General features: G+C 44.6%; 3 protein-coding genes and 1 long non-coding RNA gene across 8 annotated transcripts; 2 read left to right on the forward strand and 2 right to left on the reverse strand.

Moving 5' to 3' along the window:
- Nucleotides 1-10,636: 10,636 nt before the first annotated feature.
- LOC121538760 lies at nucleotides 10,637-12,396 on the reverse strand. The gene is made up of 2 exons (XR_005995243.1): nucleotides 12,203-12,396; nucleotides 10,637-11,655 (listed from the first exon to the last, which is right to left on the reverse strand). It is a non-coding gene; the product is annotated as an uncharacterized LOC121538760 (long non-coding RNA).
- A 676-nt stretch (nucleotides 12,397-13,072) lies between these two features.
- Nucleotides 13,073-30,679, forward strand: LOC121539144 (isoleucine--tRNA ligase, mitochondrial). Its single transcript, XM_041847421.1, is given in 23 exon segments — nucleotides 13,073-13,490; nucleotides 13,732-13,854; nucleotides 14,018-14,171; nucleotides 14,648-14,796; nucleotides 14,887-14,936; nucleotides 16,635-16,835; nucleotides 16,943-17,058; nucleotides 17,145-17,314; nucleotides 17,958-18,048; nucleotides 18,161-18,312; nucleotides 18,701-18,861; nucleotides 18,940-19,042; nucleotides 19,164-19,257; nucleotides 19,802-19,882; nucleotides 22,965-23,067; nucleotides 23,176-23,278; nucleotides 23,394-23,519; nucleotides 23,654-23,892; nucleotides 24,048-24,193; nucleotides 24,272-24,462; nucleotides 24,586-24,730; nucleotides 29,873-29,937; nucleotides 29,939-30,679. Coding segments are annotated over 23 exon segments (3,105 nt in total). The 5' UTR covers nucleotides 13,073-13,229; the 3' UTR covers nucleotides 30,020-30,679.
- Nucleotides 30,680-31,258: 579 nt separating this feature from the next.
- Nucleotides 31,259-70,654, reverse strand: LOC121539142 (rab3 GTPase-activating protein non-catalytic subunit). 4 transcript variants are annotated; one of them, XM_041847418.2, is made up of 34 exons: nucleotides 70,256-70,654; nucleotides 67,158-67,240; nucleotides 66,910-67,030; nucleotides 66,633-66,714; nucleotides 65,479-65,526; nucleotides 63,432-63,507; nucleotides 63,242-63,343; nucleotides 63,023-63,122; nucleotides 61,324-61,422; nucleotides 52,193-52,341; nucleotides 51,675-51,754; nucleotides 49,627-49,716; nucleotides 49,130-49,269; nucleotides 48,556-48,751; nucleotides 48,300-48,443; nucleotides 48,065-48,147; nucleotides 47,888-47,952; nucleotides 46,225-46,315; nucleotides 45,910-46,037; nucleotides 45,481-45,694; nucleotides 45,277-45,374; nucleotides 44,958-45,063; nucleotides 44,659-44,819; nucleotides 44,356-44,530; nucleotides 44,005-44,178; nucleotides 43,807-43,913; nucleotides 42,375-42,441; nucleotides 42,210-42,280; nucleotides 36,184-36,219; nucleotides 35,914-36,060; nucleotides 35,467-35,682; nucleotides 34,868-35,176; nucleotides 32,491-32,655; nucleotides 31,259-32,188 (listed from the first exon to the last, which is right to left on the reverse strand). In XM_041847418.2, exons 1-34 carry the CDS (start codon nucleotides 70,362-70,364, stop codon nucleotides 32,036-32,038), a joined length of 4,185 nt encoding a protein of 1,394 aa, XP_041703352.1. In that variant the 5' UTR covers nucleotides 70,365-70,654; the 3' UTR covers nucleotides 31,259-32,035. The 4 variants fall into 4 exon arrangements, with proteins under 4 accessions (XP_041703352.1, XP_041703351.1, XP_041703353.1 ...); XM_041847417.2 differs by having other exon boundaries at nucleotides 45,277-45,404; XM_041847419.2 differs by having other exon boundaries at nucleotides 35,986-36,060; nucleotides 45,277-45,404; nucleotides 70,256-70,653.
- Nucleotides 70,655-70,792: 138 nt separating this feature from the next.
- On the forward strand, nucleotides 70,793-88,620 carry LOC121539145 (mitogen-activated protein kinase kinase kinase 7-like). Of its 2 annotated transcripts, none has more exons than XM_041847425.2 (15): nucleotides 70,793-70,983; nucleotides 72,674-72,770; nucleotides 73,548-73,658; nucleotides 73,908-73,973; nucleotides 74,180-74,225; nucleotides 74,593-74,731; nucleotides 75,769-75,893; nucleotides 76,060-76,188; nucleotides 76,392-76,522; nucleotides 76,726-76,813; nucleotides 78,524-78,657; nucleotides 78,732-78,888; nucleotides 79,066-79,127; nucleotides 79,376-79,491; nucleotides 86,866-88,620. In XM_041847425.2, the coding sequence occupies exons 2-15, from the start codon at nucleotides 72,705-72,707 to the stop codon at nucleotides 87,032-87,034; spliced, it is 1,539 nt and encodes a 512-aa protein (XP_041703359.1). In that variant the 5' UTR covers nucleotides 70,793-70,983; nucleotides 72,674-72,704; the 3' UTR covers nucleotides 87,035-88,620. The 2 variants fall into 2 exon arrangements, with proteins under 2 accessions (XP_041703359.1, XP_041703358.1); XM_041847424.1 differs by lacking the exon at nucleotides 70,793-70,983 and adding an exon at nucleotides 72,312-72,521.
- Nucleotides 88,621-103,647: the final 15,027 nt, after the last annotated feature.

Genomic DNA, 103,647 nt, shown 5'->3' on the forward strand with positions numbered 1-103,647 from the left:
TGGTCAAGACCTACAGGAAACGTATGACCTCTGTAATTGCAAACAAAGGTTTCTGTACCAAATATTAAGTTCTGCTTTTCTGATGTATCAAATACTTATGTCATGCAATAAAATTCAAATTAATTACTTAAAAATCATACAATGTGATTTTCTGGATCTTTAAAAATTACAGACCTCTACATGCTTTGTAAGTAGGAAAACCTGCAAAATCGGCAGTGTATCAAATACTTGTTCTCCCCACTGTATATATATATATATATGTATGTATGTATGTATATATATGTATATATATACATATATATATACAGTGAGGGAAAAAAGTACAAGAAAGTACAGGAACAAGATTGTAGACCTACACAAGGCTGGAATGGGCTACAAGACCATCGCCAAGCAGCTTGGTGAGAAGGTGAGAACAGTTGGTGCGATTATTCGCAAATAGAAGAAACACAAAATAACCGTCAATCTCCCTCTGCCTGGGACTCCATGCAAGATCTCACCTCGTGGAGTTGCAATGATCATGAGAACGGTGAGGAATAAGCCCAGAACTACACGGTAGGATCTTGTCAATGATCTCAAGGCAGCTGGGACCATAGTCACCAAGACAACAATTGGTAACACACTACGCCGTGAAGGACTGAAATCCTGCAGCGCCCGCAAGGTCCCCCTGCTCAAGAAAGCACATATATAGGCCCGTCTGATGTTTGCCAATGAACATCTGAATGATTCAGAGGAGAACTGGGTGAAAGTGTTGTGGTCAGATGAGACCAAAATCGAGGTCTTTGGCATCAACTCAACTCGCTGTGTTTGGAGGAGGAGGAATGCTGCCTATGACCCCAAGAACACCATCCCCACCATCAAACATGGAGGTGGAAACATTATGCTTTGGGGGTGTTTTTCTGCTAAGGGGACAGGACAACTTCACCGCATCAAAGGGACGATGGACGGGGCCATGTACCGTCAAATCTTGGGTGAGAACCTCCTTCCCTCAGCCAGGGCATTGAAAATGGGTCGTGGATGGGTATTCCAGCATGACAATGACCCAAAACACACGGCCAAGGCAACAAAGGAGTGGCTCAAGAAGAAGCACATTAAGGTCCTGGAGTGGCCTAGCCAGTCTCCAGACCTTAAACCCATAGAAAACCTTAATGACTTGGAGAAGATCTGCAAAGAGGAGTGGGACAAAATCCCTCCTGAGATGTGTGCAAACCTGGTGGCCAACTTCAAGAAACGTCTGACCTCTGTGATTGCCAACAAGTCATGTTTTGCAGAGGGGTCAAATACTTATTTCCCTCATTAAAATGCAAATCAATTTATAACATTTTTGACATGCGTCTTTCTGGATTTTTTAGTTGTTATTCTGTCTCTCACTGTTAAAATAAACCTACCATTAAAATTATAGACTGATCATGTCTTTGTCAGTGGGCAAACGTACAAAATCAGCAGGGGATCCAATTATTTTTTCCCTCACTGTATATATATATACAGTGGGGGAAAAAAGTATTTAGTCAGCCACCAATTGTGCAAGTTCTCCCACTTAAAAAGATGAGAGAGGCCTGTAATTTTCATCATAGGTACACGTCAACTATGACAGACAAAATGAGAAAATAAATTCCTGAAAATCACATTGTAGGATTTTTAATGAATTTATTTGCAAATTATGGTGGAAAATAAGTATTTGGTCAATAACAAAAGTTTCTCAATACTTTGTTATATACCCTTTGTTGGCAATGACACAGGTCAAACGTTTTCTGTAAGTCTTCACAAGGTTTTCACACAATGTTGCTGGTATTTTGGCCCATTCCTCCATGCAGATCTCCTCTAGAGCAGTGATGTTTTGGGGCTGTCGCTGGGCAACACAGACTTTCAACTCCCTCCAAAGATTTTCTATGGGGGTTGAGATCTGGAGACTGGCTAGGCCACTCCAGGACCTTGAAATGCTTCTACGAAGCCACTCCTTCGTTGCCCGGGCGGTGTGTTTGGGATCATTGTCATGCTGAAAGACCCAGCTACGTTTCATCTTCAATGCCCTTGCTGATGGAAGGAGGTTTTCACTCAAAATCTCACGATACATGGCCCCATTCATTCTTTCCTTTACACGGATCAGTCGTCCTGGTCCCTTTGCAGAAAAACAGCCCCAAAGCATGATGTTTCCACCCCCATGCTTCACAGTAGGTATGGTGTTCTTTGGATGCAACTCAGCATTCTTTGTCCTCCAAACACAACGAGTTGAGTTTTTACCAAAAAGTTATATTTTGGTTTCAATCACCCAATCCTCTTCTGGATCATCCAAATGCACTCTAGCAAACTTCAGACGGGCCTGGACATGTACTGGCTTAAACAGGGGGACACGTTTGGCACTGCAATATTTGAGTCCCTGGCGGCGTAGTGTGTTACTGATGGTAGGCTTTGTTACTTTGGTCCCAGCTCTCTGCAGGTCATTCACTAGGTCCCCCCGTGTGGTTCTGGGATTTTTGCTCACCGTTCTTGTGATCATTTTGACCCCACGGGGTGAGATCTTGCGTGGAGCCCCAGATCGAGGGAGATTATCAGTGGTCTTGTATGTCTTCCATTTCCTAATAATTGCTCCCACAGTTGATTTCTTCAAACCAAGCTGCTTACCTATTGCAGATGCAGTCTTCCCAGCCTGGTGCAGGTCTACAATTTTGTTTCTGGTGTCCTTTGACAGCTCTTTGGTCTTGGCCATAGTGGAGTTTGGAGTGTGACTGTTTGAGGTTGTGGACAGGTGTCTTTTATACTGATAACAAGTGCCATTAATACAGGTAACGAGTGGAGGACAGAGGAGCCTCTTAAAGAAGAAGTTACAGGTCTGTGAGAGCCAGAAATCTTGCTTGTTTGTAGGTGACCAAATACTTATTTTCCACCATAATTTGCAAATAAATTCATTAAAAATCCTACAATGTGATTTTCTGGAAAAAAAATCTCAATTTGTCTGTCATAGTTGACGTGTACCTATGATGAAAATTACAGTCCTCTCTCATCTTTTTAAGTGGGAGAACTTGCACAATTGGTGGCTGACTAAATACTTTTTTCCCCCACTGTATATATATATGCGAGAGAAAAAAAACATACGGGGGATTGGAGGTGATGCAGACAATTACATTGATGGAAGTTACAATCTATCTGCAATATTAAAGCTGATCTACCCCCCAAAATAAATAAAAAATAAATAAAGAGCTGGGTGACAAATGCAAATATTAACCAAACTTCTAAAAGTATGCTTTAGACTAACAACAACCAGCTTAGTGGACAACATGACAACTAAAGTCACAGTACCATGCAGCTGTATGCGCTAGGTACAAAGGACAGTTACATGTAGTTCCAAACAAATGTGGACAAAAACATGACAATAACTATTACAAACAGCAGCAAGTATTGCATGGAGTGCATAAGGATGACCAGTGAACAAGCAAACATAAATTGCAGTGATCTTGTGCAGAGTGTTGATGGCAAAGTTGGCAGATATACAGAGCATGAAGGCCCTCAGGAGCACCATTCCCTGCAGTTCTAGAAATGACATTGCCATAATCTAATATGAAAGGATGGTCATGTGGATCAGGGTTACTTGTTAGAGGGAGAAAAGTAGGAGCGTTTTGTTTATGTTTGTCTGTATATAAGCAATGCCCTGGGACCAATGGATTTCGCTCATTGCCAGATGCGTGACCCAACACGTTTGGCCCCGTGTGGGCAGCCCTTATAAGTCTCAAGTAGTTATGGCCCACAATAATATATTAAACAGTAGATGAGCTGATGTCATAGGCCAACTGTACAGTGTATTTACTCTTTTAGAGGCCACCCTCAGGCAAATGAGTCCAGTACATCTGGACCAGAACCAGGTTATTCTCCAGTGATGTGACCCTCATCCAAAAACAAGTCCAGAAAATAGTGATGACTCTACTGTCACTGCCACAGCTTCCCCCTCTACTGTCCATATCCCACAGTTGACTTAACATTTACCATAGCACTGAGCTGTAGTATTTCTTTATTAACATTCATACAGCTGTGAGTGTTTTTATCGCTGCCAACAACATTCTTATGTTGCAAAGTCAAATTAAACAGAACTAGTTAGTAGTATATGTTTTTTTACCAGGGAAAACAAGGCTTTTCGACTTGAAATGACTTACCAGAGTCACACAAAAAGCTTAGTCTTTGATATTTCAACATAGTAAGGACAAAAACGCTTTTAGACCTACAAGCTACATTGAAGCTTCATTGAAGCTTCAGACTATATAGTTTCTGTGGGCCATTTGACAGATAGCTGTTTACATTAACATGGAAAAGCACGGTCTCCAGTCCGACTGGGTAAAAGCATCGGGTTCAAGCATATTGTTAAAGAATATTCATAATAGAAGAACCTGTGTTGCTTTGTTCGTTGACTATAAACATTGCCAGATTGTTTACATGACAGTGCCTTTATCATTCAGCAATAGAAACTGTTATCTGTCTGGCGGCAAAAAGACTTGCTGTCTCCAGCTGACCATTTGCTTACTGGGCTGGGCAAATGTGCGTCTCTGTCATCTTATCAAAGACCATGTTGTCCTTAACCTCGATAGCTTTCCCAAGGGAAAAATCAGTCATATAGACATTCTAAATTACTCATAAAACACTTCAGGAATTCTAGTTTTCTTCTAAGACAAAAGGATTCCCTCTAAGATAGTCACACAAATGTAAGCATCTGAAAATAATTTATTAGTGTATTTCTTATTATTACCTTGTAAAAGTTGAATGTAGTTACAGGTGAAGATGGGCCTACTATGTCATTGTTAGTTGTGTATCTAACTTTTATTTTAAAAAATGTAATATAGAATAATTAATCATTTATGACAAAAGAAGATTACCGCAAATACTCAGATGTGAAAGTTTACAGGTTTAGAAAGAACAAAGAAAAGTATTTTGGAGAAAAGCTTCAGGTTGAGTTCTGGATTTTGTTGCACAAGTACACACAACATTCCTAAATGGACAGACAAATTGGCAGAGCATATACCCTCTACCGAAGTATCTCTGATCTGGTAAGAAAACGTGGCAATCTTTATAGTCAGCCATCAAAGAAACACAGGGCATGTCAGCACTTTTGCATACAGAACAAAACGATCCTGCAGGTAGTGTTACAATACAGTACACATGGGTCTTTACCCATCCTTCCTGTCAGGTTAATAGGCATGAGGGTGTCACTGGGAGGAAGGCCATGGATATGGAAATCTCAGTTGTCATGGATCTGGGGGCATCTACAGCTAGAGAGCTCTCATGGTTGTTGGAGTGTAGACAAATGGTAGAAGGTGAGAGGGTGTTATGAAACGGGAGGGTGGGTGGCCTGGTGCTTATAACCTAATGACACCTGACTGGAGCCAGACTGAAAAGGCATCAATACCGTCCACTCAGCAGGACCTGAGAAAGCAAGAAACTCGAGACATTTTATGACCGACCACAAGACGTACAAAAAATTATAACATTAACTCTGAATTTCAACAGTTACACAACAGACCATCCTATCGAAGCTTGAGGACTGTTAGAAAGGAGTGTAGGGACCATCGAATATCCTGCGTCGTGAGATTGTAACGTCCTGGAAGGGTTTGAGGGTACAAGGGGGTCAGACAGATAATCACTGTTAACTACGCTGTCAGATACTCTTATTCCCCAAATGACTTCTGAGAGTGGGTGTCCACTGTGCAGGAATGTCCACACCTACTGGGTCTCAGGCTTACAGATTTAAGTCTAATAGCGTGAGATGAAAGTAGACCGTGTGCGATATGAAGGCATAGTGAGTGGACAATCTAAAGCATGTTTTAGGGTAGTAGGTCACATGACCAGGGAACTATTGAAATTTAAAACGTTTAAAAATTCATGTAAAACCGCAAGATGAAAATGGCAAACTAAAGGATGTGCAATGTGTAGGCCCACTGAGTGTACATTCTGAACCTTGTGAGGTCAGGTCACATGACCAAGGCGCGATTGAAATTCGAATGTAAAAAAAAGTTTACACATTGTTTATGCTCCGTAACTATTTCAACTAGAAATGCTGCTCACATTTCCACGTTTATTAGCTTTGGAAAGCGAATTGTCGAAATTGTGAAAATAAGACATGCAATGTTGTGCGCAATTTTTCCAATGTCATGACACATGAGTCTGTGGCTCAAAAGCGCAAATATCCAGCCTGAAACTGTCTTTACCTCGGGGTGTGGCCTACCACCTCGCGGCTAAGCCATTGTTGCTTTTTGACGTTTCCACTCCACAATAACAGCACTTAGTTGACCGGGGCAGCTCTAGCAGGGCAGAAATTAACAGATTGTTGGCAAGGTGGTATCCTAGGACGGTGCCACATTGAAAGTGACTGAGCGCTTCAGTACGGGCCATTCTGCCAATATATTTGTATTATATATTTTAAAATCGAGCACAGCCATGCAGTTTTATGCACTCGTCAGCAACAGGTGGCTTAACTAGCCGAATCCACTCATTTGAAGGGGTGTCTACATACTTTTGGCCATGTAGTGCAGCAGCCTACAAGCAGGCCTATGTTCAAAGTGTCATGAAAAATAAGCTTGAGTTGTCGGCCACAAGGCTACCAAAGTAGCTCTACTCGCAGCCAGCCACTCATGGCAGAGACCCAGCACGAGTCATTTTAGTTGATGGCAAAAAATTAAGACAAATGTCATATTCCTACTGTTGGTGAACACATAATTGGAGAGGAAGTACAAAACCAACGACGCTAGACAGAGAGGAATTTGCTTAAGCAAAAGGCAGTTTATTAAACACAGAGATATCTGTTACTGTTAGCTAACATGCATGGGATCCTGCTAATTAACATGCACGGACCTAATCATATAGCACTCTATTAGTGTCAGGTGAGAAGGATGCTTAAACAGAGTTTGCAGCATTACTTTATACAATGTAACATAAAGGAAGGGGTCCTTCTTCTAGTCCCTTGATTGGTTCCCGAGGCGTAGGAGGCGGGTCTGCTCTGTCCAGAGTAGAAGCCCCATTGGTGCACGGCAGAGTCCTCTGCCTTTGGCACCCGACCAGTAGACAGGGGAGTTGAGAATGAGTGTGCGTGCAGTGAAATGTCTGTGTGTGTCCAGGGAACTCGTTGAGGAGTATCTGTTGGTTTATGGCCGGAGGTGGGGGTGTTGTCCTATTATCGCATTCCTAGGCCATCTGGTGAGAAGATAAGGTTTCTCCTCTGTCCTTTGTTCTCTGACCTGGAACAGCATTTATTGAAAACAGGCTCCAAATGGGTCTTACAGAACATTTTAGTCAGACCAATCTATAACAAATTATATTTACTACGACACTACACACCATGCTAAAATAAGGACTTCCATTTTGGACAGTAAACAAGTTATAGAATTGACAGCCCACCCAACTACCTCATCCCTATATTGTTATTTATTTTGCTCTTTTGCACCCCAGTATCTCTATTTGCACATAATCTCTTGCACGTCTAGCATTCCAGTGTTAATACTATTGTAATTATTTTGCACTATAGCCTATTTATTGCCTTACCTCCATAACTTGCTACATTTGCACACACTGTATATGGGTAATTCTTCAACTATGGTACTCTTTGAGCTAGACAGTTTCAGAAAATAAAAACATTTCTACAAACATTTTTTTAGTATCAGTTGGTTTCTCAATCTGTCTGGAAACCTTCCCTGAAGTTGGCTGTGATGATTTGTATTTACTAATATATATTTTTTGCCATTTTTATCTGACAGTCCAAGAAAACGGTCATTTCCATCACATAACAAAACATGTATTTTTAAGAGAAAATAATGAAATATCTTCTGTTATAAATATATTTGATTAAATAGCACACACATATCTGTTCAAATTTGTAATTTATTATTTTTTTCAGAAATGTAACTGTAAAGATTTTACAATGTTTACACTAAAAAACACCTAAAACTAGGTCAATGGAACATTTCATTTTCTTATCATAGCTCAAAATCATATATTTCTCAAAGTGTATACACAAATCTTAGCCCTAACTGCACAATTATCAACACCACTGAATATAGTTGGTTTGATTGTATGTTTTTTATATGTTTTACTTTAAAATATGTGTTGTGGTGGAAATGACATGGCGTGGCGGAAGAGACAGTGTGTGGCGGAAATGACAGATAGGCAACTTCCAATTAAAAACAATTATTCTACTGCTCTATGTGGTGAACCAGAGCAAATCAATAAGCAACAGCATTTGTGAACAAAAACATATCACCAATATTTTTAAATTAAAAACAATCCAAAAAATGAAAAAACATGAATTTGTGTTAAAAATCAGCAAATCATTTCTTCACTGTTTTCTACATGCTGAACTAGAGCAAACTAGTACAAACTAGAGCAAACCCTTTATGTCATCATTACCTTAACATAACCTTAATATAACCAGTTGAATAACAGATAAAATAGGCAATATATTTTGAAAATGAAAACTTATATGCCTATGCTGAACCAGAGCAAACACTCTGTACTTAAACATTACTGTCATGTGTGTTATATCGTAAATCCATGTACTGTCAAACGTAATCATGTGGAATAACAAGTTGAATCTGACTAAATAGACATTGTATTTGCTAAATACTGTATCTGTCAAACTTGCATATGGGCCAGAGGTTCAGTTATGTTTCATGGTCAAGAACAGAGCATATTTCTTTCCAAACTGTTGGCTCCACCATCACATGCCTCTTTGTTACTGGTTGAGGCTCTGGGACCAGCCTGATCACATCTTCTGGCCGGTACCAAATAACATCGTCTCTCATAGGCCAGAAGAACTTGTTTTTGCCAATATGACTCATGGTTCTCACCAGAGCACAACCCTCAGGGTCCACATCCTGTATAATGCCAGGGTAAGGATCCCCATCATACCGTACCACACACCAACTTCCAATCAGTCCCTCATGCAGGTCTATGATGGGTTGAGATGTGCTGGTAAGTGTGCTTGAACTTGGCATCTTTAATTGCTTGCTTTCTTGCTGCATCTGTTGCTTTGTTTTCATTTTAGGTGACTCTAGGATCCCCAGGTTCTTCTTCAGTCGATTACTTCTTTTTTTGTATTTTTCAACTTTTCTGAGGGCATCCTCAAGCTTTTGTTTAATGTCATTAAGATCTCTGTACACCTTTGCTTTTGCCTTCGCAACCTTTTTTCTCCCTCTTTTCCTCTGTGGAGTTCTCTCTGGTGTAGGCTCACACAGCTGAGGTGTTTCAGGGATGTCTTCTGCATTAACACTCATGTTGTCTGGTGATGGTGGTGGTGTTGTATGTGCCATGAAACTATTCACTGCTGAGACCATTTTCCATTTCCCTACGTCTGTTTCGTTGAGAAATTCGCCACTGTCTTCTCATTTTTCGTTGTTCTCTTTTCGGCATTTCTGTCACAGATTTAACAACACCTTGTTGCTTTTTCTTCAGGTATCTTTCTCTGTCCTTCTTGAGGGACTCTGCATATTTAAGTGGATCTGATTTTATTCTTTCTCTGTATGATCTTGACCTCTGTGCTGTGGTATTGCTTGCCATCTTAAAGAAAGAGCCAAGACATCATGTCAAACCTACTTATCTATTGTTCTCTTATTTACCAACAATATTGTAATATTGTTAAAACTGTTTTTGAATTTAGTATCAGTATTATAGCCCAAATAATTTGCTGTTTAGCACGAACAATGTCATTTCCACCACAACCTGTCTTTACCACCACAATGAACACCGTGGTGGAAATGACTGTGGTGGAAATGACATTTCCCCACTTTCCCTCTAAAATCTCATGCTATGTTAGCCTGCTAATATTAGTTTTAGAGTTAGCATTAAATATACACAAATTACACATTAAATTAAATGTATCCAGTAATTTTTACGTCCATGTGAAATATGAGCTGTTTGGAAATGACGACCAATAAACATACTCTCAGTTTTACTCATATTTACCTTGATTTTTCTTCTTTTCATTACCCCCTGTAGAGGACACCATTTCATCCAGCCATGTGTTCCACTGTGGAGTTTCTGTTGCTATGGTTACTAAATATACAAACCTAAAACACTGATCCCAGGATTCTATTTTGTACAGTGTGGTGGAAATGACAGTGACCCCAAGGGACAAGGGTTCTATTTATGAAAAATATAGGAAAATGTGAATATGTATCACAATATATAATATGTAGAATTGAAATAAATGGTATTTTATCATTTGTACTTGAAATCTACATTTAAATATTTAATTTAGAATTAAGCGAGGTTGAAGATACAAAGTCTGGCTTAGGGACAGAGGGAAAACAGTAAAAACCATGCATAAAAGGCCTCATATTATATAATAAAAAGAATGATTGAGCCATGATACATTTTTTATAAGTTCCCCTTAGGGTGGAGTAAGTATGACAAAAACAAAAAATAAGAAATGTTTTTTAGTTTTTATTATGTCATCCAGGGACAAGAAAAGTACCATAGTTAAAGAATCACCCATATATATTTTCTGTTGTATTTTTGACTTTATGTTTTTTACCCCATATGTAACTCTGTGTTGTTTTTATCGCACTGCGTTGCTTTATCTTGGCCAGGTCGCAGTTGTAAATGAGAACTTGTTCTCAACTGGCTTACCTGGTTAAATAAAGGTGAAATAAATAAAATAAAAAAACAGTCAAGGTTGTTAATTTTATTGTACAACATGGAATATCATTTTTGTACATGTCAAAGCTTTATTGAACCTGACAACACAAAATAAATAATCTAAGCATATTACACCGATTTACACAATTAAAATCACATGCCGAGAAGTTGCACTCTACAAATCACAATGGTACGTACATCAAGCCTCTGACAAAGTATCCATTGCAGTTTCAGGAGTAGAAATATCCAGTGTTATCGGTACGAAGTGGCTAGCTAGTTAACGGTGGGAGGCAGGCTAGCTAGTTAACGGTAGGAGGCAGTTGTGTTCAGAGTCACCGGTTCAAGCCCAGGTTGGGGCAAGGAGGGGAACGGAAGCAACGCTTACACACAAGATCAGACAAGATAGGTTAAGTTATTTCCACAATGCATCTCAACCAACATTTCATTATATGCAGTTGATTTCCCAGGCACAGCCAACATTTACACTTCAGAAGTTACATAACAGTCCAAAACAACCCCCTGCTGTCTGGACACAGGAACCAACAGAGTCAAAGCAGAGTTCAGTACATTCTCATCATGGCCTGCCTTCATGGAGGGGACCACACCATAGGGCTTGGGGTCAGTAGGCAGGGAGTGTACGCCTGCCTATACTGGTTTGAAATGATTCCCATCGGTGGAAAGAAAGGTTCTCGTCCACGCGTTCAATCTTCCAATTCCACCGAATCCCTCTGGTTTGGTACGCACATAGCTGCCTTTCCAGAACGTATTAAAAAAAAGTGCGCCGCCGATGTTATTCGTGGCGGTGTCCGTTTAGTGCAGATGAGCACTCTATAAGCGGCCCTGTACAAGCGAGCCCGCCACCATGGGAATGAACAGCGTAAACGCACTGGACTCCAAGGACACGCAGGCTCCTTTGGGGATGGTGATGTTGGTGGTAGTGACATCGGGTAACTTGGTCATATTGGAACGCGCGCCGCCAACTTTGGTAGTGTTCACAGTCACTGCCGGGGACCTTGTTGTAGGCCTACGCCCAATGTTTTGTGAGTAGACCTAAAACAGGAGAGCACAGGGGCGCGTCAATGGCCACAAACTTCAAGTATGAAAAACAATTCAAGAAACTTGACAAATCTCAATCACTTTCGTCCGACAAAATCCAAGAGGGCAAAAAACTAATGTGTAAAGTTAGTAGCCCTATGGCAATATGTTTAAAACTACATTTTTAAGTGCAATCACCTTGTGAGAGAGGCAGTTTCCCATAGCCAAACTACATTAGCCTATGGATCTTGAAGTAGGTCAACTTTATTAGCGATTCAGTATATGAAGGGAGGCATTACTGTTTCACATTGCGCTCGTCTCAAATTAAGGCAAGTTAGAGTTTTACACGTCAGACTGACAACACCCGAGGCCAATTATCTGCATATCGATGAGAACCCGTTTATCTGTAAACCATATGGAATAGCCTATGCTATTACACCTGCTGAAATGCCTAGTCCATTCCCCAGAATGTTGGGTAGGCCTAGTGTAATTAAATAAAGTGGGTTCATTTTACAACTCAAACATGGCAAAGAGTATATCATTTCAGAAGAAAAGTTCTTACTTGTGATGACAAATGCATGGCAAGGAGAAGGAAGCCAATGTAGGCCATCACCATTTTAGTCATTTTTTTGTTTTTTTCTCAGCCTCAAATAGGTGAGTAGTGTAACTGTTCTGGCTTTTTTTCTCTCACGGTAAATGATTAGAGTACAAATCCAGGGGATTTTATATCCCCACCGAATGTGACCTGATCCTGCAGTGTGCGAATGATTTTGCCTTCGCACAATGCAGCTGATTCAAATAACTAACTCATTAGCAAGCTTTGATTATTTGAATCAGCTGTGTAGTGCTAGGGTAAAAACCAAAACGTGCAGGGTGGTGGGGGGGGGGCGAGCTTGGGAAACCCTGCCATAAACCACACCAAGGAGACCTCTTCCTTTACAACAGTGTTGTCAAATTCATTCCATGGAGGGCTTACTGTCCGCAGGTTTCAGTTTTTTCCCTTTCAATTAAGACATAGACAACCAGGTGAGGGGAGTTCCTTACTAATTAGTGTAGCGACCTTATTTCATCAATCAAGTACAAGGGAGGAGCGAAAACCCGCAGACACTCGGCCCATACGTGGAATGAGTTTGACACGTGCTTTACAGCATCTTTGGGTTATACTGTCAGCAATTCAAATAATAGCCTTTGTGTTTTTAATCACGGTATTGTTTAGGCCTATAGATCACGGTTAGTGATCACGGTTGTCCTCCCTGAACATAATGGGGACATTTTCTACACTAGGCCTATAGCTATTATGGAATATTCTGCTGATAAACGGCAAATAAATGTTTTACACAAAAACAGGTCTTATAGTGACCTCTTGTGGTAAATATAAACTATTTACCACAATGACAACTAATTTGTCCCTTTACAGTTTCCGTAGTAGTGTTTTACATCCAGTACTTCCGGAAAACAAGAAAAAACGATCCAGTGCTGTAAGAGGTCGCAGTCAGATCGAGGACAATATCACAACAATAAACCAACCAAACGCTCTTTTTTTGTTTAGAATTTTGGTAGGTAGAATAGTACGAAGTGCTTGCCTCTCCATGCTGCTGTGCCGCATTTCAGCAGTGAGCCAGAGCCTAGCGAGATGGGGAACGAGTGTTCCGAGAGGCGCCCTACTCCACCCCGCACTCTCCTTCAACTCCAGCCGTTGTCGAAATGTCAGCTCCACCGAAGGCAGTGTTCACCCTGCAGCCGCCCAGGGAGCGGGGCCGTACCGCGACAGTGTGTTGCTTCCCCGCACTGAATTCCCCATGAAACTAACCGGACAGAAACTCATAGATCGGGAGGTACAGATACAACAGGTAAGAAGAGCGCTCTGGTCTAGCTAGCTAATGTCATACTAACAAGTTAGCTATATAGATAGCTAGTTAGCTTACCAGTGAGCCACATGTTTTGAAACAGGCGTGTGTCCGATTGCTAAGAAATGTCAGAAAAACAAACAATAGGTTAGCTAACTAGGCCTTTCTCCATGAGACGGTGTCTGAAATTCAACTATGTGCCTGTGTTATGACTTAAGACTATATTGATTCTGTCTGTGTCTAGGAGTGTGGCTTTGCAGAGCTCTACTCATGGCAGAGAGAGAGGAAGGCCAAGAAGGAATACTGTCTCCACGATGGCCCCCCATACGCCAATGGGGACCCACATGTGGGACATGCCCTCAATAAGGTCTTGTTATTTACTACGTTTACATTTTAGTCATTTAGCAGAGAATCCAGCTGTACAATATTTCTCAACTGGACTTGAAACCAGAACAGAGATTAATCAGTGCTAGCTCTCACTGGCAAAACAAGGCCTTATCATAATGCTTCTTTGGTGTTGTGTGTTCCAGATCCTCAAAGACATCCAAAACCGCTTTGAGATGCTGAGGGGGAAACAGGTCCACTATGTCCCAGGCTGGGACTGCCACGGGCTGCCCATCGAGCTGAAGGCACTGGGAGAGCTAGGAACCAGTGGACTGAGCCCTCTGCAGATAAGACAGAAAGGTCAGTGGGGCAGGAAACAGACAGCTGATACATTACTGGTCGCTTATTGTGGATGGATGGAACTGACTAGGTATCAAACCCAGGTCGCCAGCGAGACCCAGCTAGGATCATGTTCGCCTATTGAGCTGAAAGCGTAGGCTGTTAAAAGCGTAGGCATTCGCTTTTGGAGCTTACACAAATATTCAGGTCTCACTGAAACACCAAAACAACTCTGCCTATTGATTGAATATAATCTGATATAATATAACATAATATAATATGCCATTTAGCAGATGCTTTTATCCAAAGCGACTTACAGTCATGTGTGCATACATTTTTGTGTATGGTTGGTCCCCTGGATCGAACCCACTACCCTGGCGTTACAAGCGCCGTGCTCTACCAGCTGAGCTACAGAGGACCACTGTGTAAGTATGACACCAGAAAGTCAGCTGTGTGTGTCTGTTGATAAACTCTGGTCCCTCTGCTCTCCTCTCCAGCTCGGGAGTTTGCGGAGGGGGCTATCGCTCGTCAGCGCGCTGCCTTCCAGCGCTGGGGAGTGATGGCGGACTGGGATAAGTGCTACTACACCTTTGATGGGACTTATGAGGCAGCTCAGCTTAATGTCTTCCAGGACATGCACAGCAAGGTGGGATATATTCTATTCAATTTGGGACAGCCTGCCTCTCCAGAAGATCTTTCAGGAGCTAACTGTTTGTTCTTTTGTTGTAATTTCTAGGGCCTGATCTACCAGGACTACAAGCCAGTATTCTGGTCTCCTTCCTCCAGGTAGGCAGCACTGAGTGTCTTCTGGATATAGTCTCTGCTACATAGCTCTTCCACATATACAAGTATGTGGACACCCCTTCAAATTAGTGGATTCAGTTATTTCAGCCACAGTAGTTGCTGACAGGTGTATAAAATTGAGCACATAGCCATGCAATCTCCATAGACAAAGATTGGCAGTAGAATGGCCCGTACTGAAGGGCTCAGTGACTTTCAACGTGGCATCTTTCCAACAATCAGTTTGTCAAATTTCTGCCCTGCTAGAGCTTCCCCGGTCAACTGTAAGTGCTGTTATTGTGAAGTCGAAACGTCTAGGAGCAACAACGGCTCAGCCGCGAAGTGGTAGTCCACACAAGCTCACAGAACGGGACTGCCAAGTGCTAAAGCGCATAGTGCGTAAAAATTGTCTGTCCTCGGTTGCAACACTCACTACCGTGTTCCAAACTGCTTCTGGAAGCAACGTCAGCACAAGAACTGTTCGTTGGGAGCTACATGAAATTAAGTTTCCATGGCCGATTAGCTGCACACAAGCCTAAGAGGTTTATGTTTAATTTATTTGCACCAAAGAAAACAAGTTATAGACAACAATACAGATAAAAACAACTTTTTTTTTGAACGAGTGTGGTTGGAAGCCCACGGGCTGATATGAAAACCACACCACAAAAAATCAATATACAATACATAAGTACAAAAATAAAAAAGGTTTGTTTTGCAGATAACAAAACCTACTATTTAGAAATGATTTGATTAGTAATCATGATCACCATGCGCAATACAAAGCGTCGGCTGGAGTGGTTTAAAGTTCGCCGCCATTGGACTCTGGAGCAGTGGAAAATCGTTCTCTGGAGTGATTAATCATGCTTCACCATCTGGCAGTCCGACGGACGAATCTGGGTTTGGCGGATGCCAAGGGAATGCTACCTGCCCCAATGCATAGTGCCAACTGTAAAGTTTGGTGGAGGAGGAATAATGGTCTGGGGCTGTTGTTCATGGTTCGGGCTAGGCCCCTTAATTCCAGTGAAGGGAAATCTCAACGCTACAGCATACAATGACATTCTAGATGATTCTGTGTTTCCAACTTTGTGGCAACAGTTTGGGGAAGGCCATTTCTGTTTCAGCATGATAATGCCCCTGTGCACAAAGCGAGGTCCATACAGAAATGGTTTGTTGAGATCGGTGTGGAAGAACTTGACTTGCCTGCACAGAGCCCTGACCTCAATCCGATCGAACACCTTTGGGATGAATTGGAACGCCGACTGCGAGCCAGGCCTAATCGCCCTACATCAGCGCCCGACCTCACTAATGCTCTTGTGGCTGAATGGAAGCAAGTCCCCGCAGCAATGTTCCAATATCTAGTGGAAAGCCTTACATTTTTACATTTTAGTCATTTAGCAGACGCTCTTGTCCAGAGCGACTTACAGGAGCAATTAGTCGGCTCGGGGATTAGAACCAGCGACCTTTCAGTTACTGGCACAACGCTCTTAACCACTAAACTACCTGCTGTCCCAGAAGAGTGGAGGCTGTTATAGCAGCAAAGGGGGGGGGACCAACTCCATATTAATGCCCATGATTTTGGAATGATATGTTCGATGAGCAGGTGTCCACGTACTTTTAGTGTATCTCTGCTGCATATCTCCGCCCTCACCCCTCCTTTCATTGTCCTCCTCACCTCTAATTCTTCCCCTCTCTCTCTCTCGCCAGGACTGCTCTTGCGGAGGCAGAGTTAGAGTATAACCCACAGCACGTGAGCAAGGCAATCTACACCACCTTCACCCTGGTCACCCTGCCGCCTAAGATGGCGGAAGCTGTAGGGGAGTTGGGCAGCATTTCTGTTTTGGTGTGGACCACCCAACCATGGACCATCCCAGCCAACCAGGCTGTCTGCTTTATGCCCAATGCCCAGTAAGTGGCACTGTTAACAGACAACCCCCACACACATACCTGCACCTTCAGTGCCATACGATATATCTCCCATCTTTTGTAAATGTGTTATAATATCTCACCCACAGGTACTCAGTAGTGAAGAGGGCAGACAGCTCACAGCTCCTCCTAGTGGCCACTGAGCGCGTTTCCAGCCTGACAACTCTGCTGAGCACAGAGCTGGAGAGTGTGGGCACCTTCACAGGTAAACTGGACACACACACACTCAGACAGACACATTGTCTTGTCACCTGTCATTCTGTCACGTTCTCTTCCCATCCCTACCTCCAGGTGCAGAACTTGAGGGAGGAGTCTGCCAGCATCCCACCATTCCCAGGAAGGAGGTTCCATTGCTTCCAGCTAATTTTGTGACCATGGGCAAAGGAACGGGATTGGTCCACACAGCTCCTGCCCATGGGATGGAGGACTACAGTGTGGCCTCGCACTTTAAACTGTCAGTGGTGCGTTCCTTTAGTTGACTAATATATCAATTGTGATTGACAGAACAGTATGAGTTCACCAACTTGGATGCCAGTCTGTTTCTGATAAGCCAACTTCAGAAACATTCTGGCTTCCAGGCTAAAAGTTTGTAAGTCTTTATGAACTTCCAATGACATTTGTTCTAGAGATGGGCACGGTTTGTATTTCTATTTATCAAGGATCCCCATTAGCAGCTACTCATCCTGGGGTCCAATCTCTTCCTGGGGTTAATCGTATGCTTTTAATCCCACTTTAAATAGCAATTACAGGCGCTCATCTAAGAGTTTCCACAATACCTGACACAGATCAATACAAAACACTCACCAGAAAGAACTGATTGTTACAAAAAGGTTATCTTAGCGAAAATCAGACTTCTCTTTCACTGTTGCTGTTTGCCAAACTACCGAAGAAAAGCAGCATGTCTGCTGTTTACCTCTGCCGTGTACATTTGTGTCGTTCTGATTGGTCGAGAGTCAGTAGCATTTTTTGTGTGTAATTCTTTAAATAAAAATGATAATTTCTACTATCCGTATATCTAAATGTCATGATTATTATTTGAATAGTAAAATCATTTCAAATACCCATCCCTAATTTGTACGGCTGTGTGTGGTTGCTCTGTTCTAGGAGTGTATCGTGGATGAGGAAGGCAGGTTCACTGAGCTGGCTGGGCCTGAGCTACAGAGTCAGTCTGTGATGGGGGAGGGCAACGATACAGGTAGGAAGAAACTGTGTGTGAGCGACAGGGAGGAGAATGCTTAACTTATATTGTCTAGTTCAACTTCTTGCTCTCTTTGTACAAGCTTTTGTGTGTTTTCTGTGCATGTCAGTGATCTCCATGCTGAAGGCGGTCGGTTCTCTAGTGAAGGAGGAGGAGTGTGTCCACAGTTACCCGTACGACTGGAGGAGTAAAGAGCCTGTAGTCATCAGACCCAGCAAACAGTGGTTCATTAACATCGCCAGCCTCAAAGACAAGGCCAAGGTAGGAATCACACACTGAGGATCACTCTTACAAACAGTCAATGATTCTCAGTTCTCACTGCGATACATTGAAAATGATTCTTTCAAACAGGTGATGATTCTAAATCTCAAACACTTAGAAAAGGTCCCACTCAATAAGACTTCCTCTAGTCTAGAGCAGGGATCAACTAGATTCAGCTACCGGATATTTGTTTATTTTCTTTAGCGGATAGTCAGGGGGTCGGAACATAATTACAAATCATTTGTAGACTGCAAGAAGCCCAAACAAATATAATATTTGACTAAAACATTGATTCGATTTCTGCTCAGAAAACTTGGGGAGCCAAATAAAATCAGTTGGGGAACCCTGCTCTAGAGGATTAAGAAACTCTTTCTGACTGTGTGTGTAGGAAGTGCTGGCTAAGGTGCGTGTGATCCCAGAGTCGGCGAGGGGCAGTCTGTTGGCCCACCTGGACAGAAGACCGTACTGGTGTATCTCACGCCAGAGGAGCTGGGGTGTGCCTATACCTGTGTTCTACCACAAGGAGACAGGAGAGCCTCTCATTAACAAGTAATTACACACACAAACATTCACACACACACACACACAACACCACCCAGCTCTGACCCCTGCACTCTCCCCCTACAGGCACACTGTATCCCATGTGGCCCAGCTCTTCTCAGAGAAGGGCAGTGACTGCTGGTGGGAGCTGCCCCTGGAATCTCTACTGCCCCCAGAGGTGCTCAAGAAGGTGAGTCACTGCTACTTTCACTCGCAAGTCATTGAATATGGTTGTATGATTAAGAGATGATTTTAGCACCTTGCGTGTGAAGGTTAACGTGTGTGTGTGTGTGTGTGTGTGTGTGTGTCAGAGTAAAGCAGGAGAGGTAACCGACTACGAGCGTGGAGAAGATGTGTTGGACATCTGGTTTGACAGTGGAACCTCCTGGGCTGCTGTTCTTGAAGGTGAGGCTCAGTGTTAGCTAACCTGGCAAAGCTACATACTACTGCTGCCAAGTATTCTTACACTAACGATTACACTTGTGTTCTCTTAGAATTCAAGGCTGTGTCTGAAGGTAGTCTTCTTAGCTAGGCCTAGCTAAATCACAATTTGCTAAGTGCCTACCTATGCTCACACAGCCAGTAATGCTAAGTGTCCTTACTGCACTAAGCAGTTAATGAATACTGTACAAACTGCCTGGTAATGCTATCTCTCTCTGGCACATGGCTTATCGTGAATTGCTTATGCATTAGCAATTACTTCTATCTCTTATGAAGCGTGTCTAGTCCTCTTACATCAGCAATTAGCTTCATCCCCCTCTGGACACACTGTGAAACCTCCTTACATAAGTGTTTTATAGTCAGATAATGAAGACTTGAATCTGTTTGAATATTGTTCCTGTTGTGCCATTTGGCAAGACAGACATCCAACATACAGACACATGTAAACCACATCATTTCCCAAGGTTTATCCATGTTGTCCATGTGAGTGGTTGTGTTGTGTTTTCAGAGATGAAGAAGGAGAGTGACACTGACTCTGAGTCACGGCTCAGCTGGCTCCCTACCTCCCTACGCAAACCCCTGGTGCCAGGTTAATAACCCATCCCCCCCCAGACCCCTCCTCTACTCATCCCTCCAGACCCCTGGTGCCAGGTTAATAACCCAACCCCCCCAGACCCCTCCTCTACTCATCCCCCCCAGACCCCTCCTCTACACCCCCCCCAGACCCCTCCTCTACACCCCCCCAGACCCCTCCTCTACACCCCCCAGACCCCTCCTCTACACCCCCCCCGACCCCCCCCTCTACACCCCCCCCGACCCCCTCCTCTACACCCCCCGACCCCTCCTCTACACCCCCCCAGACCCCTCCTCTACACCCCCCAGACCCCTCCTCTACACCCCCCCAGACCCCTCCTCTACACCCCCCCCAGACCCCTCCTCTACTCATCCCCCCAGACCCCTCCTCTACACCCCCAGACCCCTCCTCTACACCCCCCAGACCCCTCCTCTACACCCCCCCAGACCCCTCCTCTACTCATCCCCCCAGACCCCTCCTCTACTCATCCCCCCAGACCCCTCCTCTACTCATCCCCCCAGACCCCTCCTCTACTCATCCCCCCAGACCCCTCCTCTACACCCCCAGACCCCTCCTCTACACACCCCCCAGACCCCTCCTCTACACACCCCCCAGACCCCTCCTCTACACACCCCCCCCAGACCCCTCCTCTACACACCCCCCAGACCCCTCCTCTACACCCCCCCCAGACCCCTCCTCTACACCCCCAGACCCCTCCTCTACACCCCCAGACCCCTCCTCTACACCCCCCAGACCCCTCCTCTACACCCACCCCCCCCAGACCCCTCCTCTACACACCCCCCAGACCCCTCCTCTACACCCCCCCCCAGACCCCTCCTCTACACACCCCCCCAGACCCCTCCTCTACACACCCCAGACCCCTCCTCTACACCCCCAGACCCCTCCTCTACACCCCCAAGACCCCTCCTCTACACCCCCAGACCCCTCCTCTACACCCCCCCCAGACCCCTCCTCTACACCCCCCCAGACCCCTCCTCTACACCCCCCCCAGACCCTCCTCTACACCCCCCCAGACCCCTCCTCTACACCCCCCCAGACCCCTCCTCTACACACCCCCCCAGACCCCTCCTCTACACACCCCCCAGACCCCTCCTCTACACACCCCCCAGACCCCTCCTCTACACACCCCCAGACCCCTCCTCTACACACCCCCCAGACCCCTCCTCTACACACCCGCCCCCAGACCCCTCCTCTACACCCCCAGACCCTCCCTCTACACCCCCCCAGACCCTCCTCTACACCCCCCAGACCCTCCTCTACACCCCCCAGACCCCTCCTCTACACACCCCCCAGACCCCTCCTCTACTCACGCCCCCAGACCCCTCCTCTACTCACGCCCCCCAGACCCCTCCTCTACTCACGCCCCCAGACCCCTCCTCTACTCACGCCCCCAGACCCCTCCTCTACTCACGCCCCAGACCCTCCTCTACTCACGCCCCCGACCCCTCCTCTACTCACGCCCCCAGACCCCTCCTCTACTCACGCCCCCAGACCCCTCCTCTACTCACGCCCCCAACCCCTCCTCTACTCACGCCCCCAGACCCCTCCTCTACTCACGCCCCCAGACCCCTCCTCTACTCACGCCCCCAGACCCCTCCTCTACTCACGCCCCCAGACCCCTCCTCTACTCACGCCCCCAGACCCCTCCTCTACTCACGCCCCCAGACCCTCCTCTACTCACGCCCCCAGACCCCTCCTCTACTCACGCCCCCAGACCCCTCCTCTACTCACGCCCCCAGACCCCTCCTCTACTCACGCCCCCAGACCCTCCTCTACTCACGCCCCCAGACCCCTCCTCTACTCACGCCCCCAGACCCCTCCTCTACTCACGCCCCCAGACCCCTCCTCTACTCACGCCCCCGACCCTCCTCTACTCACGCCCCCAGACCCCTCCTCTACTCACGCCCCCCAGACCCCTCCTCTACTCACGCCCCCAACCCCTCCTCTACTCACGCCCCCCAACCCCTCCTTTACTCACGCCCCCAGACCCCTCCTCTACTCACGCCCCCAGACCCCTCCTCTACTCACGCCCCCAGACCCCTCCTCTACTCACGCCCCCAGACCCCTCCTCTACTCACGCCCCCAGACCCCTCCTCTACTCACGCCCCCAGACCCCTCTACTCACGCCCCCAGACCCCTCCTCTACTCATCCCTCTTTTACTGCCTCCATCTCCTCTCTCTATTTCCTTTTTTCTATTTATCTTTCTTTTTGACTCTCTCTCTTTGACTCTCTCTGACTCTCTCTCTCTCTCTGACTCTCTCTCTCTCTGACTCTCTCTCTCTCTCTGACTCTCTCTCTCTCTGACTCTCTCTCTGTCTGACTCTACCGCTCTCTTTCCCTTCTCCTCAGTATGTTTGACTCTGAGCACCTTGTCTGGGAGCTGAGCACCTTAAGGATTGGTTCTCTTTCAGGATTCACTCCCTAACTGCACTCTTTCTGTCTAGTCAGCAGTCTGTCTCTCTTTGGCAGCAAGGGAGGATGTCCCCCTGAAAGCCTGGTGTCTGTACCTGTGCTACTGTCTAAGGCAGGAGCACTACAGTATCCAAGCCTCTCTCTAACCTCTACAGTACCCTGTGGCTTTGGAAAGCTGCCTCGCCATTTAACGTTTCTGTACTGTCTCTGAAGGCTGGCCAAGGTGGAATGTCTGTCGCTACTGCTTTAATATGCCATTTAGCAGACGCTTTTATCCAAAGCGACTTACAGTCATGCGTGCATAATTTTTTTTTGTGTATGGGTGGTCCCGGGGATCAAACCCACTACCTTGGCGTTACAAGCGCCGTGCTCTACCAGCTGAGCTACAGAGGACTTTCACACAGGGCATTGGTCAAGGCATGGTTGCACAATCTTGGTATACTTGTCATGCATTGTCTCAATGTCCTCACTAACAGTGGCTGTGGTCTCTGTCGCTCTAGACTTTTCCTACCTCTGTGGACAAAGTCAGTGAAGTTCCCCTGATACTAACCATCTGTCTTTCCTCTCTTTTTGCATGAATTGGTTAAGAACAAATCACTGCAAAGAACTAAACATATTTTTCCACTCGCTCTCTATCGCTCGCTCTCGATCTCTCTGAGTCAGACTTGAGGGCTGATGTGTATGTGGAGGGGAAGGACCAGATAGGAGGTTGGTTCCAGTCCTCTCTGCTCACCAGTGTCGCCGTGCAGAAAAAGGCACCCTACAAGTCAGTAAAATACTTTTCTATCTAAGTGTTTTCTGTAAATGTGTCCGTAAGAAAGCCAGAGAAGAAAATGTGTATTCATGACTTTCTCTCTCATTCTTTCTCTCTCAGGGCTCTGATGATACATGACTTTGTGATCAGTGAGAAAGGAGAGAAGATGTCTAAGTCTTTAGGCAACGTAGTAGACCCCGATACAGTCATCCATGGGGGGAAGGTGAGAGGCTGTGGATGAGACCCACCCTTACTGGAGAAACACATACAGTGTTAGTCCTTAAAGGCTTTCACCCTACCCCTCTCATCTCCTATATCTTTCCCTCTCTTTCTCCCAGGACCCCAGTGTGTCTCCTGCCTATGGAGTGGATGTGTTGCGTTGGTGGGTGGCAGAGTCCAACGTCTTCTCTGAGGTCCAGATCGGCCCCAACGTGCTCAACTCAGCCAGAGACAGCATCAATAAGGTGAGTCTCTCATGGTGTCTACTATCTATGGGTCTGTCAGTCTGTCTGAAAAATGTCTATCTGTGTGAAAGTCTCTCATTACCTGCTTGTCCACACTGGCACTGCTGTAATAACTTCTCCTTTTGTCTTTCTAGTTGAGGAATACCCTGAAGTTCTTGCTGGGAAATCTGCAGGGTTTTGACCCTCGTACTCAGGCAGTGGACCCTAAAGAAATGCACTACATCGACCAGTACCTACTGCACCTTCTACGGGACTACAGTATGAAGATGACAGATGCCTACAATGATTTTGGTGCGGGCAGGGCCATCCGCCTACTCCAAGCCTTCATCACCAGAGACCTCTCCAGGTTCTACTTCAGCATCATCAAGGACAGGTACGGATACTCTTGCTAAATAATACTACTATTGTTATTACATTGTCTACTACTCCTCTATTACACTTACGACAACACTACAACTACTACACTGTCATTACTACTATATGGCACTATTAATAGTCTGTTACGACTACTCTCTCGCTCTCTCCCAGGCTGTACTGTGATCCTGAGGACTCGTTGGGTCGGCGGTCCTGTCAGACGGTTCTAGAGGAGATTCTGGACGGAGTGACGCGCTCCATCGCTCCTATCCTACCTCACCTGGCCGAGGAGGTCTACTTACACGCCCCAGGACATAACGGTACGGCCGTGTGTGTGCGTGCACCTGTCTGAGTGTGTGTATCAGTCTCAATGACTCTGAAAGTCTCTGTATCTTCAGAGGGGGAGACACTGTTCAGGAGTGGCTGGATTAAGAGCAGTCCTGTGTGGCGTAGGCCGGGATTGGAGGAAGCCGTGGAGGGGGCATGCGCTATCAGGGATTCCTTCCTGTCCTCTATCCCAGGACGCAACGCAGCCGAGTATGAGCTGACCATAGAGATTGAGCCTGGCCTACTGTTTGAACTCATTGAGGTAAGGGGGCAGAATGCACTCTGATGTCCTCCACATGTATGGAAGTGACACTTTCAGGTCTCAGGAAGGCGACGCCAAGTTGGCTACCACTAACTGTACCTATCTAATCTCTCGCTTTCTCAGTCCCTCCAAGATGAACCTACTTCCTCTTACTCCCAGCTAACAGAGCTGATGATGTCATCGCGGACCACCCTGACCAGCGCCCTGCCCAGAGATATACCTGCCGATGCCCTCATCAGCAAGGGCAGTTTCCTCATCAACCTTGAGGGTGAGTCCCAGCTAAGCTAACGCTAGCACATTTACAACGCTGTAGTAGCTGAATCCAAAATGAAACTTGGGGTTCTATACAATCATATCCGCTTTAGCTGACATCTGCAAAGCGGTTGTTTTGGCAGTGTAGGAGGTAGAACTGCGTTAGAGCTGTCAAATCCACAAGCAGCTCCTGGCATTATACATAAAGCGGACGTTGCCATTGGCTGCACAATCGCATGAAGAGAAATCCCATGCGGCCTTGTTTACAAGTTCTAGCAGTGGAATGTGAGATGTAATCTACACCTCTGTTAGGCTGATAGAAATCCTCATTATTTAGTTTAATGATTTGTTTTATTTTAGCGTCATTATTTCTATATAGCCTACACTTTCTCGTTCAGAACTTCTAAGGCAAGTGGGATGGGTGTGGCTTCGTGACAATGATCAAGATCAGCTGCTCACCGATTTGACAGCTCCAACGCAGTTAAGCCAATTTATGCTTGCTCTGGCAATGCGATCCGGAGGCTCCGTAAGGAGGGTTTGACGCAGTTGCGTTAGGTGGGGGCAGGAGGTCCTGTATAATGTAGGCTTACCAGAGTGGCATACCATCAAAAACAATGGAGAAAATGCATCCCATAACATTTTAACATGGAAATAGCTGTTCTATCATTCAGCCTACAGTAGCAGCCAATGTGTGGTGTTCAATGTAGGCCTACATTCCATGAGAAAAGAAAAAACCATGCAGGGCTTGACACTAACCTGTTTATCCACTTGTCCTTCAGACAAGGAGGTGACTGAAAAATGTTGTTTGATGCAAGAAACCACTTTACTAAAAAAAATGCATTATTGTTCCCATACCATTATTACAGAGAATCAGACAAATTATGCTTCCCTCTGCCTATTGGCTACTTAGCTTATAAAACCCTGTCTCAAAATACAACACTGCCCCTTTAAGACAAAAAATATATATACTTGCTTTTCAAAGATGTCTAGAAACGTGTACGTTTTGTGCTCTTGTAGGAAGCAATCAGTCCCCTATTGCTGACTACAAATGATATATAACTGGGCTAATAACTCACTAACTAGCAAAGGATATGAACAAAATGTTCACGTGGCTACGTGCAGCTCTCGCTTTGATCTCAAAACAAGCGCATCCACTCACGACTGCTCATGCTATAAACACAGTCCAGTTCAAAGTAAATGGCCCAGATCCATATATTGCAATGGTCTATTTGCATATAGGCCTACTGCAGCTCTGATTGTTTATGCCGCACCGGTCAGTGTAGAATATGGGCTGAGTAGTGTGTGTCAATGCAATAGAATCCTACCCTGACGCGTTCTGCATACAACAAAATATCTTGCATAGTTCGTTTTCTTTCGGTATGTTGCATTGAAAGTGGCTAATATTGCATTGATTGGATCACAATTGCCAAAGTAAAGGGAAACGTTGATAGTGTTAACAGGGAAAACTCTAGAACAGTGGTCACCAACCTTTTCTGTGTCAAGATCACTTTGAGTCAAAATGCAAGCCGAGATCTACCGCTCAGATTTTTTTTTTAACAAAACGTAAGTCTATGCAACATTAAAAACAGGGCTCTAGGCTATAGGCCCAATACATTATCACCGCATAGTGGCTTTGCTTGAATTGCCCTGCCAATGCATTGTTGTTCGGGACTTTTTTATTTATTTGATCACACCGGTAATAGATCTGTTGTTGTATTACTTGTCAGGCACAGCTGAGTGAGCATACATTTAAATAATTTGCTTTTTATTTTACTGGGCTGATGGTGCCTGCATCTGATGGTCAGTCTCAGCGGAGGAAGAGCGCAGCAGACTTAGGGTCCACCTCTCAACATCCCTCCACTCTCCCTTTCCTCCACTGACACTGACCAAAAAGGGACACCGTCTTCCAGATGATGGCGAAACTCGAGTCACACCACATTATTTTTGCCTCTTGCACAAATTAATGTTGTTACTCCTATGAACAGAGAAAGTGAAATATTCCCCGATTATTTAAGAAGACCCAAGCCGCTAATAATAACAACGCAAGCCTATAGATACACTTTCCTACTCATTCAGTACTACTGCAGTGCTTGTTGTAGCGCTGAGTGGAAATGGGAAGACTGTGTGCATTTTATGGCTTATAAAAGTGTTGAATACAAAGTGTTTACAGTGCTGAGTAAGAACTTAAACATGAACTCATTCATAAAAACAGCATTTCTTTGCTGTATTCGTTGACAGGCTCTCTCTAGTCATGGTTTTAAACATTTTGAAATCTCACAGTATCAACTTTGCTGTAGCTTTCTTTTATGCCTGCTACGCTACTGCAGACACGGTCATCTGAGCCATCTGATTGGCCAGCGGTAGGCTTATAGTGCACTTGATCTGCTCTCTGGGCCCGCCGGGAAGACAGAGTTTGTACATTCAGACACATTAAATGTTTCAAAATGGCAACAGTTCGCCTACCTGGCGTGCATGGCAGCTGAATCGGGTGCCACCTACCAGTAACAGCCTGAGACAAAAAAAAAAAAAAGGAACACAAGGCTTTATCGTTGGGTTTTTAAGAGAGATGTTTGGCAATCAACTAGGAATGCCTTGTAGATGGACCAGTCGATCGCGATTGACCGGTTGGTGACCACTGCTCTAGAAAGTTGAGTGAAGTTCAATCTCGTGCTTCTCTCTGTGGGTTGATATTTCTGCGCGGCAGTCCCAGGGGAGATGCACGTCAGTCTCGGGTCTACTGCGCACGCGCAGCTTAGAGGGAACATTGCTGGTGAGGCAGGCTGCAATGGAGGAGACACAGATAGGATGCAAGCAGAGAGAGGTTAGTAGTACAGTGGTTCCCAAACTTGGGGTCGGGGACTCATATGGGGTCCCCTAAAGTTTAATTTGGGTCCCCTGAGAGAATCTTTAATCTTATCAAACACATGAATAACTTGTTTCTCTTCAAATGGGTATAGAATACAACATTTTAGATTAAACTAAGGGCTTTTTATACAGGTGCACTTAAGCAATACAGAAAACTGAATTGCAGTGCAGCTCACATGAGATACTAAGAACATGAACGTGATGTGCATATTGTCATTTTTTACTATAGAAAATTACATTAGGCCTTCCCAATAGACCTGCATGAAAATGCAATCAAACAATACATTTCTAAAAATGTCTTATGTTTTGGTTTATATTGGTGGTTGTTCGTCTTAACTCGATCACCCACTGGAGTCAATAGTTTACCCCTTTATTTTAACCATTACGTCCCTGGTTGCAACCTATGTGTTGTGATAATTGCGTTGTTTGCTCTATAACCTGTTAGTTCATATGCCTTCCCACTGTGATATATAGGCCTAAGGCCGAAACTATAAGAAGACACAGTGGCAGAATAAATTCAGCCACACCTTTTTTTCATCACAAAACCGGAGAGCAACATCTGTCCGGTGGAGTCCACAAAGCATATTGTATGTAACAAACAGTTACATGACCTACAGCATGGTCAATCAAGTTAATGTTGCCGACATTTTCGGAACCACGGCGCGTTACCGCAAGTCCCACACAGAAAACAGGAGCTGCCTCCACTATTCCAGCACCACTTTTCAACATCATGCTTAGTCTAATACAGTGACAACTAAAAGATTCCAAAACCGATTTAGTCCAATCAACGTAAGATATCATGTGCAAGTCCATGGTACTGATTTCTGTGTGTGTGCGTAAGTAGAAAAAACACACTGACTTACCCTACTTGTAGAGGAACGCCAATGCCATCCTCATGTTGCCGAAACGGTTTATAACTCTCTAATACAGTACACGCTTTTAGTTTTTGTTGTCCTAGGCTACCTGGCTAAAATGCTTGCTCGCTAGTCTTCCTTTCATGGGCAACGTTAGCAAGTTAACATTAACCTACTACATCTAGCTACATATTGAAATTCCATCCTCTCAGGCCAGGGGCACAACAATGTATGAATTTATGGTTGGATCAGAATCGCCGTTATAATCATTGGCCAGTACTTAAAATGAAGTAAAACCACAAGTCCAAATCCCTATATCCGTGCATGGCTAATTTAGGAAAGGTCCAATTTTAGCTAGCTAGCCACCGGAGGACAACACAACGAGATGCAACAATTCGACGTTTGGCTTGATGTGATGTGATTGGTGTGAAGCCAAATCCAAACTGGCTTCCCTTTACACTTTTTGTTTTGGTGCTCCAGGACCATTCACAGTTGAGCTCACTCAGTTTATCGCAACGCTGATTGGCTATTATTGTATACTTTTTTTATTTATTAAGGGAGGCCAAATTGTTTGTCATCTGTAGCACCATGAAATCAGCCTAAACAAGCTCAATAACTCAATGCATGCACACACTCCTATTGAATATGCATTAATTCACCTGTATATTGTGAATAGGCCAAGGCTACGTCTTGATTTACCATTCAAATAAATGATTACCATTATGTAGTTAGATTGGTTAAATTGATTGTATCATTGACTTATTAATGCATACATGGTTGTAAAAAAAAAAAAAAAAAAAAAAATGGATGTAAAAAAAACATCTGATATTGAAAATAGCAGTAGTTGAGTTTCTGTCTGTAACAAGTGCCATTCTGTGACTTTGGCTAATATGCCTTTTTTTTTGCTGTGATATTGTTTTGGTATCGAGTATTGTGATACTAAACCTGATATCAGTATCTCTAAGTCAATTCTGGTATCGTGACAACACTACCTCAGACGCCTCCAAAACTTAAGCTATGCGGGTGTCTGCGATCGCCAGTAAACACTTGATCTGATTGAATCTAGACCTTAGGCTGTGTTTACAGGCAGCCCAATTCTGATCTTTTTTTCACTAATTGGTATTTTGACGAATCAGATCAGCTCTAAAAAAGATCTGATGTGATTGGTCAACACCAATTGGTGTAAGATATCAGAATTGGGCTGTCTAAACGCAGCCATAGTTGGTTCAAAAGACCTAAGTATTTTAGGGGTCATACAGTAACCTGGGTTGTATTCACTAGACACCAAACCTTAACTTGTCGAATAAGAAACATTTTTGTTATGAAACGTTTTCCCTTGCAAAGTGTTTTAATATGGTGTCTGGTGTGCACTAATGAATACGACCTTGGTAACCTCCCTGATCATAGCCCCTAGTAACCTTCCCTCTCTGTCCAATCAGGTGGGGTTATCCGTGAGGACAGTGCTTACCAAGTAGCGGCAGTGCCCACCTCCATGGCCCGGTGTCCCGAGGTGCCGCCGGTACACCTCAGACTCTCCAGACTGCCCCTGCCCCCGCTGCCAGACCATCCTTACCAGGGCGCAGTGACACCGCCGCCCGCACTGTCACCATGACAACCTGCAAATGGCCCTCTGACCTGGTCTGTCTGCTTGAACTGACCCCGTACAACCAGGGGTCAAAGAAAACACCCTGCTTAGCAATGCACTGAGAGGGGTAACAGAGCGACAGCCTGACTGTCTGGCAGTTACCTAAACGACATTACCTACAATTTTTCAGCTCTTCGACTGACATTGACTCTGGCATATTGTTGCTGCATGCAGAGTGAGGATGGATGGTTTACAAGACAGGCTTCGTAAAACAAAGCACTCATTTTTATTTATTATTCATTTGACAAATAGGAGGGAATTGTCATTTGGTATAAGAGCTATGCAGTCCTTTTGAGTTCGTACGACACCTCTCCCAAAGAACAGCACACATCAGTAAGGTTTCAGTGATGTTTCCTAGAAAGGGAAATGTATTGATACTCCTGGACCTCTCCTATGAGGCACAGAGTGCAGTAATATACCTACTGAGAGAATCAAGTCATCGGGTCAGATTATTCTGTATTAAAGGATGTATAGGGGATGGTACAACACTGAGCGCTTTGGTTTTTAGTTTTTATTCATGTTTAATGATCATCTGTATAGTACTCCTATCCCTGTCCACTTATACCAAATCCATTAAATAAAGGATGATCAGTAAAATACACTTGGAAGCCAAATAGGTGCAATATTCCTAAAAGTCCTCTTTTAAACCAGTGATTCCTATACCCTTTGAACTCCAGAAAAAAACAAGGTGTCACTCAGTAGGGTACAAATGTTACAAAAGGTTATAAATATCTGAGTCTGTCAACTTGAATGGTCTAGAGAGAATCCCGGGGCGCATTCAGTTCGATTCAACGTTTACTACGTTGCGTGGCGGTTTTTACTGAACGTCACGTTTCCCAAAAACATTGAACAGACTTTGAAGGACGTTTGCTCCATTTGGTGGGTGTGGGTTGAAGCGATGAGTGAAGTATTTAAAGGGCAGTGGTACATTTAACCCACAACCCAACCTCTCCATGTGTTTCAACAGGTTCAGAACAGCACTGTTGCAGTTTTTTTCCATACTCAACGCAGCCATGTACTGCTACCGTTTGGAAATTACCATCATCTAGCTCAGTTGGTAGAGCATGGCGCTTGCAACGTCAGGGTTGTCTGTTCGTTTCCCACGGGAGGCCAGTATGAAAAAATGTAAGTCGCTCTGGATAAGAGCGTCTGCTAAATGACTAAAAATGTAAAAAATGACCAGTGTTAACTGTTTATTCTGCTGTCTGCCCCCAGTGGGGTCCCTCAGCCAGTGTCTAGATTACAACTACAGAACAGTACAGTGGGTACAGGCATAGCTAGTAGTACTGCAGCATGTATAAATAACAGGTCTGTTTATCATACATCATCACTAATCTGAGGGACAGCTGAGGAGGAAGGGATGCTTACTGAACAATCATATGGCACACACCCTGCAACCCCCTTTGAGTGGGTCGTTAAGTCTGAGTTAAAAGGGAGTACAGTACATACAAGGGCTGCTAGGTATAGCTGAGAGACAAAGTAAAAATAATTGACCAGTAGAAAGTGACACAAATGACATATCCAACTCCATCTAGCCCATCATATTCCCTTCAGAAATGCAGACTTAAACATTGATCAATCTAATACAATATGTTACTTATTTGAATCAGAGTAAGATGAGTGAGCACTGGATTGAATTAAATAATTAATAATTAAATAATAAATAATAAAAACCCATCCTACCCCCCCCTCCCTCTTTCATTTACGCTTAATTAGATTCAACACTTTTTCAACTGAACACATAAGCCTCCCTCTCATAAAAACAGGGTACCTCTGCTTCCTGTACTGTACATGATAGGAAATACACCAGTTCACTACCTCTCTCGCTCCGATCCTGGATGCTAGCAAGGAAATTGCAAGAAGCCATCAAGTTCCCTCTCTTCTACTCTCTCTCTCTCTCTCTGTCCCCTCAGTCCTCCCTCCTCTCCCTCAGTCCTCTCTCCCCACGCCCCCTCTCTCAGTCCTCTCCCTGCAGGTCCTCCACAGCCTCCAGTAGGTGTAGTGCCAGGTTGTACTGGCCGTGGTTCTCAGGTAGAATCTCTATGAGGCGGCTCGCCAGCCTGCTGGTCTGGCTCAGGGGCACCGACGGGCACCCCAGCTCACTGGGGTCCTGGGGACAACACACACACAGAGATACACATGAATAGCATCAGTAACCCACACAAAACTAGGTGGTTGAATTACAGTTACACAATATGCTGTTAATTGGTTATAGGGTGACACAGAAGACTAGCTGGTCTCACCATGGCCTTAAGACAGGTGTTATGAAGGTGCCATAACGTGGTTATAGTGTGTATTCAGGTGGCTGGTAAATCTCGCTATAGGCTTGAGACAGATGCTTTTAAGCAGCTTGACCCAGGTGTTCTACAGTGGATATAACATGTTATAAGGTAACACAGAGGTTGGTCTCACCATAGCCTTGAGCCAGGTGCAGAGTGTGGGGGGGAGGCGTGCCAGCAGCTCCATGGCGGGCTGGGTCTGGGTCTGGGTGTGGAGCAGGGAGTAGCTAAGCCTCTGGCCTGTTAGAACCAACAGCTGGGAACCCAACACGTCCTTATCCTCCACCTCCAACATCACCTGACAACACACACACCGGCAGGCTTCAGTTACGTAATGTATTTTGTGTGAGTGATCATATTAATTGTGTGTATAAAGTTACTTGTCATTAAATATGACAAGTAACATGAGTGTACGAATATGTACAGTGCCTTCGGAAAGTATTCAGACCCCTTGACCTTTTCCACATTTTGTTACGTTATTCTTACTCTAAAATGGATTAAATTTTAATACAATTCCTCAGCAATCTACACACAATACCCCAAAATGACAAAGCAAAAACAGGGTTTTAGAAATTTTTGCCAATTTATAAAAAAACAAAAACAGATACCTTATTTACATAAGTATTCAGACCCTTTGCTATGAGACTCGAAGTTGAGCTCAGGTGCATCCTGTTTCCATTGATCATCCTTGATGTATCTACAACTTGATTGGAGTCCACGTGTGGTAAATTCAATTGATTGGACATGATTTGGAAAGGCACACACCTCTCTATATGTCTGCTAAATGACGTAAATGTAAATGTATATAAAGGTCCCAGAGTTGACAGTGCATGTCAGCGCAAAAACCAAGCCATGAGGTCGAATGAATTGTCCGTAGAGCTCAGAGACAGGATTGTGTTGAGGCACAGATCGTAGGAAGGGTACCAAAACATTTCTGCAGCATTGAAGGTCCCCAAGAACACAGTGGCCTCCATCATTCTTAAATGGAAGAAGTTTAGAACCACCAAGCCTCTTCCTAGAGCTGGCCGCCCTGCCAAACTGAACAATCGGGGGAGAAGGGCCTTGGTCAGGGAGGTGACCAAGAACCTGATGGTTACTCTGACAGAGCTTGTAGCGTCATACCCAAGAAGACTTGATGCTGTAATCGCTGCCAAAGGTGCTTCAACAAAGTACTGAGTAAAGGGTCTGAATACTTATGTAAATGTCATACTTCAGTTTTTAATTTTTTATAAATTAGCAACAATTTCTAAAAAACAGTTTTTGCTTTGTCATTATGGGGTATTGATGAGGGGAAAAAACAATTTAATCAATTTTAGAATAAGGCTGTAATGTAACAAAATGTGGAAACGGGTAAGGGGTCTGAATACTTTCCGAATACACTGTACACATCGGATAGTTTATTAGGTATACCACCTGTTCACGAAAATGGATCGCTCCTACAGACCGTGAGTCACGTGGCCGTGGCTTGTTATATAAAGCAGGCAGACAGGCATCGAGGCATTCAGTTACTGTTCTATTGAACGTTAGAATGGACTAAACGAGTGACCTAAGCGGCTTTGAGCATGGTATGATTGTCAGTGTCAGGCGTGCCGAATCCAGTATCTCAGAAACGGCCGCCCAGGTTTACCGCGAATGGTGCGACAGACAAAACAAATCCAGTCAGCAGCAGTCCTTTGGGTGAAAACAGCTTGTTGATGAGAGAGATCGAAGGAGAATGGCAAGAACCGTGCAAGCTGGCGGGCCACAAACAGACAAATAACTGCGCAGTACATCAGTGGAGTGCAGAACGGCATCGGAACGCACAACTCCTCAATCCTTTTCACGGATGGGCTATTGCAGCAGACAACCACACCAGGTTCCACTCCTATAAGCTAAAATCAAGAAGAAGCGGCTCCAGTGGACATTCGATCACCAACACTGGACGGCAGGTAGCTTAGTGGTTAAGAGCGTTGTGCCAGTAACGAAAGGTCGCTGGTTCTAATCCCCGAGCCGACTAGGTGAAAAATCTGTCGATGTGCCCTTGAGCAAGGCACTTAACCCTAATTGCTCCTGTAAGTCGCTCTGGATAAGAGCGTCTGCTAAATGACTAAAATGGAAAAGGAAAATTGAGGAGTGGTAAAACATCGCCTGGAACATGACAGCGAGTTCAGTTTACTTGAGTGACCTGCACAGTCCCCAGACCTCAACCCAATAGAGCATCTTTGGGATGAGATGGAATGGGCTGTTCGCAGCATGAATGTACCAACGTCCAATCTGCAGCAACTGCGTGATGCCATCGCGTCAGCATGGACCAAAATCCATGTGGAACATTTCCAACACCTTGTAGAATGCCCCGAAGAATTCAGTCTGTTCTGAAGGAAAAGAGGGTTCCGACCCGTTAGTAGATGGGTGTACCTAATAAACCGGCCCGTGAGTGTATGTTATATGTGTTCGTATGTGTTCATATCAGTTTCTATCCAGTTACCAGCAGATGTGTATTGAGGGACTTGTTGGTGTTTATGACTACCTACCTGCTCTGCCCGGGGGTCCAGGCCCTGGTTGTACAGCTCACACACCAGATGTCTGCGCAGGAGGTCTGGGTTGACCTGCAGCAGGAGCCCCAGGTCCAGACACAGAGAGGGCCACGTCTTGTCCCCTGACCCAGACCCAGGGCCCGGCCGAGTGGATGCAGGAGCCTCCCCCGCCTCCCTCTGGGTCGTCACCCAGCCTGTCAACACCCTGAGCAGAAACTCCTGTCTGAGGGAGACCAGGCCATGGTCCATGTCTCCACTGGGCATCAGCTGGATGGACGACAGCTCTCTGAAGAAGGCATTCTTACCCTGGAAGAAGGAAAGACTTGCAGTGAGTATAGTGTAGGTCAGTGTTTCCCAACCCTTTCCTCGGGCCCCCCCAGACGTTTCAAATTTTTGTTTTAACCCTAAACTGGCACCCCTGATTCAATTAGTCAACTAATCATCAAGCCTGTGACTAATTGAAACAGGTGTGCCAGTTTAGGGTTAAAACAAACATGTGAAACGTCTGGGTGGGGTCAGAGGAGAGGGTTGGGAAACCCTGCTGTAGGTGTTATGCATGTGTGTACTCTTTGGTTTATGCCACGTGCTTGTCTCACCTTGCTGTCGAACAGGCTGAGTGGTTTGACCCTGAGACTGAAGGTCATAGCAGTGTGGAGTAGAGAGGCCAGGAGACAGTGGTGTTGTACAAGGGGGTAGTGAACTCCCTTCTGCTCCAGGGCTAACTCTGCTATGGAGGCAGGTCCCTCTGCTCTCCCCCACACCTCCTCCACACACAGCTCTGGAGGATTCACCTCTTCTACCCCCGAGTCTGCCTGGAGGAGAGGGGGAGAGGGGTTCAGAGTAACCAAGGACCAGCCTCACTTGCCAGTATCACTATAAAATCAACCAAAGTGCAGTCTATCTGTGCATCTACAGATGCTTTAGTTCAAAAGTTATTTTTCAAAATCCCTGTGCTGCAGTAATGGTACATCGTTACTGTGACAAACTCTCTTGCATGGTGACGTGCACTTATATCCACTTTGCATGCAGCACATGCTTTTTACCTGTGCTACAGCGCAGGGAAACATTTTAATCTGCCCAACCGTATGCATCCATCCATCTTTTTTGATCCGTACCTCCATCAGAATCTGTAGCAGCTGAACACAGGAACCCAGGAATGATGTCATGGCGCAGTCTCCCATTCCCACATCCTGAATACATACACAGACAGACGTTATATACCGTTATGTACACATCTATTCACAGCCAAAACAAAGTCCCAATCAGAGAGGCAGACATGTAGCTGTAAGGCTGAATAGGGCAGGGCTGCTCACCCGTCGACACAGGCGGTCCTTAGGGGCCTTCCCCACCTATGAAGAGGAAACACAAACAGACGATCAGTTTGAGCATTATAATGAGAATCATGATCAGAATCATGATCAGGACGCACCGGGGACCGATGCGTATCGGTGAATCGTTACATCCCTACAGAATATGTTTGTATGTGAGAGTTCTGATGAACATATTCTGTAGGGATGTAACGATTCACCAATATTCAAAGGTCCCCGGTTCAAATGTTTAAGATAAGACTGTATCGGTCCGCAGGACCCCAAACCGATCCAAATGTAGCGTGAATCAGTCAGAAAATTGATTCAAACGTTACGAATCTCCAGTTCACTAACATTTTTGGCTCATATTACTTTATTTCTACCTCTCCTTCAGTGTCGAGCGTGTAACTGTGTTGACAGTCATTGATCGACAGTCATTGATCAACAAGTCAACAACTCCAGGCAATATCAGTAGCCTAGTCAAGCTGTGCATTGTCAAGCTGTGTTCAGCACTCAAATGTTTGTAAAATGGCTTGCGCAATATTAGGCTTTATTAGTTCAGTAACAAGTTCAACCAATGTAATTTCACGGTTATTGTTATCAAAGGCGCTGTTGAAAAGTTTGTTTTACCGGATTAAAGTAGCCTAAACTACCGCTGGAGACAACTCTGATCTGGCTTTGTGGACTAAACTCACACTCCTTGGTGAAGGAAGATTCTGATGACTCCACAAACGGAGTGGAGCAGAGACCAGGCTTTGTGGAACCTAGCACCAACTACATCGATTCGCCAAGGTCAATACTTCAAATAAATGTAATTATCGATCGCCTACCTTGTACCTATGTTTGCCTTTCTTTGTTTGCTGAAATACATACATTTTCAATAAACGTTAATTAAATACAACCACCGACTTTTTCCTTGTTGAGATTCAATTGGCACATGCGCTGAGTTGCCATCTTAGAGCAACAGCAATGAGCAAACAGTCAGTGGTTGTTTTTGATGAAAGTTTATTGAAAAAGTATGGATTTTGGCAAACAAAGACAGGTAACTACAGAGGACAAACACAGATACAAGGTAGACGTTTCATAATTTACATTTCTTTGAAGTATTGACCTTGGGTGAATCAATGTAGTCGGAGCTAGATTCCACAACACCTGGGCTCTGCTCCACTCGGTTGGTGAGTCATCAGAAACTTCCTTCACAATAGAGTGGAGTTTAGTCTAGTAATCTGGCTATAGCCTACTTGCTGGTTGGGGCGTAGGCTACATTAGATTTTATTTTGATTGTTCAGGTTCAGCAATAGTTTGTGTAGTTTTGCTTTAAAACAGTGTATATGGTCATTTTTAGATATACAGGGTAAAGATGATAATTTCATAACGAGGACTGAAATCATGTTTGCTACTTGCACTGCATGGGTGAAGCAGGAGGAGAAAAAAGTAACTCCATAAAAACTTCCAAAACGGTCTAAACCATTCGATTTGGAGACGGGGTGAAATCCAAAAAGTTATGCTATTTATTCATTTTAAAGATGAATATTGATACATTACTAGCTCAAACACTTTGAATCTGCAAAAATTACAAATTAATTAGTGGGTGATGGTGAATTCAGATCAAAAAGCAAACATTGCCCCCCCTTATCTGATAGTGGGATGGTAGATGCCCAGTCTCCTTTATGGCTTAGCTCAGATGCCTACATACAGTGAGGGAAAAAAGTATTTGATCCCCTGGTGATTTTGTACGTTTACCCACTGACAAAGACATGATCAGTCTATAATTTTAATGGTAGGTTTATTTGAACAGTGAGAGACAGAATAACAACAAAAAAATCCAGAAAAACGCATGTCAAAATGTTTATAAATTGATTTGCATTTTAATGAGGGAAATAAGTATTTGACCTCTCTGCAAAACATGACTTAGTACTTGGTGGCAAAGCCCTTGTTGGCAATCAGAGGTCAGACGTTTCTTGTAGTTGGCCACCAGGTTTGCACACATCTCAGGAGGGATTTTGTCCCACTCCTCTTTGCAGATCTTCTCCAAGTCATTAAGGTTTCGAGGCTGACGTTTGGCAATTCAAACCTTCAGCTCCCTCCACAGATTTTCTATGGGATTAAGGTCTGGAGACTGGCTAGGCCACTCCAGGACCTTAATGTGCTTCTTCTTGAGCCACTCCTTTGTTGCCTTGGCCGTGTGTTTTGGGTCATTGTCATGCTGGAATACCCATCCACAACCCATTTTCAATGCCCTGGCTGAGGGAAGGAGGTTCTCACCCAAGATTTGACGGTACATGGCCCCGTCCATCGTCCCTTTGATGCGGTGAAGTTGTCCTGTCCCCTTAGCAGAAAAACACCCCCAAAGAATAATGTTTCCACCTCCATGTTTGATGGTGGGGATGGTGTTCTTGGGGTCATAGGCAGCATTCCTCCTCCTCCAAACACGGCGAGTTGAGTTGATGCCAAAGACCTCGATTTTGGTCTCATCTGACCACAACACTTTCATCCAGTTCTCCTCTGAATCATTCAGATGTTCATTGGCAAACTTCAGACGGGCCTGTATATGTGCTTTCTTGAGCAGGGGGACCTTGTGGGCGCTGCAGGATTTCAGTCCTTCACGGAGTAGTGTGTTACCAATTGTTTTCTTGGTGACTATGGTCCCAGCTGCCTTGAGATCATTGACAAGATCCTCCCGTGTAGTTCTGGGCTGATTCCTCACCGTTCTCATGATCATTGCAACTCCACGAGGTGAGATCTTGCATGGAGCCCCAGGCCGAGGGAGATTGACAGTTATTTTGTGTTTCTTCCATTTGCGAATAATCACACCAACTGTTGTCACCTTCTCACCAAGCTGCTTGGCGATGGTCTACAATCTTGTCCCTGACATCCTTGGAGAGCTCTTTGGTCTTGGCCATGGTGGAGAGTTTGGAATCTGATTGATTGATTGCTTCTGTGGACAGGTGTCTTTTATAATAAACCTACCATTAAAATGATAGACTGATAATTTCTTTGTCAGTGGGCAAACGTACAAAATCAGCAGGGGATCAAATACTTTTTTTCCCCTCACTGTACACCAGACATACTGTATATACTGAACAAAAATATATACGCAACATGTAAAGTGTTGGTCCGATGAGCTGAAATAAAAGATCCCAGAAATGTTTCATACACAAACAAAGCTTATTTTTCTCAATTGTTGTGCACAAATGTACCTCCCTGTTAATGAGCATATCTCCTTTGCCAAGATAATCCATCCACCTGACAGGTGTGGCATATCAAGAAGCTGATTAAACAAAATTATCATTACACAGGTGCAACAAAAGGCCACTTTAAAATGTGCAGTTTTGTCACACAACACAATGTCACAGATGCAATTGGCATGCTGACTGCAGGAATGTCCGTCCACCAGAATGTAATGTTAATTTCTCTACCATAAGCCACCTCCAACATCATTTTACAGAATTTGGTAATACGTCCAACCGGGCTCACAACCGCAGACACGTGTAACCATGCCAGCCCAGGACCTCCACGTCCGGCTTCTTCGTTTGAGGCCAGCCACCCAGACAGCTGATGAAACTGTGGGTTTGCACAACCGAAGAATCATGTGCGTGCTCGTAGTCCTCACCAGGGTCTTGACCTGATTGCAGTTTGTCGTCGTAACCGACTTCAGTGGACAAATGCTCCCCTTCGATGGCCACTGGCACACTGAAAAGCTCTTCATGGATTAATTGGGCTCCCGAGTGGCGCAGCGGTCTATGGCACTGCGTCGCAGTGCTTGAGGCATCACTACAGACTCCCTGGTTCAATTCCAGGCTGTATCACAACCGGCCGTGATTGGGAGTCCCATAGTGCAGCGCACAATAGGCTCAGCGTCGTCCGGGTTTGGCCGGTGTAGGCCGTCGTTGTAAATAAGAATTTGTTCTTAACTGACTTGCCTAGTTAAATCAAAAATCAAAAATAAATCCCGGATTCAACTGTACCGGGCAGATGGCAGTTGTGTGGGTGAGCAGTTTACTGATGTCAACGTTGTGAACAGAGTGCCCCATGGTGTCAATGGGGTTATGGTATGGGCAGGCATAAGCTACGGACAACGAACACAATTGCATTTTATCGATGTCAATTTGAATGGACAGAGATACCATGATGAGTTGAGGCCCATTGTTGTGCCATTCATCCGCTGACATCACCTCATGCTTCAGCATGAAAATGCATGGTCCCATGTCGCAAGGATCTGTACACAGGTCTTGGAAGCTGAAAATGAGCATGTTTGGGATGCTCTGATTTGATATGTACGACAGCGTGTTCCAGTTCCCGCCAACATCCAGAAACTTTGCACAGCCATCGAAGAGGAGTGGGACAAAATTCCACAGGCCACAATCAAAAGCCTGATCAACTCTATGCGAAGGAGATGTGTTGCGCCACATGAAGCAAATGGTGGTCACACCAGATACTGACTGATTTTCTGATCCACGGCCCTAACTTTATTTTTATGTACACTATATATATATACAAAGTATGTGGACACCCCTTCAAATGATTGGATTAGGCCATTTCAGCCACACCCGTTGCTGACAGGTGTATAAAATCAAGGACACAGCCATGCAATCTCCATAGACAAACATTGGCAGTAGAATGGCCTTACTGAAGAGCTCAGTGACTTTTCAACGTGACATCATCATAGGATGCTACCTTTCTAGTTCATAAAATTTCTGCCCTGCTAGAGCTGCCCCGGTCAACTGTAAGTGCTGTTATTGTGAAGTGGAAACATCTAGGAGCAACAACGGCTCAGCCGCGAATTGGTAGGCCACACAAGCTCACAGAATGGGACCGCCGACTGCTGACTTCCAAACTGCCTCTGGAAGCAATGTCAGCATAATAACTATTTGTCAGGGGCTTCATGAAATGGGTTTCCATGGCCGAGCAGCCGCACACAAGCCTAAGACTACCATGCGCAATGCCAAGCTTCGGCTGGAGTGGTGTAAAGCTTGCCACAATTGGACTCTGGAGCAGTGGAAACGAGTTCTCTGGAGTGATGAATCACGCTTCACCATCTGGCAGTCCGATGGACTAATCTGGGTTTGGCGGATGCCAGGAGAACACTACCTGCCCAAATGCATAGTGCCAACTGTAAAGTTTGGTGGAGGAGGAATAATGGTCTGGGGCTGTTTTTCATGGTTCGGGATAGGCCCCTTAGTCCCAGTGAAGTGAAATCTTAACACTACAGTGGCACAAAGTTTGGGGAAGGCCCTTTCCTGTTTCAGCATGACAATGCCCCCGTGCAGAAAGCGAGGTCCATACCGAAATTGTTTGTCAAGATCGGTGTGGAAGAACTTGTCTGGCCTGCACAGAGCCCTGACCTCAACTCCATCGAACACCTTTGGGATGAATTGGAACGCCGACTGCGAGCCAGGCCTAATCGCCCAACATCAGTGCCTGACCTCACTAATGCTCTTATGGCTGAATGGAAGCAAGTCCCCGCATCAATGTTCCAACATCTAGTGGGAAACCCTCCCAGAAGAGTGGAGGTTGTTATAGCAGCAAAGTGGGGACCAACTCCATATTAATGTCCGTGATTTTGGAATGAGATGTTCGACGAGGTGGTGTACTTTTGGTCATGTAGTGTATCTGTGACAAACAGATGCATATCTGTATTCCCAGTCATGAGAAATCCATAGATTAGGGCCTAATTTATTTATTTCCATTGACTGATTTCCTTATATGAACTGTAACTCAGTAAAGTCTTTGTTGCATGTTGCGTTTATAGTTTTGTTCATAATTTACACACACACACACAAAGAGAGAGAGAAGTCAGCTCAGACAGATCCAGCTCAGAGGCCCAGCTCATGAGATCCATCAGCAGCAGATTTTAATTTAGACTGGAAAATTAATGTTTATGCAACAAATGTTAGTGCCTCGAACCGAATCGCATCGATTCATTTCAAACTAAAACGTATCGTTCCTGTATCGTATCGGAGCCCATGTATCTAGATACATATTGAATCGTGTTGAAAGGGAAAGATGCACATCCCTAATATTCTGTTCACCTTCTCCATAAGGAAAGCAGCAGCTGAGAAACGTTTAACGATGAACGTGTTCCACATCATTGAAGAGATGCCTGCAGGAGAAAGAGAGTCATCTTATAGCACAAACGAAGGGACACACTGAAGACACACTGAGTGAATATTGCATAAGATGAAGTATAGTCTCACCCAGTTGGATGTGAGGACTTGAGACTAGCTTCAGGTGTTCCACCGCCCAACACAGAAACCTTCCCTCCTACAGAGAGAGAGAGAGAGACAACAAAACATTTAATTGTACACCTCAACCTGTCGGTATATAGTTAAGTGATAATGCCAGAGAAACCGGTGTTTGGTGGATATATTGGCACAGGTGTTGTTAGGCCCGAGACGAAGTCCTCCAAACACTGGCTTCAGGGGCATTGTCACTTTTATATACTAGGTTACCAACATATTCAAATAATGATTGACATATTTTCATTACTATTTCATCCTTCCACGAGATATAGTCCTGACACAAATCTAGGGTTGTTAACCAAGCCGGCTGGTCGTTCGTTCTATCGGTTCGGTTGCCAGAGACGTGACCCAGTCGTTAAGTCTTTTTGTTCCGTATCTATGGATGCAACCCAGTCTTTCATTCTAAATGTTATATTGCCATACTAGCTGGCAACGTTCTTATCCCTTGCTTGCTAGCTAGTCAACTACGGCTAATTTACAGTCACGTCAAACAGTACACCCAGATTAACAACAAAGTAACTGCATTTGCATTTGTTTAAGCTGTTATCTAGTGCCATTTATTTGGATACATCCATAACAGTGAGCTAATGATGCGCGATTTCATGATTAATGATTTCGACTGGCTGAGAAAAGCTGCCTGCCTGTCTGTCTCCTCCCGACACGTTCATTACTATGTGACAGCTGGACATCAAATTTGAATATTGAAACAATGTTGCAAATGTCGGAAAGACAGACAGCAAGGTTTATACAAATCTCTGCTGTTGAAAACAAAATGTTAGTCTAAAAGAAATGTGAGATAATGTCTAGATGCTTTTTATAGTAGAGACCAAGTTTATACATTGCTGGGCTGATGAGACAGTGGATTGTGCAGTCAGATGGAACAGAGTAAATCAATAAGTGCATCAACGATGTCGTCCCCACGGTGACCGTACGTACATATCCCAACCAGAAGCCAAAGGCTAGAGCTAATGTTATTTTATTGTGTTACTTTTTATTAAATTTTTTTACTTTCGTTTATTTAGTACATATTTTCTTAACTCAATTTCTTGAACTGCATTGTTGATTAAGGGCTTGTAAGTAAGCATTTCACGGTAAGGTCTACACCTGTTGTATTCGGCGCATGTGACAAATCAAATTTGATTTGATTTGAAATAGGCATTTTAACATCATAGATTTAGCCTGTTGTAACTTGTGGAATAGACTCTGGCTGGAATGCGGTTTTAACCGATCACCATTCAGGATTAGACCCACCCGATGTATGGATGTGCGTGTCTGTGTGTGTGCATAGTTGTGTATGGATGTAAGTGTGTGTCTCTAGGTGTGTAAGGATGAGAGTGTGTGTGTATAGATGTGAAGGTCTGTGTGCCGGTACTGTATGGAGCCCCACCTCTGGGTCTTTGTTCCACTGCACCACGTACTCCCAGCAGCAGTGAGCAAACAGCAGGTCAGGAGAGAGGGAGTCTGGGAAACGCTGGCACACAGACACCAGCAGCTCTGGAGGAACACACACTTTAATACAACAGCAACAACAAACACATTTCCCTATGGGGGAATCAGGTTAGTGACCACAGGAGTACCCACTCACCTGATGCCCTGTTAAAGTCTACATCCTTCTGCCTCTTCCCTCCCTCCCCCTGCTCTGGCTGGTTGGGCTGTTCCATGCTCTTGGCCTCCCCCCTCCTCTGCAGCATGTCCTTCAGCCGCTCAGGGGCCAAGTCCTGCCTGAACACCCACTTAGCCACACTGTCTGCTATACCACCTGAGAGTGAATGAAGGGGAGAGAGAGCGCGTAGGTAATCACTGATCAACTGTATATGTGATTGTATTGGTGAAAGCAAAGTTTCACTTCATCACTCTCACCAATCCCAACCCTCTCAGATCTGAGATTCCTTCAGGGATTATGGACTTTTTATTTCTCATAGTATGTATCCAGTACCTCGGCCCCCCTCCAGCAGGGCTTTGACTGAGCAGTGTGGTGTGGCGCCCCCTGGTGTTCCCTGAGGAGGAGGCACACACAGCAGCGTCTGCAGGGACAACACGTCCTCCAGCTGTCTCACACACACCGCCCACTGTTCCAGCTCCAACGACACCGCCTCCCACTCCGACTGGAACTGATACACACACACACACAAAGAATCAGTGACGAAGCACACATATCAGTGTGTGTGTGTTCACCTTTTTCTTTGCCAGAGCTAGCTGATTATATGTGTGTGTGGTGTGTGGTGTGTGTGTTTGTGACCTTGGTTTCGGCCAGGCTGGTGATGTTAGCCTTAGCAGCGCATTGAGCCACTATTGCAGCCAACAGGGCGGCAGCAGCACTGTGGGACTGGACACATGCAGACCGCACCTGCTGCCACCAGGGGGAGACACACTGCATGTCCCACGACTCCTCCACCGCACCTACGGAGAGGAGGAAGAAACACAGACGTCTACAGAAGTCAATGGGAGTCTACCCACCTACCATCTAACCACAAGCCAACTGCTAACTCAATGTCATCACAGCACAGACCACATTGGAAATAAGATGTGCTCACACACCTTTCATGGAGCTAAGGGCAGTGAGCAATGTGTGTAGGTGTCTGACAGCCTCTGGTTTCTTCAATACTTCCTTCTCTCTGTGCAGCCATACAGTCAGCAGCAAAGACTGAAGGAAAACACACACACACACACACACACGGACAGACACACACACACACGGACAGACAACATGCATGAGTTACATTTCATTCTATTTCAAAACGGTCTATTCTTCCTCCCATACCCAAATCAACCCTTCCTTGAATCGTCTTCCTCTCATTCCTCCACCACCTCACCCTCCCTCCCTCCTCCCTCCCTCCTCCCTCCCTCCTCTCCTCACCAGTAGTTGCTGTGGGCTGATGCCGGTCTCCTGCAGTGTGTTACAGACTTTCTGTAGAGGGCTCTCTCCTGTCAGACAGCCCCAGAACAGAAAGCTCCCTACAGGGGAAAAAACAACACACACACAGACTAACCTCTAACACACTTATAGGTAATCGTGTGTGTGTGTGTGTGTCTTTGTGTGTTGTGTGTGTGTTCATTCTACCCAGCTGTGTCCAGTCGTCGTCGGGCCCTGGCACTACCCTGATCTCCTCTCCCTCACACTCCATCTGGGACAGGAAGCTCCGGACAGGAAGTGATGCGTCGGGGGAGTCCTGGGCGAATGAGACGGAGGGGCAGGAGCCGGACGTGAGCTCTGTGTAGCGCTGCAGGGTAGGGTAGACACGGGCCAGCTCCTCCTCTATACCTGCAATATCCGTCTAGAAAGGAGGATGTGGAACGAGAGAGAAAAAAGAAGAGTGGTTTAAGATTCCAAATTGGTGAGTGTTGTTGGCAACTCAGCATTGGACTGCCGTTAACTGCTCTGAATGTAGCTAGTTAATTCAGTGTCAGACTGCTGTACAACCAGGTTCACCAAGTCTGTGTGTGTGTGTGTCTGTTTAGTGTGTGTCTGTTTAGTGTTTGTTATACTCACAGGTTCAGTGTGTGTGTCTGTGGTGGCCTCCCCAGGAGAGTGGAGCTGTTGGATGTCTGTGTAGAGCTGCAGCAATTTCAGCTGGGAGGAACACAACTGGAAAAACACCTCATCTACCGCCTCAGGGTCTGCAGGGACAACACACACAGGCATTAACCCACACACACAGGCAACACACACAGGCATTAACCCACACACACAGGCAACACATACAGGCATTAACCCACACACAGAGGCATTAAGACACATATTTGTACACAAACATGTACATGGTTTTGATATTAATTATCAATAGATATCCAGAATACACGGTACCTTGCCCTTTGAGACTGGCCAGTAAGACTCGGGTGATGTTGGTCAGACAGGACACTGGAGCATTCTTATTGGCTAGCAGAGACTCCAGGGCCTAAAGGGCAGGACATAGGGCAGTAAGTAGTAGTACACCACATTCCCTGGGTGTGCTGACCCCACTATGTGGCTTGCAAAAGTATTCACCCCCTTGGCATTTTTCCTACTCTGTTGCCTGGTTTGTATCATTTGACTAACACAACATGCCTACCACTTTGAAGATGCAAAATATTTTTTTGTGTGAAACAAACAAGAAATAAGACAAAAAACAGAACTTGAGCGTGCATAACTATTCATCCCCCCAAAGTCAATACTTTGTAGAGCCACCTTTTGCAGCAATTACAGCTGCAAGTCTCTTGGGGTATATCGCTATAAGCTTGGCACATCTGGCCACTGGGACTTTTGCCCATTCTTCAAGGCAAAACTGCTCCAGCTCCTTCAAGTTGGATGGGTTCCGCTGGTGTACAGCAATCTTTAAGTCATACCACAGATTCTCAATTGGATTGAGGTCTGGGCTTTGACTAGGCCATTCCAAGACATTTAAATGTTTCCCCTTAAACCACTCGTGTGTGCTTTAGCAGTATGCTTAGGGTCATTGTCCTGCTGGAAGGTGAACCTCCGTCTCAGTCTCAAATCTCTGGAAGACTGAAACAGGTTTCCCTCAAGAATTTCCCTGTATTTAGCGCCATCCATCATTCCTTCAATTCTGACCAGTTTCCCAGTCCCTGCCGAAAAACATCCCCACAGCATGATGCTGCCACCACCATGCTTCACTGTGGGGATGGTGTTCTCGGGGTGATAAGAGGTGTTGGGTTTGCGCCAGACATAGCGTTTTCCTTGATGGCCAAAAAGCTCAATTTTAGTCTCATCTGACCAGAGTACCTTCTTCCATATGTTTGAGGAGTCTCCCCCTTTTGGCAAACACCAAACGTGTTTGCTTATTTTTTTCTTTAAGCCATGGCTTTTTTCTGCCCACTCTTCCATAAAGCTCAGCTCTGTGGAGTGTACGGCTTAAAGTGGTCCTATGGACAGATACTCCAATCTCCGCTGTGGAGCTTTGCAGCTCCTTGAGGGTTATCTTTGGTCTCTTTGTTGCCTCTGATTAATGCCCTCCTTGCCTGGTCCGTGAGTTTTGGTAGGCGGCCCTCTCTTGCCAGGTTTGTTGTGGTGCCATATTATTTCCATTTTTTAATAATGGATTTAAATGGCGCTCCGTGGGATGTTCAAAGTTTCAGCTATTTTTTTTTTTATAAGCCAACCCTGATCTGTACTTCTCCACAACTTTGTCCCTGACCTGTTTGGAGAGCCGCTTGCTTGGTGGTGCCCCTTGCTTAGTGGTGTTGCAGACTCTGGGGCCTTTCAGAACATGTGACACTTAAATAAAGTCCACCTGTGTGCAATCTAACTAATTATGTGACTTCTGAAGGTAATTGGTTGCACCAGATCTTATTTAGGGGCTTCATAGCAAAGGGGGTGAATACAGTAATTGTTTTCATTCCAATTCAACAATTTGGACTATTTTGTGTATGTCCATTACATGAAATGCAAATAAAAATCCATTTAAATTACAGGTTGTAATGCAACAAAATACTTTTGCAAGGCACTGTATGTATGTGTGTGTGTGTGTGACCTGTTTCTTAACGGCAGGGTGTTTGATGTCCAGCAGTACACTCTGGGCCTCGCTCTCCAGGATATCTGTGGAGAGAAGGTCAAAGGTAAGAAAGAGCTCTTCTCGTTTGCCCTGTTCAAATACTTCTGGAAAGGATATCCTTCCATCGCTTCATTTCCCCCTCCATTTCTGTCATACCTGGTTCCACCTCTCTGCTCTTCAATAGTGTGGTCAGTCTCTTCAGCAGGTGCATGTCCTTCGCCCTCTCACTCTTCTTATCACTGACACAGGGAACATAATCATTACGTCCCTTTGGCAAAACTACACAGGCTGTGTATGTGTAGAATCTTTCACAATCCAATAATTGTACTCCTGATATTCCCAAGATGTCCCAACTGTACTACGAAGTGTGTGTGTTAGTGTGAGAAGTCACCTGAGGGCCAGATGGAAGGGAACAGTGACAGTGCGTAGTGCTCCAGTAGCAGGGTCGAACAGACACACCTGCTGTGTGTGGAGCAGCCAGCCCTGACTGGTCACACTGTTCACCCCCATCAGCCGGTAGCCTGCATACAGCAACCTGACACATACACACATAGGAGAGAAGGAAATGGTTACTGGTTAGAATAGTTCAAATGCTTTAGAAACATACGATCAGAACTGAGTGTGTGTGTTTTTGTGTGTGTATGTACCTGCAGTGTTTCCCTACAGTGAAGGCTCCTACTCTGGGCCCCTGCTGTGTGCCCCAAACCTCCAGGATGCCTCTCCTGGGGGCATAGATGACCAGGAACTGGGCGTGGCGCCGTGGGAGGGGCGCAGAGGGTGAGGACTCACGCTCGCCCCGCCCCTCAGACACCTGTACCCAACCCAGCTGGGCGTCCCGGTAGCCTTTGGGAGGGAACACACAGAAATAGGTTATTATAACTAGATATATAACTAAGGCCTTTTTCCAAGTCAAAAACTAGACCCTACTCAACATTAGCTGTCTTTATACTAAACCAGATCATTCATTTACTGATGAGTAGGGCTGTGATGATACCAGTATCGTCATATTTTTTCCATGAAAAAATGAAAACACAAACAGACCAAACTCTTTGGTCCTTTAAAAACCTGCTGTATGTAAAATATTGTGTGCTATAGCTTGGAAAATAAATACATGTAACTCTGGATGACAACAGAATGATGTTTGTTTCCAACATTAGGTCTGTTTTCCTAAAGAATTGAAATCCGCTTCATGTTTTGTTTCCTTGCTTTTCTCTCTCTCACCCTTCCACATGCGGATCGCTATGCCTCTCCCCACGTCAAGCAGAGTGACCCTGCCGAAGTCGTCCGTGACCCCAGCCAGAGTGTTACAAGGGGACAGACAGATTGACTCCCCGTGACGCCGTGAGTCTGGGAGACCAAACCTGAGGACGGGACACGAGAGGGAGGACAGGGTGAAGTTGGGCTACGCAATCAGTTAAGTGACAAATGTAAAAAAAAAAATATATATATATATATAGTGGCTAATTGATTCATTTGCAAGTGATAAGATAACTTGGCAATTTCACTGCGTAGATTGCGTGTGCAGAACAAACAGTTTCCTAGTTCTTCTGATAAGAGTCTCCTGTAGCTCAGTTGGTAGAGCATGGCGCTTGCAACGCCAGGGTTGTGGGTTCGATTCCCACGGGGGGCCAGTATGAAAAATGTATGCACTCACTAACTGTAAGTCGCTCTGGATAAGAGCGTCTGCTAAATGACTAAAATGTAAATGTAAGAGTCACCTGACTGCCAGGGGCGTGGCCGGCTCCACCTTGGGCTTCTGTTTCTGAGTTGGCTCCTCCTCACTCTGTTTCTTCCAGCCTAGCCACCCACTGACAACGAGAGCGAAAGAGAGGAGAGATGAGAGGGTAGAGAAAGGGTACAGAAAGAAAGAAGCAATGCAGAAGAAAGAGAGTGAGAAGAGGGAAGGGAGAGGACATACAGAGTTATAATGAATTAGTTGTCAGGAAAGAGAGGCTATATCACTGTATTGATTTAGCTGCTTTGTGTCCTGTGTGGCTGTAGCAGTGGTAGTGCATGGCTCAGTGAAGGCCCCAGCCGTGTCAACACACCCACACACCTCAGGGAATACTCACTGTGATTAAAGGGAGTAGGAGGCAAAGATACTGACAATTGGGAGAATACTCATACATACACTGCCTTCGGAAAGTATTCAGACCCCTTGACTTTTTCCACATTTTGTTACATTACAGCCTTATTCTAAAATAGATGAAATTGTTTTTTCCCCCTCAGCAATCTACACACAATACCCAATAATAACAATGCAAAAACCGTTTTTTTTTGTGTGCAAATCTATAAAATAAAAATAAAAACAGATACCTTATTTACATGAGTATTCAGACCCTTTGCTATGAGACTCGGAATTGAGCTCAGGTGCATCCTGTTTCCATTGATCATCCTTGAGATGTTTCTACAACTTGATTAGAGTCCACCTGTGGTAAATTCAATTGATTGGACATGATTTGGAAAGGCATACACCTGTCTATATAAGGTCCCACAGTTGACAGTGCATGTCAGAGCAAAAACCAAGCCATGAGGTCGAAGGAATTGTCCGTAGAGGTCCGAGACAGGATTGTGTCGAGGCACAGATCTGGGGAAGGGTACCAAAATTGTTCTGCAGCATTGAAGGTCCCCAAGAACACAGTGGCCTCCATCATTCTTCAATGGAAGAAGTTTGGAACCACCAAGAAGACTCTTCCTAGAGCTGGCCGCCCGGCCAAACTGAGCAATCGGGGGAGAAGGGCCTTGGTCAGGGAGGTGACCAAGAACCCGATGGTCAAACTGACAGAGCTTTAGAGTTTTTCTGTGGAGATGGGAGAACCTTCCAGAAGGACAACCATCTCTGCAGCACTCCACCAAATCAGGCCTTTATGGTAGAGTGGCCAGAGGGAAGCCACTCCTCAGTAAAAGGCACATGACAGCCTGCTTGGAGTTTGCCAAAAGGCACCTAAAGACTCTCAGACCATGAGAAACAAGATTCTCTGGTCTGATGAAACAAAGATTGAACTCTTTGGCCTGAATGCCAAGCGTCACGTCTGGAGGAAACCTGGCACCATCCCTACGGGGAAGAATGGTGGTGGCAGCATCATGCTGTGGGGTTGTTTTTCAGCGGCAGGGACTGGGAGACTAGTCAGGATCGAGGGAAAGATGAACGGAGCAAAGTACAGAGAGATCCTTGATGAAAACCTGCTCTAGAGCTCTCAGGACCTCAGACTGGGGTGAAGGTTCACCTTCCAACAGGACAACGACCCTAAGCACACAGCCAAGACAACGCTGGAGTGGCTTCGGGACTAGTCTCTGAATGTCCTTGAGTGGCCCAGCCAGAGCCCGGACTTGAACCCGATCTAACATCTCTGGAGAGACCTGAAAATAGCTGTGCAGCAACGCTCCCCATCCAACCTGACAGAGCTTGAGAGGATATGTAGAGAAGAATGGGAGAAACTCCCTAAATACAGGTGTGCCAAGCTTGTAGCCTCATTCACAAGAAGACTCAATGCTGTAATCGCTGCCAAAGGTGCTTCAACAAAGTACTGGGTAAAGGGTCTGAATACTTATGTAAATGTGATATTTCCGTTTTTTTATTTTGTATAAATTAGCAAACAAATCTAAAAACCTGTTTTTGCTTTGTCATTACGGGGTATTGTGTGTAGATTGATGAAGGGGAAAAAACTATTTTATAAATTTTTGAATAAAGCTGTAACATAACAAAATGTGAAAAAAGTCAAGTGGTCTGAATACTTTCTGAAGTAAGAAAAACAAACGCGCGCACCTGGCAGCGCTGAACAAGGCCGATGTGAGTTTGCTCGCCACAGCCAGAGCCACATGGGAGAGGAGAGGCTGGGAGCTACCCTGGAGAGAGAGAGAGAGAAAAACAATATATTCTGACTGGACATTTTGTGCTGCTTTGGTGGAAATCTCTGCTCTGTCTACAGCAAAATAAGGTAATCCGGTCCGAGGGAGGTTTGACTTTGGGGGGGGGTAATAACACTTCAGGTCACTCTTGAACATATAAAACTACATAGAAAGTATGTAGAAATGATAATGGACCTAATAACTGCACTTTTTCAAAATAACGTCCCTCCACTTAATTTAGAAATCCTGATGTGGCCCTCGAGCCAAAATTATTGCCCATCCCTGGTCTAGAAGGAATAGGAAAGTCAAAAGTCGCTTCTACTGGTCTGAACTAATGCCGACTTTCTAATTAAAGAGTAACTACCATTCTCTCAGGGAGATAAACAGACATGCATGAGGTGAGAAAAAGATGGGCAGACAGACACAAACACACACCTCTATGGCGTAGTAGAAGCCTGTGTAGGGTCCTCCCCCCACAGTTATGTACTGACTCATGGCAGGGGGGCTGCCCTTCACAGAGGCATGGAAACCCCCCAGGATAGACGCATTCTTCATCTGGTCAAACACACACAGTGTCATTATACCTGGGGAGGGAGGGATGGAGAGAGAGCATTGTTACAATGGAGAACATAGTGCATTCAGTAAGTATTCAGACCCCTTGACTCCTTCCACATTTTGTTACGTTACAGCCTTATTCTAAAATTGATTAAATAATTTTTTTCCTCATCAATCTACACAATACCCCATAATGACAAAGCAAAAACAGGTTTTTAGATTTTTTTGCTAATTTATAAAAAATACAAAACTGAAATATCACATTTACCTAAGTATTCAGACCCTTTACTCAGTCCTTTGTTGAAGCACCTTTGGCAGCGATTACAGCCTCGAATCTTCTTGGGTATGACGCTACAAGCTTGGCACACCTGTATTTGGGGAGTTTCTCCCGTTCTTCTCTGCAGATCCTCTCAAGCTCCGTCAGGTTGGATGGGGAGCGTTCCTGCACAGCTATTTTCAGGTCTCTCCAGAGATGTTCGATCAGGTTCAAGTCCGGGCTCTGGCTGGGCCACTCAAGGACATTCAGAGACTTGTCCCGAAGCCACTCCTGCGTTGTCTTGGCTGCGTGCTTAGGGTCGTTGTCCTGTTGGAAGGTGAACCGTCGCCCCAGTCTGAGGTCCTGAGTGCTCTGGAGCAGGTTTTCATCAAGGATCTCTCTGTACTTTTCTCCGTTCATCTTTGCCTCGATCCTGGCAAGTCTCCCAGTCCCTGAAAAACATCCCCATAGCATGATGGTGCCAGGTTTCCTCCAGACGTGACACTTGGCATTCAGGCCAAAGAGTTCAATCTTGGTTTCATCAGACAAGATAATCTTGTTTCTCATGGTCTGAGAGTTTTTAGGTGCCTTTTGGCAAACTCCAAGCGGGCCATCATGTGCCTTTTACTGTCTTCCGTCTGGCCACTCTACCATAAAGGCCTGATTGGTGGAGTGCTGCAGAGATGGTTGTCCTTCTGGAAGGTTCTCCCATATCCAGAGAGGAACTCTAGAGCTCTGTCAGAATGACCATCGGGTTCTTGGTCACCTCCCTGACCAAGGCCCTTCTCCCCCGATAGCTCAGTTTGGCCGGGCGGCCAGCTCTAGGAAGAGTCTTGGTGGTTCCAAACTTCTTCCATTTAAGAATGATGGAGGCCACTGTGTTCTTGGGGACCTTCAATGCTGCAGAAATGTTTTGGTACCCTTCCCAAGATCTGTGTCTTGATACAATCCTTTCTCGGAGCTCTACGGACAATTCCTTCGACCTCATGACTTGGTTTTTACGCTGACCTGCACTGTCAACTGTGGGACCTTAGATAGACAGGTGTGTGTATTTCCAAATCATGTCCAATCAATTGAATATACCACAGGTGGACTCCAATCAAGTTGTCGAAAACATCAAGGATGATCAATGGAAACAGGATGCACCTGATCTCAAAGGGTCTGAATATGCAAACATTCCTAAAAACATTTTTTCGCTTTATCATTATGGGGTATTGTGTGTAGATTGCTGAGGAACTTTCTTTATTTAATCAATTTTAGAATAAGGCTGTAACGTAACAAAATGTGGAAAAAGTCAAGGGGTCTGAATACTTTCCGAAGCCACTGTAGCTACACTTTCACCGTCTTTCAACCAGTATCCATGATTTTCTCCACCTTCTGCTCGCCATGCTCCTGCCTAGGGCTGTGGCGGTGATGACATTTTGTCAGCCGGTGATAATTAAAATAAGCACATTTAGCATCTCCTGGCTTACAAGCCACTGATGCAGACCTTTGGAACATCTACATTTTAAAAAGTCTAATAAATCCATGTAATATAGCCAACACCATCACAATAAATCCATTATTTATTTTAGACAGGTCTAAAGAAACATGATATGAAGAAAATGTAGTCTATTTCAGAAGAACAAAATAGCATACTCTGAGTTGTCCTTATGTTAGGCCCTGATCTGGCTATGCCATATGGCTGTGGGCTACACTAGTTCATTTAGCAGACAAGATTTGCTTGGAATTCCATGGCATTATTTTATACGAAGAATACAATTGAACATTGCTGAATAAAATAGAAATTATATTTTCTTCAAACGATTTGAGGGAGTGCGCACATGCAGCTATTCTGTGTTGAGCGGTTATCAAAAAAAGTAGGTACTCCTATATGCTTAATTTAGAGTTATTTATGTAACTTTAGTTGTGATACAAACGTTGGGCTATATGTTTTGATTTTTAATACATTCTAAGGCTACATGATGCGACTTTTTTCAAATCATCATTAGTCACATGAAAGGCATGAGCTCTGCTTTGTTTTTTTGTGCAGGCTGCACACACTTCATCAGTCTCTCATTCACAGTTTGACAAACACTTGATAATGCCTCGAATTTCCCGGCTGCATCCCCTTTGTGTGGCCATAATGTCCCCTAAAAAGAATCCATGCCTTTTGCGGCCAGTGGCTGTTGTGCCCTTGGGCTGAATATAATAATTATAATTCCCTTCTCCCGGCTGCGTGCCAAAGTACCTCTCACTCACATGGCTCTCAGTCAAGTGATCAGGTCTTTCTCACAGGCTACAATTGAAGACCGACACATCGGGGACGCAACTGCGCGCGTCCTTATCCAATTCCGAGGTCATATTGAAGATATTGGAAGAACTGTCCACATTTACTTTTTGTCAACCAACAAGATGAGTAGGCCTAACGAACAGCAAAAGCACTAGCATATGTAAATCTACTATCCCCCATAGTACAAAAGTTGACCTATTCTATTCTGTGTGAGAAATAAATATTCCAAACATAGTCTGGGACAGTTGTGGGATGCAATAGATCCCGAATTAATACAACCACCAGCATCAAAACACCTGTTTTAAGCAATAAGCCTGACGCAACAGATGAGAATGTTTAGCTTTTAAAATGTTGAAAAACTATTAGGCTATTTCTTCAAATTACAAGCGCAGCAATGCGCACACGGCAGTAGGCTATAAGCGCGAATGTTCAATTAGCAGGAAAACCCCATTCTCAAAAGTGACCACAAATGCGATTATGCATGTATGGTTTTATTATAAAGGTGCATTTTTATTGTGAAAATTATCTTCCCCAAACATGAAACTCATGCGCTGCGTATGTATGCCAGTTACACCCGTTGTAAAGCGGATTAATGTGCTTCATTTTAAGAAGTTATTTGGCCACTTTAGTTGTCATACAAACCTTATCAAAACATATATAGTGGCTTGCGAAAGTATTCACCCCCCTTGGCATTTTTCCTATTTTGTTGCCTTACAACCTGGAATTAAAATGGATTTTGGGGGGGTTTGTATCATTTGATTTACACAACATGCCTACCACTTTGAAGATGCAAAATATTTTTTGTTGTGAAAAAACAAGAAATAAGACAAAAAAACAGAACTTGAGCATGCATAACTATTCACCCCCCCAAAGTCAATACTTTGTAGAGCCACCTTTTGCAGCAATTACAGCTGCAAGTCTCTTGGGGTATGTCTCTATAAGCTTGGCACATCTAGCCACTGGGATTTTTGCCTATTCTTGAAGGCAAAACTGCTCCAGCTCCTTCAAGTTGGATGGGTTCCGCTGGTGTACAGCAATCTTTAAGTCACAGATTCTCAATTGGATTGAGGTCTGGGCTTTGACTAGGCCATTCCAAGACATTTAAATGTTTCCCCTTAAACCACTCGAGTGTTGCTTTAGCAGTATGCTTAGGGTCATTGTCCTGCTGGAAGGTGAACCTCCGTCCCAGTCTCAAATCTCTGGAAGACAAACGGGTTTCCCTCAAGAATTTCCCTGTATATAGTGCCATCCATCGTTCCTTCAATTCTGACCAGTTTCCCAGTCCCTGCCGATGAAAAACATCCCCACAGCATGATGCTGCCACCACCATGCTTCACTGTGGGGATGGTGTTCTCGGGGTGATGAGAGGTGTTGGGTTTGCGCCAGACATAGCGTTTTCCTTCATGGCCCAAAAGCTCAATTTTAGTCTCATCTGACCAGAGTACCTTCTTCCATATGTTTGGGGAGTCTCCCACATGGCTTTTGGCAAACACCAAATGTGTTTGCTTATCATTTTCTTTAAGCAATGGCTTTTTTCTGGCCACTCTTCTGTAATTTATTTATTTTATTTCACCTTTATTTAACCAGGTAAACCAGTTGAGAACAAGTTCTCATTTACAACTGCGACCTGGCCAAGATAAAGCAAAGCAATGCGATAAAAACAACAACACAGAGTTACATATGGGGTAAAACAAAACAAAGTCAAAAATACAACAGAAATACATATAATATACAGTGTGCAAATTTAGCAAGTTATGGAGGTAAGGCAATAAAATAGGCTATAGTGCAAAATAATTACAATTTAGTATTAACACTGAGATGATGTGCAAATAGAGATACTGGGGTACAAATGAGCAAAATAAATAACAATATAGGGATGAGGTAGTTGGGCGGGCTAATTTCAGATGGGCTGTGTACAGGTGCAGTGATCGGTAAGGTGCTCTGACAACTGATGCTTAAAGTTAGTGAGGGAGATAAGTGTCTCCAGCTTCAGAGATTTTTGCAATTTGTTCCAGTCATTGGCAGCAGAGAACTGGAAGGAATTGCGGCCAAAGGAGGTGTTGGCTTTGGGGATGACCAGTGAGATATACCCGCTGGAGCGCAGACTACGGGTGGGTGTTGCTATGGTGACCAATGAGCTAAGATAAGGCGGGGATTTGCCTAGCAGTGATTTATAGATGGCCTGGAGCCAGTGGGTTTGGCGACGAATATGTAGTGAGGACCAGCCAACAAGAGCGTACAGGTCACAGTGGTGGGTATTATATGGGGCTTTGGAGACAAAACGGATGGCACTGTGATAGACAACATCCAATTTGCTGAGTAGAGTGTTGGAGGCTATTTTGTAAATGACATCGCCGAAGTCAAGGATCGGTAGGATAGTCAGTTTTACGAGGGCATGTTTGGCAGCATGAGTGAAGGAGGCTTTGTTGCGAAATAGGAAACCGATTCTAGATTTAACTTTGGATTGGAGATTCTTAATGTGAGTCTGGAAGGAGAGTTTACAGTCTAACCAGACACCTAGATATTTGTAGTTGTCCACATACTCTAGGTCAGACCCGTCTAGAGTAGTGATTCTAGTCGGGTGGGCGGGTGCAAGCAGCGTTCGGTTGAAGAGCATGCATTTAGTTTTACTAGTGTTTAAGAGCAGTTGGAGGCTACTGAAGGAGTGTTGTATGGAATTGAAGCTCGTTTGGAGGTTTGTTAACACAGTGTCCAATGAAGGGCCAGATGTATACAAAATGGTGTCGTCTGCGTAGAGGTGGATCTGAGAGTCACCAGCAGCAAGAGCCGTACACTCTGTGGAGTGTACGGCTTAAAGTGGTCCTATGGACAGATACTCCAATCTCCGCTGTGGAGCTTTGCAGCTCCTTGAGGGTTATCTTTGGTCTCTTTGTTGCCTCTGAATAATGCCCTCCTTGCCTGGTCCGTGAGTTTTGGTAGGCGGCCCTCTCTTGGCAGGTTTGTTGTGGTGCCATATTCTTTCAATTTTTTCATAATGGATTTAATTGTGCTCCATGGGATGTTCAAAGTTTCAGATATTTTTTTATAACCCAACCCTGATCTGTACTTCTCCACAAGGAGAGCTCCTTGGTCTTCATGGTGCCCCTTGCTTAGTGGTGCCCCTTGCTTAGTGGTGTTGCAGACTCTGGGGCTTTTCAGAACAGGTGTATACACTGAGATCATGTGACAGATCATGTGACACTTCGATTGCACACAGGTGGACTTTATTTAACTAATTATGTGACTTCTGAAGGTAATTGGTTGCACCAGATGTTATTTAGGGGCTTCATAGCAAAGGGGGTGAATACATATGCACACAGTACTTTTCCGTTATTTACTTTTTGGAATTTTTTGAAACAAGTAATTTTTTTCATTTCACTTCACCAATTTGGACTTTTGTGTATGTCCATTAAATGAAATCCAAATATAAATCCATTTAAATTACAGGTTGTAATGCAACAAAATAGGAAAAACACCAAGGGGGATGAATACTTTTGCAAGGCACTGTAGGCCTATGGGCTAGGCTACATGAGGCGTTGACTATGATTTGAAAAATTCTGGGAAAAAAGCATGCGCTGTTTGCCTTAAGCTGGGCATCATTCACAAGTGATAGGCTAATATTGTCACCCATCAAAATATTATTGATTTAATCTTGTCTTTACATCAAATCAAATCAAATCAAATCTTATTGGTCACATGCGCCGAATACAACAGGTGCAGACATTACAGTGAAATGCTTACTTACAGCCCTTAACCAACAGTGCATTTATTTTAAACAAAAAAAGTAAGAATAAAACAACAACAAAAAAAGTGTTGAGAAAAAAAGAGCAGAAGTAAAATAAAGTGACAGTAGGGAGGCTATATATACAGTAAAATAAAGTGACAGTAGGGAGGCTATATATACAGGGGGGTACCGTTGCAGAGTCAATGTGCGGGGGCACCGGCTAGTTGAGGTAGTTGAGGTAATATGTACATGTGGGTAGAGTTAAAGTGACTATGCATAAATACTTAACAGAGTAGCAGCAGCGTAAAAAGGATGGGGTGGGGGGGCAGTGCAAATAGTCCGGGTAGCCATGATTAGCTGTTCAGGAGTCTTATGGCTTGGGGGTAGAAGCTGTTGAGAAGTCTTTTGGACCTAGACTTGGCACTCCGGTACCGCTTGCCGTGCGGTAGCAGAGAGAACAGTCTATGACTAGGGTGGCTGGAGTCTTTGACAATTTTGAGGGCCTTCCTCTGACACCGCCTGGTATAGAGGTCCTGAATGGCAGGAAGCTTTGCCCCAGTGATGTACTGGGCCGTACGCACTACCCTCTGTAGTGCCTTGCGGTCAGAGGCCAAGCAGTTGCCATACCAGGCGGTGATGCAACCAGTCAGGATGCTCTCGATGGTGCAGCTGTAGAATTTTTTGAGGATCTGAGGACCCATGCCAAATCTTTTTAGTCTCCTGAGGGGGAATAGGCTTTGTCGTGCCCTCTTCACGACTGTCTTGGTGTGTTTGGACCATGATAGTTCGTTGGTGGACACCAAGGAACTTGAAGCTCTCAACCTGTTCCACTACAGCCCCGTCGATGAGAATGGGGGCGTGCTCAGTCCTCTTTTTTTTCCTGTAGTCCACAATCATCTCCTTTGTCTTGGTCACGTTGAGGGAGAGGTTGTTGTCCTGGCACCACACGGCCAGATCTCTGACCTCCTCCCTATAGGCTGTCTCATCGTTGTCGGTGATCAGGCCTACCACTGTTGTGTCGTCGGCAAACTTAATGATGGTGTTGGAGTCGTGCCTGGCCATGCAGTCATGGGTGAACAGAGAGTACAGGAGGGGACTGAGCACGCACCCCTGAGGGGCCCCCGTGTTGAGGATCAGTGTGGCAGATGTGTTGTTACCTACCCTTACCACCTGGGGGCGGCCCGTCAGGAAGTCCAGGATCCAGTTGCAGAAGGAGGTGTTTAGTCCCAGGATCCTTAGCTTAGTGATGAGCTTAGAGGGCACTATGGTGTTGAATGCTGAGCTGTAGTCAATGAATAGCATTCTCACGTAGGTGTTCCTCTTGTCCAGGTGGGAAAGGGCAGTGTGGAGTGCGATAGAGATTGCATCATCTGTGGATCTGTTGGGGCGGTATGCAAATTGGAGTGGGTCTAGGGTTTCTGGGATTATGCTGTTGATGTGAGCCATGACCAGTCTTTCAAAGCACTTCATGGCTACAGACGTCAGTGCTACGGGTCGGTAGTCATTTAGGCAGGTTATCTTAGAGTTCTTGGGCACGGGGACTATGGTGGTCTGCTTGAAACATGTTGGTATTACAGACTCAGTCAGGGACATGTTGAAAATGTCAGTGAAGACACTTGCCAGTTGGTCAGCACATGCTCGGAGTACACGTCCTGGTAATCCGTCTGGCCCTGCGGCCTTGTGAATGTTGACCTGCTTAAAAGTCTTACTCACATCGGCTACGGAGAGCGTGATCACATAGTCATCCGGGAACAGCTGGTGCTCTCATGCATGCTTCAGTGTTGCTTGCCTCGAAGCGAGCATAGAAGTGGTTTAGCTCGTCTGGTAGGCTTGTGTCACTGGGCAGCTCGCGGCTGTGCTTCCCTTTGTAGTCTGTAATAGTTTTCAAGCCCTGCCACATCCGACGAGCGTCAGAGCCAGTGTAGTATGATTCAATCTTAGACCTGTATTGACTCTTTGCCTGTTTGATGGTTCGTCGGAGGTCATAGCGGGATTTCTTATAAGCGTCCGGGTTAGAGTCCCTTCCTTGAATATACTAAATAATATACTAAATATACTAAATAATATGTGTGAAATTTGTTTTGATTTAGAATGGCCCATTATCATGCACCTGTCTCGAAACAGGGGCAGCGGAAAACAATACATGTAATCTATGCACTTAAATAGCGAATGGAGGAAGCTTTTCCGTGGTTCATTTTCATGGCAGCCAGGTAGGCTATACTCCTGTTTTAAAGAGAAGCAATGTGCTTAATATGAGGAAAGTTGAGAAATAAATATAGTAGGCCTAGCCTATAGAAAGCTGATGGGATCCTCTTTTTAATAGAGCCCATCACTCTGTTTTCTCACGCAATTGGATAGCCTATAGAAATGTTGCGCAACATCAGCTCATGGGCTCTCATGAAGTGTTTGATTTTCACTGACATTTGCATTGATATCAGAGTGATTAGAGGGACAATACAGTGCTGAGTACCAGGCAGTTATCAAGTTTGTTAGGCTACTAATGACCATCAGCAGCATCAGAGCTTGGAGAAGCCTAATTACCGTGACATTTTTAAATTTTTTAAATTTTAGTCATTTAGCAAACGGTCACCAGGAATTTGACTGCCGTCAAGACTCGTGACTGCCGGTGTGGCGGTAATACGGTCACCAAACAGCCCTACTCCTGCCCACTCCCTGTCCTCCTTCCTCCAGCGCCCCCACTCCCTGTGCCCATCCATCCATCCATCCATCATATGACCCTCCCTCCTTGACTCGCTCACCCACGCTGCTGTGGTCTACGATGGCGTCCATATCCTGTAGACCCCACTTCTTATAGGCCAGAGGAGGAGGCTGGACCACTTCACTGCCTGCTGCCGCGGCTGACGAGTGGGGGGAGGGGTAAATCACAGAAAGTTAGGGATAATGAGAAAGAGATTAAGGAAGAGAGGGTTGACAGAGGAAGAGGAGATGAGGGAAAGAGTTGAATAAATGGTGTGGAATGACAGTATATATCACATCAAGCCACAATACGCAAATAAATACTACATGTACTATACTAAGTGTCAAAGACTAGCTTTTGTGTAGGTGTCAGTACCTGCATCCTTTCTGGCAAACTCTGTCAACCCAGCCAGCAAATGGAGAAGTTGGTTCTATTAAACATCATGTAACCTTTATAGCACAATTACTGTGGTACTACAACTAGTTTTACAACCAATACTATCTCCTATTACTAACACTAACATACAGTGCTGTGAAAAAGTATTTGCCCACTTTCTAATTTTCTCTACTTTTGCATATTTTTGATACTGAATGTTATCAGATCTTCAACCAAAACCTAATACTAGATAAAGGGAACCTGAGTGTACAAATAACACAACAATGACATACTTATTTCATGTATTTCATAAACAAAGTTATGCAATACTCAATGCCCCTATGTGAAAAAGTAATTGCCCCCCTACACTCAATAACTGGTTGTGCCACCTTCAGCTGCAATGACTCCAACCAAACGCTTCCTGTAGTTGTTGATCAGTCTCTCACATCGCTGTGGAGGAATTTTGTCCCACTCTTCCATGCAGAACTGCTTTAACTCAGCGACATTTGTGGGTTTTCAAGCATGAACTGCTCGTTTCAAGTCCTGCCACAACATCTCAATTGGGATTAGGTCTGGACTTTGACTAGGCCATTCCAAAACTTCAAATGTGTTGCTTTTTAGCCATTTTCACATAGACTTGATTTGTGTGTTTTGGATCATTGTCTTGCTGCATGACCCAGCTGCCTGGCGAAAACCTTACTGCATTCCACAGTAAGAACCTTATATCAATGGTCAAGCATGGTGTTGGTAGTGTGATGGTTTGGGGATGCTTTGTTGCCTTAAGACCTGGACAACTTGCCTTAATAGAAGGAACCATAAATTCTGCTCTGTATCAGAGAATTCTACAGGAGAATGTCAGGCCATCCGTCTGTGAGCTGAAGCTGAAGTTTTGAAATGGTCTAGTCAAAGTCCAGACATAATCCCAATTGAGATGTTGTGGCAGGACTTGTAACTAGCAGTTCATGCTTGAAAACCCACAAATGATGCGGAGTTAAAGCAGTTCTGCATGTAAGAGTGGGCCAAAATGTATCCACAGCGATGTGAGAGACTGATCAACAACTACAGGAAGCATTTGGTTGCAGTCATTGCAGCTAAAGGTGGCACAATCAGTTATTGAGTGTAAGGGGGCAATGACTTCTTCACACAGGGGAATTGGGTGTTCCAAAACTTTGTTAATTAAATAAATAAAATAAGTATCAATTCGTTTTGTTATTTGTAAACTCAGGTTACCTTTAACTAATATTAGGTTTTGGTTGAAGATCTGATAACATTCACTATAAAATATAGAGAAAATCAGAAAAGGGGCAAATACTTCTTCCCTGCACTGTACCGCTACTGCTACTACAGTACCTCAACAGACACAAAACACACACAGAGAGCAGTACCTCGAGCCACCTGGTTTCTGCAGGCGCGTAGAGACTGGAAGAGGCTGAAGCCATCAATAGTGACCAGGGCTGCTGGGTAAAGTATGCTCAGCTCTTCATGCTTAGAGAGAGAGAGAGAGGGAAAGACAGAGAGATTCATAAATACAAAGTGTCATCAAGGGAACCTTGATACCCAGGCCCAGACAGCTGTCAGTGTTTCGATGTGTGCTACAGCCGTACCTGCTCGGTGACACCGGGGTGGCGGGGGATCTCGTAGGTGCGACACTTGAGCCTCAGGACAGGATCCTCATTCAACAGCTGGGCTAGGAGTAGGACCCCACTCTGACAAACACACACAACGCCACTGTTAGAATAACACTACCACACCAGCCAGACTTCCTGGTAACAAGTCAATGCTGCTGTGCTGTACCTCTGTGTAGAAGCGGACATAGCCAGATGAGAAGCCCACAACGATACAGGTCCAGTCTGGCCGACCTGTGGAACTCCTGAACACACACAGACAGACACACAGACAGACAGACAGAGAGAGAGAGAGAAAATACTCATCATTAGAACACAAACTTACATACACACATTGATACAGTGCCTTGCAAAAGCATTCATCCCCCTTGGCGTTTTTCCTATTTTGTTGCATTACAACCTGTAATTTAAATTGATTTTTATTTGGATTTCATGTAATGGACATACACAAAATAGTCCAAATTGGTGAAGTGAAATGAAAAAAATAACAGAAAAGTGGTGCGTGCACATGTATTCACCCCCTTTGCTATGAAGCCCCTAAATAACATCTGGTGCAACCAATTACCTTCAGAAGTCACATAATTAGTTAAATAAAGTCCACCTGTGTGTAATATAAGTGTCACATGATCTGTCACATGATCTCAGTATATATACACCTGTTCTGAACGGCCCCAGAGTCTGCAACACCACTAAGCAAGGGGCACCACCAAGCAAGCGGCACCATGAAAACCAAGGAGCTCTCCAAACAGGTCAAGGACAAAGTTGTGGAGAAGTACAGATCAGGGTCGGGTTATAAAAAAATATCTGAAACTTTGAACATCCCACAGAGCACCATTAAATCCATTATTTAAAAATGGAAAGAATATGGCACAACAACAAACCTGCCAAGAGACGGCCGCCCACCAAAACTCACAGACCAGGCAAGGAGGGCATTATTCAGAGAGGCAACAAAGAGACCAAAGATAACCCTGAAGGAGCTGCAAAGCTCCACAGCGGAGATTGGAGTATCTGTCCATAGGACCACTTTAAGCCGTACACTCCGCTGAGCTGGGCTTTACGGAAGAATGGCCAGAAAAAAAGCCATTGCTTAAAGAAAATGATAAGCAAACACGTTTGGTGTTCGCCAAAAGGCATGTGGGAGACTCCCCAAACATATGGAAGAAGGTACTCTGGTCAGATGAGACTAAAATTGAGCTTTTTGGCCATCAAGGTAAACGCTATGTCTGGCGCAAACCCAACACCTCTCATCACCCTAAGAACACCATCCCCACAGTGAAGCATGGTGGTGGCAGCATCATGCTGTGGGGATGTTTTTCTAATCAAATAAAATGTTATTTGTCACATACACGTGTTTAGCAGTTATAGCGGGTGTAGCAAAATGCTTGTGCTTCTAGCTCCGACAGTGTAGTAATATCTAACAATTTCACAACATATACCCAATACACACAAAACTAGTAAGGAATGGAATTTAAGAAAATATACATATATGGACAAGCAATGACAGAGCGGCATGGACTAAGATACAGTAGACTATTTTAGAATAGAATGCAGTATATACATATGAGATGAGTAGTGCAAGATATGTAAACATTATTAAAGTGACTAGTGTTCCATTTCTTAAAGTGGCCAGTGATTTCAATAGGCAGCAGCAGCCTCTAATGTGCTAGTGATGGCTATTTAACAGTCTGATGGCCTTGAGATAGAATGAAAAACAGCTTCTCTCGGTCCCAGCTTTGATGCACCTGTACTGATGTTTTTCATCAGCAGGGACTGGGAAACTGGTCAGAAATGAAGGAATGATGGATGGTGCTAAATACAGGAAAATTCTTGAGGGAAACCTGTTTCAGTCTTCCAGAGATTTGAGACTGGGACGGAGGTTCACCTTCCAGCAGGACAATGACCCTAAGCATACTGCTAAAGCAACACTCGAGTGGTTTAAGGGGAAACATTTAAATGTCTTGGAATGGCCTAGTCAAAGCCCAGACCTCAATCCAATTGAGAATCTGTGACTTAAAGATTGCTGTACACCAGCGGAACCCATCCAACTTGAAGGAGCTGGAGCAGTTTTGCCTTGAAGAATAGGAAAAAATCCCAGTGGCTAGATGTGCCAAGCTTATAGAGACATACCCCAAGAGACTTGCAGCTGTAATTGCTGCAAAAGCTGGCTCTACAAAGTATTGACTTTGGAAAAATGTCGGACACACTAGGTGGCTTACCTCTTCTGGCTGGCCAGAGGTATACAGATGACGCTGCTCACACTCTCCCTGTAAAGAGACAAACACACACACACACAGTGAATCTGGAATCTAATATTGTCTTCTTTCTGTGTCCTTTCCTCTCCTCACATTCTCTCAGTCTCACCCATTCCTCTCTCATTCATCCGCCCTTATGTTTCTTTCCCTCCTTACTCTCCCCCCTCCTCCCTCTGTTCTCTCCCCCCTCCTCCCTCTGTTCTCTCCCCCCCTCCTCCCTCTGTTCTCTCCCCCCTCCTGTTCTCTCCCCTGTTTTCAACCCCCCTTCTCTGTTCTCTCCCCCCCTCCTCCTCTGTTCTCTCCCCCCCTCCTCCTCTGTTCTCTCCCCCCCCCTCTGTTCTATCCCCCCCTCCTCCTCTGTTCTCTCCCCCTCCTCCTCCTCTGTTCTCTCCCCCTCCTCCTCCTCCCCTCCTCCTCCCCCCCTCCTCTGTTCTCTCTTCCCCCCTCCTCTGTTCTCTCCCCCTCCTCCTCTGTTCTCTCCCCTCCTCCTCCTCCTCTGTTCTCTCCCCTCCTCCTCCTCCTCTGTTCTCTCCCCTCCTCCTCCTCTGTTCTCTCTCCTCCTCCTCCTCTGTTCTCTCTCCTCCTCCTCCTCCTCTGTTCTCTCCCCTCCTCCTCCTCTGTTCTTCCCCCCTCCTCCTCTGTTCTCTCCCCCCTCCTCCTCTCTTCTCTCCCCCCTCCTCCTCTGTTCTCTCCCCCCTCTCTCCCCCCCTCCTCTCTCCCCCTCCTCCTCTGTTCTCTCCCCCCTCCTCCTCTGTTCTCTCCCCCCTCCTCCTCCCCCCTCCTCCTCTCTCCCCCCCCTCCTCTGTTCTCTCCCCCCCTCCTCCTCTGTTCTCTCCCCCCCTCCTCTGTTCTCTCCCCCCTCCTCCTCTGTTCTTCCCCCCCTCCTCCTCTGTTCTTCCCCCCCCTCCTCCTCTGTTCTTCCCCCCCTCCTCCTCTGTTCTTTCCCCCCTCCTCCTCTGTTCTTTCCCCCCTCCTCCTCTGTTTTCTCACCTCCTCCTCCTCCTCCTCTGTTCTCTCCCCCTCCTCTTCCTCCTCTGTTCTCTCCCCCCTCTCCTCCTCCTCTGTTCTCTCCCCCATCCTCCCCTGTTCTCTCCCCCCTCCTCCCCCCATTCTCTCACCCCTCCTCTGTGCTGAGAGTTCCACTCCAGGACACAGCCAGGGTCATCTCCTCTCGGCCTCCGTCATCTGTCCGCCACTTCGCTGCAGGAAAGGGGAGACAATGTCAACACACACCCCACCAACAGCAGTGTGTATGTGTCATTGGGGAGATGTTTATGCATTTGAGGACATTGACTTTGTCTCATCTAGCTTTAATAAGGGTAGAGTAGAGAGCGTTTGTTTGTGTGTGTGTGTGTGTGTACATTAACGTGCGTGTCTGTGTTTTGGGACACATACCTGAAAGAAACACAGCCTTGTGGTCTTTGGCAACGACCATCAGGTCTGAGCAGGGAGACAGAGACACCACACAGTCCTGCAGCCAGGGGGCGCTCACTGCAGCACTGTCCTCCTCCACCCCCTGAGGAACACAACACAACAGGACCAAACCTTATAGATCACAGAGGGCTATGGAAGGGTGCTGTCTGATTTAGGCTAATCTTTAGATGTTAAAGAAAATAAATAGTGTAAGAGACAGACAAACTGACCGTGGTGGTGCCACTGCCATCTTCTTTGGCCTCAGTGTTATCCCATGACCCCCAGTCTGAGTCATCCCAGGCCAGCTCATTCTCTGAGCGTGAGAGAGAGAGAGAGCAATCACAATTATTAGGAGGTGCAATCCAGAGTCAATTGTCAGTTAAAAATGTATGTGGTCCTTTGTAACTCAGTTGGTAGAGCATGGTGTATGTAACGCCAGGGTAGTGGGCAGGGGCGGTGTGTTCATTAGGGCGATATGGGGACGACGCACTCCCAAACGGGAAAAGGAAGGGATTTTTTTCTAATCAATTATATCACGGCAACAGTAGTTATCAGTGTTCTAATCTAGACGTCTGATCTGCCACTAAATGTCCAATCAGGCTAAAGTCGTGCTTCAAATGCCCCCCCCTTTTTGGGGCGATTTCAGTCTGGTTGAAAATCGCCCCAGAAGTCTCTCATAGACTCTCATGTAAAAAAAAATATTTTAAAATATCAGAGCTTTCAATACAATCTCTATGGGTTTCTGAGGGCTTGCACTTACGCGCTTTCGTCATACGTAACATAACCATGAACGTAACTAAGAAAAGAGCGGGTAGCAGCGTCAATCAATTCACGTACTACTATCAAGATGGCTAACGTTCAGTGCAACTCGATTGTCTCTTTGAAAGAAGTTCACATCAAAGACCATTCAAAAGCGAGCTACTGGAGTGTATGCTGGCGGTCATGAGGGAACATATTGTGGAGGAGGTGAAGTCGGCGAACTTCGTAGCTATCCAAGCTGACGAGACCACGGACGTTTCTACACAGACACAGCTGGTGCTTGTGCTGAGGTACATAGATAGCAACCACAAAGTGCAGGAGCGCTTTTTGAGTTCCTTCCCATCTCGGAATCAACCTCAGTCTCAATCGCCAGTGTGCTTTTGGAGAGACTGAACGGTATTTTTGCCGACTGACGAGAAAGTCAAACTGTGGTGCACTGGCACTGTACCAGGTTCTCATGAGCTACAACCTCCAGGAGACGTTCTCTGAGACTGTGACTCTGTTGAACATCCTCATAACTACTCCAATGACAACAGCTGAAGCTGAGAGATGTTTCTCAACTTTGACACGAGTTAAGACATTCCTGCGAAATTCAATGGGCCAGGAACGTCTGAATGCACTGGCCATGCTTTCCATGGAGAGGGAACTAGTCCTCAGCATGCCTGATTTCAATGAGAAAGTCATTGACCGCTTTGCTGCATTGAAAGAGAGAAGAGAACAGTTTCAGTACAAGTAATGTAGCCTCTCTCTCTCTTTGTCCCTCCCTGTCTGTCTCTTTAACACACACACGCCCAAATCAGTTCACAGTTGATGTTGTTTAAAATAGTTATTTTTCATTTTTAAAAAAGTTTAAAAAAAAAAAAATCTGTTCATGTTCATTTTTACAAATCTATACAATTGGCCAGAATATGGTTGTTCATATTTACAAATCTATACAATTGGCCAGAATATGGTTGTTCATTTTTACAAAGCCATACAGATAGCTGTGTTTACCTTTTCTATAAATTATTTTCAAATTCTGTTTTCAGGCAAAATGTCTATCACTGTTCATTTTCACAAATATATACAAGAGGGCAGAATATGGAAGTCTATAAAAATTTCTTATTACCAATAACTTGCATCAATGTTTTCAGTAGCCTCTATCAAAAGCTCCTGCTTGCTTGTTGTGAATTATGCTCAGGTGCACATATTTCCAATTCAACCATGAGGCAAAAAATGTGGTAAAAGCTCTTGTTGATCCTGCAATCTGAACAAATACCAAGATGCTGTATTTTCAGCTGATATTTCATTTGTTTATGGAAATGCATATTGTTTATGCAGTGTTGAGGAATGTGAAAGAACACCCTTGATTATTTTTACTGTGATAACTTATTTTGCTTTTGTAAGCCAACACTTTTGAGATCAGTCAATAAATGCTTCTGGCATTGACTTATATGCTGCCCCTGTCTTCATGTTGTTGCTGGACATATCTTTTTGAAAATGTGTGTAGGTCACCTAAATCATCAGAAAAATTGCCCCCCCTGAGAATTTTTTCAGGAGCCGCCACTGGTAGTGGGTTTGATTCCCGGGACAACCCATACGTAAAATGTGGCACACATGACTAAGTCGCTTTGGATAAAAGTGTCTGCTAAATGGCATATTATATTATAGTTAGTCTATAAAGCTGAACATTTATTCAAATCAGGTGATGCATGATACACACATCTTTGGGACTGGCAGGGCCAAACTAACAAAGAAGGCAGAGAGAAAGATGAGCATCAAGGACAAGAGACCTCCCCCGACCCAAAGAGAGAAAAGGAATGAAGTTGGAGATGCTATAAATATCAGTGAGTGGGAGGAGGAGAGAGATTGACAGAACTCGCATTGTCAGTGGGACTCCTGTTGCCATAGTCTGACTGTAACATGCATGTACAATGGCTCAGGGCTTTGAGTATGTTTATGTAAGTACGTATTCTTATGTGTGTGTCTTCCTTTGTCCAGCATCATGCAGTAATCTGTTCAGATGCCCTCCTGTAGGAATACTCATATGACAAAGGGCAAATCCCCCTCCCTCCCTCTCTTTCCATCCTCGTCTGCCTCCCGCTGGTACTGTAGCTCTCCAGCTCTTACCTTCACTACACCTTTAGCATATCAACTGCTATAATCTCTAATTGTATCATTCATGATGTGACAGGTCAAATATTTAAAGAGACATGTAGGTATAAGTGCATTCTTTACACCCCCTGGTGTTTCTAGCATTTAGAGCACTGGAACAAAAAGTGCGACTTCGAGAGCTGTCAGATTCTGCAAGCGTGAGATGACAAGTGACGTCGCCCATAGAACAAATTACAGTCTAATTTCCACTGGACTGTCAACAACACTATCTAGTTGTTGTGCAATTTGTGAACCATTATTCGGTCTCTATTTCCGACACACACACATTTTATACGACTATACAAGTATTAGGCAAATTATCATAGCTACTCGAACATTGCTGTTTGCAATCCTCGTCTCTTTTTGCGAAAGCAATCAAACAAGTTGGTCATAAACAGCCACTTATCTCGCCCAGAGCTGAGCGTTAGCTAGTTACCTGCTTTCTTGTCCTCTGAGGAAGGGTTGTTTTGCTGGTTCTGGAACAAGAACACCCGGACTGCTTTGAGTTCTTGGACCCGGCAGAACTCGAGCAGGCAGCAGGACATTTCGATCCCGTCCCGACCAGGCAGAGGGGATACAGATAATTAGCCAGCTAGGCTAACGTTAGCTAGCAGCTGCAGTCCAACGGGGAAACAACAACGTTGCAGTATGATGAAGTTAGCGCTAATCAAGAAGACAAGAGTCCTCAGGGATCCTTTGCGTTTAACTATGTATCGTTTCCAGGAATGTTGGTTTTTAAAAATAATGTACAGGCTGTTGCTGTCAGTGGTTTTCGTTAATATTTGCACCGTTTCGACCCTTTACTTTAAGTGTTTTGATGATGACCAATGACTGACTGTATGGTGATGAGACATCGCTAACCATAAAATACAATATCGACGCACGTTTACGCTCTCGTGTATGTCGCCCTCTATCGCTCAGGAAGGCAGGTTCAACAAATAGAATTGAGCTTTGTTCAAAATCCGCAAAGGTTGACGAGCCAACACAACAAAAACGCCTACACTTCAGGCTCGAATCGATCGATGGTGCCAGTCAAATAATAATCTGTGATATCTATTAGGTGCTGTCTTTCACACGGGGGTTAAGCCTGGGATGCTGGGACTAAACACCTCCCTCTGCAACTGGATCCTGGACTTCCTGACGGGCCGCCCCCAGGTGGTAAGGGTAGGTAACAACACATCTGCCACACTGATCCTCAACACGGGGGCCCCTCAGGGGTGCGTGCTCAGTCCCCTCCTGTACTCTCTGTTCACCCATGACTGCATGGCCAGGCACGACTCCAACACCATCATTAAGTTTGCCGACGACACAACAGTGGTAGGCCTGATCACCGACAACGATGAGACAGCCTATAGGGAGGAGGTCAGAGATCTGGCCGTGTGGTGCCAGGACAACAACCTCTTCCTCAACGTGACCAAGACAAAGGAGATGATTGTGGACTACAGGAAAAAAAAGAGGACTGAGCACGCCCCCATTCTCATCGACGGGGCTGTAGTGGAACAGTTTGAGAGCTTCAAGTTCCTTGGTGTCCACATCACCAACGAACTATCATGGTCCAAACACACCAAGACAGTCGTGAAGAGGGCACAACAAAGCCTATTCCCCCTCAGGAGACTAAAAAGATTTGGCATGGGTCCTCAGATCCTCAAAAAATTCTACAGCTGCACCATCGAGAGCATCCTGACTGGTTGCATCACCGCCTGGTATGGCAACTGCTTGGCCTCTGACCGCAAGGCACTACAGAGGGTAGTGCGTACGGCCCAGTACATCACTGGGGCAAAGCTCCCTGCCATCCAGGACCTCTATACCAGGCGGTGTCAGAGGAAGGCCCTCAAAATTGTCAAAGACTCCAGCCACCCTAGTCATAGACTGTTCTCTCTGCTACCGCACGGCAAGCGGTACCGGAGTGCCAAGTCTAGGTCCAAAAGACTTCTCAACAGCTTCTACCCCCAAGCCATAAGACTCCTGAACAGCTAATCATGGCTACCGGACTATTTGCACTGCCCCCCACCCCATCCTTTTTACGCTGCTGCTACTCTGTTAAGTATTTATGCATAGTCACTTTAACTCTACCCACATGTACATATTACCTCAACTACCTCAACTAGCCGGTGCCCCCGCACATTGACTCTCGCAACGGTACCCCCCTGTATATATAGCCTCCCTACTGTCACTTTATTTTACTGTATATATAGCCTCCCTACTGTCACTTTATTTTACTTCTGCTCTTTTTTTCTCAACACTTTTTTTGTTGTTGTTTTATTCTTACTTTTTTTGTTTAAAATAAATGCACTGTTGGTTAAGGGCTGTAAGTAAGCATTTCACTGCAATGTCTGCACCTGTTGTATTCGGCGCATGTGACCAATAACATTTGATTTGATTTGATTTGATCTTGAGAGGACCGCACCGGCTGTTGAATAACACGTAACCGTGTACTGTTCTTGAATGCACCCCAAGGCTGCGAACATTTCACTGCCCAAACCATGGAATAAACGGCATTTGTTTTCACTCTGACATTATCAAACTCGTACTAATTTGCTATTCACGCCATTTGATTTTCCACGTTGGATGTAACAAAACTATTCATACATAATGATGATAAACAGCTGATCCTAGTTTATCGCTTTTGATACAATGTAACTCTTCCTCCTGAGTGTTCGAAACAGCGGCTCGCTGGAGCAGACAGCTTCATACTTCCTGATGTATGTTTCAACAGCAAATGGAAACTATTATGGAGGAGTTGTTGCATGAAATATCGAGTGCTCCAAAATGAAAATAAATCGTGCGTCTAAGTGACTGACTGGCCAGTTTAACGGCACACAGTATGCTAATACACTCTGTTGTTGTTTTCTAGTTTGCTCTGCGGAATCCTTACCGCCTTCGAGATGCTTGAGACACCTCCTGGATATCCCTTCGAAGAGATAGAATATGAGGACATAGAAGTTGAAGAGGTAAATGTCGTATGATAGCTACCAATACTGCCTATAGTACCAAACAATTAGCCTTTTGTGGGGGAAATTGCAGGAACCTTGTTGAATAGAATAGAAGTTTAGTGTTTTGATCATCCATGTCACTTCTGTGCCAGTTTCAACTATGAAGCCAAGATAGGCTACCTCTTTCAAAACACCAGCAGTATCTAATGATTTGTAGATTATACAGAAAATAACGAGACAGATCACCACTCAGAAACATGTCCGATTATAACCTAGAGGGGGACCTGTCTGCCCAGGACTCACAGAAGGGACAGAAATTAAAACACAATGATTTATATATACCACCGCGCCTCCATCTTGGCACTCCCCCACCATTGTAAAAAATATTTTGGAAGTTATAGAAATGCATTTATGAATGTCAATTATTTATTTTTTTGCCACGTTTATTCTGTTACAGACACCTTAATGCATACTTTGAAATTATATTATTTGAGCTAAACATAATAATATAAAACAAAATATAAAAACATTTTCTTTAACGTATAAAAAAAATACTTTAAATCATGTGTTTTTGTCCTTGAAACATTTAATTGAAATACTGTAGAATTCCGTTCATTCCTATGGAGGACCGTCTTCTGGTGGCTTCAAAGCCTCTCATTGGCCAATACATAGCATCAGCAATCCAAGGTTTATATACATTATTGTGAAAACACAACATTTTCCTTGAAAGCATGTTACTAGACCAGAAAAGCAGTGTTTTATACATGTGACATTTGTTTCTTTGTGTATCTCCAGGTTGTTGGCAGAGGAACATTTGGAGTTGTATTTAAGGCCAAATGGAAAGGCAAAGATGTTGCCATCAAGACCATAGAGAGCGAATCTGAGAGGAAAGCTTTTGTAGTAGAGGTACAGGAACATCCTCTCCTTACCTGCTGTAATGCATCGTTTTTCATCTAACCCTGTTTTTTCTGGTCTAGTCTATTGTTGAAATAAGTTTTGTTATCCCAATATTAACATTCCCACTAACATTTATGGACCTTTTTGATATTAGGTAGCAGCAGTCAAATGATATCCAATTACAATGTAAACAAAACAATACATATATGTTAAGATGGTGAGATCCGTTTCACTTATCCATGTCTCTTCCTCATCCAGCTCCGCCAGCTTTCTAGAGTAAATCACCCAAATATTGTGAAGCTCTATGGCTCATGTGATAATCCAGTAAGTACATTCAGGAGAGTTGTCTTCTTAGTATGATTTTCCTGGTGTTCAATTATATACTTTAGGCCCATGTGTCATTATTCATTTATTAGTTAGTATTATTTATTAGGACTACAGTTTTTCCTCTATATTGACACCACATTTGCAATCTCATACACTAAGTGTTTTTCCCTTTTTATCACAATGATTGTAACGTTCTCACACAGGTGTGTCTTGTTATGGAATATGCTGAGGGTGGCTCCTTATACAATGGTAAGAAATTACTTTTTCAGCTTCATTTCAACTCAGTATTTTCTTTAATGTAATTTCTTAGCTATTTCAATAAGTATATTGTTCATAATTCTATTTGCCAACCATAGCTTGAAGCCCTCATCTTAGTCGGAGTGCAATTATCAGTGTATCAATCTCCCACTATATTTCTGTGTAGTTGAGTGTGTTGTCTTGTGCAAGTGATCCTTACTGTATGTCATTGTTCAATCATGATCTATGAGGGTCTGTGCCAGTTACCATGTTAATATTTTATCTCTGTCTGTTCTGTGCGCCCCACCCGACTTTCTCCCCCTCTCTCTCTCTCTCTCTCTCTCTCGCTCTCGCCTGTGTTGTGTCTGGCCATTCCCAGTGCTGCATGGAGCTGAGCCCCTGCCCCAGTACAGTGCATCCCACACTATGAGCTGGTGTCTGCAGTGTGCTCAGGGGGTATCCTATCTCCACGCCATGAAACCCAAGGCCCTCATTCACAGAGACCTCAAACCACCCAAGTATGGCCCTTTTCTGTGTGCTGTTACTTAACTGCCTGTTTCAGGGTTGCAAAATTCCGGTAACTTTCCCAAATTTCCTCAGTTTTCCAGAAAAAAGATTCCTGGAATTATGAGGGGATAAGCAGGAAATTCGGGAGTCCTCCAACCAGGATTTCTGGAAAACCAGGGAATTGTGGGAAAGTTACCAGAATTTTGCAATCTGTTTACAGTACTTATATATCAAAATAGAAAACAATTAATCCTTAAGAGTCTACTGACACATCTAAGTAACATAAGAAAAAAATCCCCATTAAAATCTGTCAGTTTAAGATAGAGAGATCCGTTTTTTTTGCATGGGCTGCGTCTCAATCCACTGCATCCGCCAATGTCGGCCTTCCACATCTGGGGTGGAAGGTGGCCGAACTACAGCTGTGTTTTTCAGACCATGAGACATCCCGAAAATCGGTATTCTCACAAAAACGTCTGTAGCGTCAAACGATTATGACCAATCTATGGAAAGGGGAGACTGATGGACACGATGGTGTTCTCCATTTTGCTCTATGGCCCCACAAGTGTTATGAGACTCGTCTGAATTTGGTAACACTGATATGCCAACTTCTGTCTGTAGCGTCCCAACCATTTGAGCTACAAACTAGTATGACCCCACTATGGAAAGGGGAGACTCACGTTTTTCTCTTTGATCCCCACAAGTGTCATGGGACTTGTCTGAAGGTAACCCATACAAACAAATGGAAGTATGGAGGAAGTTTTGTACCAACAAAAATACAGGGTTAAATATGTGTCCAAAAAAACACAAATATTTCCTTATGATTTATTTTTTGACTGTCTTTTTCAATGCGTTTCTATGGGCTATAGTAGTAAAGGCCAAATTCACTATTTTATTTTTGATACCTAAAGGGGTCCTAAAATTCAAAATCAAATAGCTTAATGATCCATGTTATGACCACCATCTTAAAACAATTCCCCCCAACAGTTTAGACTTTTAGAGGTTAATGAGGTTGTACTCTCTGAACCTAAACCATAGCAATGTGTTTCAGTCTGCTGCTTGTACAGGGTGGCACAGTGTTGAAGATCTGTGACTTTGGGACAGCCTGTGACATCCAGACACACATGACCAACAACAAAGGAAGTGCAGCGTGGATGGCACCAGAAGTGTTTGAAGGCAAGTAACCTTTAGCAAGGGGTTTTCCTCCTTTCATTCAAAAGCAGAAGACCAAAATGGACCAAGCACCTAGTCTCTCTGTCTCGCCAATCGAACATTCTAGGGTCTCACTCTAACCTTTATTCCTTCACTCACCTGTATCTCTCTCTGTGACTCTGTTGTCCAGGCAGTAACTACAGTGAGAAGTGTGATGTGTTCAGCTGGGGCATCATCCTGTGGGAGGTGATCACTCGTAGAAAACCCTTTGACGAGATTGGAGGATCGGCCTTCTGCATCATGTGGGCCGTGCACAGAGGTGAGAGGTTACCGAGCCATAGACGCTTAGTGTAGTTACATTCACACAGAGGAATAAAACCGAAACAGCAAAATGAAGTGAAATATAGGTTTGAAAGAAAACCTCACCTAGTTGTTAGATGAAGGAGAGAAGATGAATAGAGGAAGCCACTAGGCTATTGACATTCCCCCACTGACATGCCAGTCTCTTGTATGGGTTCTCAGGGACTCGGCCCCCCCTGATAAAGGACCTCCCGGAGCCCATAGAGAATCTGATGACACACTGCTGGGACAAAGACCCTGCCCAGAGGCCCTCCATGGAGGAGGTCAAGCACACCATGGCAAGCCTCATGAAGGTACAGTACTGGAAAACCCCACAGCCCCATGTGATCAGAACTTCACACTCACAGCACTAATAATAACCCATAATAACCTGCAATTGAACAACTTATTTCTTAGTTATTATCAAGTGGTGTCTGTGTTCCACAGTTTATGAGCGTTTGATTTTAGATATGCGATTACTGTTAGCATTGTGTACTCTTCCTCCATGTGTCTGCAGTACTTCCCAGAGTCTGATGAGCCTCTCCAGTACCCTCACCAGTGTCCAGGCAACAGTAGGAGTGGCTCCTCCTCAGCCACAAGCACAGGTCAGTCCCATAGATTTAGGTACCCTATGAAGGTTGATGGATTATACAGTGAGGGAAAAAAGTATTTGATCCCCTGCTGATTTTGTACGTTTGCCCACTGACAAAGACATGATCAGTCTATAATTTTAATGGTAGGTTGATTTGAACAGTGAGAGACAGAATAACAACAACAAAAATCCAGAAAAACGCTTGTCAAAAATGTTAGAAATTGATTTGCATTTTAATAAAAATAAGTATTTGACCCCTCTGCAAAACATGACTTAGTACTTGGTGGCAAAACCCTTGTTGGCAATCACAGAGGTCAGAGGTTTCTTGTAGTTGGCCACCAGGTTTGCACACATCTCAGGAGGGATTTTGTCCCACTCCTCTTTGCAGATCTTCTCCAAGTTATTAAGGTTTCGAGGCTGACGTTTGGCAACTCGAACCTTCAGCTCCCTCCACAGATTTTCTATGGGATTAAGGTCTGGAGACTGGCTAGGCCACTCCAGGACCTTAATGTGCTTCTTCTTGAGCCACTCCTTTGTTGCCTTGGCCGTGTGTTTTGGGTCATTGTCATGCTGGAATACCCATCCACGACCCATTTTCAATGCCCTGGCTGAGGGAAGGAGGTTCTCACCCAAGATTTGACAGGACATGGCCCCGTCCATCGTCCCTTTGATGCGGTGAAGTTGTCCTGTCCCCATAGCAGAAAAACACCCCCAAAGCATAATGTTTCCACCTCCATGTTTGACGGTGGGGATGGTGTTCTTGGGGTCATAGGCAGCATTCCTCCTCCTCCAAACACGGCGAGTTGAGTTGATGCCAAAGAGCTCGATTTGCTTTGTGCTTTCTTGAGCAGGGGGACCTTGCGGGCGCTGCAGGATTTCAGTCCTTCACGGCGTAGTGTGTTACCAATTGTTTTCTTGGTGACTATGGTCCCAGCTGCCTTGAGATCATTGACAAGATCCTCCCGTGTAGTTCTGGGCTGATTCCTCACCGTTCTCATGATCATTGCAACTCCACGAGGTGAGATCTTGCATGGAGCCCCAGGCCGAGGGAGATTGACAGTTCTTTTGGGTTTCTTCCATTTGCGAATAATCGCACCAACTGTTGTCACCTTCTCACCAAGCTGCTTGGCGATGGTCTTGTAGCCCATTCCAGCCTTGTGTAGGTCTACAATCTTGTCCCTGACATCCTTGGAGAGCTCTTTGGTCTTGGCCATGGTGGAGAGTTTGGAATCTGATTGATTGATTGCTTCTGTGGACAGGTGTCTTTTATACAGGTAACAAGCTGAGATTAGGAGCACTCCTTTTAAGAGTGTGCTCCTAATCTCCGCTCGTTACATGTATAAAAGACACCTGGGAGCCAGAAATCTTTCTGATTGAGAGGGGGTCAAATACTTATTTCCCTCATTAAAATGCAAATCAATTTATAAAATTTTTGACATGCGTTTTTCTGGATTCTTTTGTTGTTATTCTGTCTCTCACTGTTCAAATAAACCTACCATTAAAATTATAGACTGATCATTTCTTTGTCAGTGGGCAAACGTACATAATCAGCAGGGGATCAAATACTTTTTTCCCTCACTATATAAACAGTTGGTGACAAGTAACACTTTACATTCTATTAAAATTATGCTATGTTGTAATTTATTTCGAAAATGCATATTAATGAAGTTCAGAAGATTCTGTTATTGCAGAAGTTTCTGTAAAAACATCCTCTCTTCTGTAGGTTCCTATGCAGACAACACTATCAACAGCTACAGAACTGAAAGCAACATGGAACACGGAACAAACTGTCAAGGGAGAGATGACACCCTGAAAATCACTGAAGCTAGATTTCCACTTCAGTTCAAACCATCAAAGGTAATGCAGTTATAGTTGGAGTAATAAGTTATCCCATCCATACCAATGTTCATGCTGTTCATGTTCCTTTTCAGGGGGGTACATTACGCCCCAGCCTGCCCTTGTCCAGAAGGGCTAGTGTGGAAAGCCTGCCTGAGCGTGAGCGTACCCAGAGTCCTGCCCCCACTGAGTTCAAAGGGCAATGTGCTGACCAATCGGGGCTAGAGCTGAGGGTGCCTATCAGTCCCACAGGTATGGGCCCTATTTAGTATTGGTTGTCACAATAGAGCCAGCTTACCAAAGATGTTATATGACCGGAAACTACTTTATGTCTGACACAATATGTCACTGCAGTGTTCACCAGGGGGCAGTACCGTACAACATACAGTATACATTTTATGCTTACCAGTACGTTTTCTATGTCCTCAGATATGAATGGCTTGGACAGCTCCATCCCCATGGCTTATCTGACACTGGATCACCAGCTGCAGGTACTGTAGGAATGGGGAGTTCTTTCTCCATTCATCCTCAATGCTGACTGATACTAAATACTATTGATACTGATAACCAATCAGCCACGTTTGACATACTATCTAAAAGCCTACTTACTACCTTTTTTGGATTTCATGTGTCCTCTACTTGAAATATGTTAAAAAAGTTAAGTACTGTACATTACATAAGAACGATGTGACAAATTGTAAGTGCATGATGGTGATGTGTGTTTCTGGGTTGTGTTTAGCCCCTGGCCCCGTTCTCTAACTCCAAAGAGTCCATGGCTGTGTTTGAGCAGCACTGCAGAATGGCCCAGGAGTACCTTAAAGTGCAGACTGAAATCGCCCTGCTCACCCAAAGAAAGTATGTCACATATTACCATATGTACAGTGCCTTCAGAAAGTAGTCATACCCCTTCACTTATTCATTTTGTTGTGTTAAAGCCTGAGTTCAAATTTGAATACATTGATATTTTTCTCTCACCCATCTACACACACTACCCCATAATCACTGACTAAAAAAAACATGTTTTTAGACATTTTAGCAAATTTAGTGAAAGTAAAATACAGAAATCTAATTTACATAAGTATTCACACCCCTGAGTTAATGCTTTGTAGAAGCACCTTTAGAGGCAATTTACAGCTTTGAGTCGTCTTGGGTATGTCTGAATCAGCTTTGCACATCTGAATTTGGGGATTTTCTCTTTGGGGATTTTCTCAAGATCTGTTAAGTTATATAGGGAGCGGCAGTGAACAACAATCTTCAAGTCTTTCCACTGATTTTCTATGGGATTCACGTCTGGGCTTTGGCTGGGCCACTCAAGGACTTTCACATTCTTGTTCTGAAGCCATTCCAGCATTGCTGTGGCTGTATGCTTAGGGTCATTGTCCTGTTGGAATGAAAATCTTCATCCCAGTCTAAAGTTGTTTGCACTTTGAAGCAGGTTCTCATCAAGTATTTGCCTGTATTTGGCTCCATTCATTGTTCCCTCTATCCTTACCAGTCTCCCATTTCCTGCCACTGAAAAGCATGCCCATAGCATGATGTTGCCACCACCATGCTTCACTGTAGGGATGGTGTTATACGGGTGAAGAGCTTTGCCTGGTTTTCTCCAGACATAGTGCTTTGCATTCAGGCCAAAGAGTAACATTTGTCTCATCAGACCACACAATCTTTTGCCTTATGATCTCAGAGTCTTTCACGTGCCTTTTTGCTAACTCCAGGTGTGCTGTCATGTGGCTTTTTCCATCTGGCCACTCTCCCATAAACCCCAGATTGGTGCTGTAAAGACTGTTGTCTTTCTGGCATGTTCTCCCATTTGTATTTGTATTTATTATGGATCCCCATTAGCTGCTGCCAAGGCATCAGCTACTGTTCCTGGGGTCCGGGAAAATTAAGGCAGTTATACAATTTTAATAACATTACAATACATTCATTACAGAATTCACAACACACTAAGTGTGTGCCCTCAGGCCCATACTCCACTACCACAAATCTACAACACAAAATCCATGTGTACGTGTGTGTATAGTGCGTATGTTATCGTGTGTGTGTTACGAACCCCGTGGCTTTAAACGTCTAGGGTGGATGGACAAGAGACCCGTAACATAATTCATGCAAATTAGAATCGTGACATGGAACAGTGAGAACAAAAACTACACGACAACCATAAACTACCGTCAAACATAAAATGTTTATTTTTGAACACACGGTAAAGGTTTGGGAAAAAGGGCTGAGCAGGACCCAAGAAATGAAACAATAGTGTAAAACACCCCTAAACTGATCTTGCCTGCCTCAAGAACCGCTAAGCTACTGCTAATCATACAAAAATTACAGTGGGTGGTCCGCTCAGGTCTAACTAGTGTTTTTAGACAGTTTTCTTCCTACGGGTAATGTACGCTCAAGGGCAACTTGCTTAAATTCCCCTTTTCCCAGAAACACACAACAAAGTTACCAAACAGAGTAACCAGCAAATGAGTGAGTACACAGGACACCACAGTATCCATACTCACATACGGAAATAGTCTCTCACTACAAACACAACTGACTGGCTTTTAAACAATGGGATGTGTGATTGAAAAACCAGAAACAGGTGGTGCAATGCAGAGGAATGTCCACTGATTGGTCCACCTCAGCAATCAGCAGACACCCCAACGACCACCAATCAGGAACATACAGGACACCTGTGTTTAGGGCAGAAGGAGAGGAAAAACACAAAAAGACACAGGATACCTGTATCCGTAACAGTGTGGAAGCATGTGTCTGTGCCTATGTTTGTGTTGCTTCACAGTCCCCAATGTTCCATAAGGTGTTTCTGTTTTTAAATCTGATTCTGCTGCTTGCATCAGTTACCTGATGTGGAATAGAGTTCCATGTAGTCATGGCTCTATGTAGTACTGTGCGCCTCCCATAGTCTGTTCTGGACTTGGGGACTGTGAAGAGACCTGGTGGCATGTCTTGTGGGGTATGCATGGGTGTCTGAGCTGTGTGCTAGTCATTTAAACAGACAGCTCGGTGCTTTCAACATGTCAATACTGTAAGTCGCTCTGGATAAGAGCGTCTGCTAAATGACTAAAATGTAAAATGTAAAATGTAATACCTCTTACAAATACAAGTAGTGATGAAGTCAATCTCTCCCCTACTTTGAGCCAGGAGAGATTGACATGCATATTATTAATGTTTGCTCTCTGTTTACATCCAAGGGCCAGCCGTGTTGCCCTGTTCTGAGCCAATTGCAATTTTCCTAAGTCCCTCTTTGTGGCACCTGACCACACAACTGAAATATTTAGGACTAACTTATTCCTTGCCACCCATTCTGAAACTAACTGCAGCTCTTTGTTAAGTGTTGCAGTAATTTCAGTCACTGTAGTAGCTGACGTGTATAGTGTTGAGACATCTGCATACATAGACACTCTTTACTTAGTTATAATTGAAAAAAGTAAGGGGTAGCTGCCCTGGAGAATTCCTGATTCTACCTGGATTATGTTTGAGAGGCTTCCATTAAATAACACCCTCTGTGTTCTGTTAGACAGGTAACTCTTTATCCACAGTATAACAGGGGGTGTAAAGCCATAACACATGTTTTTCCAGCAGCAGACTATAATCGATAATGTCAAAAGCAGCACTGAAGTCTAACAAAACAGCCCCCACAATCTTTTTATCATCAATTTCTCTCAGCCAATCATCAGTCATTTGTGTAAGTACTGTGCTTGTTGAATGTCCTTCCCTATAAGCGTGCTGAAAGTCAATTTGTTTACTGTAAAATAGCATTGTATCTGGTTAAACACAATTTCTTCCAAAACTACAAAGGGTTGGTAACAGGCTGATTGGTCGGCTATTTGAGCCAGTAAAGGGGGCTTTACTATTCTTAGGTAGCAGAATGACTTTTGCTTCCCTCCAGGCCTGAGGGCACACACTTTCTAGTAGGCTTAAATTGAAGATATGGCAAATAGGAGTTGCAATATCGTCCGCTATTTTCCTCAGTAATTTTCTATCCAAATTGTCAGACCCCGGTGGCTTGTCATTGTTGATAGACAACAATCATTATTTCACCTCTTCCACACAAATGACAATTCTTGTCTTTCATAATTTGGTCAGATATACTTGGATGTGTAGTGTCAGTGTTTGTTGCTGGCATGTCATGCCTATGTTTGCTAATCTTGCCAATGAAAAAATCATTAAAGTAGTTGGCAATATCAGTAATGAATGAGCCATCTGATTCAATAAATGATGGAGCTGAGTTTGCCTTTTTTCCCAATATTTCATTGAAGGTGCTCCAAAGCATTTTACTGTCATTCTTTATGTCATTTATCTTTGTTTCATAGTGTAGTTTCTTCTTATTTTTATTCATTCTTTATTTAGTCACATGATTTCTCAATTTGCAGTAAGTTTGCCAATCGGTTGTGCAGACAGATTTATTTGCCATTCCTTTTGCCTCATCCCTCTCTACCATACCATTTTTCAATTCCTCATCAATCCACAGGGATTTAACAGTTTTTACAGTCATTGTCTTAATGGGTGCATGCTTATTAGTAACTGGGATAAGCAATTTCATAAATGTGTCAAGTGCAACGTCTGTTTGCTCCTCATTACACACCACGAACCAACAAATATTCTTTACATCAACAACATAGGAATCACTACAAAACTTATTGTATGACCTCTTATACACTATATTAGCCCCAGCCTTTGGAACTTTGGTTTTCCTAGATATGGCTACTATATTGTGATCACTATATCCAATGGATCTGGATACTGCTTTCAAGCACATTTCTGCAGCATTAGTAAAGATGTGATCGATACATGTTGATGATTTCATTCCTGTGCTGTTTGTAACTACCCTGGTAGGTTGACTGCAAGTTATTAATTTAATGAACCTTGTTTCTTAAGCTACATATGTTAACGTGGGCTATTTTGAGCACTTTTCAGGGATGCTGGCTTGTTTTCATTGCTTTACTGGGAAGCTTAGCAGAAGTAGATATTCTCATGTTATTTATGTTAGTGCAGGGTGAACTGCATACAGTGGACTTCCTACCTGGGCACACCGCCTCAGTGCTAACAGCATAAATGTGGTTCATAGACACATGATTGCTGCATACAATAGCTGTAGGATCAGCAGAGGCATTCAGGGCAGTTAGAGCGACATAAATTAGGTTACTTACATTGTGTCTACCTATGTAAGTATGTCCCATCTCAGCCAAGGAACTCTGTAGTTTTGTCAGAGTGGTCATTGGGTTCTTGGTTACCTTCCTGACCAAGGTCCTTCTTGCCCGGTTTCTCAGTTTGGTAGGACGGCCAGCTCTAGGCAGAGTCTGGGTAGTTCCAATGATGGAGACCACTGTGCTCTTGGAAACTTTGAACACTCTAGAAATTGTTTGCACCGGAGCTCAATTTGGAGTGTCATAGCAAAGGGGTGTAAAATACTTACAGTGAAGGAAAAAAGTATTTGATCCCCTGCTGATTTTGTACGTTTGCCCACTGACAAAGACATGATCAGTCTATAATTTTAATGGTAGGTTTATTTGAACAGTGAGAGACAGAATAACAACAAAATAATATAGTAAAACGCATGTCAAAAATGTTATAAATTGATTTGCATTTTAATGAGGGAAATAAGTATTTGACCCCTCTGCAAAACATGACTTAGTACTTGGTGGCAAAACCCTTGTTGGCAATCACAGAGGTCAGACGTTGTAGGATTTTTAATGAATTTATTTGCAAACTATGGTGGAAAATAAGTATTTGGTCACCTACAAACAAGCAAGATTTCTGGCTCTCACAGACCTGTAACTTCTTCTTTAAGAGGCTCCTCTGTCCTCCACTCGTTACCTGTATTAATGGCACCTGTTTGAACTTGTTATCAGTATAAAAGACACCTGTCCACAACCTCAAATAGTCACACTCCAAACTCCACTATGGCCAAGACCAAAGAGCTGTCAAAGGACACCAGAAACAAAATTGTAGACCTGCACCAGGCTGGGAAGACTGAATCTGCAATAGGTAAGCAGCTTGGTTTGAAGAAATCAACTGTGGGAGCAATTATTAGGAAATGGAAGACATACAAGACCACTGATAATCTCCCTCGATCTGGGGCTCCACGCAAGATCTCACCCCGTGGGGTCAAAATGATCACAAGAACGGTGAGCAAAAATCCCAGAACCACACGGGGGGACCTAGTGAATGACCTGCAGAGAGCTGGGACCAAAGTAACAAAGCCTACCATCAGAAACACACTACGCCGCCAGGGACTCAAATCCTGCAGTGCCAGACGTGTCCCCCCTGCTTAAGCCAGTACATGTCCAGGCCCGTCTGAAGTTTGCTAGAGTGCATTTGGATGATCCAGAAGAGGATTGGGAGAATGTCATATGGTCAGATGAAACCAAAATAGAACTTTTTGGTAAAAACTCAACTCGTCGTGTTTGGAGGACAAAGAATGCTGAGTTGCATCCAAAGAACACCATACCTACTGTGAAGCATGGGGGTGGAAACATCATGCTTTGGGGCTGTTTTTATGCAAAGGGACCAGGACGACTGATCCGTGTAAAGGAAAGAATGAATGGGGCCATGTATCGTGAGATTTTGAGTGAAAACCTCCTTCCATCAGCAAGGGCATTGAAGATGAAACGTGGCTGGGTCTTTCAGCATGACAATGATCCCAAACACACCGCCCAGGCAACGAAGGAGTTGCTTCGTAAGAAGCATTTCAAGGTCCTGGAGTGGCCTAGCCAGTCTCCAGATCTAAACCCCATAGAAAATCTTTGGAGGGAGTTGAAAGTCCGTGTTGTCCAGCGACAGCCCCAAAACATCACTGCTCTAGAGGAGATCTGCATGGAGGAATGGGCCAAAATACCAGCAACAGTGTGTGAAAACCTTGTGAAGACTTACAGAAAACGTTTGACCTGTGTCATTGCCAACAAAGGGTATATAACAAAGTATTGAGAAACTTTTTTGTTATTGACCAAATACTTATTTTCCACCATAATTTGCAAATAAATTCATTAAAAATCCTACAATGTGATTTTCTGGACTTCTTTTTCTCATTTTGTCTGTCATAGTTGACATGTACCTATGATGAAAATTACAGGCCTCTCTCATCTTTTTAAGTGGGAGAACTTGCACAATTGGTGGCTGACTAAATACATTTATTCCCCACTGTATACAGTGTGTGCAAATGTAGCAAGTTATGGAGGTAAGGCAATAAATAGGCTATAGTGCAAAATAATTACAATTAGTATTAACATTGGAATGATAAGAGATGATGTGCAAATAGAGATACTGGGGTGCAAATGAGCAAAATAAATAACAATAAAGCAAAGCAGTGCGATTAAAAACAACAACACAGAGTTACATATGGGGTAAAACAAAACATAAAGTCAAAAATACAACAGAAAATATATATACAGTGTGTGCAAATGTAGCAAGTTATGGAGGTAAGGCAATAAATAGGCTATAGTGCAAAATAATTACAATTAGTATTAACACTGGAATGATAGATGTGCAAGAGATGATGTGCAAATAGAGATACTGGGGTGCAAATGAGCAAAATAAAATAAATAACAATATGGGGATGAGGTAGTTGGGTGGGCTAATTTCAGATGGGCTGTGTACAGGTACAGTGATCGGTAAGGTGCTCTGACAACTGATGCTTAAAGTTAGTGAGGGAGATAAGAGTCTCCAGCTTCAGAGATTTTTGCAATTCGTTCCAGTCATTGGCAGCAGAGAACTGGAAGGAATGGCGGCCAAAGGAGGTGTTGGCTTTGGGGATTAGTGGTTCTTTATGGTGTACGTTTTCGTTTTTATTATTATTATTTCACTGTTATTATTATTAAACAGTAATTGCATATTATTCTTGTAACTACTTTTTATTTATTTTTTGGGGGGGTACTCTTGAAAATGAGATGGTGCATCTCAAGAGATTTCATCCTGCAAAATTTCAAATAAATAAATATTTACCCAACATTCCCTATGCTTTCACTGAAGATGTTCATCCAATGTGCACACACTGTACCTCAGATTGCACTGTACTCTAGTGTGACTAATGACTTACTGGTTTACTTGTTGTATCTGTTGTGATACCATTTACTCTTAACATGAGTCAATTCATTAGAATTTAATTGAATAACTTTGTTTCCAAAACAGTATTTTACTGTATGTAGTAATTTGTTGTACGGTTACAGTGAATGTAGGCTACCTAAACGCTAAACATGTTCTCTCTGCCTTTGTGGTGGTGATGTGTAGGAAGGAGCTGATCTCTGAGCTGCACCAGGATGAGAAGGAGCAGCAGAACACGTCCCGTCTGATTCAGGAGCACACCAAACTGTTTGACGAGAACAAGAGTCTCTCCACCTACTTCCACATTTGTAAGAACAAGCTGGAGCGGATCCAGAGTCAGCAACAGAAGAGTTAGAATGCCTCCTGATGTGTGGCTGTTGCCCTAGAACTGTCCTCAGATCAGCAGCAGCTGAAGACACTGTCTGTCAAGTGGCCATTTTGTGATGTCTCTTCTGTCGACCCTCAGCTGTTTTGGGATCGGCTGCAGCCAAATATACCTGGCATATTTGTGATGAATGCTTCAAATTGCTCATCAAACTGTTTTCGGATGAGCAGCTAAAGAGATTGAAAACTTCCATGTTGCTCTTAAACTGTTCTTGGATCATTGGCCAAAGAGAAAAGCCATGCTATTATGAATGTTTTGTAGATCCTCAACTGATCCACAGTCAGCAGCAGACCGCACACAGCAGGTCTCCCCTCAGGTCCTTGCTCCCCAATGCGCTGTACAGTTAAGACACTCAAAGTGTCTCAAACCAGAGCTGCGTTCAGTACAACAATGTTGTGCAAGACATCTCAACAACAGCTCAGTTCATTTCATGTCTCGCAAAGATGTCATTCTATTCTGCCAGAGGAACAGTGGACTCGTTGAACAAGGGAAGCCTGGAGGCCCTGTAACATCTTCTCCTACTGTAGTTGTTGATATCCAAACTAAAATGAGATTGATCTTGGGTCAGTTTTGTATTCCCCTCCCCAATGTTTAAAGTTAGGATTTGAGGAGGACAAGCTGATCCTAGATCTGTGCCTAAGTTTAATTTCTGCCCTTAGTGTGACATCAAGGAAGTATCAGAAAGGCTTTTGTAGAGCGTTGTTGGTGTTGTTAAGGTGGATGACTTGCAGTAACACCTTAGACGACTTGAGGTGTTTCCTGTCTTGTGGCAGATGACTGTCCCCTCCCCAGGGCTGTTGTAGAGGTGCTAGTAGTGAAAGAAGTGGCTCATCTTGTTGTCCCTCTCTGGCTCGTACCTCTCTGTGACAGCTAGCTTTGTATGGAGATGACATATAGATGACTAAGATGTGCACAAAAGGCTCTCATTTCATATATATTTGCATCTTTTTAAATTTCTATAGCATTCTTATATCTTTATTCCCTTTTACATATGCACTGGCTCATTGAGAAGTAATGACAAAAATTTAATTGGATCTTCGTTTTTATGAATTTTATAGAGCCTATACCTTACCATGTTCAGTGAATCAGCAAAGTTTTACATTAGTTTTGAGATCTTTCTCAATCTTTCTGCCTTGGAGGTTTTAGATATATTTTTTTCTCATTGAGACATTCTCTAAATTTAGAATGCCACAACCACTCAGTATTAGTGTTTATATTTTGTTAATTTAGTCAATTATTTCACTTTCGTATTCACCCCTATAGTGTTAAATGTGTGTATGCTGGTTGTGGACTAAGAGTTTGGGCTTGTTCTAGCACTTCCACCAATGTGTTATACACTTTTGTTTGCTTTATTTGCCCTCTGTGTGCGTATGTTCACAAGTTGCCTTAGGCTATATCTCACTCTCTGTACTGTATTTTTTTAAATAGCGTTTTGACTTTCAAAACCAGAAAGGTACTCTGTTGTCAATGCACTTTTGAATGTACAGTGAGCTCCAAAGGTATTGGGACATTGACACATTTGTTGTTGTTTTGGCTCTGTACTCCAGCACTTTGGATTTGAAATGATACAATGACTATGAGGTTAACGTGCAAACAGTCAGCTTTAATTTGAGTTTAAAAAAAATATATATATATATACAGTGGGGAGAACAAGTATTTGATACACTGCCGATTTTGCAGGGTTTCCTACTTACAAAGCATGTAGAGGTCTGTAATTCTTATCATAGGTACACTTCAACTGTGAGAGACGGAATCTAAAACAAAAATCCAGAAGATCACATTGTATGATTTTTAAGTAATTAATTTGTATTTTATTGCATGACATAAGTATTTGATCACCTACCAACCAGTAAGAATTCCGGCTCTCACAGACCTGTTAGTTTTTCTTTAAGAAGCCCTCCTGTTCTCCACTCATTACCTGTATTAACTGCACCTGTTTGAACTCGTTACCTGTCCACACACTCAATCAAACAGACTCCAACCTCTCCACAATGGCCAAGACCAGAGAGCTGTGTAAGGACATCAGGGATACAATTGTAGACCTGCACAAGGCTGGGATGGGCTACAGGACAATAGGCAAGCAGCTTGGTGAGAAGGCAACAACTGTTGGCGCAATTATTAGAAAATGGAAGAAGTTCAAGATGACGGTCAATCACCCTCGGTCTGGGGGCTCCATGCAAGATCTCACCTCGTGGGGCATCAATGATCATGAGGAAGGTGAGGGATCAGCCCAGAACTACACGGCAGGACCTGGTCAATGACCTGAAGAGAGCTGGGACCACAGTCTCAAAGAAAACCAATAGTAACACACTACGCCGTCATGGATTAAAATCCTGCAGCGCACGCAAGGTCCCCCTGCTCAAGCCAGCGCATGTCCAGGCCCGTCTGAAGTTTGCCAATGACCATCTGGATGATCCAGAGGAGGAATGGGAGAAGGTCATGTGGTCTGATGAGACAAAAATAGAGCTTTTTGGTATAAACTCCACTCGCCGTGTTTGGAGGAAGAAGAAGGATGAGTACAACCCCAAGAACACCATCCCAACCGTGAAGCATGAAGGTGGAAACATCATTCTTTGGGGATCCTTTTCTGCAAAGGGGACAGGACGACTGCACCGTATTGAGGGGAGGATGGATGGGGCCATGTATCGCGAGATTTTGGCCAACAACCTCCTTCCCTCAGTAAGAGCATTGAAGATGGGTCGTGGCTGGGTCTTCCAGCATGAAAACGACCCGAAACACACAGCCAGGGCAACTAAGGAGTGGCTCCGTAAGAAGCATCTCAAGGTCCTGGAGTGGCCTAGCCAGTCTCCAGACCTGAACCCAATAGAAAATCTTTGGAGGGAGCTGAAAGTCCGTATTGCCCAGCGACAGCCCCGAAACCTGAAGGATTTGGAGAAGGTCTGTATGGAGGAGTGGGCCAAAATCCCTGCTGCAGTGTATGCAAACCTGGTCAAGACCTACAGGAAACGTATGATCTCTGTAATTGCAAACAAAGGTTTCTGTACCAAATATTAAGTTCTGCTTTTCTGATGTATCAAATACTTATGTCATGCAATAAAATGCAAATTAATTACTTAAAAATCATACAATGTGATTTTCTGGATTTTTGTTTTACAGACCTCTACATGCTTTGTAAATAGGAAAACCTGCAAAATCGGCAGTGTATCAAATACTTGTTCTCCCCACTGTATATATATTTCAGGTGAACCGTTTAGAAATTACGGCACTTTTTGTACATAGTCCTCCCCCCCATTTTAGGGGACCAAAAGTATTGGGACAAATTCAGTTGTATGTGTATTAAGGTAGTCAAACATTTAGTATTTGGTCCCCATATTCGTAGCACGCAATGTTTACATCAAGCTTGTGACTCTACAAACTTGTTGATTACATTTGGTGTTTGTTTTGGTTGTGTTTCAGATTATTTTGTGCCCAATAGAACTGTAAATGGGGGGACTATGTACAAAAAGTGCTGTAATTTCTAAACGGTTCACCCTATATGGATGAAATTACCCTCAGATTAAAGCTGTCACTGTCCCAATACATTTGTAAACTGTATATCTAAGAATTTCAAAAGTACTCAACTAAAAGGTAATGCACACAAGAAAAGGCTGTTTTTACATTATTTGTAGTAAGGACATCATTAGATTTTAGTCATTTAGCAGACGCTCTTATCCAGAGCAACTTACAGGAGCAATTCGGGTTAAGTGCCTTGCTTAAGGGCACATCGACAGCTTTTTCGCCTAGTCGGCTCGGGGATTAGAACCAGCAACTTTTCGGTTACTGGCACAATGCTCTTAACCACTAAGCTACCTGCCGCCCCATTATATCATGAATATAATGTTGCCCTAGCATATCTTTTTGATTTAATTTGCACTTTGTGTGTCACTCAGTGGATCTGAAATGCCTGTATACTTAGGTGCATAAAATATTTCCTAATATCTACGATTTCAGTGGTTTTGGTATATTCTGTAGAATAATATCGGCACAAATGTTCTTTATTTCAATTGACTTGTTCTCCCTTTTTTTAAACCACTTGATGACACCCTTTGAGCACTGTTTTTTAATCTCCTTTATTTCGATTTTGTGCTCGGTCATGTGCTTGATGCATACCAAATCATTTTTGTAGCTGCTGTTCACATGTGTGCTTATCAAAACTACTGAGTAAAGTTATGAACTCCTTTAAAGCGACACTGAACAAAAATATAAACGCAACAATTTCAAAGATTTTACTGAGTTACCGTTCATATAAGGAAATCAGTCAATTGAAATAAATTAATTAAGCCCTAATCAATGGATTTCACATGACTGGGAATATAGATATGCATCTGTTGGTCACAGATACCTTAAAAAAACGGTAGGGGCGTGGATCAGAAAACCAGTATCTGGTGTGACCACCATTTGCCTCATGCAGCGCGACACATCTCCTTCGCATAGAGTTGATCAGGCTGTTGATTGTGGCCTGTGGAATGTTGTCCCACTCCTCTTCAATGGCTGTGCGAAGTTGCTGGATATTGTCAGGAACTGGAACACGCTGTCATACACGTCGATCCAGAGCATCCCAAACATACTAAATGGGTGACATGTCTGGTGAGTATGCAAGCCATGGAAGAACTGGGACATTTTCAGCTTCCAGGAATTGTGTACAGATCCTTGCGACATGGGGCCGTGCATTATCATGCTGAAACATGAGGTGATAGCTGTGGATGAATGGCACGACAATGGGCCTCAGGATCTCGTCACGGTATCTCTGTGCATTCAAATTGCCAATCGATAAAATGAAATTGTGTTCATTGTCCATAGCTTATGCCTGCCCATACCATAACAGCACCGCCACAACGTTGACATGAGCAAACCGCTCGCCCACACAACGCCATACACGCTGTCGGCCAACTGCCCGGTACAGTTGAAACCGGGATTCATCCATGAAGAGCACACTTCTCCAGCGTGCCAGTGGCCATCGAAGGTGAGCATTTGCCCACTGAAGTCAGTTACGACGCCGAACCGCAGTCAGGTCAAGACCCTGGTGAGGACGATGAGCATGGAGATGAGCTTCCCTGGTTTCTGACAGTTTGTGCATTAATTATTCGGTTGTGCAAACCCACAGTTTCATCAGCTGTCTGGGTGGCTGGTCTCAGACGATCCCGCAGGTGAAGAAGTCGGATGTGCAGGTCCTGGGCTGGCATGGTTACACATGGTCTGCGGTTGTGAGGCCGGTTGGACATACTTCCAAATTCTCTCAAATGACATTGGAGGCGGCTTATGGTAGAGAAATGAACATTCAATTCTCTGGCAACAGCTCTCGTGGACATTCCTGCAGTCAGCATGCCAATTGCACGCTCCCTCAAAACATGAGACATCAGTGGCATTGTGTTGTGTGACAAAACTGCACATTTTAGAGTAGCCTTTTATTGTCCCCAGCACACATTGCACCTGTGTAATGATCATGCTGCTTAACCAGCTTCTTGATATGCCACACCTGTCAGGTGGATGGATTATCTTGTCAAAGGAGAAATGCTCACTAACAGGGATGTAAACAAATTTGTGCAAACAATTTCAGAGAAATAAGCTTTTTGTGAGTCTGGAAAATATTCTGTGATCTTTTATTTCAGCTCATGAAACATGGGACCAACACTTTACATGTTGTGTTTATATTTTTGTTCAGTGTAAATTAAGTACAGTTGAAGTCGGAAGTTTACATACACTTAGGTTGGCGTCATTAAAACTCGTTTTTCAACCACTCCACAAATGTCTTGTTAACAAACTATAGTTTTGGCAAGTCGGTTAGGACATCTACTTTGTGCATGACACAAGTCATTTTTACAACAATTGTTTACAGACAGATTATTTCACTTATAATTCACTATATCACAATTCCAGTGGGTCAGACGTTTACATACACATTTTTTACATTTTAAGTCATTTAGCAGACGCTCTTATCCAGAGCGACTTACAGTTAGTGAGTGCATACATTATTTTTGTATATTTTTTTCCATACTGGCCCCCCGTGGAAAACGAACCCACAACCCTGGCGTTGCAAACGCCGTGCTCTACCAACTGAGCTACATCCCTGCCGGCCATTCCCTCCCCTATCCTGGACGACGCTGGGCCAATTGTGCGCCGCCCCATGGGTCTCCCGGTCGCGGCCGGCTACGACAGAGCCTGGATTCGAACCAGGATCTCTAGTGGCACAGCTAGCACTGCGATGCAGTGCCTTAGACCACTGTGCCACTCGGGAGGCAAGTTGACTGTGCCTTTAAACAGCTTGGAGGGACTGGTGCACTTCACAAAATAGATGGCATCGTGAGGAAGGAAAATGTGGATATATTGAAGCAACATTTCAAGACATCAGTCAGGAAGTTAAAGCTTGGTCGCAAATGGGTCTTCCAAATGGACAATGACCCCAAGCATACTTCCAAAGTTGTGGCAAAATGGCTTAAGGATAACAAAGGCAAGGTATTGGAGTGGCCATCACAAAGCCCTGACCTCAATCCTATAGAAAATTTGTGGGCAGAACTGAAAAAGCGTGTGCGAGCAAGGAGGCCTACAAACCTGACTCAGTTACATCCGCTCTGACAGGAGGAATGGGCCAAAATTCACCCAACTTATTGTGGGAAGCTTGTGGAAGGCTACCCGAAACATGTGACCCAAGTTAAACAATTTAAAGGCAATGCTACCAAATACTAATTGAGTGTATGTAAACTTCTGACCCACTGGGAATGTGATGAAAGAAATAAAAGCTGAAATAAATCCTTCTCTCTACTATTATTCTGACATTTCACATTCTTAAAATAAAGTGGTGATCCTAACTGACCTAAGACAGGGAATTTTTACTAGGATTAAATGTCAGGAATTGTGAAAAACTGAGTTTAAATGTATTTGGCTAAGGTGTATGTAAACTTCCGACTTCAACTGTATATGAGGAAGGTATGGAACAAAATCTGAAACCATTTTTATGTTTCTGAAGTATGTTTTTGTGTCTCCCAGTTGAAACAGCACAGTGAGGATGACTGCTATATCACTGACTAGTGACTAACATGACTGGCTTGTGTTGGCTAAGAAGACTGATGATGTCACTCTCCGTATTTCCTGGCATTCATGTTACAAGCTGCCTAGCTACTGTGAAAATACGGTTAAAGTAAGAAACCTACTACAGTATCTTCATCACATGGAGCATTCACTTTTTGTTTCTTTCCTGAAAATGTTATGTTATGTTCTCTGGAAGGTCAATGTTGTGGCTACAGGATGATGAGCTGTCTGACATTAACCTGAGAGATAGGATTGCCACCTGGTCTTCATACAGTCACTTGCCCTGCATGGTGAATATGCTTTGTCTTTGACCCTTACATTGACTTGTTTCTGAGTATGAAGTTATATAAAAAAATGAAAACATTATTTTGTGCAGTATTTATATTGTGTTCATAATGTTTGCAAAACCAATTTACTTGAAAGTGTTTCCATAGTTACCATCATATTTCAGTAGCTTAATTAGGTTAAAACTGGAGTATGAAAATCTTGGATGCAATAATTTGATATTGTTGTTCAATTTCACGTTCTGTGTATGAATGCTTCCATACACTCATGCAGTCAAAACATTTGGACAGAGTTTGAACCCAGGTCCCCACCCACCAACCTGCCCACGCAGGAATGTAGCCTACATGTTTCCATCAAGAAACATAACAAGCTTGTCTGTCACCGCTGTGTCAACTGTAATCGCTCCTTTAAAAAGAAAGGACTAGAGGAAACGAGGGAATTGACAGCATGGTTTGGTGACAGACTAATTCCTCAAAACCCCCCAGTGTGGCTAAGCCTAGTCCTCCACTTCCTTTTATCAAGAGCTCTCCTGTTTTCTTTCGCTTGCAGAAATGTCTTATTCAATTTCAGGTCATGTTCAAGTATAGGCCATGGTCTCCAGTTGTTTAGTGTTCTGAGAGCCTTGTCAGTTTGACTGTGTGTAATTGTGTCTCCCTGTCTATTTTGTCTCCAGTATCTGTTGTAGAAATGCATTTTTGGCAGTAGCGTATATATGAGACATGACTAGCAAAGCAAAATCTGATAATTTTCTAAAATATGTCTTCCTTGTAAATTTTACACTGCATAGGTAAATTGTGTGATTATCCCCATCACTGGCTCCTTGCATTACCACTTTGTACATCATTTCCTGCTGTTGAGCAGATAGAATCAGCTTTGGTTATTTATACCACTTGACATTGAGAATGTGGGCTGATCTGAATACCACCCAGGGAAAATAAATAGGCTCTAGGAGCAGCAAGTCTGTGGCAACCTGATAAAACGTAATAGCTTGCCAGCTCCTTGGGGATCTGCTGTCTCTATATTAGAAATCACGCTCACTCTGCCTGACTAATGAAGCCTCTGTACTGAACCAAAAGGCCTACAGTTGAAGTCGGAAGTTTCCATACACTTAAGTTGGAGTCATTAAAACTCGTTTTTCAACCACTCCACAAATTTCTTGTTAACAAACTATAGTTTTGGCAAGTCGGTTAGGACATCTACTTTGTGCATGACACAAGTAATTTTCCCAACAATTGTTTAGAGACAGATTTATTTCACTTATAATTCACTATATCACAATTCCAGTGGGTCAGAAGTTTACATACACTAAGTTGAATGTGCCTTTAAACAGCTTGGAAAATTCCAGAGAATGATGTCATGGCTTTAGAAGCTTCTGATAGGCTAACTGACATCATTTGAGTCAATTGGAGGTGTAACTGTGGATGTATTTCAAGGCCTACCTTCAAACTCAGTGCCTCTTTGGTTGACATCATGGGAAAATAAAAATAAATCAGCCAAGACCTCAGAAAAAACATTGTAGACCTCCACAAGTCTGGTTCATCCTTGGGAGCAATTTCCAAACGCCCGAAGGTACCACGTTCATCTGTACAAACAATAGTACGCAAGTATAAACACCATGGGACCACACAGCCATCATACCGCTCAGGAAGGAGACGCGTTCTGTCTCCTAGAGATTAACGTACTTTGGTGCGAAAAGTGCAAATCACTCCTAGAACAACAGCAAAGGACCTTGTGAAGATGCTGGAGGAAACAGGTACAAAAGTATCTATATCCACAGTAAAATGAGTCCTATATTGACATAACCTGAAAGGCCGCTCAGCAAGGAGGAAACCACTGCTCCAAAACCGCCATAAAAAAAGCCAGACTACGGTTTGCAACTGCACATGGGGACAAAGATTGTACTTTTTGGAGAAATGTCCTCTGGTCTGATGAAATAAAAATAGAACTGTTTGACCATAATGACCATCGTTATGTTTGGAGAAAAAAGGGGGTTCCTGCAAGCCGATGAACACCATCCCAACCGTGAAGCACGGGGGTGGCAGCATCATGCTGTGGGGGTGCTTTGTTGCAGGAGGGACTGGTGCACTTCACAAAATAGATGGCATCATGAGGAAGGAAAATTATGTGGATATATTGAAGCAACTTCTCAAAACATCAGTCAGGAAGTTAAAGCTTGGTTGCAAATGGGTCTTCCAAATGGACAATGACCCCAAGCATACTTCCAAAGTTGTGGCAAAATGGCTTAAGGACAACAAAGTCAAGGTATTGGAGTGGCCATCATAAAGCCCTGACCTCAATCCTATAAAAAATGTGTTGGCAGAACTGAAAAAGCATGTGCGAGCAAGGAGGCCTAGCAACCTGACTCAGTTACACCAGCTCTGTCAGGAGGAATGGGCTAAAATACACCCAACTTATTGTGGGAAGCTTGTGGAAGGCTACCCGAAACATGTGACCCAAGTTAAACAATTTAAAGGCAATGCTACCAAATACTAATTGAGTGTATGTAAACTTCTGACCCACTGGAAATGTGATGAAAGAAATAAAAGCTGAAATAAATCCTTCTCTCTACTATTATTCTGACATTTCACATTCATAAAATAAAGTGGTGATCCTAACTGACCTAAAACAGGGAATTTGTACTAGGATTAAATGTCAGGAATTGTGAAAAACTTAGTTTAAATGTATTTGGCTAAGGTGTGTGTAAACTTCCGACTTCAACTGTATGTTTCTACATAATGCAGAGGAGAGGACAGTCTCTCAACCTCTGAATCATATCTGTCTAATTATGTAACATATGCCCATAAATTATGAATGAAATGATGATTGTCTATAAATGATCATCCATATGAAATGCAGCTCTGTTTTTTGTCCAGGTGAAACTCTTGCTATAGTGGAGACTCACACATTCTGTCTTACAGCCTGGAACAATTATCTTGAAATAGGATGTCTGGATGTTTCTCTGTGACTAAAGCCTTGTTCACAGGCCTTAATGCTCAAAGGCTTAATGCTCAAATGCTCAGTGTTGTTTTTCAAATCCATTTTGGAATACTGACTGTTCAGCCAGCAGTCATCTGCTGACATGGCTACCTTATTGTTATAGTGATGACGGGTGTGTACGCACTGGTGTAGGATGATTGGTGGTGGTGCTCATGCTTCCTATCACTCAGCAGCTATGTAGCTAGCAAGCTAAATTGACAATAATGCCTGCCATGGATGTTTCCCAGTTGCTTTGGGTGTTCAAAATCAAAGGATAAGATGATCCAGTCCTTTTTGGCTAGACACAGCAGTCAACTAGCTAGCTAGGCAGCTGTTTAGCTCTCTAGCATTCATTAATTTGTTTATAAACAATAAACAAGCTAGATAGCTAGCTACCACATGTTTTTGTCAAAGCACCAAGATATGCCAAATAACTTGAGAGCAAATAAATCAGATTTGACCCACACAAGTTGCATGGCCAGGAATCTGATTTATATCTGATTTCAAACCACTTAAGAAGGTGGTTTGAAATGTGGCTTGAAATATCTGATTCCTTGTGCTTTTTGGCTGTTCAGACTGCAGGAAAAAGAACAGATTCAAATTGGATATGAAAAACAATTTGAGTCACTTTAAACTGCCAATGACACTATAATTTTGAACATTCAAAGCAACTGGAAAACGTCCATGGCAGGCATTTTTGTCACCGTAGCATGCTACATAACTTCTGAGTGTTGATAGGAAGCAGGAGCACCACCACCAATCAGCCTACACCACCGCGCCAAGGGGCCAGGTTTCCAGTCTAGAAGCACGGTTTCGACTGCTCATACAGTTTTGCGTAGGTACTGCAGTTGAACTGACGCCCGGCCCAGAAAGAAGTCAGATTAGAAAATTCCTAATAAGACACTATAGTCATCACCTTTGTGCACAAAACAACATTTGAATTATTCAAATAATTGTCGCTGAGGACTATTTTATTTTCTCAATACTCACAGCTGAAGATATTAAAATGTTATAGTCATCCAATGTCTGCCATGTTTTTGGGTGGCGTGATGACGTCGTTGCTGCTTGCGCTGCTCCATGTGCGTACTAAGTGCTAGTGCACATGTGATGTTGGTCCGTATAAACCGGATGTAACCCGAAATATAGGTGGTCCATGAATCTGCGAATGTGAGTAGATTACGTTAAAAACAACAGTCGGACATCTTGGACACAGTCTCCAGTTCTTATTATACCTTTCGACACCTTGTAGAGTCCATGTGTCACGATCGTCGACAGATGAAGCGGACCAAGGCGCAGCGTGATAAGCGTACATTCTTTATTTGTGTACACACATGAACCAAAACAATAAACCAAACGATACGTGAAGTCCTAGGTTATACACAAAACCCAACGGAACAAGATCCCACAACCTAACATGCCACAAGGCTGCCTAAGTATGGTCCCCAATCAGAGACAACGAGCTACAGCTGCCTCTGATTGGGAACCACCCTGGCCAACATAGATCAAAACGAACTAGAACCAAAAACATAGAAAACAAAACATAGAAAATCCACACCCTGGCTCAACATATGAGTCCCCAGAGCCAGGGCGTGACAGTACCCCCCCCCCCCCAAAGGCGCGCACTGCGACCGCGCCACACCAACACAACAGGGTAGGGGCCGGGTGGGCATTCCGCCTCGGAGGCGGATCCGGCTCCGGGCATGACCACCACTCTCTCTCTACCCCCCCGTTGCGCCCCTGGTCTGGTCTGGCCCCGCTGGCCGGAGCTGGACTGAACACCGGTGGAGCGGATTGCTCTGGCTCCGGAGTGGAGCAGCTGACCGGTGCCGGACCAGGCACCGGTGGAACAGGCACGGACCGTGCCGGACTGACGACGCGCACCACAGGCTTGGTGCGAGGGACAGGAACAGGCCGGATCGGGCTGGCGACGCGCACCACTGGCTTGGTGCGGGGAGCAGGAACAGGCCGGACCGGGCTGGCGACGCGCACCACTGGCTTGGTGCGGGAGCAGGAACAGGCCGGACCGGGCTGGCGACGCGCACCACTGGCTTGGTGCGAGGGACAGGAACAGGCCGGACCGGGCTGGCGACGCGCACCACAGGCTTAGTGCGAGGGACAGGAACAGGCCGGACCGGGCTGGCGACGTGCACCACTGGCTTGGTGCGGGGAGCAGGAACAGGCCGGACCGGGCTGGCGACGTGCACCACTGGCTTGGTGCAGGGAGCAGGCACGGGCCGGACCGGGCTGGCGACGCGCACCACTGGTTTGGTGCGAGGGACAGGAACAGGCCGGATCGGGCTGGCGACGCGCACCACTGGTTTGGTGCGAGGGACAGGAACAGGCCGGGCTGGACTGTGGAGACGGACTGGAGGTCTGGAGCGGAGAGCTGACACAACCCATCCTGGCTGAATGCCTATTTCCAAACAATCTGTGTGAGGCATCAGCACAGGATGTACAGGGCTGTGCACTCGTACTGGCACTACAGCACGTGGCACTGGCGCAGGATATCCGGGACCGAGGAGGGGTACTGGAGGCCACGAGCGTTGAGCCGGCACACTCCGTCCTGGCTGCATGCCCACCTTAGCACGACACGTGCGTGGTGCTAGCACAGGACGTACAGGACTGTGCCGGAACACTCGCGGCACAGTACGTGGCTCCGCATAACACAGAACCTGCCCAGTCTCACGCTGCCTAGCCTGAGTACGGGGAGTTGGCTCTGCCCTACCTCTAGGCTCCGCCAACCACCCTTCCAGCCCCCCAAACCTGGTGGCCTCCTCTCCTAGTCCGCTGATTCGTCCTGTAGCTGCCTCCAGCAGCCCCGTCGTCCACGCCGTGTGCCCCCCCCAAAAAATGTCTTGGGGTTGCCTCTCGCGTGTCCATCGTCGGCACGGTTGGCGCCGTTTCTCCTCTCCTGCCTGGGCATTTACTTTTGCCCATGGCCCTCTGCCCGCGAATATGTCCTCCCATGACCACCATTCGCCCACCTGAGCCATCGCCCTCTTCTCCTCCTGGGCACGCTGCTTGGTCCTCTGGTGGTGGGATCTTCTGTCACGATCGTCGACAGATGAAGCGGACCAAGGTGCAGCGTGATAAGCGTACATTCTTTATTTGTGTACACACACGAACCAAAACAATAAACCAAACGATACGTGAAGTCCTAGGTTATACACAAAACCCTACGGAACAAGATCCCACAACCTAACATGCCACAAGGCTGCCTAAGTATGGTCCCCAATCAGAGACAACGAGCTACAGCTGCCTCTGATTGGGAACCACCCTGGCCAACATAGATCAAAACGAACTAGAACCAAAAACATAGAAAACAAAACAGAAAATCCACACCCTGGCTCAACATATAAGAGTCCCCAGAGCCAGGGCGTGACACCATGCCCCAACGAATTGAGGCTGTTCTGAGGGCAAACGAGGGGGGTGAAACTTGGTATTAGGAAGGCGTTCTTAATGTTTTGTACACTCAGTGTATATTTGGGGAAGGGTATAAAACAATTTCTAGAGTGTTGAAAATTTCCAAGAACATAGTAGTCTATCATTGGGAAATTGAAAAAATATGGAACTACCAAGACACTGCCTAGACCTGGCCGTCCGACCAAACTGAGCAACCGGGCAAGAAGGACCTTGGTCAGGGAGGTGACCAAGAACCCAATGAACTCTCTAATGTGAGAACCTGCCAGAAGGACAACAGTCTCTACAGAACTTCACCAATCTGGGCTTTATGGGAGAGTGGCCAGATGGAAGCCACTACTGATAAAAAGGCACATGTCAGCACACCTGGAGATTGTAAAAATGCACCTGAAAGACTGAGATCATAAGGCAAAATATACTGTGGTCTGAGACAAAACATTTACTATTTGGCCTGAATGAAAAGCGCTATGTCTGGAGAAAACTACGCACAGCTCATCATCCGTCTAACACCATCCCTAAATGGTCGTGGGAGCATCATGCTATGGGGATACTTTTCAGAGGCAGGGACTGGGAGACTGGTAAGGATAGAGGGTACAATGAATGGAATCAAATACAGGGGAATCCTTGATGAGAACCTGCTTCAGAGTGCAAACAGCCTTAGACTGGGGGCAAAGATTTTGGTTCCAACAGGACAATGACCCCAAGCATACTGTGATGGGTGATTTGAAGGAGTCAGGCGCAGGAGGGTAAATCACAGAATAACAGGATTTATTCCGGAATACAGAGTTACGCAGTAATGCGTCAAAACAGACCAATGCGCAAAACAGGCGCACTGGAACCAAGAAGGCACACAGGGAAAATAACCCGGCGATACAAAATACAAGGAGCTCAAACGAGCTTCACTATCCTCACAATAAACAATCACACACAAAGACAGGGGGGCAGAGGGAACACTTATACAGGTACTGATGAGGGGATATGAACCAGGTGTGTGTAATAAACAAGACAAAGCAAATGGAATGATGAGATGAGGAGCGGCAGAGGCTAGAAGGCTGGTGACGATAAACGCAGAAGCCTGCCCGAACCAGGAGAGGAGGCAGCTTCGGAGGAAGTCGTGACAGTACCCCCTTGACGCGCAGCTCCAACAGCGCGCCGACACCGGCCTCGGGGACGGCCAGGAGAACGCGGAGCAGGGCGAGCCGGATGGCGATTGTGGAAATCCCGCAACAGGGAGGGATCGAGGATATCCCTCACCGGGACGTGAGCAGCGTTCCACATCTCCTCCGCGCACCGAAACCAGTCATCCACTGCAGGAGCCTCGGTCTGGCTATGATGCCACAGTGCCAGAACCGGTTGATAACCTAAAACACATTGAAATGGCGTTAGGTTAGTGGAAGAGTGACGGAGAGAGTTCTGGGCATATTCGGCCCATGGCAAGAACACCGACCACTCCGCCAGCCGGTCCTCGCAGTAGAACCGCAGGAACCTACCCACATCCTGATTCACCCGTTCCACCTTCCCATTAGATTCGGGGTGAAAACCAGAGGCCAGGCTGACCGAGACCCCCAGACGTTCCATGAACGCCTTCCAGACCTTGGATCTGAACTGGGGACCCCGGTCAGACAGTATGTCCTCTGGTACCCCGTAGTGCCAGAAGACGTGTGTAAACAGGGCCGTGGGGAGACCGGGCAGAGGAAGGAGGCAACAGGCTTTGGAAAAGCGGTCCACAACGACCAGGATGGTGGTGTTACCTTGAGAGAGGGGAAGGTCAGTAAGGAAATCAATACTCAAGTGGGACCATGGCCGTTGTGGAACTGGTAAAGGCTGTAACTTACCCGCTGGGAGGTGCCTAGGTGCCTTACTCTGGGCGCACACCGAGCAGGAGGAGACATACACCCTCACGTCCTTAGCCAAGGTAGGCCACCAGTACTTTCCGGTCAGACAGTGCACTGTACGACCGATACCTGGGTGACCAGAAGAGATGTGCCCAATAGATCAGACAGTCATGGACAAGAGCAGGCACGTACTGCAGCCCAGCTGGACACTGAGGTGGAGATGGCTCTGTGCGTAATGCCTGCTCTATATCCAAGTCCATCGCCCATACTACCGGCGCCACAATGCAGGAGGCCGGGAGTATGGGGGTGTTGTCTCTGGGCCTCTCCTCTGTGTCGTACAGCCGTGCCAGTGCGTCTGCCTTCACGTTCTTCGTACCCGGGATGTATGATAGTGTAATTTCAAACCGGGTAAAGAATAGGGCCCAACTGGCCTGGTGAGGGTTCAGCCTCCTCGCTGCCCGGATGTACTCCAGGTTACGGTGGTCCGTCCAGACGAGGAAAGGGTGTTTCGCCCCCTCGAGCCAGTGCCTCCACACAGTCAGGGCTCGGACAACAGCCAACAGCTCCCGATCACCAACATCGTAGTTCTGCTCCGCCGGGCTAAGCTTCTTGGTGAAGAAGGCACAGGGGCAGAGCTTGGGTGGCATGCCAGAGCGTTGCGATAGGACCGTGCCTATATCTACCTCGGACAAATCCACCTCCACTACGAACGGTAGTGATGGATCGGGGTGGGCCAGTACCGGGGCTGAGGTGAACAGACCCCTCAGGTTACTGAAGGCCCTGTCAGCCTCAGCAGACCAGTGGAGCCGGGACAGCCCACCCTCAACAGAGATGTGATGGGAGCTGCGACCTTGCCAAAGCCCCGGATAAACCTCCGATAGTAGTTGGCAAAGCCAATAAAGCGCTGCACCTTCTTTACCGTGGTTGGAGTCGGCCAATTACGCACGGCTGAAATGCAATCTCCCTCCATCTCCAGACCTAATGTGGTATCCGAGGAAGGAGACGGATTGTTGGAAAAACAGACACTTTTCTGCCTTGGCA

Source organism: Coregonus clupeaformis, chromosome 25 (genome assembly GCF_020615455.1).
Source record: "Coregonus clupeaformis isolate EN_2021a chromosome 25, ASM2061545v1, whole genome shotgun sequence".
Classification (NCBI taxonomy): domain Eukaryota; kingdom Metazoa; phylum Chordata; class Actinopteri; order Salmoniformes; family Salmonidae; genus Coregonus; species Coregonus clupeaformis.

Bases quoted from the DNA above. Each gene is read 5' to 3' on its own strand.
- LOC121539142 (XM_041847417.2), bottom strand. From the start codon at position 70,364: ATGTCCTGCTGCCTGCTCGAGTTCTGCCGGGTCCAAGAACTCAAAGCA. The intron at 48,444-48,555 runs GTACATACACAC...TGTATGTGTCAG, and splicing joins ACTGTAGGGAAACACTGCAG to GTTGCTGTATGCAGGCTACC. The intron at 44,179-44,355 runs GTACTGGATACA...ATTCACTCTCAG, and splicing joins CCTGCTGGAGGGGGGCCGAG to GTGGTATAGCAGACAGTGTG.
- LOC121539145 (XM_041847425.2), top strand. From the start codon at position 72,705: ATGCTTGAGACACCTCCTGGATATCCCTTCGAAGAGATAGAATATGAG. The intron at 74,226-74,592 runs GTAAGAAATTAC...GGCCATTCCCAG, and splicing joins GGGTGGCTCCTTATACAATG to TGCTGCATGGAGCTGAGCCC. The intron at 75,894-76,059 runs GCAAGTAACCTT...TCTGTTGTCCAG, and splicing joins GGCACCAGAAGTGTTTGAAG to GCAGTAACTACAGTGAGAAG.